This window comes from Sabethes cyaneus, chromosome 3 (assembly GCF_943734655.1).
Source record: "Sabethes cyaneus chromosome 3, idSabCyanKW18_F2, whole genome shotgun sequence".
NCBI classification, from domain to species: Eukaryota; Metazoa; Arthropoda; class Insecta; order Diptera; family Culicidae; genus Sabethes; species Sabethes cyaneus.
Window position 1 is genome coordinate 16,110,071 of NC_071355.1, and position 144,179 is coordinate 16,254,249.

Sequence of the window (144,179 nt, forward strand, 5' to 3'; positions counted from 1 at the left end):
AATTAACACTTCAGATGCAAGCCAAGAACATGTGCATCGGACTGGTGCGGTGATTAGCTAAGCTTACCGTTCGCTAGAAAGGACATGGCGTTTACAAACCTGTACAATCGGTTTCGAGTCGAAAAAACAGCCACTGGCAGTCTGGGGCGTTTAATGCGGTTTGATCAATTGTTGAGTGCCTACGTTTAAAAATTATTAATTTAATAAGAACAGGTTTTTTTTTTAATGATTAGATCTTAATTGCTGTTCCCCGTACAAACATGAAACAATTTTAATCTCAAAATTGATTTCATTCATCCGTCACGCAATCGTTTTGTTAAACATAAAGTTAGCCCCAGTTAACAAACGGTGCAATCGGTAGCAATATGTGGAAACGAATGGTTGTTCAGTGGGTGTTGCTATTGTGCATGGCAATAGGCTGTTACAAAGCCCTAAGCAGCAAAATTGAGTTAGAACTACAACGGTATGTACAGAACTACGGCTTTGACGTGGGCAACGCCACCGGTTTGCGAGTTACAAAATTCAATCGTACAACGCCAGTTCTGAACGGTACCATGAGAATTTTTAAAAACCTGGATAATAACTATAAGGTGATAGTTTCAAATTATTATTATTTGGTTCCTTTCGTTAACAAGTCGTCTTATTCTCAGTGCTCCATTAGAATAGCTTCCAGTCGCCTTGGTAACAATCAGTTCAACGATTACCCGATATCTTGGACGGAACAACCCTTCTGCGACATGATGAAGCGAGCCTACAGGGATTATCAGTTCGTATTTCTAAATCATTCCAATTTGCCTCAGGTAACGGAGGACGGACTGTGTCCATTTCCAGCGGGAGATTATTGGTTCAAAAATGCCGTTTTTCCCTCATCGACTGTACCTAACTTCCTGCCGGATGGCTATTGGAGAATGACGATCCTGATCACTGGTGCTGGGAATGCAAGCGTTAACATTTATGCTCGCGTTAGACATACACCAGTTTAAGTACGAAAAGACAAATATTTGTTATCGATAATGAGCAATAAATCATTACTTACCGGAATTGTCATAGATAAATCAGCAAAAAGCTCAACCTGATCAGCCAATATCGTGCTGGGCGATATTGGTTGATTAGGTCAACCCTGTGCGTATTAATCTTCCAATAAAATCTGTTCACGTAAAATTCATAGTTTAGTTTTAGATTAAAGACGCAGCCCAGACGTTAGAGTTGAACTCTCCATCGTCAATTGCGGTTGAGGGCCATTCGGAAAGTCAAGGCTGATTTCAGCATCATGGATTGTGCTTTGGCGCAAAAACTGAACACTGACCGCTGTACTGTACGGTGTATCCGTCTCGGAATGGCTACAAGTGTTACTGAGCAAATGGGGAGCCCAACAGAAGCCTCAAACAGTACCCAAAGGTTAGAATCTGGTGACGATACGCTTCAGAGAAGGCCGATTTCAACCAAACCCAGGCGGTAAATTCTTCATGCTCTGGCCTCTGGCTCGTGGCAGGGTTTGTAGCAAATTCGAGATTTGGAGGTATTGGAGATGGGTTCGTGATAAAGGGCATCCGTATGAAAACCAGCGTTTTGTGATGGAAATGAATTCGGAGATACACAGAGGTAGGTATCTAACCAGGCGGATTTTGCCCTTCATTAAGTCCCATGATAGCCAGCCGCAGTTTCAGTTTGCATGTTACAATGGACTTCAGTTCATCTAATAAGAGCTGAGTGCACCAGATTGTTCACTGGTTCATCCAGTATTGAAATACTGGGGGATAATGATGCGAAAGCTGAAGGTGAAGGGAGCAGTCATCAGCCACATTGGTCAGATGAGGAGTTCTAGATGCCGGCTGGCCGGGGCCGTGACTGGGGAGGGTGTGCAGCGGCTGACGAGCGGTGTCAGCAGTAGGGTTTATCATGCAATGTAACATAATCTGCTCTGTTTCATCCTTAGAAACTGTTTCAATTGAAAAATTAAACAATGCGAGACATTTTCCGGGACTCCTAGTAATCCGGGAAAAACCGTTCAACACCCCTATTCTGTATTTCGAACGGGTTTGTCTCTCGTTCGAAACTGGCATTTCGTTCGAAAAAACAGCGCCTCGAACGAAAGATCTTCATACGAAGAAACAACTCGAACGAAATATTTGCCAAGTCGATCGAAATATTTCAACTCGTTCGAAATACAGAATATGGGTGCAAATCTGGGACAATCCCGCATAATCCGGGACGTCTGGTCAGCCTGCCTTACGCAGTTTTGTTTAGATTCATCTACCGAATTTCTGTTCGATTTCTATCAGCCAGGACGAACAGAACCGTTTCTATAGCCGATTCAGTTTGTTCTGGTTTTTCTCGCTTTTTCGTAAAGTTTTTCAAAATGCAAACTCTATTTTTATTTATTTATATCTAAAGACATTGGATTAGCAATAATTTAGAACCGTGTCCCATTTCGAATTTTATTGCGGCGTACATGTCAACAAATGAGTCATCTGGATTAACGACACTATTTATTAATAAATCTATACCGTTCTGACTCAAACTTCGAACACTTAAGTCATACTGAAACTTTCTTCAAAGTAAAATGTTCGAAAACATCTTTATTTTACCCCCATGAATTGAAAATTTTAAAAATGAGGATAAAATGTTATTTTATAATGAAAAACACTAAAAAGTTACAGTTCGGTTTTGATTCAAACTTCGAACACTTTCATGGTCGACATTTAAAGCTCGAATATTTCAGTCTCAGACATCGAACACTTGTATTACTTTGATAAGTATTAATGTTTTTAGTGTCACTCAACTTAAATGAGTGAAATTACAACCTTTTTCTAAACACTGTCTTTTTAAATCCACCTAACAGTGTGATTTAAAACTTTTCACTCAATAATTAGGTTCAATCCATATTTCTGAAGGCAATTGCTAATATTCTCGAACTCCATGAACTACATCTAAAGGAAGTTTACTATCTTCAGCTTATCAATGCAGAAAATTAATTTTCCCGAAGGAAAACCCGGAAAAACCGGATATTATTCATTGCTGTTCGAAGTTTGAATCACTTCTCAAAACGTGATTCTAACTCTTTCATTTATCCAATATCATTGAAATAATGCATGAAATATTGTATTTTAACTATGCTTTAGTACATAAATACTTTGCACTTATCTATTGATCACGTAGTTGGAAGGTTCTAAATTCTAAAATTGGCAAAATAATGCAAACGAAAAAACAGCTACTTTTGCACGAAACGCTAAGAGTAAGCGAGCCAAGTGAAAATCTGAGTTCTTACATTTTTCCAGAGCCTGCTGATTTCTTACAAGGAGTCCTACAGTTCAATGTCATACCTCACCGGATAGAGGACATTCTAACGAACACAGTGGTGTATAACAAGCATAATATTTGATCATATTAGCGATACTAACGAGCATTTTATTCTGAAGTGTTCGAAGTTTGAGACTGTTCTAAGTTTGAATCAGAACGGTAATATGATATAGAAAATTCACCTAATATTTTGATCTGTCATCGTGGTTTGCGACTCTGACACAACATGTTGAACATGTTGGCAAAGCCTCAATTCATCGATATTCCTAGACAAAATTTTCGAAGTTTGGACAGGAATGGTGGCCTCATGGCGAATCGCTAGGTGAAGAAGTGATTGTGGGCGCAGGTTAAAACTGTCTAGCATTACGGTTTACGGGTCGATCTGTCAAACTGTCCGTATCGTTCATAAATTTCGGGTTCGACGTTCGAGTTAGCACGAACCCATGTTGATTTATGAATTCGCTATAAGACGCTCCAAAAACTTTAGTCAATATCGATATGTTCTCCATCCCTAGAATTGATTAATAATCGACGTGCGACATTTGGTTTTATGTATTCTTGCCCTGAGTGTCGCAACAAGAATAAAATCCAATGTCGCACGTCGATTATTACGGTTTTCAACTGCAACAGCAATGTCTAGTCGGTGTTAAATCAGACCGAACCAAGTTACAAAACTCTGATTTCGAGAAAAATGCGTTGAAAGTTTGCCGTTCTGTATGGTTTATATGTATCAATCATTCGAAACCATCTACAGTGATATAAATCCGTATTCGCACGGCAGATTTAGTTTTTCTACATTCGAAAGTTTAACAGAAATTTTAGGGACATGTTATTCAAGTAAAATCATAGTGTCAGATGTTAATTTTAAGGTATGATATCTGATTTTGGGAAAATGGTTTTTATTTATCTGAAAAAAATATTATAAATTAGCGTATGAAAAAATCCACTCAAATCCATATTCATACGGGCTTCGAATTAACAGTTCTGATTTCTCAGATGTAGCTTAATTTCAAAGATTAGCATTTAGTATGGTATCCTTTGGTCATTGCAACTGCGTTTAGTCGTTTTGGAATGCTGTCTACCAGTTTTTCCGTGTATTCGGTGGGAATTTGGTCCTATTCGTCCATTAAATGTTTTCTAAGATCGTTTTTGTTAGAAATTGGATGACTTCTAACTTTTTTGTCGAAATATTCCAAAAGGTTTTCAATGGGATTGATGTCTGGAGATGTTGTGGTAGAGTATCAATAAGTTTTGAGCAGTTATAAAGTAACCATGTGGGTTTCTTAAATGCTTTGTGCTATGGGTCATTGTCTCGGTAAAACTTGAACCTCTGACTAAACCCCATTTTGTTGGCACTTGGTTTCAAATTTTGCTTTAAAACATCTAGATAGACATTTTGATCCATTATGCCATCATCGATGAAGACTAAATTCCCAACACCTTTAGCCGTAATCCACCCGCTTACCACCACTCCACCCCAGCCGTGTTCCATCACTATCAGCTTTTTCACATTTAGTTCATCGTTTGGCTTTTCCCAATACAAAACGACGACCATCTGAACCAAAGATGTTAAATTTGAATTCATCTGCAAAAATAATATCTTATTGAAAAGAAAGCTATCATCTTTGACTCATATGGTCGTCATTTTTTATGGGAAAAGTCAACCGATGAACTAGGGAAACTGTGGGTAAAATGAACAGGGAGGGTAAAATGAACAGGGGGGGGAAATGAACAGGTAGCCAAATTCCCAGTAAATCGATTAAAATCTATTCCAAATCAATAGGTATTTTCTCCTAGAAGTATTTTAAGCTGTTTGAGACAATATGTGATGATCATGAGCTTTCTTGAGCTTTCTTTGAAGTTTTATTTTCCATTTATCAGCAGCCCCGATCTAATTAGAATTCAAGCAATAAAAATGATCGAGTCTCCCGAAAAATGACGGAAAATGACCGAGTGCTGGAATATGATGCGAGTTGAAAGTCAAGCATTGTATGAATGGGGCGAAGATACATTATGTTAAATTTAAGGAGTCCCATTTTAATTCCAACAGTTCTGTAGATTATCTACGGTTTTTGTAGAATAATGATAATGTAAAATAATGTTTAATTTGCCTAAACTGCATGTTAGCTTTAGTTTTCTGTGACATGTTCATTTTACCCACACGAAAAAAAAATCAGGCTCGAATGTGACGCTTTCGAAAATATGAATTTTTTATAACAAATCGTCCTTTTTTTAAACATCTTTATATATTGCTAAGTGGAATATGAATCCAGCTTTCAATTCATGTAGTGCGTTCAGCATTTGGTTGGTTCCTGGGGGAGCACATGGCGAAATTGCTAAGGGTGTCCATTTTACCCCCAGTTCCCCTAAATGTAAAAAAATTGAAAGCGATGGTCAAAAAAACGGCTAGGGTGGAGTGGTGGTAAGCGGGTGTATTACGGCTAAAGGTGTTGGCAATTTAGTCTTCATCGATGACATAATGGATCAAAATATACGAATATGGATTTGAGTGGATTTTTTTATACGCTAATTTATAATATTTTTTTTAGATAAATAAAAACCATTTTTCCAAAACCAGATATCATACCTTAAAATTAATATCTGACACTATGATTTTACTTGAATAACATCTCCCTAAAACTTCTACCGTGCCGTACGCACACGGATTTGTATCACTAGTCATTTGTAGTCTGATTCTAATCAGACTACAAATGACTAATGATACAAATCTACATACAAGTGATACAAGTGATACAATTTTACTCTAGTAAAATTGAGCTTGAAAAATTCTTGATTGTTTGCTGTCATTAACTCATTTTTTTAATTGCTCTTGCAATTCAGCTACCGTTGTTAAAAAAAACTATTTCTCGTTCTAAAAATAGAATTGACAGCATTGCGCAAATTGGCTATTTAAAAGTGCGCAAAAGCCTCTATTAAGCTTCATTCTAAACCCAAATCATAGTTCAGCCACAGGTTGAATAAAATCAGCTGTAAAAACGTTTGATCAGCCTGAAATTGTTACTTGGGATGTACCAAACTTTTAATCAACCCGGTAACAATGTGACAGCTCCCATACTAATCAAACGTACCTAAAACTGCTGGTTCATGGTTCACGACAGATGTTTGAAAGCGGCGTAAATAACGAAGAAAGAGTTTATCATCATTTGTTTTGGCAAAAAAAATCCCTTGTGCATATGAGATCTGAATTGGTTTATTATTTCAATAGAGTATTTTACGAACTGACAATATTATATCAAGTACCAAAACGTTTCCGTGGTAATGACAATAGCAGCATAACTGGTTCTTCTGTCATAATAACATGCTCTATTTGGTTCTGTCATATAACAGTGTGTTTTTTGTACAACTGCAACGATCTCTATTGCTTGGATTTGCTCTTGAATTTTGCTTAACTTGTTCTGTTAACGACAAAATCGATCCAGCAATCATGAAAGAGCATTTCATTTTGAATTGCGCAGCGGATAACTTTTAATGAAACACGCAATATTCAAATACTTTAGAGCAGACAACTCGTACACAAGAATGACAATCTTGTAATAAATACCGCTTTTTATCTTGTAAACAAATCAATCAAACAACCCACCAAGAATTCAAACAGTTTTACCGAAAACATGAAATAATGCTGAAATAATTAATACGCACTTTTCAAATCGTTGTCCAGACAGCTTTTTGCGTTCACATTTAACGTAACAAAAATTAACATTTCCTTTGGAAATCGAAGGTGCGTCAATTTTGACTGGCACGTAAAAACGATCGTCGCGACATTTTTGACACTGGCGGGTGTTATGGCAAACTGTTAATAACTGTCACTTTGTTACGGGGTAGCTTTTAATCGACAGTGTTCGAGCAAACAAATATTACACCGTTTCAGTTGCATTCTTCGAGCGGTTCGAATCTCGGCTTTGACGGCTTTGACAGTTCGTGCGGGTGCAACGGCGTATTTCAATTTCACTGTTTTTTTTAACCGCCAACGCCAAGCCAAGAGCCAACCCTAACTTAATTATTGCAAGTTCTATTGATTCTCTGTTCGTTGTGCTTGTAGATTTGTGAATCCAACGCGTAAATTATTTATTCAGCATGGATAATCCAGAGCCTATCTTAATTGAAATTGCCTGTTCCAAAGGGTAAATTCACACTAAAGAGATTCGCTTCAAAAAGAGATTATATTAATTTTATTTTTAACGTACAGGTTCAACAAATCCGCCCCCTCACCGGAGCTCAACCTAGCGATACACTCGTACCTGTCGGAACGCAAAACCCTTCCGAAGGATCATGTCTTCCGTGTCAACTATCCCAAAGTAGAGAGCGTTATGATTTGCAACGAACTAACGGCCAGTACACCGCGAACCGATCTTCAGCTGTACTCGTACCATCTGTGCGACGGCACCGGTGAGGAGGAAACCGTTTCGCAAGATGGAGAAGAGGTTCAGATTGCGAGCCACTGGTTGCTCCCGGCAAGGGAGTACCACGGCCTCTGGGAAAGTCTGGTTTACGAGGGTACGATGAAGGAGGATTTACTGAGCTTTATGCAAACTACGATGCTGTTTTCTAGGAAGAATGTCAATTCAAACCTGGTGGCGTGCAATCGGTTGGTAGAGTAGCGTATTAAAATTAGGAAGTTACTTAGTAGATTGTTTCTTTTTTAGATTGGTTTTACTGCATGGTCCACCTGGTACAGGAAAAACTAGCCTGTGCAAAGCGCTTGCTCAAAAGTTGGCAATTCGAATGATCGATCACTATCGGCATGCTCATTTGATAGAAATAAACAGCCACAGTCTGTTCTCGAAGTGGTTCTCCGAAAGTGGCAAATTGGTGCAGAAAGTATTTAGTCAAATTCACGAAATTTGCCAGCAGAAAACAGCTCTGGTATGTGTTCTAGTGGATGAGGTGGAATCGATCGTATTTGCCCGGGAGTCGATCTCAAACAATGAACCAAGCGACAGCATTCGAGTGGTCAATGCTGTCCTAACACAGCTGGATCGTATTCGCAAATACCCGAACGTTTTCGTGCTGGCCACGTCCAATCTCACCGGTAGCATCGATTTGGCTTTCCTGGACCGAGCGGATATTGTGCAGTTCATTGGCAATCCCACGATGCCGGCCATTTACGAAATCTACCGTTCTGCCCTGCTTGATCTGCAAAGCATAAAGATCATCAACGATAATGAAACAATTCCCCCGCACGCAGAATGTACGGACAATTCGACAGTTGTCAAAACGTTGCGGGAAGTCGCTCGGATCAGTGTCGGACTAAGTGGGCGCAGTCTAAGGAAAGTTCCGTTCCTAGCACACGCATTGTTCGTGAAGCAAAACGAAACAACATTGCTCAAGTTTCTCGGTGCCATGCGAAGCGCCGTACGGCGCATGAAAGCCGATAAGGGAATGCTGGATTCCAGAAATCATACAAAGCTGGCAAACAACTGTGAGAACGGAAATGGTGCCACAAACGGGTCTAGTTAATTTTTTGTTCTAAAAATGGTAAGTTTTTCTAGATTGTGTCGAGCAAATTGCCTTTATTTTCATTTGTTTAAACATTAGCTAAAGAAATTTCAAATCAAGTGTTCGTATATATCTACAAAAATAACTGTTTTTATTTTAGTTTTAGTTTAACTTGTTTTAAACCTCGCCTAGCGCGAATCTGATTCATGTTTTTGGTTTCCCGCATTTTTCGCTTCTTATAAATCTTCCGAATATGACTTGCTTGATCCTCTTTTACGCTGGCAGCTTCAGCAGCCGAGCTAGCAAATTCAGTAAAGAAACGTCTTCCTTCCTCCAAACGAGCACCACCGGGAAGAAAGAAGAAATTTTCTTTCCAATTAACTGGCTTAGGCAAACGACCGCCTTTTTTCTTCTTCTTTTTGCCGTCATCGTTTTCTTCTGCCGGTTCCGGAATGATTGCTTCGGCATTCTCCGTAGCTTCGTCCTTCATATCTTCATCCTCACTGGCCGATGACTCATACTTGAACCGAGCCATACTGAAAGCTGGTTTTTCAGCATCCTCTTCTTCTACAGTTTCTTCTTTCTCGTCCACTGGATCAGCATTTCCAAACATCGAAAGCAGGCTGAATCCCCCGCCTGAGGAACTTCCGATCATTTCCTTAATATTCCCCGAAACTTTGTAGAATTTTTCATCGGAGACTTTAAAGTCATCGGCTGGACGATCTACCTGTTTCCCTTGAGCAACCTCTTCTTCTTCTGCTTCTACCTTCTCTTTCCTGACAGCTTTTTCGGAAACATTACTCTGTGCTGAAGGGTCATACCGTTGCATTACCATTTTGTCCTTTTCCTCGCCTTTAAATTGTGACCTGTCCTGAATGTCCCTTCCTGTTACCTTGGAGAGAATTTCCAGCTGTTTTTTCCGCTCCTGATTGTTCGATTTTCCTTCATTCTTAACTGAAACGGATTTGTCCGTTGCCACACTCTTCCTTTTCTTACCATCCGTAGTTTCATCAGCGAGAAAACGTTCATCTAGTTTAAATCGTGCATCACCGTAAAACTGAGTTTGCATGTCGAACAAGCGCTGACCCTTCTCAGCTAAAACAAAAACGAATAAAATCAATTATTTTGTCAAAAAAAATCAAGTCTAACCACTCACTATTATCCCCCAGTTGCTTTCGAACGGAGAAGTTTCCCTTGAATCCGTCCCCCTCATCGGCCTCATCATCAAACAGTGCCAATTTGTTTCGTTTACCAGCCGGAGGTCCGTCCGGTTCCTCAGCATCATCAAACAAAATCTTCTTCCGACCGCTCGCTTCTCCCGTGCCAGCCAGGGCCATCTTAATCGCCTGCTTCTGTTGCTCGTACGAACTCTGCAAGCTAGTCAACCCTTTCTTCCGTTTCTCATCCGCCTGGCGAGCCTTCTCGCTCAGTTCCTTAGCATCCTGCTGAAGCTTCCTCTTGCGACCCTTTTCAATCACTTCCTTCACCTGACCGGTGATGGGAACAATTTTCAGCTTGCCATGCTCGAGGTAGGTTTCCTGATTCCACTTTCGCACCAACTGATCTTCCTCGCTGGGTTTTGTGGCGGTTCGGTTGACCACCGCTCGGACAGGTGCCGCAGGTTGCTCGTCCTCACTTTCCGAGCTGGATTCCGAACTAGACGACGATTCCGCCGTCTTTTTGAGCGTCGGCAGCACCGGAAGCGGTTCAGCTTCCCTCTGCTTTTGCTTGGTAGTCTCTTCATTTTTCCGGTATGGATTCAGACGCTCATTGGTCGCTTTACTCGCTTCCGCTTCCTCTCGTTCTCGCTTCAGCCGATCCAGAAAGGACTCCTTCGCTTTAGACACGTTCAAATAAACACCTTTGTATGTTTCCTGTCGAAACTCATTGATGCAGCGCCGAACGGATTGCTCGTCCAGTTCGATATTAACGAAAGCGAACGTATCAACCGATCCAGTCAGCGGATTTGGTTTACTTTTCAAATCGATTGCTGACACCGCACCGTAGGCAGAAAACTCCTGCTCCAGCTCTTGCTCGCTGGTTCCGGACGGGATGTTTCCCACGAAAAGTCGTTGCAGTGGCATTTTGAATTCTCGCGTTTTCACACAATTTTAACACTACCACATTGCACGCACGTTAAAATCGTGCAAGAGTTTCATTAAATTTTGTGATTGGCTAAAGTAAATAAATCGCCAAAACAACTCACGTGCGTTTGACGTTTGTTGCACCGTGGCTGCACGGGCTGCACGAATTACACCGTAAAAGCTTTGAGATAATATCGATAAATGGCGCACATCGATAATATCCATAATATCGTTAAGGTGCAACACTATGTCGTGGACCCCCGTTCGTTTGACCGTTTTTCTTTCTGAACACTTTTTAATTTGAACCCCGCTGGTTTGCACGACGTGTACATTAAAAATGGTTCAAATGTCATTCTCAACAAGACATCATTTGCTCATGCAGATAATGCACACAAACACGGTTTGTTTGTACTGATCTAGCATGTTTAATCAATTTCACATTCCGTTTCCCAACAAATACGATAGAAATAAGATTGGAGAATGAAATATTCGCTGCTTGCAACTGCCAACTAAATCAAACCACCTAAACAATAACAAAGAACAGGGAGCCTCATAAAAGTTTCAGCATATTTAAGGTTCCCAGTTGTTAAAATTAAAAACTAATCCCGTTAGTTTGCATGAGGAATCGTTCGAATTATCGGGGTTCCACAGTATTTATACATCTACACCAATACAGCAAAGTTTCGTTAATTGGTGGTTCGTTAATTGGGCGGTTCGTTAATTGGGCGTTCGCTAATTGGGTTATGTGACAACTTGAATGTCAAAATTGTATGGAATTTTCGAGTTTAGAATTTTCTAACAACTGTCAGTCGGCCCAATTAGCGAATCAGCTGGAGTGCAGTCGTGGCCCAATTAACGAATTCAGGCTGTACCAGATTTCTTCAAAGGGTCGGACACTCAGCACATTGTGCCGCGGCACTCCAGAGATATCACGCAGCACACCTCCGGTTCAATTTTACATATGAAATGGGAGCATTGCCAGTTGTCAAAATCATCTCGCATGGTTGCCAGATCTATCAAATTATAACGAATTCAACAAATCTTGCAGTTCGGCACTTTCGGTACAGCATCAGTTCGGCTCGTTTCAAGCCGCCTAACATAAAAACGGCTGTGCCGAGTGTCCAATCCGTTGGATTTCTTAAAATTTTTCTTTCGATTTTTGTTCGATTTTCATGTAACTTAACCGTTATGGGTTATGCTGCAGACTTTATCCAGCTTTTTACGAGCCATAATGGCGGACGTGTTCGTAATATTTCAACAGCATTTTTGACATTTCCCTAATACATCGCACGTTTTCTTTCCGTACATTCCTTTAGTTTTACCGTGAACGCGCGGAAATAAGACGTGCGATGTATTAGTGAAATGTCAAAGATGCCGTTCAAATATTACGAACACGTCCGCCATTATGGCTCGTAAAAAGCTGGATTGCCTTGAAAAACAAGATTAACCTCAGCTCAGTCAACTAAAACTCCTAGAATGCTCCTAACTAGCAGTGTTGCGAAGCCCGCACTCGTGTGGTCTAATTTTCTCACACACGCGTACTCATTCTAACGAACACGCCGCCATAAGCATCGCCCTTTAAAACTTTCGCTCTTATTTCTTCATGCACTGCGATGAGTTTTTGCGCGTATGGGTTTAGCTAACAGCTACAGTTTTCGCTCGTCGTTGCAACCCGATCTGCTGATGTCGATTACACGCGAGGGCTCGCGCATCCGCCCGTGAGTAGAATCGAGGACGAAGATGACGAAGAATAAGAAAAAGTAATGCAAAATGTGTATCCCAGTGCGCCACAAGCCTCACGGGCATTTGATTCCCCACGAGTTTTTTGTCTCGGGAATAAGCTAGGTAGCAAGATGATGTGAGGATGAGCGTTCGCGAGTGTGTGGGTAGCAAAATATCTTACACAGCACCGGCGGCTGTTTCTTTTACGCCTGCGTGTGCGGCGTAAGTATTGAATGCTATTTTTCTCATACTCTTTCGCGTGTGAGTAGGCATGAGTGACTTCTCGCTCGATTCGCAACATAACTAGTGGGAATAAACCATTTTTCATTATCAGATTGCCTATAGCAGCAGAGGGGGCTTCAAATTTGTTTACCCATAAGTGTTCGGATGGGTGAAATGTTTCCAACTTTTTCAATTTAAATAAATGTAATTAGACCATTGCAAATAATTTCAAAAGTTTTTGTCACCCCCCCTTGGAATTTGGCTTGAAAAATCGAGGGGCAAAAAATAATTTGCAGGATATGAGTGAATTTTTATTCATAAAATCAATTGTCTGTAAGTTCTTCAGCCTGAAAAACTCGAAAAATGAGTATTAGTTGAGTTAATGCTTCTAGCACGAAACAGAAATGGAAATTCGAACAACGGAATTTCCGAAAATCAGCTGAAAAATTTTTCTTTCTTTTTGTCTTTTTTCGTAGTTTTTTGCATGGAAAATAAAATAACGTATATATTAAAAGCAAGAATAGATTTGGTTTTCACGTTTAAACTTTAAGTTTAAATGCCTAAAATCAATATTTTTTTTGTTCGATTAAAAAAATCTCTTTGTTTTTTTTTTTGGCCCCCCGGCCCCCCCGCTTCACTGGCCCAACACCGGAAGGACCAAAACTTTATAAAATATTTGTAATGGCCTTATGTTATGAATGTAATATTTAAATAAATGTAATTGTGTTTTAGGCGTAGTAAATGACTGAAGCATACAGGGTGCTCCACCTTTTATGTCGGTATGAAAACATTGAATTAGTTTAAGAAAAAACAACGGATTTCTATTAGTAATGCATTTTTATTTAGTTTGTTTCCTCAAAATTTTCTTGGTTTAGTTTTTGAAAATAATATCAATTAAGTGACCACCTTTGACCACCCAATTACAAATCGACTCCTTTTTCCGCGTTTTCCATTACCTTTTTGAGCATCTCGGGTGTTATAGCGTCGATTTCCGTACGAATATTTGCCTTGAGCTCGTCAATAGTTTGTGGCTGGTTGGTGTAAACCTTGCTTTTCAGATAATCCCACAAAAAGAAGTCCGGGTTAAATCAGGTGATCTGGGTGGCCCTGGCCAGTCAATATCACCTATTTTTGACACCAGACGTCCCGGAAATTTTCGTTGCAGAAATTAAATTGTTGAATTCGCAGTGTGGCATGGTGCACCGTCCTGTTGAAACCAGTAACTTTCTAGACCATTTTCGCGCATTCGTGGGCAGACATAATGAGCCAACATCCACCGATATCGATTTCCATCGACAGTTTCACGAAACTGGTCCTGAGCAACACTCTCTCTTACTGCTTCAACCAGTTCATTGGAACATCTTGATCTTTGATGAAAGGCATGTTGACGATCTTCTACTGTCCCGTGGTCAAAAAAATTCGACACGAAATGACGAATAGAATTGTCAGATGGTGCCTTTTTGCCGCGATATTTTTTCCGATATGCACGTTGAGTTAACACAATGGAACGACTATTTTCGATGTAAAGTGTCACTATTTCAGGGCGTTCTTCCGGTGTGAAGCGATACATGGCGAAAATTGTACTGAAAAGGCGTTTCCAAAACATATCTAATGAAAGAAATCGGTTGGTAAATGTAAATGCTATACAGCGTTTACATACCGACGTAAAAGGTGGAGCACCCTGTAGTAAGTCGAAACGTTCGCTCAGAGTGACTATATACAGAGTGGCGACATGGCATCCCAAAAGTATGCAATGCTCTAGCAAAGCTTATTTTCTTTCTCTTTCCTGCATACGCGTTGCATTGGTCGTCTGCTCGATTGGAATGACACTGACAGATAATTATCATTCCAATTTTTACATAGTCGCCACTCTATATATAGTCACTATACGTTCGCTGAAAACATTTTAATTCTTATTTCTCACCGAAAAAGTCAACAAGAATAACATATAGAATTTCACGGTGACGAACCCCAACAATTTATCCATTCTTGATCGATTTTGAATCTTCCGTAAATCCGGATCTCCTGGAGCATCTTCCAGATTCAAGACAAATTTGTACAATTGTCAATAAAACCAAACAGCATTCAGGTATCCAAATTCATTAAATCACTCCTTGAGTTGATTTTCATGCAGTTTGAGTCCATTTAACGAGTTGTCCTCGGAGGATTTCCAGTTGGACAATGCTTCATTTCTCTTCATTTGTCAGTAGGGCACACTTCAGAATGAATAGCGTTTTTCATCTAGGTCGAGGCGTAGAAGATTTTCCGATAGATTGATGCAAAATTATTGAAAATCGCGTTATTAACTCTTTTCGAGATGGATTTTGTGGAATGAAACCCTATCCAGCCAAACCTTGCCGTAAGACGTAATCCTAGGTCAAAAATCGAGACCATCGATGGAAAATTTGACATTAGGTCGTATGAATAAAAGAGTTAGAGCAAACTCTCCCATAAGATTTACACGTGAAAAAGCAAATCAAACTGGATCCGGATGGCTCATAACTGCGGCGAAATAACTGATATATCCACAGTCGATGATATGTTTACAAAAATCAACTGATTTTAAAATCATCATTTTAAATATTTGGCAACTTTATCTAAAAAAGCCAGGTCTCGGTCCCCCATTATCCCATGGTCCGGTCTGGCCATTATCTATAAATATTTATAAATATAAATATTATCTAGGTCCAATTTCAAGTGCAATTTTAAGACCAAATTCAAGTTTACTTTCAAGTGTACTTTGAAGTCTAATTGAGGTCCAATTTCAATGTTCCCTTTTAAAGCCAATTTCTATAAGTCTAATTTGAATTCCACAATCGATTTCAAGTGCAATTTCAAATCCCATTGAGGTCCAATTCCAGTTTAATTTCAGAGCAAATTTAAAGTTCAATTTCAAAAGCCCATTTAAGTCCGATATCATGTTCAATTTGATGTCATATTTTAACTCCAATCATAGTTTAATTTAATTCCAATTTCACCTCCGATTTCAAGTCCAATCTGGTACAATTTAATGGCTCATTTAAAAGCCAATTCTAAGTTCGAATTTTATTCAAATTTCCATCCCGATTTAAAGTCTAATCTGAAGTCCAAGTTTGTATTCGATATCAAGTTCAATTTCAATTCAAATTCAATTCTAATTTCATGTCTGCTTACAAGCCCAGTTTCAAGCCCATTGTGAGTTCAACATCTAAACTAATTTAATTCCAAATTATGTTCAATTCCAAGTCTAATTAAGTTCCAATTCATACCCTGTATGAAGTGCAATTTTCAGTTCAATTTTAAGTCCAATTTTAAATAAAACGTCACGTCCAAGTTCAAGCCCGATGTCAAATTCAAATCCAAATGGTAATCTAAAGTTCAATTTCATAAGTATAATTTCAAATCCAACACGTCACATCTTCCCTATAAAGTTTTAAGTAGAAAAGAGTTAATATTGAAACTCCAAACTTTGGAGTTTTTAGCCCAATCTGCCGAAATTTTAGCGATGAGTAAATTAATTGCGCAAAAAAGGTTCATCATCCTACGATAACTTGATAATTTTCGGTCCATGCTTTTGAGAGAAGGTGTTTCCCACCTTCTGTTTAGGTCTGGTCACGCCAGCGAAAGCAGCCCTAATCGAAGAGGAAAAACTCGTTATTTGTCATCTCCAAAGAGATTTAGCAAATAGGACAGATGTTAACCTAGAGTAGTACCTAACTGGTTTGATTGATTGCTCATCTTCATCTTAATTACAATCGAAATGATAAGATACCGGTCAGCTGCTGTGGGGTTGCAGCTGCCAATTTGAATCAGTCCACTTCACAATCAGTCACGATGTTGAGGGTACTTCTTTGGATGCTGTTTGCGGTTCAATCCTTGAGCTGGGCTGGAGTGTTGCGAACTGAAGATCAGCAGAACAATGAATCAGTGTGCCAGTTGGACGATTCGTTGCTTCAAGAAATTCGCAGTTATCAACCGATTGTGGAAAATATTTTCTATGAAATTGTACGCGGGCGTTTCGCTGGCAAGACTTGGGAAAGTGTTGCAGAGCTGACGGATACGTTTGGCCCACGTATGTCCGGGACAGAGCAACTGGAGAAGGCCATTGATTTTTCCATCGAACGTATGCGTCTAGATGGGCTAGAGAATGTGCACACGGAGGATGCTCCAGTACCGCACTGGGTTCGAGGCTATGAAAGTGCGGTCTTAGTGGAACCATTTTACAAAGAACTTCCCATTTTGGGATTGGGAACGTCCGTGGGAACTCCTGAGGGGGGAGTTTTGGCACATGCGGTGGTTGTCGAATCGTTCAAAGAGCTCGAAACGCTGCCTAAGGAAACAGTCGAAGGCAGGATAGTGGTGTTTGTTCCCGAATGGGTCAGTTATGGTGTGACTGGTCAGTACCGTAGCCAGGGTGCCTCGGCAGCAGCCAAGAAGGGTGCTGTTGCAGCTTTGATTCGTTCGATAACACCATTTTCTATCGGATCGCCACACACTGGAGTGCAAATGTATGAAGCTGGTGTGAACAAGATTCCAGTTGCGTCAATCACAGTAGAAGATGCGGAGCTGCTTTTGCGTAAATATCGTCGAGGAGAAACTTTGAAGTTACATCTAGTGATGGAGGATTATAACCTGGATCCGTTCGTTTCGCGGAATGCAATAGGGGAACTTGTGGGAACGGTCTATTCAAACACATCGGTTGTCGTTGTGTCCGGTCACTTGGACAGTTGGGACGTAGGTGTAGGAGCGATGGACGATGCCGGAGGTGTCATGATTTCGTGGAAAGCGTTGACGTATTTGAAAGCCATGGGTTTAAGGCCTAGACGGACAATCCGTGCCATACTCTGGACTGGAGAAGAGCAAGGAATGTGGGGTGGCAAACAGTACTACGAAGATCATAGGGAACATCAGGAGGATGAATTTAATTTTTTCTTTGAGGCAGATTTTGGCACATTCAATCCAACCGGGTTCGATTTTGTTGGAAACGAACAGGCTGGCTGTATATTCCAGGAAATTGTGAAGTAAGGACAACTAGCTGTAAACTGTTGCTGTATGATTGATCATATGATTTTCAGGCTAATGGCGCCGTTTAACATTACCAACTTTAGGGCAACCAGTGATGCAGGACCAGATATTTCCTATTGGGTTGGTGACGGGTTTCCGGCAGCTGCTTTCATTAACGAAAACGAAAGATATTTTTGGTAAATCTGGGAGATATTTTGTAATGTTAGAAACAAGTAAAATAATTTACAATGTTTTTGCAGGTTCCATCACACAGAAGGCGATAGCATGCTTGTGGAAAACTCAGAAAGCTTGGACAAATGCGCCGCAATTTGGGCAGCCGCAGCTTATGTTGTGGCTGATTTGAGTCTTTCAATGCCGAGATCTTAATCTAAAAACAATGGTTAGTTTCGGAACATTAGAAACCATAAGGCAAAAGGCATGTTCTCTCACCCTTCATATAATTCTTCGATTAATAGGAAACATCTGTCAATTTATAAACAAATAAATAAGCTTATACTAAATAACCTTGCATTTTAAACATATCAGAAATAAAGTAAAGGTCAACTCATTGAACACTGTGAAAAAATATGATAACTGCAATCAAATGATGTCAAAGTTTGTGTCATCACGAAATCAATCCGTGTCGAAGAAAACAGCAGGGGAAGTTGTATAAAGAAAGGACACCTTTTCTTATTACGTGAAGAAAAATTGCTTAAATCGTTAAATTAGAAACCAGAATAATCCGGGTATTTTATATATCACTCGAAAAGCTCTCTGTTGTGTTCCTCCCAGTTCGACGAGACAAAGATCTCGGTATTGGAACGCTCAAGTCAGCCACAACGTAAGCTGCAGCCGCCCAAATTGCAGTGCATTTGTCCAAGTTCTCTGAATTTTCCACTAGCATGCTGTCACCTTCGGTGTGATGGAACCTGCAAAGACATTGTGAATTATTTTACTCGTTTCTAACATTACCAACTATCTTCACCACACTTACCAAAAATACCTGTCATTTTCATGCATGAAGGTAGCGGCCGGAAAACCATCGTCAATCCAATAGGAGATATCTGGTCCCGCGCCACTTGTTGTCCTAAAGTTGGTGATATTTAACGGTGCCATCAACCTGAAAATTATATGATACAATTTCACTCAATTCACAAATTGAAAACTTCATCCTTACTTCACAATTTCCTCGAATATGCAGCCGGCTTGTTCGTTCCCAACAAACTCGTATCCGATTGGGTTGAATGTACCGGAATCTGACTCAAAAAAGAAATTGAATTCGTCCTCCTGATGTTCCCTATGATCTTCGTAGTATTGTTTGCCACCCCAAGTTCCTTGCTCTTCTCCAGTCCAGAGTATGGCACGAATTGTCCGTCTGGGTCTTAAACCCATGGCTTTCAAATACGTCAATGCTTTCCACGAAATCATGACACCTCCAGCATCGTCCATTGCTCCTACGCCTACATCCCAGCTGTCCAAATGACCTGACACAACTACGACTGATGTGTTTGAATAGACCGTTCCCACAAGTTCCCCTATTGCATTTCGCGAAACGAACGGATCCAGGTTGTAATCCTCCATCACTAAATGTAGCTTCAAAGTCTCTCCTCGACGATATTTACGCAAAAGCATTTCCGCATCTTCTACTGTGATTGACGCTACTGGAATTTTGGTCACACCAGCTTCATACGCTTGCACTCCAGTGTGCGGCGATCCGATAGAAAAAGGGGTTACCGAACGAATCAAAGCTGCAACAGCACCCTTCTTAGCAGCTGCCGATGCACCTTCTCTACGGTACTGGCCAGTCACGCCATAGTTGACCCATTCGGGAACAAACACCACTATCCTGCCTTCGACTGTTTCCATAGGCAGTGCTTCAAGCTCTTCAAATGATTCGACAACCACCGCATATGCCGAGATTCCCCCTTCAGGAGTTCCCACGGACGTCCCCAATCCCAAAATGGGAAGCTTTTTGAGAAACGGTTCCACCAAAACCGCACTCTCATAGCCTCTAACCCAATGCGGTACTGGAGCGTCCTCCGTGTGCACGTTTTCGAGACCATCTTGACGCATACGTTCAATGGAATAATCAATGGCCTTCTCCAGCTGTTCCGTCCCAGCCATACGAGGACCAAACGTATCCGTCAGCTCCGCAAGACTGCCCCAAGTCTTCCCAGCGAAACGCCCGCGTACAATTTCATGGAAAATCTTTTCCACAACCGTTCGATAACCTCGAATTTCTCGAAGCAGTGAATCATCCAACTGGCACGCCGGTTCGTAGTTCTGATCCTCGGTTCGCAATACTCCAGCCCGGCTCGTCGATTGAAGAACCGCCAGCAGCAGCCAAAGAAGTACCCTCGGCATCGTGCGTGACTGATTTTGGATTGAACTGATTTACAGCTAGCTGCTGCTGCCGACCGGTAGCAGACGATCGGTATCTTATCATTTAGATTTTAATTAAATTGAAGATGGGTAATCAATCAAACTTGCTGCTACCGTCTGTGACGTTTGCTCAATCTCTATCGAGATGATGGTTTCTTCCACCCTGAGGATGGTAGATTTGATCATATTGAAGGTTGTATTTTACGACTGCACTTTCGCATAGATTGCATAGCTGCTAGTGCAACAAACATTAGCTATTAAATTAATTTTACTAAAAATGTTGCAATTTAATTCCGGTCACCCTTGAGAGGGGCACTTAATTAAGGATTTGCGTGCAGTGACATATAGACAACGCGTTTCTTAACTCAGCCGTCCGGTTCGGATCAGACGCTGTTATTAGCCACTCCAAACGTGAAGGCAGACGCTCACTTTTTTGAGATAATGATGTTCCGCCTTCTAGTGTAACCACGGTTAATTGCACATCACACAAGTGCATTCAAAACACTCCCCAAGAAACATTTATGCGCTGATTAAACATTTTAGCAGCCATAATTATCCAGCCATAGCTAAATATGCATCGAATAAAATTTATGTAAACAATTCTACAATACTTATTCAGCCGAAACTTTAACACCCTTAAGCAGCTTTAAAGTAGTTTGAAAGATGTGAGCCTAGTGAAAGCCTCTACTGATTTATAAAGCCACTTTAACACCTTTAAGCAACCGTAAAACGGTTTGATGTTTAGGCTATTTAAAAGTGGATTGTTTAGCAGATAAATCCGCTATTAAGCTTGTTTATCAGCTTTGGATGAAAGCTGGTTTGAAAGAACTTAAAGTAGCTTAAACATTGCTTGATCAAACACCATTTGAGTGCTTACTTTATGCAGCTTGGAACGCTGGTTTAAGGCGATCCAATGCGCAAGATTTTTCGAAAACAGACACTGATGAAGCCTGCAGGTCGTAAGCGAAATACGTATCTCTCACGAACAAATATAAATAGTAGAATATATATTTTAATGCTTGGAAAGCTTTTAATTTCAGAAGATGGCGGTTCAATTGCCGAAAGATGACGACATGAATTTTTAATTAGCTTGCATATACGAATTCAAGTTATTCGAAATTTAAAATATAGCATACGATGCCATAGCAAAATAAATATGACGCTTTCCTTTTTTTTTAATTTAACCCTCTAACGGGTAAGGCCGTCTGTAGACGGCCTTCGCTTTTGGAGCACCAGAGCCGCATACGAAATTTGTTTTGAGTTGACAATATGCAAAATGTCTGCAGAACAGATTTCTTGACATTTTGATATTAATATCACAACATTCTGACAATGCATTCAAAAGTTATCATTTTTCAAAAACAAAACTTCCGAAAAATTTCGAAAATAATTAATGCGCGAATATTTCCTTTTTTTCTTTTGATCAAAAAGCACATCTAGAACAAAATGATTTTTTTATGAGTAAATTTCATGCTTTATATCAATTTTGTAATGTATTTGAATTGAAATAATATCTGGGTAGAGCATTAGACATGAAAAACGAAAAAGGTAAATTGGACTTTTTCTAACCTGGCGCTCCTCCAGATAATTATTTTTACATGACAATCAGAACTTAAGGTTCTTTTGAGTGTATTTTCATGATAAAACAGTCATTAGCTTGATCGCATCGTGTTTACGATGTTGCCCGTTAGAGGGTTAAAAATCGATTATTTTTTGGCTGCATAAAGATTGCTGAGACGCTGATTAAACGACTGAAAAAGCATTGCACAACTATTTCTCGTTCTCGTTCGTTATTTAAAAATACGCAAAAGCCTCTATTAAGCTCAATTGCAGCTTTGAAAGCAGCTACCCAATTAACAATTTCTGGCTGATCAAACGCTTTAATAGCTGAATTTTTTCAATCTGTGGCTGAACTATGGTTTTATTTTAGAAATAAAACCCTTAAACATCTAAATTTGGAGATTTTATCAAGCTTTGGGCTTGCTAATAGCTGCTTTCGAAGCTGCAATGAAGCTTAATAGAGGCTTTTGCGCGTGAATCAATAACCAATTTGCGCAAAACTGGAAACACGGCGCACAGAGGTTATATATAGGGCGATATAATTTCTTAACAAGTGTTTTTTCTGCCTCAAACAAAATAGATTCTATAAGTTCTCCAATTTCGACTGAATAAGTATTGTAGAATTGTTTACATAAATTTTATTCGATGCATATTCAGCTACGGCTGAATAATAATGACTGCTAAAATGTTTAATCAGCGCGTAAATGTTTCTTGAGAGGGCTTTTTTATTAAGATCAGGATTGGGTGATACCGTATCGATACCCGCGATAGGCCGATATTTCGATATATTTCATCGATACCTTACTACGTCGATATTATGCGAAATCGATAATTTCATCCCGATACTGTTTTGATAAAGCGGGATATGCAGCTAAAAATATATAAGCTAAAACTAGGCCAAGAAATGCTGAAGAAAGCAATATTTTGAGGATTTTTCTGGTGCTGTTTTCTTTTCAAGTATCTACTAAGCTTAATTCTCAAATTTACTTTATTGGAATTGACTCTTATGCAAAACCTTGAACAATGTCACTTACATGTTTAACGCTTATTGAACAGTAAGTGCATACGATACGCGATTTTCAGCAATTCAGAACTGACCAGAAATCACAGAGAGTAGTATTGGGCATTGACGGCATTAACAAAGACATTCCAGCTTTTTACGCGTCATAATAGCGGTGAAAGTGGTAGGGGTGGGATCTCGATCAGAGATCGAGAAGAACTAGAACCGGAAAGGAGCAACTCTCGGCGGAACTCTGCAGGAATGGGGTGTGGTTTGTCCCATCTTGGATAGATTGCTGTAATTACCGCAGCATAACGCTAGTCAAAGCCACCAACAGGGTGCTCACCCAGATTTTGTTGCATCGTCTATCCCCGGCGGCAGGAGAGTTCGTAGAGTAGTACCAGGTGGGCTTTATGGAGGCCCGTGCTTCTACCGATCAAATTTTTACTCTTCGGCAGGGCATCCAGATGTATCGGGAGTACAACCCATCATATTTTTGTGGATTCCTGGGCAGCATACGATTTAGTCGGGCGCAAACAGCTGTGGGAGGTGGTGCACGAGTGCGGTTTTCCGTACAATGCGACGTGTCCAAAATAGAGCTGTTTTTATTGATTAATTTTTAGGAATCCCTTTTTTATGTAGCATTTTCTAATCCCAAAATGCCGCCTTAAATAGTATCGATAAATCTAATATCGATACTTCACGAACGATATATCAACGGTATCGCTAAAGCGGCGGATATATTGATATTCAATTATCGATACTTTCGGGAATTTTGCCCAATCCTAATTAAGATGACAAATCGTTTATTCAGCTAGTATAACACAATTATTGAGAACATTGGCGGGCTGTGGAGAGGTTTAAGATGCACCTAATCTGCTTGTGACACAATTATGTGAAGCAGCTGATTTGTAGCGCATTCGTTGGCTGCTTAAACACTTATAGAATACAGAGGCCTTTGCTTAAATTTATTCAGCGTCTACCACCTGTATTCAGAGTTAAATCAGCTGTTACCAAATCAGAAGCATTTTAATTCAGCTTCGGTGTTTGTTGGGTCATGCATCGTCAGTTTTCCAAACAAGAAGTAATCCAGAATTTTTCACTATATGCATGTATTGAATCGTATAAGAGTTTGTAATAAATACTCTTTCATTCAATTCTTCGTCAAGACAATCAAATGTGGCTGCTTGTAACTCCAGTAAACTTCTGAGCTCACCTGATTTGAATTAAGCACCCAGCATGAATATCAGGGGTGTGAAATTGTCAAAATTTAGCGGACTAAACATCCATGGACGGCGACAACTTGGAACCAGCCAGTATACTGAAAATAGCCGCTAGAATTAGTTAAATTATAGCTAAAAGGCTTTGTTCAACTGCTTTCTAATTAGTTTCAGTAGTCTTAAAATCAATAAACCTTTAAGTAGGCACTAGAACCAAAAGTACCAAAACCAATGAGTGGGACATGTACAATGTATGTAGTTTGACAGCCACACCACCCCGCTGATGAATATGGCCGCCCCGCCCCGACACATTCTAGCGTTACCATGGGCAGGGTTGCCACATGCGCAGATTATTCTGTGTTTTACAGATATTTGAGAGAAATCGCCTGTACAGAATCTGTTTGCATAGAATACAGATTTTCGCCAATTACACAGATTAAACAGATTTTTGAGCTTTTACAATGAGAGTGAAAGAGACAGAAATAGACCGCAAAAGAACTCTCCGTCTCTTTCACTCTCATTGTTATGCAATGGACAGATTTTTACACAGATATTTTTCCTCGCTGCACAGATAGCCAAGCCAGATTCCAACAAAAAACACAGAATTATATGTGGCATCCCTGACCATGGGACATCATCCGCACTACGCAAATATGTTCCTATTTCATTCCTATTTTATTTATGTAAATTCGAAAATGTACAATTAAGGAAATAATGTTTGATCTTGTTTCATTTTGAAAAAACCTTTCTGAGGTAAACATTGCTCAACTAGCCTGGCTAGTTTATTACTAATTTTATGTATATGTATTAATCATATTATATTATGCATAATATTAATACAGATAAGATGTGCCTTTGAGGTTGGCTCTAATCAACAACATCCTTTGGCATTGAAATACTCAAATCTGCAACCACATAGGCAGCTGCAGCCCACAACGCTACACACTTATCTAAATTCTTTGGATCTTCCACCGCCATGCTGTCTCCGGACGAATGATGAAACCTATAAATTTTAGAACAGATAGTTATTTTGCCGAACTTTTAAAGTATCAAAATTTTACCAGAAATATTTCTCATTTTTGTTCAGCAACGATGATCCGGGAAAACCACGAGTTGTCCAATTGGTAATATCCGGTCCACCATCTGTGGGAGTCGCAAAATCAGTTGCATTTAGTGGAGACATCAACCTTGAACGAAAGAATGGAACCATGAATGACTAACGTCATATGTCGATTGAATCTATTACTTCACAATCTCCCGAAATATACACTCCGCATCTTTGTTTCCGACAAAATCCAACCCTTTCGGCTCGAAGGTGCCCATATCAGACTCAAAGAAGAAATTAAATTCTTTCTTTTCATTCTGCTTGTGTGCCTCTTTGTATGCCCTGGCACCCCAATATCCTTCTTCCTCGGCAGTCCACAGAATAGCACGAATGGTTCGCTTCGCTCGAAGTCCCATTGCTTTCAAAAAAGTCACAGCTTTCCACGAAATCAACGCACCGCCTCCGTCATCCATCGCTCCTACGCCGACATCCCAGCTGTCGAGATGACCAGACACCACCACGACCGACGAGTTCGTGTAGGTCGTCCCCAACAATTCACCGATCGTATTCCGTGACACGACTGGCTCCAGATTTCTATCTTCCATTTCCAAATGAATTGTCATCTGTTCTCCTCGCCTGTACTTTCGCAGAATCATCTCGGCATCTTCGACCGTAATGCAGGCGGAAGGAATCTTCTTAACACCATCCTCATAGTCCTGACCACCGGTATGGGGTGATCCGATCGAGAACGGGGTAACGGAGCGTATCAGTGTTGCTACAGCTCCCTTTTTAGAGGCCACGGATGCACCCTTGCTTCGGTACATCACCGTTTTCCCATAACTTTCCCACTTAGGAACAAACACAACGATTTTCCCTTTCACCTGCTCCGCAGCAAGTTTTTCAAACTCCTGAAACGATTCTACGGCAATCACATCGGCAATGATTCCTCCCCTTGGAGTTCCGACCGATGTACCCAGACCTAGCATAGGTAAATTTCTCTTGAACGGCGTTACCAGCTGAGCACTTTCATACCCCCGTACCCAGTGCGGCACCGTCGCATTCTCGGTGTGCACATTCTCGAGCTGATCGTGCTGCATCTGTTCAACCACATAGTCGATCGCTTTTTCGAGCTGCTCGGAACCAGCGAGCCGAGCTCCGAAAGTGTCAACCAACTCTGCCAAGCTTTCCCATGTTTGGCCAGCGAATTCTCCGTCCACAATACGGCTGATAATTTTGTTTACTATCGACTGATAACCTTTGATCTCCTGTAGCAAATTATCCGACAGGTTACATGACTCACCGAGTTGGAACTGGTCAATGCGATTGTCTAGCACACCGGCACGAACTTCTGGCACCACTAGTAAAGCAAAGAACGCGAAACGCAGAACGAAGCTCCGACATGCTTCCATGGCTTAAGCTTGCGTACAACTGATCGGTTATCCCCCTATCGCTTTATGCTAGAGCTTTAAACATTTTGTTTGTAGTTGAGCCTGCCACAGCAGGATGATTCATGTTTCCACAGCACGCTGATAAGTCTTACTTCAAATATAGGTAGTTTGAAGATCACCACTGATCGATCTTTACTATTTTTAACGTAGAAAGCTTACTGGTTATCGTACCGAAATTGAATAACAAAATAATTCCATCGAAGAACGACTTTCCGTTCCTATCCTCAAACGGACTATGAATCAATCTAATGCATATCTTAATCGAATTCGAACGCCCACCGGGCGCTGTGCTTAACCCACTTATCATTAGATTTGTTTTCATTTCTAGTTCTCGCTATTTCGTTCGGAATTGTACCTGTATATGTTGCTATAAAATTCAGATTAAAATATGCTGCCGTTGCAGTAGCATATCGCATATCACCCGTTTTCGAAGCCTTTGATGGTGCCCAAGAAAACTGAACTGTTGCGTTTAGTGATTTTCAATCAATGCACCATAGTGGCGCAGGAAAATTGGATACTGATAATAAAATAAGATGCTTTTCAAATAATGGCAAGAATAAACTATCTTACTTGCTTAGGGTAATTTTTGTAAGTATACAAAGTGTTAGGTAGCTTGGTGCAAATAATTCAGTGGGTAATTGAGGATCACATTTGACAAAAAAAAATCCTACGCATTTAGTTTGAATCGTTAGAGTTATTAAACATTTTTAGTTTTCGGTTCTGTTTGCTTTGAATTAGCTCTAGTACAAAAAGTATGCTATAGCTAATAGCTCTATTCTGTTACTTTCATTCGAAAACTGAGAAAATTGTTGAAAAGTGTTCCTCGAGGCGATTTCATCGTTTTTTTTCCTTAAAAAAGCATGGTAAAGTTGATGGCTTTTATCTGCCAATCTGGTATCATCCATCCGGTCAATTGATCTGGAATCATTTAATTTTAAACGTACCGTGTTGAGTGTTGATTTAGTATCTGAAAACAACAGCAACAACAATGTGTTTCATAAATCCTGGGTTCGGCTATACTATCTGATATCCGTAGGCAACAGCTCTTGAACTTGTAGTGTGGAAAGTATGTATTTTTACACGATTCAGTACGCTCCATAGCTTCCAGAGTGACATGGGGCTGTGGCACAACTTAGCTTATAGGGTTTATTTCTAATTCCCGTCGTAGTACGTAAAGTCATTCTAATTTTCATCATTTGTGGGATGGATTTAATAAATACTCCAAAAGTTCTTGTGCTTATTTGACTAAAACACACTTAGTCAACCGATCCGTGAACTTTGAAATCACTGAAAAGCGATTGTTAAAGAATATTATTGAAATTACGCAACTGACTTTATTTCTTAAATTCGTCGTACCGTTTTAAAATTCGTCCATCAAAATTTTTCACCGTCCGAACTGAAAATCACAACAATGTTTACGAAGCTAACGCGCGTAGGACGGCATGACGAATGTTATTCTGCAAAATTTCTGCAGGTCAGGCAAGTTTTCCGGACTGTAAAATAACGACAATGAGTTGCGTGAGTTATTTTCATTTATGAATGACGGCAGTTAAAACGATTATTCGACATTTTCTTCTTCGCCGCACGAAAAAACGTAGGAAATTTGGCTGGTAGGACTTCTTTAATGATAAAAAGCATTTAAATAGATCTCAGCTGACTTTGATTGATCGCGTATGATAAGCATAAGCATAAGCATAGAATACCGCCCGTGTGCTGCTACTTCGTTATTGACCAGCACCGATGAAAATTACAAAATGATGGCTGGAAAAAGCATACTTGGGGCAGCACGCTATTTCTCATTGTGCAACCTTATCAGGTCCCTGCATGCTGATCAATACCAACGCCGGCCACGTCCGAATGCGGGTCCTGGTGAGATGGGAAGGAATGTTAGTCCAATACTTGTTGCTACTAAAGATCAGGGAATCCTCTGCATCTTCACAAGTATTTCGGGAAAGGAATTGTTGTTAGTAGATGGGAGAAACTAGATGGATAATGTAAGTATGTAAGCACCAGTTATATGAGACTAACCTGGATATTCGAAAATTTTCTTGTAAAGCCAGTAACTACGAAAATTAAGATTTAAAAAATACCTTTTTAACAAATTTAATATAATGCCAATAGTGCTCATATACAACCATAGCGCCCTACACGCTTACTTTGATTGATCGCGTATGATAGAAAACAAACTAAAATATTAGGGAATAACTAGTTTTGCATTGTGTATCATAAAAATGCTGATATTTTTAATAATTTGTGTTGGATAGGACGGGAATAGGCAATTACGACGAAGCAACAACATACCCTACTTGTCTTGGAATCATTTCCCACAGCCACAATCTGCAAAATTTCATGGTCAATCGCTGACGCTACTTGTTTAACAATTAGCGACGCTATAGCGAAGGTACCTAAATTGCAACAAAATTAAAGAGATAGCAATAACAAATTGTAATCCTCCTAATCCTCCTAGACTCCGTTTTTAGTCTGGCGTAGATTGCCTCTGCCGTCCCAAGGTTTCTAGTAATGATTTCAAGGCCGTTTGCGAAGGCTAGGAGTTGGTTACTCGTTCCGCGGTAGCACAACACTCGTTCCAGTTGTCGTTCGTTGCTTTGTTCAGTCGTGTCAGTTGGTCAGGAAAATCGTTTTCGTATATTATCTGCCGTAGCTATGCGCGCTCGACTGTATCATATACTACCCTGAAATCCACGAAAATATAGTGTGTGGGCACGTTGTATTCCCGTTATTTCTGAAGGATTTGTCGGCGAGTACAAATTTGATCCACAATGCCCGCATGGTACTGCCCTACGAATTCTGTTGCTATTGGAGATAGACGACGTAACAAAATCTGGAAGAGCCCCTTGTAGGCAGCGTAATGCCGCAGTAATTACAGCAAGCGCCCTTTTTGTAGATGGGGCAAACCGCTCCTACCATTCACTCCTCCAGTAGTTTCCAGTAGTAGTTATCCAATGAAGTGCTGTTGCTAGCGGTTCTTGACCATTTTAGTATGGTTCTGCCGGGAATTAGTCGCTGTTATCGTTTGTAGGCACTCCTAGATTAACTTCTGTTGCGTTTCCTCCCTCCTGTCGGCCACCTCGCACTCGTTTGTGACCACGATCCACGACTTGACTATCGCTCATGACTCTTATCTTGTTCCAACAATTGTCTGTTTACCTTTCTATTCAACATCGTCTGGAAGTGCTTTCCTTCTCGCGTTACTACCATTTTAGTAGCAGGTACTAGCACCGTCATTGCATATATGTAATTATATGACTGATAGATCCATAGAACAAGCGCTTGATAAACCATTATACAACAAAAATGCTCCCCGAAAAGACCCTATGATGACAACAATGACATTCGAAAAGTATCGGCCGTCAATCACAAATCTGAGAGCTAGTCTCCATTTGGATGTGTTCAGCTCTTGGTTTCTCAGCACCAAGAAACCGATTCCAAGTTCCGCCTTTTTACCGCCACTGTATCAAAAGTACTCAGAAGTAGTTCTGAGGCTCGGGATGCATGATGTCCAACGTCCTTTTCACTCCAGGATTTTCAAGCGGGCGAACTTCCTCTTTCCGTGCACGCGTATCTGACTGATAAAAAAATGGAAGTCGGATGTGATGGCCTATTTGGTGACCTTATGTGCTAATCAATGGGAAAGAAGGGGCTTGCTCCTCCACCATTGATCGCCATATTGTGCACGAAGCTCTGGAAAAAGGTTTCCTGTACTCGTTTCTCCTAAACCATGGTGTTCGATTGTATACCATTCCCACAAAAATCATTCCTCAGAAATCGATTCCCCAGATTTCCATTCCTCTAAAGATCTTTCCCTAGAAAGTACCTATTTCCAGAAACTCATTCTCTCGAAGGTATCACTTCCCCGAATGAACCCTTCTCCGGAATGGCACTTTCCAAAACAAACCATTCCCTAGATAATCATTCCCCAGAAAAAAACCATTTCATAGTTATAAATAAAAATAGGCTAGAAGCAAAATTAGAAAAAAATTATTTTTCACCGTGTCCCCAATTATCTGAACTCCACATACCCGAATATAACACTAGCGGATTGGAATTTCTATAACTGCGGCTTCGCCGATTCGAACTGTAAATATCCCAAGAAACATTTATGCGCTGAATAAACATTTTAGCAGCCATAATTATTCAGCCATAGCTGAATATGCATCGAATAAAATTTATATAAACAACTGTACAATACTTATTCAGCCGAAATTGAAGAACTTATATAACCTATTTTATTCGAGGCGGAAAACCACTTGTTCAGCAGTTATATCGCCTCTGTGCACCTTGTTTCCAGCTTTGCGTAAATTGGTTATTTAAAAACGCGCAAAACCCTCTATTAAGCTATATTACAGCTTCAAAGCAACTATCAACAAGCTCGAAGCTTGACTTAGATGTTTAAGAGCTGAAAAAAGGTTTTTATTTCTAATACTAAACTATAGTTCAGCCAAAGGTAGAATAAATTCAGCTATAAAAGCATTTGATCAGCCTGAAATTGTTATTTGGGTAGCAATTGCTCTTGCTGTTTACGAGTTGGTTTAAGGCGATCCAGTGTACAAGATTTTTCGAAAACAGACACTGATGAAGCCTGCATATCATAGGCGAAATAGATTATTTTTTGGCTGCATAAATGATGAGACGTTGATTAAGCGACTGAACAGGCATTGCAAAACTATTTCTCGTTCTAAAAATAGAGTTGACAGCTTTGCGCAAATTGGTTATTTAAAAACACGCAAAAGCCTCTATTAAGCTCTATTGCAGCTACTCAAGTAACAATTTCAGGCTGATCAAACGCTTTCATAGCTGAATTTATTCTACCTTTGGCTGAACTATGGTTTAGTTTTAGATAAAAAGCCTTTTTTCAGCTCTTAAGCATGTAAATTTGGTGACTTTATTAAGCTTCGGGCAATGGAGCTTAATAGAGGCTTTTGCGTGTTTTTAAATAACCAATTTGCGCCAAGCTGGAAACAAGGCGCACAGAGGTTATATAAAGGGCGATATAATTGCTGAACAAGTGTTCTTTCTATCTCAAACAAAATAGGTTGTATAAGTTCTCCAATTTCGGCTGAATAAGTATTGTAGAATTGTTTACATAAATTTTATTCGATGCATATTCAGAATTCAGCTATGGCTGGATAATAATGACTGCTAAAATATTTAATCAGCGCATAAATGTTTTGTGGAAGGTTTGTTTATCAAGATGAAAAATCGGTTGTTCAGCTAGTATAGCACAATTATTGAGAACATTGACGGGTTGCGGAGAGGTTGAAGATGTGTCTAATCTGCTTGTGACACTATTATGTGAAGCAGCTGATTTACAGCGCATTCGTTGGCTGCTTAATCGCTTATAGAATACTGAGTCCTTTGCTTAAATTTATTCAGCGTCTACCACCTGTATTCAGAGTTAAATCAGGAGCATTGTAATTCAGCTTTGGTGTTTGTTGGGATCATTGCGATGGATAAAGGATTTTAATTCGAAGTCAGTAAACTTAGGAAAACGAATAAACCTAAGACGAGGTGTATAAGCCATCGCAGAGTAATAATTGGAGATTTATAAAATGGAATAATTCGGCTTAGTCAATCGTTGGGTATTTGCTGTCCTTACGGGCTGCCGCTTGTTTGGACTCGACTAAGAATAATCCCTACTAGTCAGTAAGTCCAGCAAAATACATACACCTAGATAGAGGTGATTTCTGCGGGGTAGCTGCCCCGTCAAACATCAAATAGATTTTACAATCGTCTGCATAGACCGAACGTTAACGTCGTTAAAGAACAAAACAAACAAAAGGGGTTCCATGATGCTGCCTTACAGTACACCACATTTGTTCGTTAACGGAGACGAGCTAAGTACCTGTAAATCTGCCAATCCTCTATGTTTCTCATGCTTAATCACAGTAACTGATCTTGATTATAACTATATTATTCTCACAACTTCTTAGGTATATTCCTTTAGTTTGGTGTACTGACCTCTAGTAACAAACGCTTAGTCCTCGTAACGATTCACAACTGTGCAGCTGAGATTCTTCAAACTGCTAGAGTTAAGGTCGAGCTAGTGTCTTTAGAAGAAACTTGGCTCGAAGGTATCGTCCCCGTTTACAAATCAATCTGGTGTCCCACAAGGCAGTAACTTAGGACCACTTTTATTTATTCTATTCTTCAACGATGCTGCCTCTGCCCTTGAAAGAGGATGTAGACTGGTTTATGCTGATGATTTTAAAATCTACTTGACGATTCGTTACATCGAGGATTGTTAACTCCTTCACCTTCTCGTGGACACATTTGTAAATTGGTGCAAAGTGAATAACATGACTATCAGCGTTACTAAATGCGAGATTATGACGTTTTACCGAATCAAATCGCCTATAGTTTTCGACTACAAAATTGACGACCAGATATTAAAAAGGGTTGAGCATGTGAATGACCTTGGTGTGATTCTCGATCCGAAACTAACTTTCGATCGTCACCGTACAACGATGATCTCAAAAGCGACTCGCCAGTTGGGATTTATTGGAAAAATTGGACGAGATTTTAAAGATCCGCATTGCCTTAAGGCCCTGTATTGCTCCTTAGTTCGTCCCCTTCTCGAAAATGCGTGCCTAATTTGGACTCCACATCAACTCTATTGGAACCTTCGAATCGAACGAGTGCAGAGGAGGTTCATAAGATTGGCACTGCGTAGTTTGCCTTGGCGGGACCCGGAAAATCTACCTCCGTATCCGGATCGCTGTCGCTTGCTTGGTTTAGATATCTTAGAACGTCGTCGGAACATCCAACAAGCTTTGTTTGTGGCAAAACTGTTACACGGCGAGATTGACTCGCCGCAATTACTATCGCTGGTGAATTTTCGCGCAGCACAAAGGACCATCATCACTGTTGACCAACCGCTTTCACCGCACTGAATTTGGCCGCAATGAACCTATTGCATCGTGTACTAGAATGTTTAGTCGTGTTGAAGAATATTTCGAATTTGGTGATCCTTTGCATAAATTTAAGCGTTTGATTACAAGCTCTAGCTTATTATAGCGTAGTTCATTAAGACTGACGTAGTTCATTAAGACTGAAGTCAGATGAATTGTAAAAATAAAGAAAATAAAGAACTTCTGATATTCGGCCTAGGGACGTTCGACTAAATAATCTATAATATATTAATATTTCTAAGAAGTGGCTCATTTGTTTTAGGACAAAATTTTCTAGGAAATTAATGGTAGGTTCTGGGAAATAACTTTCTGGGGCATGATGCTTTCTGGATAATGACTTTCTGGAAAATGATTTTCTGGTGAATGGGTCATTCTGAAATAGAGGATTCTGGCAAATGGCTTCCTGGAGAATGAAGCGTTCAAGGTCGCATTATTCGAGCCAATCTTCGCCTCGACGGCGTCTAATAGAATCCGGTTTTCACCGTTTAGGGCCTTCTTGACCACACTGTTCAGCTGACTATAAAAATTCCCAGCATTATCGTAAGGTTTCTCACCCGTGGTCTGAATCTGGCAATATCTGGACTATGCTATCGTTTATCGTTTTTCATGTCATTTGTGAGCCCAAAGGTTTATCAAGAGTTCAGCTCCTTATACCCGAGCCGGATTTTAACCTCATGTACCAGAATATAATAAGATTTAACCAAATAATCCGCCTTATTCTGTATTCCGATGGAGGGGTTTGTCAAACGAACGTGGCTTGTATTCTCCATTCCACCAGCAAAATCAAATGGACGAAACAACTCATTCGAAATAAGTTATGTTCATTAGTGTTCGGTCAATGACCCTCGCTCAGTCCCCCAGTATTTCAAGCTTCAAGCAGCTGACTTTTTTAACCAATTGAGCCAACTTCGTTCCGTCGTTCCCTTGTTTCGAATCCGTGCCAAGTTTCCATGCTCAAAATCGTAACCAAAAATCTAGATTGATTCCTATCTGCAGCAATAAAGTTGTCAGGTGCAGTAGAATATTGGTCCAAAATCGTTATGCCACTTTAAATATAGTGGACGGAAACCGCATTTCGTATTCAGCCACTGGGTAACAAACGTTTGGCTTGATGAAGACCGAGGAAGGCAGTCCCCTTTCCCTGCCCGCGTAGGACAATCAATTTTTCATATTCCAGCGGGCACAATGTGGAGTAGGAATAGGATCGGATGGACAGAGGTGGTAGATTAGCACATGTTCACTCTTTACCACGGCCAATAAACTATCTGATACGTAAAATTACTATTTGATTTACTTTTACAATTAGGAATAATTTATCAGCAGATCTCTATGTCAAGGTAGAAATAGAAATAATCTTAAAACTATTTCCTAAACTATACTAAAAGCTATAGAGAAGACAGATGACTACACTATAATTGATGTTTATGACTTTTTCGTTCTATCACTTCTAATCCTTCAGCGTTACCAACTTTTGGTAAAGCTGACAGGCTAGACAATAAAGGGCGTTTCAAATCATCGGAATTTCATATCCTAAGAATTCAAAAATCGTGTTGTCAATCACTGGTTTAGTTTGCCTATTAGTAAATACCGTAAATACAGTGACATGAGCGGCGCTTCTTTGAGTAGCACCCGTACAAGAAAAGGTCCTAACTTTGATCCACCTATGGAATCGAGTTCTGCCGACATTGCGATATCGGCGCGGCGGCAGCATCACCTCCTCTAGAAGCATTCTTCACAAGATTGTGCGATCGTGGAAGGGAAGCAAATAAGCGGCTGCGTAATGTGCAAAGCCTAGTCCTCTTATGTCCTAGGTACGCTTGTTGTAATGGCATCAATCACACATTCGGCAGATGCTTCAAGATGTGTCCAGCATACGTGCCGAGTCGCTAATGCAGCTTAAAATGGTGTCCGCTCACCACGGGTTTACCGCCACAGTAAACGTTTAACGGTAATTTTGATACGATACACTGAAAGATTAGCGTTAGTTAGTTAGTGTCATCCTACAATTGAAAAGTTTTATTTAAAAAAGTCATTACCTTCGGTTTTTTATGTCGCGTTGACTGAAGCCCCAGGCACATTGAGTTGGTCGTATGTGCCCACAGTACGTCCCCGCTACCACGCGAGCTGTTGTATATCATCGAAAGGGAACCGGCAAATATTTCCTTCTGATTGGCTAAAAACGGTGAATTGAGCAGCTTTTTCTGATAGGTTTGATTTTGCGAGGTTATCGGGCAGTTACAGTTTATCAGATCCTCCACTAATTCTTTAGCAAAAAGTGTCTTCATTAGGAATTCTCCATTTCCAGTAGTACATGTTGCAGCGGATAGGCCGTTTGCCTCGTCTATCAATGCCCAACATCCGGCGCCGTATGTAGCGGCCTGTCCTACCCGTCCGCTAATTTTCAACAGCAGTCCGCCCGAACTGCAACCAGCAACTATAGCACCATCGGCATCTACGCAAATCGCTCCTACTGTGTCCAAAGGCGAAAGCTTTACTTGATTCGTTTTCTCATACTCAGTGATACTTTTCCAGTAGTGAGTGTAGCTATGGGATGCCTTCGGAGCTATCATTTTTTCTTGAGGAACAATTTGCAATCCAATCTGCTTTGCATACTCCGATGCTCCCGTGCCGGATAGCACCATTGGTGGTATCCTGCCAAAGGACAACAGTTTAGATTGCCTTTCACATATCTGCCTGGCTAAACTAATAGGGTTTTTAACGTCCGAAACATTAGTGCATGCTCCATACTGCAGCGTAGTTCCGTCCATTATGCTGGCGTCGCACTGTACCAGCCCATTCCATGTTAAATTTGATCCGAAACCCGCGTTCGTAGAGCACGCGTCTTCAAGAGCCGTGATGGCCATCTCGCAAGCGTCCAGCGCACTTCCGCCACTTCGTAAAACATTGACACCTTGCATGCACGCATCTTCGCAAACACTTTTGTATAATGCTTCAACTATGGAATTGCCAGCGCCTGTAAAAATCGGTCTAACATGTAAACACCTACGCGTTTAAACGATTTATTTTACCTACCAGTATGAACTGCCACAAATCCAGACATATTGAAGCTTAAACCGTCTAATTTTCGATGTTAGCATATGTTAAAACGAACTTATAGAATTGATTCAGCTGTTCTTATAAAATAATTTATTATTCATGATAGGATTGGATTTATACCTTTCGTTTGACATTTGCCAAATAGGTTTGACATTTGCCAAATGGCAAGGATGCCAGATTTAAAAAATAAGACTAGTTAGTAGGTAAGCCAGTGAGATACATTGAGGTGGGGGAGAACAAGACATTTTTGATTTGTCTTCAGCACAGCTGAGCAACTAACTAATCAGCGCGTTCAGTTTTTTTGAATACAGTTTTTAAAATACAACTCAAAAGCGAAAGGTTGAAACCATAAAGTCTATTCGGATAAGTTGTAGGAAATTAAATGTAGTTATTAGAAATTTTATAGAAACAGTGGAGCAACTGGAGTAACATAAGAAAAAGACGTGTTTAACATAAAAAATTAAAATAAATCTAACTTTTTCTCCGAATATCTCGACAACGGCTGCATTTAGAAAAATAATTATTATGACCAATTTTGTGGTAAATGGCATAGTGAATTATTATTTGTATTACAAATTCATATATAACTTGGAAAATCCCACATTGGAAAAAAATCATGAAACCCGTTGTTCTACGAAGTCCGTTCATGAAAGTTGCTCCATCTCAGGATAACTTTTAAAAGCTTGCAAATTACTACTATTTTCTCCAAAAAAAAAATGTTTAAAAATGTTCAAAAATGGTATATTTTTGATATCTTGATTTTAAGTTTTATTCTCAAATTTTTGAAAAATTGGTAAAATATTTTTTTCAGTGCATATTTTTTCATGTTCAAAAATCAATTTTCTACAACTTTTGCTTAGACACAATTTTTGTAAAATCGATAGTTTTCGAGTTACAATCTTTCAAACATAATACATACCGCCATCCGGGGCGAGATTGTGCTTAAAAAGCATATATTTTTGTTCTTTAGCTCAGTATACACACAATTTAGGAACTAAATTGATTTCAAACCTGTCAATATATACTAAAGTGCTAAAGTGTTCAATTAACAGCTACCGTAGAGATGGTTTAGTTACAATGAAACCTAATTTTACTGGAAGTGCACGAACTTTGGCACAATTTCACCCCTTCTAGGGGGTGACATTGTGCCAAAAACATAAAGTTAGGCTGAAAACCTAAACAGTGAACATAAGAATGTTTATAAACAATATACTTAAATATTAGTATAAACACGGGGCGAATCACTTCAAATTTAATAAATATATTATATATATTTATGCATATTTACATACTTTTACCCGGATGCTAAATATATTTACCGGTATTGATGAATATTTTACGAAAGTTTCCACCTTTTTCATACGATCTTGAGCTGTCAAGTCCCATTATCAGCATGTGGCAAGAGTTGTTATGATGAGGTGGACACATATAAAATAGTAAATATATTTATCAATATTTATCACATATTGAATATTTATGCAGGAAGTGATTTACCCCGTGAGTATAAAGTATAGTTCATATGGGGCCATCCATGGACTAAGTGGACTATTAGGAGCAGGGGGTCGGCCAAAAACAACGCATCATACAAAAAGTATGAACGAAAATAACCGGTTCAGTAGCGTTTCTAGGGGTATATATTCGTCTTATATTAGAATGTTTATTAAAAGTATCTGAAATTTCCAGAGGAAATTAGAGTTTAAATTATTTAGCAGACCTATGATGCTGTTTGCTCCAAAATGGATGATGCAATCTAATCTGTCGAAATATTGTGCTCAATAGTAAAGAATATGAGCGTACTGACGTATTTTTGTTGTATATGTGAAATCCACAAATTGGATCGATCATTATGGCTTGGCACAATATCACCCCCGTGAAACACGAAAAGTACAAAGTTTCGAAAAATATTATTTGCGTAATCAAAACTTATCCAACGCATAACAACCTTTCAATACATTGTAAATGATTAGTTTATATACCTTCAAAATAGCAAGTTGATGCGATTTCTTGTTTGGGTTGGTTTATGCGGGACATTTTTTACAAGCGTTATTTCCGAGTATTTTTGATCGCGAACTTTGAAACCCCGTTTAGGCTAAATAGTTTGCCAATATTATCTGTGTTATGAATAAATATGTTATGTTCATCATCATTTTGAATTTAAGTCACCTGTTTCTATAGATATAATAAATTTTCACAAATAAACATTTTTGGTTTTTGGCACAATCTCGCCCCCGTGGCACAATCTCACCCGGGATGGCGGTATGAAAATAAATACGCCCTTTTGAAAAATGAGTCTTGAATCAAAATGGCGCCAAAACCTATAAAAAGGTGCATATTTCCTCCTATCCAACACGTTTGTAAAGTTTTACCTAAATCAGAGAGGTACAAATTTTGTCGTTTACCTATTTCACGTGGAACTGCTCAATAGCAAAGCTTCCCAGGAACGTTTGTGTTTGATACTTTTGTATTTTTAAAGGGTATCTATCAACATCGTACTAAATTGGCCGAAGGATTTCAGAATTTCCTAAAATTTTGTACGCGAACACAGTGGGTGGACTTATAACCAAAAATATTTTTTTTAAAACGAATCGAGTATATGTCCAAGGGTACTAACGAAAGATTCACTTAGAACTGCGAATGCAGGTGCATACAATACACAAATTTAAATAAAACTTCTATTATTTGAACACCGCGCGCACTTCTAACTTTGGTTAGCTCTCGAGATCGATTATTGTTTGATTATTTTACGATGCCCTTTTAAATCATTCCAAAGTTTAAAATCGGGCTTTCGGAAACTTTCTGATTTTGAAACAATAGGTGCCAAAGTGATCAATTCCCTCAGGACTCTTACTCTGTGACATTGGATACCTCGATTGTATTTTCAACGTTTCTGAACGCAGCTATGTATGTATGACCCCTCCGTCCGAAAACTTGGAGTGTAATTACCCGCACAGTCATTTGTTTGCCATTTTGGTAAAGCCCGCATGAGTAACCCCTCCGTCTAGACTTGGAGCGTTATCACCCACGCAGATGATAGCTCACCTGGAGATGGATGCTCACCTACGAAAAAATTTGTGCTCTCACCTAAAAAATTTAGGTGAGGTGACTGTGAGAATAGGGCCCTTGAAGTATTACTGTCCATCAACCAGCATGTTAAAATTAGGCCGGATAAAATGTCGTCAATTAGCTAACGTTCTCTGTTAGTTCTTACTTATTTCTAGAAGCTAAAGCCGGGGTGCAAGAGTTTCAATGCTTGCAGTTGTGCTCTTTCTGCGCAAGATGAAAGGTTGTAAGAGATAACAGTGGTCATGATCATTCGGAGGCAGAGCAAACGGTTGAACAGAAAACAAAAGCTGTAGGTCGTTGTGAGAAGCAGATATTTCTGTCCCTTTATGATTAAGATGAGCAAAACAAACCTGTTTGTAACCTAATCCTCCTAGTATCCGTTTTTGGTCTGGCGTAGATTGCTACCGTCGCCCAAAGGTTTCTAGCAATGATGTCGAGGTCGTCTGCGAAGGCTAGAGGTTGGCTACTTTTGCTTTCGTTCGTCTCATTTCGATGTCCGCTGGACGGATCACACTTTCAATAAAAATAACATACAGGACAGACCATCCTCTTGCCACAATGCTCTGCATGATACGAAAGAATTCGAGAGTGCACCGGAAACACACACGTAGCACATCACTCGATTCGCTCCAGGACAGGTTTGATCAGCCGCGTCAGTATTACCGTAAACCCATTTTCGTGCATTATCTGTCATAGCCGTTCGCGCTCAACTGTATCGTATGCTGTCCTGAAACCCACGAAAATATTATGCGCGGGCACGTTGTACTCCCGACAGTTCTGGAGGATCTCTCGGAAGGTGATAATTTAATACACGGGGCCGTTATAAAGCCCGCCTGATACTGCTCTATGAAATCTCTTGCTATTATGGATAAACGGCGTAACAAAGTCTGGAAGAGCAACGTTTAGCCGGCGTTGATCAGCACTGTTTCCTTCTGGCGCTTTTTCCTCCTCAGGATCAGACGCAGCCGTGAGCCGCTCCTAACCTGATAAACTTACATTATTGCCAAATTACATTGAAAATTGAAAAAAGTGTACAGTGAAATTACAACATAAAGCATTGTAGATAGTAAAACTTATAGCAATCTTGATGTTTCTACATTAGTGTTCGGCGTGCTATGTGGAAAAGCCTATTCAAATTCTTCGTTTGAGTAAACAGCCGCAAATAAGCACTGTCAGCACCATCAGAAGGTTAGTAGTAAAGTAGCCGTATATTTAATTTAATTAATTTAATTTAATTTTTCTGCAATTACGATTGTTTCTGTTTAGAGGAAAAACTGACAGAGTTTACCCGTCTGAATCCCAACCCAACCGATCTTTGTTTCTTAATTTCTACTAAAGCTGCATCAATATGATGTCCTGAAAGTAAACTGTACAGAGAAAATGTACGAAGACCCCCTTACCTTCAGTGATTATATCGATATTATGTATATATTGTTACATAAAACTCTTATGTCCACACTAATGAAGGGCCCTATAGTTTCCGATTCCGAGCACACAAGCATTACCGTCCGTTTGGCTGAAAGTTTCTTTCAATTCTTTAGTGTTTTCGATTATGTTTAGTGCTATGTCTTTTTAGGACATAACAGCATGAGAAAAAATCCACTTTAGTTTTCTTATTGCGTTTATTTGTTCGTCTATTCAACCTTTTTGGCTGGCATGGATTCTTTGCGCAGCTGTTTTAGATTTATATATATATAGTTTGTCCTCTGTTGTTCGCTACAGTAGTGATTCGCTGATTTGCATCCGTTTTATTTCGCTACACTTTTGGTTGGCTTGTTTCGTCACTATTTCCTTTGCTCTCTATTGGGGATAGGTTGATTTATTTTTTTTTTGTTTCATTTTGTTTAGTTTATGCCATGTTATCGCAAGATAAATCCTATAATATTAGTCCTTATTGGTTGAATTCACATAACAACTCAACAAACGGTTTATCTTCCTCTAATACTTGTGTGTATGTTTGCGTATGCAGTTTTTTTCACCCTTTAACTCATCGTCACTTTAGTTTGGTTTTAATAATTGGTAGATGCAATTTTACATATGTTTATTTTGTTTTTGTTTTTTTTACAGACACCTAGAAGATTTTAATGTGTTCTTTGTTTTTGTTCATTGTGAAGAATTTGAAAAGATGTACTAACTAGACTTTAAATAAGCAATGGTTGTTTTGGATGATTTTGCTCTTGTTGACTTCCGTTTGTTCAGTTTTATTAGCTTCCATTAATCTGCCATGGTTTTGTACGGTTCGTTTTTTCTCTGACTTAGGTCTAGAATAATGAAGATCTGTAGCTATGTAGATGGGCGTATTTTCTCTCTAAATATATCGATGAAGTATTTGATCGTAACATGGTCGAACACGGATAATGATTTCTTTGTCATTAGTGAGTTTAGTAATGTATAGAATTATTTAGTCTGCAATATGCAATATAATTATCTTTGTTTTACGTTTTGTTTTAATGTATATATGTATATAGATAAATATCACACTTAGAAAAGTTAAAACTTAGTTTTGTTCATTTGTTCTGGTTCGTGAAAACTAGCAAGCCATAGCGCAGCTCTCTCGTGTGTCAAGTACTATTGTGTTGTAAAAGATTTTGTTAAAAATCCTGGCTGTTTTGTTTGTAGTGTTATTTTCTTTTTATTTAATTATTCAATACCAGCATTGCATGGAAGAGACGGAGGGCTAAAATATGTTTTTGTTGCTTTATATATCAGTTTTTCCAACAGCTATGTTGACTGAGTCATGATGGGATTTGTTTCTCCGGTTACGGACAGTAAAATCTAGATAATGTGAACTCAGTTTAGCAATAACACTAGAAGAAATACTTTGCTTGGGAAACGTTCTCGAAATTTCATAAACACCTTCCTAGTACATATATCCGTTTTGGCATAACTGCAAAACCGCGTCAACAATCCGCATCACTCGTTAGATTTACTTTTTCATGCTGTGTTTAACTGCAATAATTGTAATAAATACACTTCAATCAACAATATTAACAGTAAAATATCACTTAATTTATTGAAAGATGCTGATTTCAATCTCTTCTCGTCTAGTGTATATAGTTATCTCTTATAATTTTTCCTGTTTGGGTGCAATATAATTTCAACGTTTCTGTATTTGAATGCTCTACACACATAATACCGTCATCGTGTTCATTTCCCTTTTCTTTTTTGTTCGATTCGATCGTTATTGCTAGCTACGTTCCTACAGTAGAGTGCTAACGGCCAGAAAACAAATCCATTAGATTTGTTGATCTACTCAGCTTCCGTTGGCAATTGGTTGCGGACAAACCCCCGGTTATTCTTTTTTAGTATGTACTTACAAACTAGCTACTTTTTCCGTTTCGTATTTCCTTATGCCATTCCAAGAGTGTTCAATTTTGAGTGTAAATTGTTTTTAAATTTCCTAGATTTTGTGATATTTTTTTACAGTGCTCCATTATTGATCAGTAACTTTTCCTATTCCCTTATCTTGTAATGATGATAATTTGCCTATACTGTACATACCTCAACGCATTACCCCGACACCAATGGCGATTGACTTTTTCTCTTAAACGTTGAATTGAATGCAGCTATACTCTGGTATATATATATAGAAAAACGTTTTCAAAATTAACAATCTAAGCTAAATGATTGTACGCATAGTATTAAACGATCTTTGGTTTGATCCTGAAAACCAGGTTTCGAGTTGCGACTTAACCTTACAGTGTTCTAGCGTAACTAATTAGTATGCTAACAGTTTTGAGTAAAACTAAAAAATTAACTAAAGATATGTTTACGTTTTAGTTCGCCAGAGAATATCACATTTTTTCGGGGAAGGGCTGAATACTAGCTGTCTATATCTGTCGTCGGCCTTCAACGGCAACAGCGGATAAATTCTCCGAAATTTTGGTGCTGTTTCACTCAAGGGTAGGTTAAATTATGGCGAAAATTATTGTTTTCGTCCGTAAAAGCACTTCCTATGGGAACGGTCACTAACCCAACAGGTGTCAGATTCTCTGAGGCGAGTGAACGATCACAATGGAGGCCTTAACATTTTGTTTATTTTGAAGAAAATAATAGTTTGGTTTGTTCGTTTCATTTTCCTGTCATCAGCGCCAAACGAAGTTATTTAAAAAATGTGTAATTCCTGTGCTGCAAAACTGTAGTCGAACTAATCCGGGGTTCCCCACAGTCATTCCTTCACAACTTTAAGTCAAATTCTGTATTTTTACAATCATTTGAATATACTATTGAAAATTTGTTCTAATCATCAGATGACCCTGGTGACTCCCACTGTTACAATCCTTCGAAAGTGATCTGTGGAGTAAGCGGTTGTGTAAGATACCTAGCACAGAGTTTTTATAGAACAGAAATAGCAGAAATTCTCTATACAGATACAGATGGTGTGTACTAATAAGTAGAACAACGTAAATGCTAACTAACCGATGATTCCAACCAGATGGAAGGAGCATTTTAAGACATCACTGAATGGTGCGGGGCTGAAGGAGCAAGGTTGAGCACTACAAGTGACAAACAAGCTCTGATGCTACCAATACAAAAGGAGATCAAAAAGCATTAAATGTACTGGGCAGCCCAAAATCCCGTCTCCTTTAACGATCTACAACAGAATTATAGTTCCAACCGCTGCTGATATATGACCAGAGCGTGCGTGGACTCCCAACCAAAATCGATGATTTCGACTGCAATATAATCATCTTCTGTCGAACAAAAACGGCCTTCGACTCATTGATTTCGCCGCCTCCAAAAATACGGCCATACGAAATATCGGTACAGCTGGAGATCACCATAATAGACCGACTCGTAAATCGACCACATTTCAATTGATGGATGGCACTTCTAGGATATCATCGACGTTATAGCTTATCGTAGCGTAAATATCAATTCTGACTACTACCTTTTGATGGTGATCTTAGCATGCGCTGCAAAATCCACGGATCAAAGCATGCAGAGAAATTCCCTCATAGAATCGTCCTCTTTTCCTACTGGGCCACCAACGAGGCAAGACGCGAATTGATAGACTCCCTGCGCTACCTGGCAAAACCACGCAGCTCGCTGTGCCCCTCTTCATCTTGTTGCTACCGGACAGAAAAGAAAACAACAAACCCAGTTTTCCCGGGATGAGAAGCGCCGCCCGGAAGAAATGGACTACAAGGACAAGGAACAGCTGTATCGCACTCAGGAAACGTGTTACTAACGGGATAAACACGGAGGGATCTTAACGTGAGGTGATCGGAAAGTGGAAGCAGCAGTACAATGAGCACCTGAATGACGCAAAGAAGAAGATACCCAGATAGCAGCTGGAATGACTACATCAGTACGGCAGATGATGGAGATGTACCGACTCTCACCAAAGGTGAAGTGAACGAAGCCCTTATGCAGCTCAAGAACAACGAAGCAGCCAGCAAAGATGGCATCGCAGCGGAGTTTATCAAAATGGGCCTGCATAACTTGGATATCTGTGTGCACTAATAGTAATGATCTAAGAAACAGAACAGCTACTAAAAGTGGAAAGTAATCTCTCTATAATGTGTTTTCTCAGAGCATCTTTTGCCGTATATCAGTACAGATCCTTCAAAAGTCTCGCGAATACCGCGTCCCTAAGCACCACCAATTCAAAGATTTCAAGACCGCCTATGATACTATAGACCAGACCGTGAAGAGCTCGAGGTGGTGGACGTTGGCGACATCAAATAACAACTGCAGCACACAAATACGCTGACATATTCTTGCCGGAAGGCGTGCATATTACAAAAACCTTCACAAGAACCTAAGGTCTGATAAACATCACCTTGTTCTAAATGTATCATGTACAAAATGTTAATACGAACGGCAGACCTCTACGGGCATGAAACGTGGACAATGTACGATAGGGATTTTGCTGGCCGCTTTCGAACGTTGTGTGCTTAAGTCCATCTGATGCGTATGGAGGAGTAGGATGAACCACAAGCTGGCGCAGCTCTTCGGTGAACCCTGTATCCAGAGAGTCGCTAAAACTGCATGAGTACAATGGGCGGAGCATGTTGTGAGAATGCCGGTTGGCGCGAGACTTAGAGATACTCAACCTGCTAGTTGGTTAGACCAAGTGAAGCAAGCCCTGGGCGTGAAGATAAGATACAAGTATTATGCAACATCTCAGTGTACCACAAAGAAACAACCTTCGGTCACTGTTTTTGTCGTTGTTTATGCATGAACTATCGGCTCTGCTGTCACCTATCTCAAGCAGACTGCTGGAAGTCCAATGAATTTTATAAACAAATAATACTAATTACTTTAGTTAGTACTGGAAGGGACCAAATTCCGAAATCTGGAAGCGTGCCTGGTGAATGACCAATTGGTTAACACCAGATTAAATATTAATAATGGAAGCGTTAGGTTGCACAGTAATACCGTGGACCCCCGTTCGTTTGACCGTTTTTAATCCGAACACTTTTTAATTTGAACCCCGCTAGCTTGCACGACGTGCGCATTAAAAATGATTCAAGTGTCATTCTCAACATGACATCATTTGCTTATGCAGACAATGCACATAAAAACGATTTGTTTGTAACTGATCTCGCGTGTTTAATCTGTTTCACATTCCGTATTCCTAACGACCACGGTATTCACTGGATCATATTGAAGATGTGGCCAAATGAACAAATTTCGAAGGACTGGTCTCATTTCCCAATTTTCAATGTACACGAAATTTATTTCGATATTTTCTACAAATTGACACTTTTAACTGGATCCTCCGGAGGATCTCAGTCCGCATGGATTCCAAGGCGGCGCACAATGGACAAAAACGAGCTCGCAATCCCAAGAATTAGAAGCCGCTGCTTTGGAATCTTACAAGATAGGGGAACTGTGGGTAAAATGAACAGGGGGTAAAATGAACAGGCTGCCAAATTTCCAGTAAATCGATTAAAAACTGTTCCACATCAATAGGTATCTTCTCTTAGAAGTATTTCAAGCTGTTTGAGACAATATGTGGTGATCAAAAGCTTTCCACTGTGAAAAAAATGAAAACGTAAAAAATATTTGCTGAAATCTGACGCCGATGGTAATTTCCACTATTAGTAAATAAGCTATTTTGGCGAAACAAATTGAATTTCGGCTATTGGTATCATTTAGTGTTGCTTGCTTATCACTATCCTGTGGATCTGTCGAAAATTCCAAATATTTTTATCAACTGTTTGTTTATAATAAACACTTGAAAACAATTGGTATTTTGGGGCTAAAATGAACACCTCACTATGGGGGCAAAATGAACAGTGTGTATAATGACGTTTTCTTTTCTATTTATCAGTAGCCACGAAATAATTACAATTCAATCCATAAAAATGATCAAGTCTCTCGAAAAATAATGGAAAATGACCGAGTGCTGGAAAATCATGCGAGTTAAAGGTCAAGCATCGTATGAATGTGGCGAAGATATATTATGTTAACTTTGTGGAATCCCATTTTCATTTCAACAGCCCTGTTGAATATCTACGGCTTATGTAGAACAAGGATAATGTAAAATAATATTTAATTTATCCAAACTGCATGTTAACTTTAGTTTTCTATGGCATGTTCATTTTACCCACACGAAAAAAATCAGGCTCGAATGTAACGCTTTCGAAAAAAAGGAATTTTTCATGACAAATCGTCCTTTTTCAAACATCTTTATATATTGCTACGTGGAATATCAATCCAGCTTTCAATTCATATAGTGCGTTCAGCATCCGGCTGGTTCCTGAGGGAGAAAATGGGGAAACTGCTAGGGGTGTTCATTTCCCCCAGTTCCCCTACCTATTTCTATGTAAAAAAAATGCAGGAAAACGATTGGTGATGGTTTCATTCTGCGCAGACTTCGAAAAGTGGACCATTTTGCCTTGTTTTCCCCAAAAATCATGTTAAAAGCTTATTAAACAGCATTAAAATTTATTTGCCGGCCGTGAAACGAACTCAAATAGCTTCCAACTGTTGTCAAAACATCAGAAAAATCAAATTTCGTCCATTCCATACTATGCAAAATGCAAGAATAGTCCATTTTGCCCAATTCACCCCCATATACATAGATAACCTAATTAAAGCGATTAAAATTAACTCAAAGGTAAAAACAATCTTCAAAAAAAATGTGTATTTTATCATACTGAATAACTTTGGAGAACAATTGAAAGCAACAAGTTAATTGGATGCGGAGTTATTGTGCAGAATTGATTTTTAAGTATACTTTTTAAATAAATCATTATATCTAGCAACTAGCAAAAGATAGATAGTTACTATATTCCGCAAAGTTACTCATTTTAGTGTGTTCTATAATTTTTCTGAAGAAAAAATTTTTTTTTGGCGTATTAAAAAAAACAAAAGTTTGTATCACCCTGATAGATGAATATAAGATCTTCTTGATAGTTTGAAAAGATGCGCTGTATTTTATTGATAAACTTCTCCAAAGACACCGTCGTTGAAAAATTATGATTTTTCTACCCAATAGAAAATGAACGTGCTTTTGTAGATCTAGAACAGAACCAGGCAAAACGAAACGATTGTGAATTGGGCAAAATGGACTATACCTGCATTTCGCATAGTATGGAATGGATGGGATTTGATTTCTCTGATGTTTTGACAACAGTTGGAAGCTATTTGAGTTCGTTTCACGGGCGGAAAATAAGTTTTTATATTGTTTAATTAGCTTTTTTGTGCGGCGTAAACAAAACAAGTTGAGAATTTTTTTTTCTCAAAATTTCAGTCACAGTAGGCATTTGTTGTCACGAGTAGTTCATTTGTTTTGTTTTCGTAATGGCGTCACCGAAACAAGCGCGCCCCAGACTATCCACTCGTGAGTTTGCAGAAATGTTGCAAATTATCCCAGATTCAGAGTGTATAACATCCTGAAAAGATTTGAAGAACGTGTCTGATGATCCCAAGAAACCCGGAGGTGACAGAAAAGCAAAGACAAAGTGATCCTAAAGCTCATTCTATGGTGGCTCATTTGAAATGAAACCCGACGTTGGCTCTCGATATGCGATGAAAATATGACAAGAAAGTAAAGAAAATGGGTGATATGAAAGGTGTCAAGGCAAAGACCTCGCTCCACCTGGTCTAACCATATTGCTTGCTGCGCTCCTCGTCGTCTTGTTCTTACCGGCTTTGAGGCAAACACCATCTTTGCAGGATACTGTTCTTGGCACTTGTCTTTCGAAAACTCCGGGCACTCGCAGGTCATTCTCAAGCATTGACTAAGTTTTATTCTCTTGAGAGTTGGGAGCAACCGATCTAATGAGCGTCTTGTACAGGGTACACTTTGTACGTGGGCTTTCTCTGCTCGACCGCAATGGCTTGTGAAGCACGACAGCTGCTGATAATACGCCTCCGCTTCCTACGACGAAAACGTTCAAGGAAGCTCTACAAGAATTTGCTGTCGGAATACGATTGCATTGCTCTGGATGATGACGTTGGGCCCCCTTTTCCTGGTGCCGGTGGGGTTGTTGAAGAGGACTATTTTCGTCGCACTGTCGTCCGGCATCCTTACGACGTGTCCGGCCCACCGTAGCCTGCTAACTTTCACTAGATGTACGATGGGAGTCTCCCCAAGCAGTTTGTACTGCGCCAAATATCGTCCGGAGCACTTTCCGCTCGAACACGACAAGGGCGCGTATGTCCTCCGTGAGCAGCGTCAAGGCTTCAAATCCATAATGAACTACCGATCTAATAAGGGTTTTGTACATCGTTAGCTTTTGTACATAGTTAGCTGTTAGGGCACAATAGGCCCGATTTCCCGCTTGGATGCGCCGCTGGGTCTCCTTACTAGTGTTGTTGTCCTCGGTCACCAGCGATCCAAAATACACTAACTCCTCTACCACTTCTAGTTCGTCGCCGTCAACGGTTACCGTCCGTGGGAGACGCGCGTTTGTTTCCTTTGAGCCTCTTCCTTCCATGTATTTGGTCTTCGACGCATTTATTTTTAGCCCAATTCTCCTAGACTCCGCTTTCAGTCTGGCGTAGATGGCCTCCGCCGTCGCAAAGTTCCAGGCTATGATATCGAAGTCATCTGCAATGCCTAGACATTGGCTACCCTTGGTAAAAATCGTGCCTCTCGTTTCGATGCCCGCCCGTCCTATCACCCCCTCAAGAGCGATGTTGGACAGCATGCAGGATAAACCGTCACCTTGTCTCAACACTCGCCGTGTCTCGAAGGGACTCGAGAGTGTCCCAGAGATACGTACGAAACACATCACTCGATCCAATGTAGCTCTGATCAATCACATTAGTTTGTCCGGAAAACCGTTTTCGTGCATTATCTGCCATAGGTTGTCTCGATCGACTGTATCGTATGCTGCTTTGAAATCAATGAAGATGTGATGCGTGGGCACGTTATACTCCCGATAATTCTGCAATATCTGTCGGATAGTAAAAATTTGGTCCGTAGTTGCGCGATCCCCCATTAAACCCACCTGATAATTCCCTACGAAACCTTGTGCTATCGGTGACAACCGGCGTAACAGGATCTGGGAGAGTACCTTGTAGGCGTCGTTTACCAGCGTAATACCGCGATAGTTGCAGCAGTCTAGTCGATCAGCCTTTCTGTAGATGGGACAAACCACTCCTTCCATCCATTCCTCCGGTAACTTTTCATCCTCCCAAATCCTCGAAATAACTCAGTGTAGAGCCTTTGCTAGCGTTTCTCCGCCATGTTTATAAAGTTCTGCCGGTAGGTGGTCCTTCCCAGCGGCTTTATTGGTCTTCAGCAGCCCGATTTCTCGTTTGACTTCTTGGAATTCAGGTGCTAGGACATTACTATCTTCCGTGGGCGCTTCTAAGTTAATTTCCGTTCCGCCTCCTTCTGCGACTTCGCCATTGAGGTGTTCATCGAAGAACTACTTCCATCTGTCGACCACCTCGTGCTCGTTTGTGATTAGATTCCCTCCCTCGTCCCTACACATATCAGGTTTCGGTGTGTAGCCCGTCCGAGTTTGGTTCACCTTCTCATAAAACTTGAGCGTGTCATTAGCTCAGACTAGTTTCTCTAATTCTTCATGATCTCTATCCTCCTTTTGGCGCTTTTTCCTCCTCAGGTTCGTGGTCAACTCCCAAGCAACAATGTGAGTTTTATTGTACTCTTATGGTGGTCTTCCAGACCAATTTTGGTCTTAAATGCCATCATAAGAGTGTAATAAAACTCAAATTGCTACTTGGGCTAATTCCTAGCTCGTCGGTATTTGGCCATTTTCTCTCTAGTGGCAATACTTAGATAATTTTTCCAAGCAGTTTTACCTTTTTATACTATATATTTTTCCCCTCCACCGCTTGTTGGCATTCCCCATCAAACCAATCATTTTGTGTACTCCGAGGCTCAATACCTAGTGCCTAGAGCGTTTTCTGCCCCAACCGTCTTCGAGGTTTGAAGCACCTAAGTCCTCGGAAGAAGGCAGTGCCTCATTCAGTACTCGCGCGTAGTTCTCGGCAGCTTGCGGGTTATCTATCTGCCTGATGTTCAGCCGACGAGGGCGCCTTTGACGTGTCCGGTATACGGTGGACAGCTTTGAGCGCAAATGTACTGCTACTCGGTAATGGTCAGAATCAAGCGATCAGCAGATGTGGACTGGAAAGTCACGCTTGATTTTCGAAATCACTATAAATCACCAAATTTATTACAAGAACTGCTGTCATACTAATTATTCGGCACGGTATTCTGACGGATCTATTGCCCGATCGTACAGAACTGGATAGGCCGAAGAAACTGGTCCTGTGCTCTACCTGATACATTGAATAGTATATTTACATTTGAAAAGCCCGCTCAGTTAGCTCCGGGGTACGATGTTGGTCTAACAAGCCAGTCGTCGTATGTTCGAATATCGACTGATCTGTGCCGCTATAGAGTTAATAGGATCTTGCAGTAGCCCCGTAATTTTCCTGTAGTCTAATGACCGGCCCCGAAGTCTGTCGACATAGAAGGGTCAAGTTCTTAAGGACGTTTATATGGTTTTGCTTTTTACAATTGTAAAGGCTAAAACAAAAGGAATGAAAAATACATTTTTAACAAAAAAAAAAGTCTTTTTAGAGATTTCAACAGACAACGTATTTACAGTAAGTAGGTAGCTAGGTACTTACGTATTCAAAATGCATGCAGCACCTGAAACTTTAATTGAATATCAGTGTCAAACTTCAGTGAAAAATATTACCCTAGAATTGAATATGCATTACATGTCGAGGAAAATGTTTAATCAACGTGAAGCGAATGGCGAATTCTCATGATCCAATCGAACAAGTGTCTGCTGCATTCACAGTGCCAGCACGAAACTATCTATCTTGAAAAATGTAACGAACAAAACCAACGTCCGCGGTCGTGAAAACGATAGAAATCGTTTGGTTTGTCGTGAAAATCGAAACACGCCAAGCAAACCGTAATAGCCTGCCTGGAGGGAGAGTGGAGAATCGTGACCGCCGTCACCGCTGCCGGTGACGTCCAAACGCGCAGTGGAAAACCGCATAGAGCTGTTCTCGTTTGTGTCTTACCGCTAGACGGTGTATACCGACCGTATATCTACGACCTAGCCTAGATTGCAGTGTACAATACAAACACATGTTGCTTGCGCTACCGTACCGCACGCGTGTTGTAGATGGGATGGCTCGACTAACGACGTAATGCTGTAACAACATAGATAATGATGGGTAATGATTGCTTTCCCGATAAATTCACCGCGTTCAGTCCTCCGGATGCTCTCTCGTCTATGTGTGTCTGTACAGCTACGATGGGGATTGTGATGGCTTAGTGGATGGCCTCTCCAGCGAGAAGCGTTTAGTCGTCCCACGTGGGATAGCTGCTGGTTTCCTGGTAAAACATACCGAAACCATCCTTCTTCGCCTCGGGCCTCGGCTGCGTCGGTGGAGGCTGGAAGATATTGGTCTGTCCGATCTGATGACGCTGCTGCTGTGGTTGGTGCTGCTGACGCGGTGGATCATAGATTGTAGTATCACCCCACGCATCGTTCGGGTTCCAACTGTTGGTGGTTGCATTATAGCTGGCGCCCCACTGCAGCTCACCATCATCATTTGTCGCCATGCGGTTTTCATACCCATGTCGATCCCACACCGCCGTCGGTTCGTTTCGGTGATTGCTTTTTGAAGGAACTTTCAACGTGGTCGGCTGACCAGACGGCGGCTGCTGGCCATTACCGTCCACCGTCAGTTCGAATTCTTCGTCCGGATTTTCCAATAAACTGTGCGTGATTCCGTAGTAAAAGTACATGATCAGCCCCAGTGTCATCCAAACCGTGAATCGAACTAACGTCAGTATACTTAGCTTGAATATTAGATACACATTCACCGTAATGGCGATGGTCGGAATGAACGGAAGTCCCGGTGTTAGGAATGGTAGAGCGTACCTGAAAGAGACACAAAAAAGCCATTTTAACTGCTGTGCTTTTGGTCAAACTTTGTTCCAATATTGTCTTACCGATTTTGGGGTTGTCGCGAAATAATCATCAGAATAACAAAAATACCCAGCACCAGTGCCGTGTAGACTAGCCCGAAGAAAGAACCCGTGATTCCAATTGCCATAAATAAATCCAAAAAGAATATACACGCATACATCAGACCCACCATTTTAGTGACGAACATTCCTAAAATATATCAGAATCGTAGAGTGAGAATGTTGAGATCAGTAGATAAAGTTTGACACCTACCGCTTTCATGTGTCGCAGGACCGGGATTAACCCAAGGAAATAGGCCGGGACAGAGATACGAATACTGCTGAATCTTTCTTCCAATATAACCGAAGCCCCATAATGTGAAAGGATTGGATCCGCCTTGCGGAGCACCGTGTACAGCACCTGCAAATTACATCACAATATCAAGGCAAATGTTTATTTTCCTACACATCACGCAATCATACCATAAAACTTATTCTCCGATTTGTCCGACACCAGAAACTGATCATCCCGACCTAGGAAGCCGTCCGGACTGTCATCGCCAAAGCTGTCATCGGAATCGGGCGATCCACGGAAGACCTTCTTCACCTGCACATTACCCTTGACACGCTGCTGCATCGCCGGATCCGGAGTGCTGGGAGGCTGTGGCGTGCGAAGCTGTGCCGGTAGCAGATCCACCAACGAAGTGGTGTGCGGTTGATAGCGCAAAATCAGAACACACGTCGACACGAGCGTGTACGCGAGTAGTGTCCCGATGGACATCATTTCCACCAGCACTTCCAGCTTCACCGTCAGTGCAACCAGCGCGGCTGCCACTCCACTTCCGATGGTGGCGATGCCGGGTACCCCGGTGCGTGCCCACAGCTGCGACAGCATCCGGAAGATGAGTCCATCCTGCGCCATTGCGTATATCACCCGTGGCATTGGGAACATCGAACCGAACATGGCCACACTAAGCCCGGCGGTGGCACCGAGTGCCACCAGCGCACGACATTTCGGCGCACCTACGTAGGTCCACATCTGCACCAGTGCGGAACCCTTGTCGATGTGGTCGTATGGAACTGTGGGATAAAAAGGGAATTTGTTTTTTGTTGAATCAGTTATGAACTGAAATCGTAAGCTAGAAGTCAGATTTGTATAAATTTTTGCATAGCAGACCATTTTTACTGAAAACCAGAAGAAAAACTCGTCCATATCAATTATTTGGCATAAAAATAGATCGATTAATATTCTTCATGAAACATGACTCTAATGCAACTATTTTTCTGTTCGATAAAAAAAATGGAGAAAAGCTGTCAACTGCTTTCAGAATACCAAGTTGGACAGCAGCTAAGTTTTCTCTGGAACCTCAAAAAAATGCTCAACTCGTTATACGTATTGCTTTTCTTTGCGATTACAACAACAGTTGCAAACAGCTATAAATCTACTAACAAGTGTTACACCAGGGTGCAATTTATCTTGAATTTTCTATTTTCCGAGTCAAACTGCATCGCCCTTCGCCTCAAGTACAGTGAAAATCAGCACGGTGAGGTGCCGAATGCCAAATGTTTTTATTTTAATCAATAAAAATGAAAAATTCATTGCAGATATATTTGAAATTGTTGTAATATATATGCAGCTGAATACAGCCAGGTGTTTTTTCTACCATTTTTTATCCTTTTACCTATTTAGAATTTAGAAAGCGGATTTTTCAAAAAACTAAGGACTGTGCTCGATAAAAATGAGAAAAATTGATTAGTTTGTAACTTTTTATTGATGAAATTTTGACTGAATCCAGCTAAAGAGTCTAGGTGTGTTAGGTGATAGATTCCTAGGAACATGGTTTCTTCAACGAAAATATGTAAAATGATAAATCAAACAAGTTTGCTGAAGAAATGACATTTCTATCTTTATCGGATGCAGAGTTATAAAGCATTTTCTTTAGGAATTTCCTTAAAAATAGTTTTTCATAGTTAATTTTTGTTAGTCGCATTTGGCAAAAATACGTTATCTTTGACTATTATTCAGGCTCTCAAAACACACATTTTTGTGAAAGGCCCCAAATCTCTAGCACATTTTCTTGCAAAGTTATTGCAGATTTAGGGTGAAATTAGTCGTTCTCGAATTTGCCAATTTCAAAAGCAGTTTTTTTTTTTGTTTGAAACAAAAATTCTGTTAATGAAAATATATTCGCTGTGTTCAGATTGGAAAGAAGAATGCAGTGAATACATTTTTATAAACAGAATCCCATTTTTAGGCCTAAGAACTGCTTCCCAAATTGAGCTCTCCGACGAAAAGTTAGTGTGAATGCTAATTTCCCGTTAAGCCTAATTTTTTCTTAACTTCACAAACCAATAGGGGCCATTCTACCCTATTCTACGCAAGCGGAGACATGAAAACAGTACTTTGCTTAGACGTTTGATCAGCATCGTATCTCGAAGCTAACTGGGCCGTACAACAACCGTAAGTTACGAATAATAAACTATTTTTTAAGGAACTTCCTACTACTTTTCCGAAAAAATACGTCTTTAGCTCCTAACATGCAAAAGTTAGATTTTTGATTTTCACCACAGTAAGCCATGACTAACTTTAGACACTTTCAGATTAAGGGGGTATTCGGGCGAACAAAAGCTCCGAAGACATTATATTTTGCTAAATTCAAGGCTAAAATGAAAACAAAACGCGCTAGGAAAAAAGTTACACTTTTCGCGTGTGGCGGTGCTTTTTTCTATTCTACCAGCAAAAGATATAGGATTCCGCCTGCAACTGTACGCTTCCGGATAAGCAAAACATGAACCAAACTTCCTATCTTTTAAGGAGGGAGCCACATCCTGTGCTGACATTGGAGAAGGTATAGAAAGTTGAGAATTAGCTCAATGAAATGAAGCCAAAAGATTTCCTGTAGTAAAAGATTGTAGCACTTAAACAAAGTTTTGAAGGGTACAATACATTTAGGAAGCAAAGAACTGCATTAGTAAAGGTTTTCGCGTGTGCAGCCTTTATCCTTTCAGAACTGATTTAGTGAACAACTCTAAATATTTGGAAGTCGAAACTAGAGTATGAAGAATAGAGAACCTAATGATGACGAAGTCACTTCAACATTGATGGACTGTCTGGCCGTATTACAGTTACAGACGACCCATGACTATTTTCGAAGACAACTATAGGCTGGATCCAGCCTATAGGTAATTACATATATGAGCGCTTGCAGATATTGAAACGCTGGAATATCTAACTGGTGTGGAACAAATTATTTTGATATAATAACCACAACAAGCTTTGAAACAGAGTGATAAATGTAAACTCGGAGAAGTTTAACGAAAATAAATAATAGAAAATAAAAGAAAATTCTTGAAAGTGCTAGAAGAATTCCGAGTTAAGAACTCATTTAAAGTTTGTATCCATAATAATCTCAGGCAGAGTTGGGTGTCTATACTTTTGACTATTGTGATTGATCTTGACATTTCGTAAGGAGTATTTAAGATGACAGCGTACAGAAAAGACGTTCGCGAACGGATCTTGTACTCCCATAATGAGAATCTCAACCTTCCGATAGAGGGTGTCTATTGTAAAATTGCAACACACAAAATAAATTTGCAAAATTCGAGTCTTTATCGATTTTCTGTTTATTTCATGATCGTACTGTACATCTATTTAAGTATGCACACAAAAAATTTCATGCCGATCCGGCAAATATTAACGAAGTTATTCGCATATTTGTAACGACGCACAGTGCGTTGAGCCATAGACAAAAATCGTTTTTCACTTTTTTTTAATCGGGTATACTGAGTATTTAGAATTGTTTATAGATGCCTTCTGCTATATAGATAAGTATTAGTTCGCTTGGGAAAGCGCCACAACTACTATTACAAGCGTTCAAACTGTCAAGTTGCAGAGTGGATTTGACTTACAAATTTTGCTTTCATTTTTAAAGGTTATTCATCACGCTCGTAAAAGTTTCATAATTTGTGTAATCAAAATCTTTAAAATGGAAAATAACAATCAAGGTTAGTAGAATAAATTTTGGTTTTAGATGGAATTCATTTTGACCTTACTCCTAAAAAATTGCCCCATAGAAACGACATAGATATTGTCCTTCAAAAAAACAGAACTCCAACTTTGATTACCGATTTAAAAAATGTTCCACCTACTTCCAAGCTAAAACGTACACAGAATAATTGTTCAAAGTGTCCTCTACAAGATCGAACAGGTTTTAGCTGCAACTACCTGCAACTCTGCAAGATATTTCAATATTTGTAGATCAACGTCAAGCACTGATAAACCGTCAGATTTCCGTTGATTCTACTATATTATGTTATCCTTGTTAGAAGAAAGAACTTTTTATGAAGCTTTGTGCTATTACTGTTCAAAATTAAACTCAGAGCGATTTTACTTCATATAGCGAGTAAATATTTCTTTAAAAAAAATAAACTTAATACCGGCTGCCGTTTTTTCCCGTTTCTCGGGTTAATAATAATGACGAATAATCAATGATAACGGTTTTCCTGCTGGATATTCGTTTCGTGGATCTAATTAAAAGGTTTTCAATAATTGCCCAACGAAAACAGAACGTCGAGCTGCAGACTTTGTCTCAAGTTATGCCACGGAAAATTATTATTTACTTTTCCGTTACGGCTGGGAATGCTAAAAAATGCTTAAGTATTACTTAAACACTAGCTCTGTTCACAGATATAGATTTGTTAGTACGATAGTATATTTTGCTTAGAAATGCTTAGAAACGTCTTCCATAAATATAGCTTTCCCAACTTTCATGCACTGAAGAAAAACTTTTCGATTACCGAAATTGCAGCCAAAGTTAGTTAGATTAATCTAACACTAGATAGCATTGCTGAATCCACCAAAGTATTTCTAGTACAAATGCCGTTTTCACAAACAACTTTGGTAGTTATATAGCTGAGGGCAACCCATATAATGATGAAAAACTTTTGCAATACTTGCGTAAAAATTTGGCGTTTGGGACATTTTTGCCATTATATAAATATTTTGAGACATTTAAGCAAATACTAGCTTCGATTATCACAAACAACTTTTTTCATTACACTAGCTTGATAAAATGTCTAAAACTAGCAGTTTTGATTTTTGTCCCGCAGTCCCATACGTTCAACGCACTGTGCGACGTGTCAAAGCGATTGAAGAAGGAACGCGAAACTTTGAACGCGTGTTTCTCAAAGCCGTATTTTCAAAGTCCGTGAGCAAGATTTCTCGAAAACGGCTGAACCGAATCACTTCAAATTTTTACACAAGGGTTCTAAGGATATATTCTACAGATTAATCGAAGGTTTTTCCTCACCGATTAATATTTCTTATTTTATGGACAATTTAAGAGTAAAATTGGTTTTTCGATTTTCGATAATTCAGTCCAAAGATATCGTGCTCATCGCAAGACTCCTTATTTTAGAAGAGATCCAGGAGATTAAAAGTTACTGTAAGATGTATACAAATTTTCACTTTAAACAGTTAAAGGGTTTTCTCTAGGAAAATTCTAGGAAATTCCAGAAGATCGTGAGACGGTTGTGAGACTTCAAAAGAAAAAGAAGACGCTTTTGGAGACATTCTTTCAAATACACCGGTCCATTCATGGCATCTGTGGCCACGAAAGGTGTACTCCGCTGTCCCCATGAACAAATTGCTTTCCAAATCAAGAATTTCTTGGCGAAGTTCAACATCATCTGTTTTCGGAGGTTCTCGGAAATGTCGTACTTATCGTTTGCCTTTGCAGTGAAATGCTGGTTCCCCGGAATCGCAGCAAAGAGGTTTCATCAGCTTTTGAACTTCTGGGCACAGCTTTTCGCGACCTTATTCTTATGGGGTCTTCTGAACCTTGAACGTATGTAATTCAGCTCGAGTTTTGACCTTCTGCATGAAACTTTTGCTCAGATTCAGTTTTTGTGCTACCTCTAGAACAAAGAAGTATGGTTTCCCGTCGAAAGCCCCAACTACGCGGGTGCGATCCTTAACAGTATACAGAAGCCTTTTTTCTCCGCATGTTGACTTGACAGTTAAATGTTCCTCGAACAGTTTTATGACACGAGAAACCGTTATATTCGGGATTCTCAACTTTTTACCGATGGCACGCTGTAATAGATTCTTATTTTCGATGTACTTGTGCAGAATTTTTCCGCAAACGAGCTGTTCTTTCGACGCCATTTTTCATATCTATGCGTACCTTGCGTAAAATTACTAACACAGTATAAGCAATGCACTACGAGCTGTCTCCAAGCAAAGTTTCGATTAATTTTACCCAATGCAATGGTTCAAAAGTTACACCCTTTAGAAGAATGCAAGAAAAATTGGAGTTGCCTTAACCCACAATACATAGTGATACTAAAAAGGTTTCCTAAACATTTAACTATCGAAAAGAAACCAAGGAGAAAGTAGAAATCCAAAGCGATTCTGCATTGTTAGTTCATATTGGGGAACAAATTACCAACTGTGAACTTGAGAAGTGCAATCTTTTTCTCCAACACTTTATGAATTCGTTCAACGAATGCTCTGCCCTATCTGATTAAGTCACCATTATCATCAACGATTGTCCTAGCGATGCTCTCGAATTCCGCCCATTTTACATTAGTGAACACATCGTCATGTCTGCACTCCAAAAGTTAAAGCTTTCATGTGCTACTGGTCCAGATGGCATGCAGCGTTCATTCTTATGTTGTGCTTAAATGTGTTACTTGCTCCACTTACTAAATTATTTAATAAATCACTACAAGAGAGAAAATTTCCTAAACTGTGAAAATCCTCATTTATGCTAGCTGTTCATAAGAAAGGTGGCAAGAGAGACGTTCGGAATTATAGACGCATCACCTCTTGTTGTTGCTGTTCAAAAGTTTTTGAGATCATTATCAATGAGGCGCTTTTCTGCTCGAATTTACATCACTTTCACTATGCGTTCGAACAATGGATAACGGTGGACAAGTTGATGCTGTCTACACTAATCTTGAGGTAATCTTGATCGAGTGGATCACGAAGTTCTGTTAAACAAACTAGATAAACTTGGAGTAAACTGTACTATAGATCTTCAATCGACTGGTTCAGATCCTATTTGATAAACCGATCGCTTTGCGTAAAGATCGGAGTTTCGTGCCCTGAAGTGTTTACGAATGTTTCGGGCGTTCCCCAGGGAAGTAATCTTGGGCCGAACTTACTTATGTGTCCATGTCCGCCGGTATGGCAGAGCAAAAGGTTACCCGCCATGGCTTTTACCTGTCGCCAGGACAGGTTCTCGTCAATAGCCTGGATATCGCTGGCTAAGCTGCGTCGCTATGAGCCTCTGGGTCTACCTATTCTACGCTGTCCTTGCGGATTCCAGTCGAGTGCTTCTCCGCAGATCACGTTCGTTCCTTTCCTCAAGGTGTGATCGGTCCACTTCCACCTACGTTCACGAATTTCGGTTGCTATCGGCCGTTGATGATATCGACGACGGAGTTCCTCATTGGATATCCAGTTGTCAGGTCACCTGGCATGAATGATATATTTCAACCACCGGTTAATAAATACCTGCAGTTTTTGCGTTGTCTCCGCTGAGACGAATTTAACGTTTGAATTGAAAATTCGGATTTTCGTATGTACACTTATCTGGTTTGAGCGCCAAATGTTTCGCAGACCTGTAAGGGCACTCCTGACCTTCCTGATCCGTGAGGCTATATCAGTCTTGGTACCATCATCGGGCGTTGTCTGGCTACCAAGATATTGAAAGGCGTCTACCTGCTCAACTATGCTTGTTGACCCGCATAGTCTTCGTTTTTGCTACATTGTACTGAGCCTCGATGAGATGGACAAGGTAACCTGGAACTCCTCTACGCCTAAGTGCGCTCAGATGTTTTCGTGTTTGAAACGGTCGAATGCCTGCTCCAATATAATGTGGTGCGCTGTGATATGGTCTACACATGATCGGCCAACACGGAATCCAGCTTGCTGCCGCCGGAGAGTAGCGTCAATCTTCTCCTGGATCCGGTTGAGGATTACCTTACAGAATACTTTGAGAATAATACAAAGCAACGTGATGCCACGCCAGTTACCGCATTTAGTTAGGTCTCCTTTCTTAGGGACTTTCACCAATATGCCCTGCATCCAGTCCACCGGAAAAGTTGTGGTTTCCCATATATTGCTGAAAAGCTGATGCATCATCTGGGCTGACAAAGATGGGTCAGCTTTGAGCATTTCGGCTGAAATACGATCTATCCCTGGCGCTCTATTGGATTTCATACTCTTGATGGCAGCTACAATTTCATCCAGCGATGGCGCCTCCGAGTTAACGCGATTAATTTGACAAACGGTAGGCGTCATACGCTGCTGGTTTTGTTGGTCTCTGACATTTGAAACTCGGAAGAGTTGTTTAAAATGTTCAGTCCATCGTTTAAGCTGTTCTGTACGGTCAGTCAGTAGCTGACTAGCTCTGTCCTTTAGCGGCATCTTTGTATTCATCCTGGCACCACTAACGCGGCGAGAAATATCGTACATCAAACGGATATCACCATTGGCGGCGGCGGTTTCCCTTTGTTTGGCTAGGGCAGCGGCTCCCAACCTTTTTCGGTTCGCGAACCCCCTGGCGGATTTCCCTATACTATTCTGCAGCGAACTAAAGCCCCATTTGGGATACGCTGGGCTAGGGAGTTAGTCCAGACTCTCTTATCCCACCTACAAGCTCGTTTAAGAGCCCTCTCCAGTTCGGCGTATCGTTGACGGGCAGCTGTCTTAGCTAATCTGGTTCGCGCTCGCTCAAAGCCAGCTCTCGCTTCTCTCCGCTCATCGATCTTCCTCCAAGTTTCATACGATATCCAGTCCCTCCGCGCTTTGTCGACGGTTTCGTCACTGATCGTGATGAAGGCGTTCTTGATGCCGGTCCATCGCTGTTCGACGGTTCCACCAGGTGGCAACTCAGAGACTCGAGATTGAAGTTGTTTGACAAAGGGCGTTTTCACCTCAGGATTCTCTAATCGGCGGACGTCGTAGCGGCACCCAACTTTCTCCTCCAATCGTTGGACACGTGCAACGCGCAAACGCATCTCAGCGAAAACAAAATGATGGTCGGATGCGATATCAGCGCTGTGTTTGTTGCGTACATCAAGAAGGCCAACCCACGTAGTCAATACATAGGTCTATGGGGAAAGAGCGATCCACCAATGACAATGGCATCATAACAATTTCTGTCTTTCAGTGTTTCTGCCTTTCCTTCCCGTTCTGAACCAAATTGGGTGTACCACAAGGAAGCAACATGAGTACATCGCCTTTATGGCTATATTTTAACGAGGACGTTACTCCTGGGTGATAGGTTTAAATTTATGTGCGCATTCAGTTGTACGGTCTAATGAAGACTGTCGTAATTGGTAAAGGCTGCCGAAAACCAATACTTTAGCTATCCTTATTTAACTATTAACCCCTCTAAGGTCTACATCATTTTTAGCACCGCAAAATTCACTAAAATGGCCATAACTTTTTTATCTTTCAATATTTTTTAACCAAATTTGGGAATTTTGCCGAAAATATTTTCTATTTTCATAATATCTATAGATAATGGCCATATGTCATATGGTCCCGGAGTCATTCCGGAGTTCCTTGGGGGACCGAGACATGGCTTTTTTAGATAAAGTTGCCAAATATTTAAAATTTGTTTGAAATCTGTTGATTTTTGTAAACATATCATCAACTGTGGACATATCAGTTACTTTGCCGCAGTTATGAGCCATGGTGCGCACCATCCGAATCCGGGGGGACACTATAAATCCGGATCCGGTTCCCATAAAGGGACATTTCAGCATCAGTAAAGTATGTCGTGTCGCATATCAAAAAATATCAGCATTCGATAAAATAGCGATTGGTGATCATCTCATGCCTCTCAGAGGCCGTATGACCGGTTCCGGGCCTGGGGAGGGTTTCTTTTCTGATTCAAGCACGGAACAGATTTTGGAGGAACTTGTCCTGGTCCTGGAATCGGCCATGTGGCCTCTGAGAGACATGAGATGATCGCCAATCGCTATTTTGTCGAGTGCTGATGTTTTTTGATATGCGACACGACATACTGTACTGATGCTGAATGGTTCTTTATGGGAACCGGTTCCGGATTCATAGTGTCCCCGCAGATCCGGGTGGCGCGCGCCATGGCTCTAACTGCAGCAAAGTAACTGATATGTCCACAGTCGATGATATGTTTACAAAAATCAACAGATTTTAAACAAATTTTAAATATTTGGCAACTTTATCTAACAAAGCCATGTCTCGGTCCCCCAAGGAACTCCGGAATAACTCCGGGACCATATGACATATGGCCATTATCTATAGATATTATGAAAATAGAAAATATTTTCGGCAAAATTCCCAAATTTGGTGAAAAAATATTGAAAGATAAAAAAATTATGGCCATTTTAGTGAATTCTGCGGTGCTAAAAATGATGTAGACCTTAGAGGGGTTAAGGGGGCATAGTACTTTTTCAACTTAAAAAAATCGAAATTTTTTTTAATGATTATTTCGAAAGATTAACATTTTGACCATATGTGTTTCAAGTCATTTCAATGAAATCCAAAAATTGACAAAGTTACAGTTATTTGTACCGCGCATGTCTGGAGCGATTACACGGCGAATAAAAAGTTCAACGTCGTTTTTCTCGAAACCAGGTTTTGAAAGTCGGTACCATAAATATCTCAAGAACGGCTCAAGCAATTCTCATGATTCTGTTTTTGTTTTAAAGCCAACAAAATTATCTAGTGTTTGACCCATCCTTTTTTTGATATTACTATTTTTGTATTTTTTAGAAATGTTTAAAGTCAATTTTTTCGACTAAAAACCTTACTTTTATGTTTGAATGTCCGCCATTTTGTTATGCGTTCAAATTTTAAAAAAAGGATGGGTCAAACACGAGATAATTTAATATACTTTCATGTCGTTTTGGAATTTTGCAATTCGGATAAGACCCCCAGCGCCAATCCATGGTACCGCAAATCATGTTTTTTTCGAACGATCATATTCAAGGAGCCGTAGGGGAGATGGGAAGGGGTTCACATATGCAAACAAAATTGTAAATATTAGTATAAAGTGCAATGTTTGGAATGCAAAAAACCCGAATCGATTCGCTTTTCGCGTTATCGAGAATAAAATATTTGAAATTAGGCAAAAAATATGGTGTAAAAAGTACTATGCCCCCTTAAAGTCGGAAAGTATGCCGATTTTTGTGGTCATCCTAAATCAGAAAGGGGCGCTTTTAGCGCCAATTTAGAATAGATATACCTATGGGTCTAACATTTTTAGAAAAAAAATATATCAAATTTGAACAAAATCGAAGCACTTTGAATTAGGCGTTTCAGATCGGTTTCGGGTCCTATATGGAAACCATGGTACAGCTAACTTCGTAGAATCACTATTTTAAGATCAAGTCCTAATCAATTTTCGATGTTTTTTATGTTGTGTTGTGTCAAATGTGCCATTTTTTCAATTTTGGAAACATGGCGACCTGAAAGCCAGAAACAAATCTGATTTGTCAAAATTTTAAAATGGTAAAAAATCAATAAAACAACTCAGGGCAAAACGTGCCTGACGTTCCTGTGGCTTCTCAGTGCTGCACTTGTTTCAACGAGACTCGTCTAAGGCGGATCTCTCAATTAATTAAACCAATCAGTTCCTAACCAGTACTACCAATTGATGTCTAGAATGACGTTTGATAACACGTTGCAACGTTAAATTCTATCAAAGTTTGACATCACAAGCGCTGCCTTTGGTAATAAAATACGACTACTTTGATCCACCTTCACACGTAGCCGTCCAATTGCCCCGTACCCTCGAGACCGCCAGCGAACAGAGCCATGTTTCCAATATCAAACAAACTTTCCACCATGTAAAGCTAAGTAGATGCAAATTATATCTCAATCTACGTACCAACAAGTCATCGATCTATTGTTCTCAACACTTACCTACTAACGTTAGGATGAAACTGCTCGTGACATATACGAACAGCACAATAACCAGCGAACCGACGATTGCCCTCGGAATGCTCTTCTGCGGGTTGTGCGCTTCTTCGCCCGTCGTCGCAATGATGTCGAACCCGATGAAGGCGTAGAAACAGGTGGCTGCTCCCGTAAACACCTGCAAGAATAGAAGGCACGTATGACGTCAAGCCATGTAACCGTCGTCCGTTGGGTAGTGCAAGTGCCAGTATGGACATTCAGTTGTAGCTTTCGTGCAAATGCTTAACAAATAATTAAATCCGCCTCAGTTAAACCCGTATACCGCACATAACTTGTTGAGCTAAATCGAACATGCAAAAGCCCCAAGTGTAATTCGATCCCTAAGCGTACATCATGTCATGAGAGTGTAAGGCAGAAAACATAAAATCAATAAATTTGATTAATCTGCCTCCCGGTTGCTTGACTCTGCGAGTGCCAGAATGGATTTGGAGCTAGTGGTGCTATAGCTATAATTGCAACAAACTGTCATGTGGCGTGCACAGCTCGACGTTTTTTTTTTGTTCCGGGAGGCACACGTTCAATCACTTTTTGCGTTTATGTGCCTAAACAACACTTACCCCACTCCATCCGTATGGGAGGAAACCTTCGTGCTCGGCCCACGTGGATGTGTCGACGTAGAACATACCGGCCGTTAGGATGAACACCCACGAGGCAAGGTTTACCGTGTTGAGGACGTTATTGAAGAGCACCGATTTGCTGGCTCCCAACGCCAGCACGAAGGTCATCAGCAGAGTAATGCCGAACGCTATGAAGTCCGGAGGACGACCTACGTATGTGCGTAGTTGAGAGGCACGTTCGATGAGCCATATCAAAGCCATGTCGTACGGTCGTACAGAACAGTTCGTTGTTACGTACAGGAGACCACGTGAATAGAAGACAGTAAAAGATTCTATGAAATCGCCAGCACTAGCGTAATGGTATAATGGTATTATAAATCGTGATTTCGGATTGATTCGCTCAATCAAGCCAAGACAAAAAGAGATAAAAATTTATGTGTGGAAAATGTCACATACCGAACAGAGTCCCCACAGCGGACGCTATGCTCCTGCTGATGGCGCCTCCAGACAACGAATCGAAGCTAGCACTCAACGCACAAGCACACGCACTCGTACCTGCAAAAAATAAAGCGCATGCAAAATAAGTCGAAACCATGGGATACTTTGCAGTTACACAGCTGGAGCTAAATAGGGCAAATATTTATCATGAATAATTCATCATCTGCGGACCACCACGGTTGGCGAGCATCTCTTTTTCTAACAAACATAAACTGTAATTGAGCTGGACAACCGCACGTTGAACGTTGATGGAAATTCTATTTTAAGTCCTACGTAGCGTAGCTCGACGGTGGTGGTGTGGTGATCATCAAAACCCCAATAGAAAAACTTTTATCCTACTCACTAAGCTAAACTGCTTCATTTACGATTTAAATTAATATCCGCGTTGTGGACTGCCAACAGCAGCAGCAGCAGTGCGAAGGATGGATAATGTATTTACTTTTGCTCGTAACGGTACAGAGCGGCTAAACTGGAGATACACTCCGAGGAAAGCTGCAACATTTCCCTAACCCCGAAAATCGTTCGGAAGCTGTGAGGTCATCCAAGTAAGCGGTGCTCATTTATCATTTTGTCTGCGTGTGTGTGTGGCTAGCTTTTACAACTGGCAGTCATTATTAAAATAGCAGTTCTAGTCGATAGCTTTTCTAGTGATGTATTGATATAGTCATTTCTCTTCGGAACATTTTTCTAAATTATCGTACAGGTTTGTGCCGAAGAATTCCAGAGTTTCAAAATATTTTTACGGGTATAATTTATGGACATAACATCAAAAACGCTGTTATAAGGAATCGAGGTTTAGGCATTATACTTTCACAGAAAATTGCATTGGAAATTTTAACTCTCGAAACAAACATTTTTATGGAAATTCAAGTTAATTTTCTCAGCAATTCAAGAAAATTTTTATTTCTTTGTCGTTTTATTATAGTTAGTGATTTTTTTGTCGGAAGGTTTGACCACTGCGATCATTATTTTGATCTATTGTGGTATAAATTTAGTGATAAAAATTCAAGGATGTCGTATTTGTTGTTTCTAGATTGTGACCGTCATACATGATACAGTCATACGTTGCAAATATAAGCAATCTTAAGTAGAAATTTTCCGGTGCTTCGCATGGTGTCCACTCCTTTCCTGTTCTGACTTTAAATGACTTTTGGCTTTTCAATAGACCGTTGTCTTATGAATTTTGACTTTGGCTTTTTGACTCGAGCTTTGGCTTTTGATTTTAAACTTCTGACTTTTAACCTTTGACCTTTTATTTTTTAACTTTTAAGCCTTCCGCGATTTGAGTTTCGGACTTTTTTAAACTTTTGACTTCTGATATTTAACAACATGGAAGCCGAAAGAAGGGAAAAAATTTTGCACAGTTATCTGGAAAATCCATTGTGGTCTGCATCTAGGCTAGCTAAACAGCTGAAATTGCCCAGAAATACCTTATGGCATGTTATCAAACGGTATAAGAAAACATTGGCGACGATTCGGAAGCGTCAAGCTAATCGTCGGAGTGGAACTGTCGACCGGAAGCTGCGTGGTATGATTTTGAAGACCATCAAGAGGAATCCCAATCTGTAGGACCGTGATTTGACAAGAAAATTCAGTGCTGCCCATAGTACCAGGAGGAGAATTCGACTCCGAGAAGGAATCAAGTCGTATCGAGCTAGCAAACAGCCAAACTGGACCATAAAACAGAATAGTATGGCTAAAATCCAAGTGTGGCTAACCAAGTTCGTCGGGTGTCTGCTGATGGACGATGAAACCTATGTCAAGGCTGACTTCGGGCAAATGCCAGGTCAAAAATTTTACTTGGCATCGGTTCGGGAGGATGTTCCAAGCAAATTTGAATTTGTTTGCCCGACAAATTTGCCCGAAAATTTATGATTTGGCAAGGCTTTTGCAGCAGTGGCAGAAAACCGAAGGTTTTCGTTACAAATAAGAAAATGACGTCGGAACTGTACCAAAAGGAGTGTCTCTAATAACGAATTTGACCATTCATTCGATCCCATCACCATCCCGTGATGTTTTGGCCACATTTGGCAAGCTGTCATTACGGCAAAGTCGTTCAAGAATGGTATGCAGAGAAAGGGGTCCAGTTTGTTCCGAAAGACCTTAACCCACCCAATTGCCCGCAGTACCGTCCTATTGAGAAATACTGAGCAATCATGAAGAGGAGACTCAAGGCAAAGCGAAAAGTTGTCAAAGACATCAATCAGATGAAGACCTGGTGGAATAAGATAAGTCAAAACGGTGGACGAAGGAAGTGAGCGCCGCGCCGCGAAAAGTTCGAGAATTCCTTCGAAACCGTGACGAATAATTTTATCCGTATTTTTTCTTAAAAGTATGACGAAAATACTACATTTGTGTAAGAAAAGATCTTAAATTCAATAATAAATAACTGAGATACACGCAATTGTTTTTGTTTCAATACTATCTGAAGCAAGCTTTACTTTTCATTTGACTTTTGACATTTTACACTCGACTTTTGCCAATTCATTTTCAACTGTTAACCTTTATTATTTTTTTTTTTTTTGGTTCACTGAGAATATAATTTCGTATTTTGTTTGGAAAAAAATTCGTAAAACTATATTCGTAGCTGATAAAAATAATTTCATTTTATTTAAAAACATTCGTAGGCTTATTGTCTACCGCAAATGCTGTTATTGCGAATGGCTCGTATTTTCAACGAGAGCACATTCGGGGCTGTCTTGCAACAAACCCCATTTGATGCTAGGTTGTTGTCTGGCATAGTTATCGACGAAAACGGGCTGCGAAGATTGTATGAAGAGAAAAAAGACTTGTGCAATTATGACCTGCTTGGAATGCAGTAGCTGTGGTTCTGTGGTTTGCGGCGTCGTCGGCTTTTCGTAAAGAAGAACGACAAACGAGCTCAGCTCGATTCCCGATAAAATCAGCTTTTTTCGGAGATAAAAAAGATTTCGCTATTTTTCGATAAAAGTGCATTCGTAAAATCTACGAATCATTTTATAAAATGCATTCGTACGAATAAAGCTTTGTTAATATGTACGAAACATTCAGGTTTGATTTTACGAATCTACTTCGTGGTAGAAAACAACGAAAGAATTCTTAAAGCAAACGTTCCTTTTCGTGTTATAAACTAAGTTTTATTATCAGTCTGGTCAGTTCTTGATATTCGATACTTTACGGACTTCACTTATAACTTTTGCCACTATCTACTGTGGCATTGGGGTTTTAACCAAGGTACTTACAGGGTATCACAAAAATTATTATGACTAACACCAAGAAAGGGTCCAAACCTTCTCTTTCGGACCCACATCAAATCTTGTCCTGGAAGAAAGTGTTCGTAAGGTGCTCGCATCAGCTATAATTTAGGTTCTGTTTATGTGTATTTGTTTCAGTATTGTGTTAAGCATTTCGGTAGTGAGCTACGATTGTTGCTACGAAAACATGACCGCTTGTCAGGCGTCTGGTTTCCCTTATAGACGGAATAAGACTCGGCCAGGTGGAAGGAACACTTCCAGATGTTGTTAAATAAACAGGTAAACACGGAGATCAGCAGAAACAGGATAATAATTGAGAGCGATTGCCAGGCCGTGGAACCAAAAACACAGGAAGAGGATAAGAAGGCAATCAATGAGCTGAAAAACAGTAAGGCTGAAAGCGGGGAGCAGGCTCGAGGTGGATCTGGAATGAAGAGCAAATGCCGAAAGAGTGGTGGAATGGCCTCATTTGGCCTCAAAAAATAATCTTCGACTCGAGTGTATAAACTATCGAGGCATTACATTGATCAATTCTGTCTATAAGTTGCTTTCCCGTACCGACTGAGACCGTCAGCGGACTCCTTCGTCGGCGAGTACCAAGCTGGTGGTGAGGATCGCTCCACGACGGATGTGACGCTTACCCTGCGTCAATTTCTAGACAAGTTCCAGGAGTACAGCTTACAAACTCATCATCTGTTTGTGGACTTTAAGGTGGCGTACGATTCAGTCAACCAAAATGAACAAAGGCAGATAATGCTAGAACATGGTTGGAATGCTGGAACATGGCTGGAATAGCGGGTGAGACCTCAGCCGCTTTCATTACGTTGGATGGACTGAAGCAAGGGGAAGTACTCTCTAACCTGCTATTCAATATTGCCTTGGCAGGTGCAATACGAAGAGCGAACGTGGAAAGGAACGGGACTATGATCACGAAATCTCACAAGCTTTTTGGTTTTGAGGATGACGTCGAATAGCTTTGGAATGAACCGTAGAACAGTGGAAGAAACCTTAAGGCCTTTAGTTAAACGAGAAGCAGCGAGATTGGGACTTATCATTAACACCGCCAAAAGTATATAGTATATAGTTGCTGGCAGGGAACGTGGGAGAACGGTGTTAGTGCTGAGGTGGAACTAGATGGAGAATGATATGAAGTAGTAGAGGACCCAGCTAGCACCAACTCCGATATCAATGTACGAAAACTATCGTAAATATCTCCTAAAAAACTCAAAATCGTAACTAAAGCTGGATAAAGTGGGACCTAGTTGATTTTCTGTCGTATATAATGATAATGACTGACATACATACGAATTTCAGCACAAAATCGCAGAGTAGTACGGAGCGACTCACGCTTAATCGGATATTATCGTACATAAATACTTATATAGTCGTAACGCTCAAAATTATTCGTAATCACGTATATCGCCTCCAAAATAGTACGGATATGCCAATTTTGCGCATGAAATACGATTTATTTAGCACGTATATCTGTACGTAATGCTGATTTTTACCTTTTTTATACATATGAAAATGCTAGCTGGGGAATTCATATTCCTTGGTACGCTCCACTATGGGCCAGAAATCAAAATTTCGGGACAAAAATATTTGCGGTTAAACAGCATGTCTCAGCTCAATGTGGGCTTTGGAAATTTTTTGAATAAAAAATTGATGCATATTTTGAAGGGGTCGTCCAATATTTAAGCGTTACTTAAACAACAATTTAAGTAATAACTTTTTGAGTAAACTTTTTTTACCTTTTTGGTTCTAAAATATTAAAGATAAACCAATTTCAAGTAATTTTTGTGAAGATATGAAACTTCTACCTTTTACCCATTTTCAGCAATAGACCTTTGCTTATAAACGACCCCTCAAAACACATTTCTTCTTGTAACATGTTTATTTCGGCAGACAGCTCAATGTGATGTTCTAGAAAATATTTTGCACATAAAATAAGAATATTTTTGCAGAAGACTGTTTTGCTTTATATGCATTAATTAATAAGATATAACTGATTTTAGGTTAAAAACCGTCTGATGAAAAATCCGGATATCTTAGCCATCTGCAAGTATCTACAATTAGTTTGCATACCAATTTGTAGGGAATTACTAAAACTATCTGCCCAAATGTGTATTTCAGAGAATACCTGGGAATACCTGGGAATAGTGCGGATTTTTTTTTTCATGCATTTTATCACTTAATAAATATGCGTCCTAGCGTCAAACAGTCTTCACAGAAAATATGTATTTCAACATACTAAATAATTTTGTAGAACATTTGAAGCAATAAAATAATCGTGTGTAAAGTTATTGAGTGTAACTGATTTTTAAGTGCTCTTTTTCAACACATCATTATATTTCGCAACCGGTAAGAGATAGATAGTTACTTAATTCAGCAAAGTTGCTTATTTTTGTATTGTTTACAACTTTTGGAGAAAAACCTTTTTTTTTAATTATTTAAGAAAACATAACTTTGGATCACCTTAATAGGTGAATTCATGGTTACCCTAATAGCGCAGGCAGATGCGCTATATTTTATTATTTTACTTTTCCGAAGACACCACCCTTGAAAAAATATACATTTTTCATCAGACGGTTTTTTAGCATAAAAACAGTTACATCTTATTAATTAATGTAGAAAAAGCAAAATAGTCTTCAGCAAAAATATTCCTATTTTATGTGCACAATGTTGTCTAGAACATCACATTGAACTGTCTGTTGAAATAAACATGTTGCAAGAAGAAATGTGGTTTGAGGGGTCGTTTATAAACAAAGGTCTATTGCTGAAAATGGGTAGTAGGTAGAAGTTTGATATCTTCAGAAAAAATACTTGAAATTGATTTATCTTTAATATTTTGAAACCAAAAAGGTGAAAAAAAATTACTCAAAAAGTTATTACTTAAATTGTTGTTAAAGTAACACCTATAAATATTGGACGACCCCTTCAAAAGATGCATCATTTTTTCATTCAAAAAGTTGCCGAAGACTACATTGAGCTGAGACATGCCGTTTAACCGCAAATATTTTCGTCCGAAATTTTAAAATCTGGCCCATAGTGCAATCGTAGAGTTGATTAGTATCTACAATATTGTGGAAGAAAATATAGTTTTATCTTTTATATTTATTGGGCTGTGGGGCTGATACCCTGCTGGTAGCCAAAACAGCGCTCTTTTTGCTACCAATGCCATTGCAGCTCTGTAACGCTATAAATACAAAAGATTAAACTATACTTTCTTTAATAATATTGTAGATAATAAGTGACTCTACAGTTGTCTTATAAATCACTTTTTCGAATTCTGTTTGGCTGAGGCGCTGTAGTCAAAAGAGCAAAAACGAAGTAAAAAGAGCAAATCAACCCTGTCCCTAGTGATTTTCTGTGAAAAGCTCAAACACCATCCCTTTGGTTCACTGAGATCTAACAATAACAGAAAGGCAATCGCGGGCAGGCAACCAATCAAATTCTCTGTATGCTGTCTAATTTAAACTTTTGGCATTTATTTGAATGTTTAGTAGATATTTGAACTACAATTTTCATGGTTTTTGTTTTCAATTATTTGCTTCTTGCTATTATTGTCATGTCTTTTAACGTTTAATTAATAATTTTAGTGTTTTGACATCTTCCCTGAATTCTTTTTTCTGACTTTCCTGTCATGTTTATTGCTTGCTATCAATTGCTTGTTGTCTGTTGTCTATTTTCTGATGTCTGTTATCCATTGTCTGTTGTATGTTGTCTGATGACCTTTTTTCCGTGTGTGGACTCATCACTGCGACCAGTATAGTTGATCTATCGTGATATCGCCCGGGTGTTTGCTGTATGACCTGCACTGCATTTCTTTTTGCTATAATCGCTATTGAGTGAGCGATATGCTTATTTTAAATTGTATGCGTGCTTGCGTGTATTGGGGTTTACCCTTCCTTCAAAGCTTGATCTACTTTACCCACTTATTCCTCGCTGCCAGCACTATCCCATATTATAGCCGTCCCTGGCGAGGACTCATTCGTACCTCTGACCAGTACACTTAACTATAGGAGGGACATTTGCACTGTCAAGAGGCTTCAGAGGGTAAATATAGAATTCAGCACGAAGGAAGGGTAAATGGAGGGGCCTGAGAATAAACCCATGCTAAAGTCTCTTTGACATCGAATGGCTTGATTGTACTAAGATTCGAACCCATGACCACTCGCTTGTCAAAGCAGACTCGGTAACCTTGCGGCTACGGAGCCCCCCCTGATGACCTTTATTTTCCTAATACTTTTTTAATCAAATTTGATTAAAATGCTAAAAAATATCACGTAGAAGAGAAAGCTTTTCTTTAGCATCCTCACGATTCAGCTAAATGAAGCTGTCCTTTGCAGTCGTAAGAAACAATTTTTATATACTTGAAAGCGAATATCGTAGCGCAATTTTAATCGCCCGACTGGGTAACCAAAACGCAACATAAGCACTCTGATAAAACCCTGAGGCATATGCTAGCGCTCCTCGCATTTTTTTTTTTGTGTTGGGTAAAGCAATGTCGTATAGTCTTCCTAATGGAAATGACATTCCATGAATTTTTCTGCTGAATACTGGGAGAAGGTCGAGCCGTTTTTCTACGAGAGCACTTTTTATACCATTTTTACCGCCCGCATTGCAAAATGTTGTAGGAAGGTAGGTAGGTACCAAGTCGTGTTGTAACAGGAACTGCTTTTTATCTGCCATAATAAACTGTCGTGTTGTTTCGTCTATATCGGATTGGCTGGACAGATTTACATTTACCAACTGAAAATTTGTTCAGTTTTTTTTTCTCTCAACGCTCGGTACATGGACACTGTATTGGTTAACCACAATTTTCCATTATCACCAGACAGAAGCGTCACGTGACGCGAGTGGTTGTTTTTGAATAAAATCGATCCGAACTGGGTACGAAGCATAAGTTTTATGTCGTCGAAAAGTGGTCGTGTTTTTCGTCGAATCTAACTGCAAAAGTTGGAAATCGAAAACTGATGTTTATTGCTTGATCATTCCACCGTCGAAGCCACGGAAATACACCTGTAGAAGCAAAATGAACTTACCAATTAAATATTCTAATATCATATTCCATCCTATAACAAACGCCACAAACTCTCCCACCGACACGTAGGAATACATGTACGCCGAACCGGAAGTGTGTGGTACCCGGACACCAAACTCCGCGTAGCAGGCGCCTGAGCCCGGTCCGGAACGATAAAGTGGAAAGCGCATATAACATGGAAAAAAGAAGGAAAAAAAGGATGTAGAATATGAAATTAATACTGTCGACAACTGTTCGTTATCACACGGAAGAAAAAGTTCTATTCCGTGGTGCTGGGACTTTCTCGTCAGGGAATACGCGGACACTTTAACTTGAGAAGTTATATTGTGGACTGTATTTGAATCAAAGTAGTACAAGCGGTTTATAAATATAAACTCGACTGGTCTAGTGGACGGTTTATTACGAACTGATCTAAATTGAATTTGATACTGCTGATGAACCTAATATCTAAATCATCTTCGGCTATATAGTGCGATCGTGAAGCGATCGTTGGTAATATCATCGTATGTCGACTGATAATGAGTATCGTAGAGAGAGCAAATGGAGCTTAAAGCTCTTGCATCCGAAATGACTGCGTTGATGATTACGCAGTGGGTTAATTAGAACAAATTTATAATTTAATTACTAATCGGCGCGAACATGCCGGCCGCCTTGAAATGCATGTTTCAATCTTAGCTCCTAGCATAGTAGATACGAATTACTTAAAACTACAAAACAAACTCCAAATAACATGTTACAAACTGGGTCGACTGAATCGACGAGATTGATGCATCATTCTCCTTCTTCGTCGTAAATGAAAGCTTCATCTTCTGCACTCTGGTAGTACTGATCAGCTGGATGTTGACTGCACGTGTTGCATCTGCATCGTTGACTGCGTTGACTTTCCAGGTGCCACAGCCTTCCGTGATGGCCATTCGGTGGCCCTCCGTGATAGCAATTCGGTGACCTTCCAGGTGGCGAGCCCTTGGTGATGACAAATCTATGAAACAAATGAACGGGATTTTTTTTACAAATAAATGATAATTGATTAACGACTTCCCTGGAACGCGGAGGCCGTCCGCCTCCGCTGGCGCAGAGAGCGCCGCCGATGAACTGCAACTGATCTCCTCTCATCGCACGGATGATCTGCTTCTTAATAATTCCTTAATGGTTGGTAGATTGATATGAATGAACTACGACGGTGTGGTAGTTAGCAGGATGAGTCTCTTAACTTCAGACGGTTGGTTGGCTCTTCGCGTTGATTGAATGAGAAAGTGTTTGACTTCACGAAAACGAGACACGAATATGGAACACATAACTTTGCGTGGAGGCTCCTTAACCTCCACAATATACTTGACGCCTTAAATAAATCTTAAATACAGGAACGAAGCTGAGCTGGACTTAGCATGCAGGGTAGCGAGTTGAATATGGCTTGAGGAGATTGTCTTCAGGACTGCGGTGCGGGCTGCACCGCGACGAGCAGGATCAACGCTATGGAGGATAAACATTCTTCTTACTTTTTGCACTTAATGTTGAAAGAAAAAACTTAACTGGCAGCGGAGGCCCCATGGCCTCCGCAGCGCCGCCTGGACGCTACAAGGAAAGAATTATTCTTCCTTGTGGGTTGTTGGTGAGGATTCATTGTCTGATATTGGCAGTATGCAGACCTTTGAGATCCCTCGAGTGAAAATACCGTCCTTGGTGCGAACTTTCACCACGCGGATGTTACCGTCTGGTGCAGGATGTACTTCAATGACCCTTCCCATTCGCCATTTTAATGGAGGAATGTTATCCTCGCGTAATAGCACCATAGTGCCAACAAATAAGTTGTTTCGTCGCTTAGTCCATTTTGTACGAGAGTTTAGTTCTGACAAATATTGTGTTGACCATCGCCGCCAAATATGCTGAAGGTAGTTCTGTACTCGCTGCCATCTCGATAGTCTACCTTCCTTCAAATCCTCCAGGGATGGTTCTGGTATCGCCGAAAGTGGTCGGTTAATGAGGAAATGTCCCGGTGTCAAAATTTTCAGATCGTTGGGGTCGTTTGATAGGGGAGTTATAGGCCTAGAGTTGAGGCAGGACTCGATCTGAGTGGCCAGTGTGCATAATTCGTCGTAGGTGATGACTGCATTTCCCAGGGTTCTTTTTAGATGGCCCTTCATGGCCTTTACTGAAGCCTCCCAGAGGCCACCAAAGTTTGGAGATTTTGCGGGTATAAATTTGAACTGAATATTGTCCAGAGCTGCCTCTTGTGACACGGTTCGAGCAAAGTTCTGATTATTGAACAGCCTCCTTAACTCGTCTAATTCACGACGTGCACCAACGAAATTGGTAGCATTGTCACACATTATGATTTCGGGTAGACCCCGACGGGAAACAAATCTCTTTAATGCAGCGATAAATGCTTGAGTGGTTAAATCTGCGACGACTTCCAAATGAATGGCCTTTACTACGAGGCATACAAATACCGCGATAAAGCATTTAATCGGGAGTCCCTTCCGGTGAGGGTACTGGATATGAAACGGTCCGCAGTAGTCGACGCCTACCCTCTGGAATGGTGGAGCGGGAGTAAGGCGCTCGACAGGCAAATCACCCATCAGCTGCTCGTGAGGTTTCGGTTTCGTTCGATAGCATTGTATACACTTGTGTATAATTTTACGCACCAAGTTGCGAGCTGAAAGTGGCCAATATCGTTCTCGTATGCTTGACAGTACGAGTTGAGGTCCAGCATGCAAAAGGTTTCGATGGTAGTGTGTCACTATGAGCGCAGTTAATGGATGGGAATTAGATAATATGATAGGGTGCATCCGTCCTACGGATATTTGAGCATTCCGAAGACGGCCACCAACCAGAAGTAAACCGTCTATTAAGCGAGGTGTTAGCGACTTAATTCTAGACGATGACTTAACTTCCCCGTTTCGCTTAATTTCCTCTATATCTTCTTCGAAAGATTCTCGTTGCGCTAGGCTGATTAGCTGATGACGCGCATCTTCCTTCTCTTGGTAAGTCACAAAGCCAAATTTGCGACTATGACGGTGTGTACAATTGAATTTAAATCTTAGCAGTAAAGCTACGATTCGTACCAGATCTGTTAGCGATGACCTCAATGTGAAAATGGAACTGGGTGGCATGATTTGGACTGCCATTGATACGGTTGTTTTCTCCTCCAGAAGAGCGGGGTCCAAACCATCCACATGAATTTTGACTGTTCTTGGCCAATATTCTTTCTCTAAACGTAACCAAGACGGTCCTTGCCACCAAATCTGATGTGATACTAACTGATCTGGTGTCATTCCGCGCGACAGTACATCCGCAGGATTTTCTGCGCCGGAAATGTGATTCCAAACACCATTCCGCGTTATGTGTTGGATTTCTGATACTCGATTGGCAACAAATATGTTCCAACGAGATGGAGGGGATGACAGCCAACATTTTGTAATCATCGAGTCAGTCCAAAAATACGATTGGACGGGAAGGTTTATTGCTTGGATGACCTTTTCAAATAGGTGACTACAAACAAGAGCGGAAGTTAATTCCAGCCGTGGAATAGAAATCCTTTTTCGTTTCTTCGCAGCATCATCGATTGGAGCGACTCGGGATTTCGATGTAATTAGTGAGACCTCTACATTTCCATTTACCGAGGTACACCGTAGATAGAGACATGCGCCGTATGCCTTTTCAGACGCATCGCAAAACCCGTGAATTTCTGCGGAAACGGTTTCCGTACTGAAGCCAATCCACCTGGGAACATTAATATGAGTAAGCCCGGATAACGTTTCTCGGAATTCTAGCCACCATGATCGAAGCTCGCCAGTAATAGTTTCGTTCCAGGAAAACTTTGATTTCCAAAGATCCTGCAGAAATACTTTAGCTCGAACAATAACAGGTCCAACTAATCCGAGCGGGTCGAAGAGCTTTGCACAATCGGATAGAATTATTCTCTTGTTGATCTCTGTAGACGAATTCCACACAGGAACAGAAAACTTAAACATATCCGATAGTGGCATCCACTTCAATCCTAGGGCCTTAACTTCTAATGAGTCGATCTCCGCTGACAGCCGTTCGTCTCTTAAGGGTTGAGGAATATGGTCGATTATTTCATGTGAGTTTGAACTCCATTTTCGTAAAGTGAACCCAGCAGATCCTAGCAATTGTATTAATTCTGCACAAATTCTCTGACCTTCTTCGATGCTATCGAAACTTTTCAAAAGGTCATCAACATAGAAATTATCGAGAATTGTCTTTGCTGCAGCAGGATATCTTAATTTAGAGTCTTCTGCCACACGTTTTAGACAGCGAGTTGCCAAGTACGGGGCAGGGGAGGTCCCGTAAGTAACCGTTAACAACTCGTACGTTCGAATTCGTTCCGAAGGGTTATTTCTCCACACAATGCGCTGAAGGTGATGGTCATTAGCATGCACCTTGACCATGCGATACATCTTCTCGATGTCAGCTGTTATCGCGAATCTTCGCAGTCGAAAGGAAAGCATAATTGAATATAGGTCCCGTTGCACAATTGGGCCTATCATCAACGCGTCGTTGAGCGAAATTCCACTCGTCGTGGCACAAGACGCGTCAAAGACCACACGTAATTTTGTTGTTGTACTTTCCGGCTTAATTACTGCGTGGTGCGGCAAATAATACGGCGTTCCAGGTGTGTTTTCCTCTTGGTCTACCGGAACTTCTCGCATATGTTGCAATCGCAGATACTCGTGAATAAAGTTAGTGTACATCTCCTTCACAACTGGATCAGCACCTAAACGTCGCTCTAGCGCAGTGAAACGACGAAGTGCCGTCGATTTTGAATCTCCTAGACGATCAAGCATGAGTTTCTTCTTTGGGAGCTGCATTACAAATTTACCCGTTGAATCTCTGTCGGTCGTATTTCCGAAAAATGCTTCACATGCGGATTCCTCCAACGACAAAGTGCTCGAAGTACGACACGACTCGAGATCGAAAAACCGTGCTAGTTGACTTTCAAGTACTTCCCAAGATTCTGACGTGACGGCGTTATTGCAAATTGAAACTTCAGGAACGACACCTGCTACGATCCATCCCAACTGAGTGTTCTGCAATACTGGACCAAACTCGGCCAATTTTACTTGGTGTTCGGGTATCATCAGCTCTAAATACAATTCAGCTCCGATAATTAGATCTACTGCTCCTGATTCGTTGAACGTTGGATCGGCAAGGACGATGTTCGCTGGAATCTGCCACGAGTTTATCGCAATACTCCTCACTGGCAAATCTACAGTTACCCTTGAAAGGACGTGAAATTTCAGCTGTCTTTTGAACGGGGTATTGAGCGATTTAACTTCAGCAAAAACAGCTTGAGTAGAAGAAGTTCGTGCCCCACCAATTCCGACTATTGGTAGCAATTCACGACTTCGTTTGAATTTAAGTTTCTGGGAAAGGTTTTCCGAAATATAACAACGTTGTGAGCCGGAGTCTAACAACGCGCGAGCGAGAATAGAATTCCCGTATTGATCACCGAGACTTACTATCGCCGTGGAAAGAAGTACGGTGTGTGGAGTGTGGTGAATATTAACTGAGGAAGCAGTGTGGTAGCTTGTACTAGGACTGTCTGTGGCATTTATGTGAAATTGAGCTGTGTTTGCATTTGATGTTTGTGACTTAGTGTGGGCCTTCTGTGTGAATTGAGTGTCTGCTGAGTGATTGTTCGGTGTAGACTTCGCTAGATTCTGTGGAGGTTGCGTTTGCTGCCATTGAGGTTTCTTGTTCAACTGTTGTCCAGATTTCGGCTGCGTATTTGTGTACGTCGATGGACTCGCGTGCAGTAGTGAATGATGTCGCTGACCACAATAATGGCATGATCCTCGTGTGCAAAATCTGGCCATATGAGCTGGGGAAAGGCAATTTAAACACAGTGAATTCCTTCGAACTGCGTCCACTCTTTCAGAAACTCTTAATTTGCAAAACTTGGAACACTTAAAGACAGAGTGTGCAGGTTCTCCGCAAAACAGGCAGCACTGTGCGGCTGGCTGGACACCTGTGTGACTCATCGAAGATCGGTACAATTTCTTAACATCAGTCGCAGGTGTCTTTGGTGGCGATATAGATTGTAACACTGAACAATATCCCTTCAAAAACTCAATGAGAGTCCCATAATTGGGCACTTCTTTCGAATTGTAATGCGACTCCCATTGTCTTAAAGTTGCTGGATGAAGCCGCTTACAGAGCATGTATTGCAGTAGAGTGCTCCATCCGTCCGTCCGTTCTCCCAACTTGCTTAACATTTGAAGATTCTTCTCGAAACCACTGACCAATCGATTGAGGGATTCAAACGATTCTTGACGCATTGATTCTTGGGCGAATAGTGTATCCAAGTGCGTCATTACAAGCATCTTTTTATTCTCGTACATGTTTTCCAATGCTTCCCACGCTATTCTATAATTCACTGCTGACATCTCTATCGTTGCAATTTCCTGCAAGGCTTCTCCGGTTAGCGATGTACGGAGATACGTAAATTTATCCATACTAGACAACCTACTATCATTGTGGATTAAGTTTTTGTAGGTGTCACGAAAAGTAACCCAGTCTGCCATTTTGCCACTGAAGGTAGGTAGTTTCAACTCGGGCAGTTTCACTTTGGATTGTATGTGTGGTTCAACAGCAGCTGCGGGTACTTGCAGCGCACGGCGTTCGCTTGTGCTAGGAAGATGACTCATGATAAGCTGCTTCAACCGATATACTTCATTCTCAAAATCCTGGATGATTCGGTCATTCTCGTGATCCTGGCGGGTTTGCATAGCAACTTGTCGTCGCAACCTTGCTTCTTCCGTCTCTTCCGAATCCGTGAATTCCTCTTCGTTGTCAGTATCCTCCAACAAGATCTCGATTTGGCTTCTCACATCGACAAACTTCTCCAATAGTTCATCCAGCTTATTCATTCTTAATTCCAGCGCACCTGTGTCTTGGCCTGGAATGTAAGATTGCACAAATTCTTTTACGTTTCCTAGCGACACCTTGAGCATCCGCTCGTGCTTGGATAAGATTCTTAAATTTTGATCTTTCGGCATGTTTGATCACAATTTCATTCACTATTTACTTGCACTCGAACGCGAATATCGATCGACCACGCGGTATTGACTGAACAATGGATTCAATTGACAATGGAGTGGAACAATAGGCAGATCAACGCAAAGTGAAAACCAACCAACAGAGCGAACAATTTCAACCGAATATAATCGTAATTATTGGGAATCGACTCAGCTTTAGAAATGACGCCACACATAAGATCATGCAAACTTATTTTATTCATCAGCTTATTGTATTGAGCTCAACCACATGCAATGGCAGCTACGGTTCCGCATGCAATATGGATCCGTGCCACCGACAAACCTGCTTAAGCCTCAGTACTTATCTGAATATTCAACCATCGATCATGTAGCAAATATCTAATCCGCCGTAGAAGTGATGCAGCAATCGAAATGCAGCTCCGTGATATACTGCAACACCAGAAGCACAAGATGAATTCCGACGCCAGAGATGTGATCCTTTGTCTTCCTCGAAACAATGGGTAGAACACGCGGTCCTTTTTAATCCGATATGGATTCCACGAAACACTGTTTTTCGCAACTTATGTCTCGCGTTTCCCGACGATCCGGTTGCACGGACCAAAAATGTTCGTTATCACACGGAAGAAAAAGTTCTATTCCGTGGTGCTGGGACTTTCTCGTCAGGGAATACGCGGACACTTTAACTTGAGAAGTTATATTGTGGACTGTATTTGAATCAAAGTAGTACAAGCGGTTTATAAATATAAACTCGACTGGTCTAGTGGACGGTTTATTACGAACTGATCTAAATTGAATTTGATACTGCTGATGAACCTAATATCTAAATCATCTTCGGCTATATAGTGCGATCGTGAAGCGATCGTTGGTAATATCATCGTATGTCGACTGATAATGAGTATCGTAGAGAGAGCAAATGGAGCTTAAAGCTCTTGCATCCGAAATGACTGCGTTGATGATTACGCAGTGGGTTAATTAGAACAAATTTATAATTTAATTACTAATCGGCGCGAACAACAACCATTTCGGTTACTGCTAACTAGGGATATCGGGGTCGGTATATATGGTAGTGTAGTGGCAGCCGGGTTATATTTTAGCAACGGGTTATCTGTTTTTGCGGTTCCGACCAGACATCCGGTGCCACCTGCTGCTAATATACCTTTAATACCGACCGACGGACGGCGTCGCCGCCGTGCCGTCGTCGTCAACAATCGCACAAGCTAAATCAACATTCAAACACAAAACACGCAACCAAAGGGAAGGTATAGCTTACTACGATTTAGGCAGTTACCGTAATTAATTTGGTAAGATGGAAAAACGAAACCGTAAACAAGTCGGGCCGAACGGAAGTTCCAAGTGGAAACAGTTCTCAAGCGGTAGTGGCAACAATCAAGAGACTGGGTGCTTAAATTATGTACACGTGTTTAGTCTAGTTTCAACCGTCGATTCAATTACGATGACGTGCACGTCCGTCAGTGAAGTCGACGATAAGTAAGCTTGTTGTCAGTTTCGTTACAATCCGCAAGGTTGTGGAATGAATCTATGATCGATTGTCAAGTTTTGTTTTACCTGAATTGTGATGTTAGATAAAATAGTTTAGTGAAATGTTCTACTCTACACTCTACTATGAGAGTACTTTGAGTGTAATTAGGTACTTAATAAGAAGCCCAACTGTCAACAACCTCCCAGAAACTGTCATATGACGCTATCATGCCGTGATCTATGAAAATAAAGCGAGTCGTTGCTACTGCTTATAATACTGTTATGATGGAACATGAAAATTGATTTTGTTGCCAGTTACATCCAACTGGTAATTTGGAGGTTTTCGCCGCTGCCATCAAGCGACGACGAGTCAGAAATACCATTAAAATTCACTCAGAATCAATGTTTCAATACGCAATTAAAAGTATATGTTTTATAAATTGTAAAACATTGACTTAAAATATTACTTTCATCAACAAAACAAGGAAAAACATTTTTCCACTTGGATAGTGTTCATCGAAAAAGGTTCACACGGTTCCCACTTCCTGCGGAGTGCGAGTCATACTTGTTATCGCATAATTACGAGTGCCATGTGGCATGACATTCGTGTCCAAGCTGACAATTCTCACCTCGGATGTAATGAGTCTGAAAATTTCGTACCATTAGACACGAGCAAAAAGCTCCCACTCCGTCGTCTGCCTGATGTGGACAGGACAGGACGGAACAAGACCCCGAAAGTAATGGCACGAAACATCTCCGCATGCATGTGATGAAACAGCCTCCCCGTAGCGTGTTTGTCATTAATGGTAATCAGAGCAACTAAGATTTAGCCTAGTTTAAAGAAGCAAGCAAGCAAGCAAGAAAAGGAAACTTAAAATATACCATAATCTTACTAACTCGCATCCCCGGCGAATAAATGTCCCGCAGATAGGCAGGAAACGACAAAAAATAACGAGCAAACTGATAACACACCGAAAAAAAATCACACAACCAGAACAGAAACATTCAGAGTAAATTGATTTTATCTTTACCTGAGAATATACTAGCTATTGCCGCTATGATAAAACTAAGCACTACACCGGGGCCAGCTATGTTTCTCGCTACCAAACCGGCCACTAGATACATACCGGTGCCACAGCACGATCCTACTCCTAGCGAGGTTAGGTCGAGCGTGGTTAGACATTTCTGGGGGCGAGAATAAAGAAGAAGAGAGAAAAAAAAAGTTTAAAACAATACATGCAATGCGGCAAGGGCCAACAGCCCTTCGGTGTAACCTACCGTTAGTTTTGGCTTTGTACTTTTCGGATCTTCGCCCTGGAGTTTGCGGAGGTCCTTCGTTCGCACTAGCTTGGAGAACAGTGTCAGTCCGGTGCCGCCGCCTGGAAGCGGGATTGAAAACTTCATCTTTGCCCGATGGGACCTATGGTGCTGCCGGTCGGATGCTTCTCGAGGTTACAAGAAGCTTCAGATATGTGTGAGTCGGTGAGTTTGTGTGTGTATTGTATGTATACGGTTGTAGGTGAGAGTCGGTGGTAATGGCAACCGTGCTGGGCTACAGCATCCGGTAACCCTGACGGTAAGTCGCTGTGCGCCTCTTGTTGTGGCCGCCTAATTGCCACATGTGCTTACGCTATTGTTGCGAGTAATCTGTGCGAAATAGAAGATGCATGTATAAAGGAAGAAAATGGAAAATTAATATCCGCCACGATGCTGGCTAGTGATTAAAGCGAAGCTGATACGAACGGGATGTTTTAATTACTACCACCGCAGGTCAAGTCGTTATTAACTCAAAAGAGGGCCGAAAAACGAACCAACAAGAGTGTTGCTTCCCTTGCGAAGGATGAAATAACACACTTTTCCTTCCGGCCGGCGGTGGTGTGGCCAACAGGAAGGCGATTTACCCCGGCCGCAACCATCGATGAGTTAAGTTGGGGTAGAGAAACGTATTTTCTACTGTTGTTGAATACAATGTGAGCAATCTATCGCATGCACGCGTTGCTTTAATTTTTAATTTTTAATTATGCAAAATGAAACATAAAAAATTTAAGAGTTGAAATTGTGGTATTTCGCACTAACAACCTGTGACTGACATTCCTGTTTTTTCTCGCTCGAAACCTCCAACAAAATCAGCAACACCGTCGAATGATCTGACTAGCGCTGCAACATTCCGTTTGATTTGAATATTGTGAAATAGCGACCCGCCACCCGACGCGTCGTAGTTGTCCCGGCAATATAGCGAAACTTTTTACTAGGGAACCAAACTAGAAGACAAGCGAAAATGCCAACATACTGAAGGAATCCCACCTACATGTGACAATTCTGACAAAAGATAAAGAGAACAATGCAGAATCAAGCTGTTCGTTTTCACGTAAATGAAATTGGTTTCGCGATTGGCAATGCAAGCATATGCAAGAGAGCGAGTCCTTCAGGATGCTTTGGATAAAGTGAAAATTTCAAAACAAGATATTTATCAGCGTGGGGGTATCAGTATTTTTATTCAAAGCGAACAGTAAAAATCGGTTCCAAGCTGCAGTGTTTACAACTAGTTTGCTTAAATCGTTTCCTCGATACGCCAACAATTCCAGGATTGCTTTGATGTTGCTTTCAATCATATTGAAGCTATTTTCATATAGGTATTCGCGTATCCTTGCGTTCACTGTTTCTATATTTTCAAGATGGAGCAAACAGGATTCACCAGAAGTCATGAACTTTCCTGCTCTGACTTTAACAAAAATTTATCTGCGATGATAGTTAGGGATAATTTGGACCTCTGGGTAGAATGAGTTGGTGCTTTACCTTGAAAAGTAATAACTTGTTTGATTTTTCGTAGACAAAACAGCTTCCCAAATTGAAAGCAACCGATAGCTTTTTAAGTAATTTTTTTTAAAGTTTTGTCTGTGATTTAAAGACGTTTTCATAGTACTGTCCAGTGCAATTGTGTTCGGCTACAGACGAGAAATTATTCGATAAATAGCGGCAAATTGAATACCAGAACTTTTCAGGCTTCAACAAAGTTATTTGTAGCAATTTTTTGTACGATTTGGCTAACGTTAGTTAAGCAGCATATTTACATTTCAGATTTTCGATTTTCCAACATTTGGGAACAGATGTTTTTCTTTCGGTGTTTTATTCTGGCGATCGCACAAAGTAACCAAATTTTCAGTTGATTTTTTCCTCCTTCGGAGTGCTGTTGATAGAGAATTTTTTTTGTAGAAGAAATATAGCACTTTACTCTAAAAGTTGTTTGGTTTGTCTTAGTAGAAGTCTTGGTTCGTCTTTGAAGCGTCTTAGTAGAATACTAAACCTTGAAATAAAAAAAAGAAAACTTATACAATTTAATTCTACTATGTATATTTATTCTTAACAGATACGTAGGCGAAATACGTATCTATGGTAATCAGAGCAACTAAGATTTAGCCTAGTTTAAAGTATATTAGAATAATTATACATAGTAGAATTAAATTGGATAAGTTTTTTTTTTGTTTTATTTCCAAGCACTTTTTTAAATATTTTATAACTGATGATGATGGTCCCACCTCATACCCCTACAACGGTTTGAGCGGGACGATTTATCTAATTAGGATATTTATGATATAACAATGTAGCCAGGTGATAAAAACAAATAGCGAACTGGCTTCTAATACAGACATAGCAAACTTTCAAGTGAATATCAAAATTTCAAAAAATGTCCAAGGCTAGTCCAAAACGTTTCCAACCCGAAAATTATCTGGACTTGATTAGGAATCGAACCTAATATTTTGAGCCCCAGCTAGTCAGAATTGGTTCTAGATAACGATCTAGAACTACGAGGGAGATCCTGCAGTCTTTTGGTACTCGGTACCGCCGTGAGCGATGGTATACGAGTTCCAAAGTCCACAAGCAAACCCAAGCCTGTCCAGCTGCTGCTCCGAACCCTTTGTTCAGGACTTTAACCTGATCATTCAATTTCAAGATTATCTATGTCTGTTCTCGCGCGCATGGCTCAAACATGTGTAGTAGAGTGTCCCAAAATAGCACTATGTCAGAAAACCCGGGGGCTCACCCCTCAAATGATAGCTTAAGGTGTCGCAACAAAACTTTTATATGACGTCAACATTGGTTGCCGCGATTTAGGGGTCGCACATTTCAGTTTTATGAAAAAATGGCATTTTTCAGGAGTTAATTCAGAAAAATATTTTTAGAAACGTTAAAGTAGGTGAAAAAAGGTACTTAACTATTTTTTTCACAATCATTGGGATCTGATACATTCATAAAAAAGTTATGGTGGCATGTCTGGAGTCATATTTAGTTACAAAAATTTATTGAATTTGGCAAAAATTTAAAATTTTCGAAATTTCATTTAAATAAACGTCAAAGCAGGGTATCGAACAGTATCTCAGAGTAACGTACGTATACTGTATAGATGGGAAATTTTATAGCGAACAACTTTGCCGAAGAAAGTATGGACGTATCTTCAAATCTCGCTGAGGTATTCACGTTTTTTTGAAGGCGGGACCAAACATATTTTCGCAATTTTAGTAGTTCCACGTGAAAAAGGTAAATGATAAAACTTGAAGTATGTCTTCTTAACGTTACCTACGTGTTGGATAGGAAGAAATATGCACCTTCCACAGAATTTGGCACCATTTAGGCTCAAGAATCACTTTAAAAAAGGGCGCATTTATTTTAATAGGTACTATGTTTGAAAAATCGTATCTCCCGAAACTAGGGTTGCTCCAAAATTATGCCTAAGCGTGAGTTGTAGAAAATTGATTTTTCAACCTGAAAAAATAAACACTGAAATTTTTTTTGACCCTTTTTGTTCTATCAGTAGATAGTAGAATCAGCAAGGTGTATTCAGACAAATATTAATTCTAGTAATATTTATTCTAGTTGCTAACATGGTAATATAACGCGGATAACATATGAAAACGGCACGTTTATAATAAAAATATAAAATATATTAAACTTTTTTTTTAATATCTTAAATACGGCTGCATTTAGAAGCTAATTATTATTTTGAACACGTGTTGTCAAGCACATATGAAGTTGTTTTTCAAATTCAAATTACATATATGTATAACGAGAAATATAAGAATAATAATAAGAAATATAATAATAATCTTAGGTTACAAAATATTCATAAAAGTCGTTGTTCTACAAAATCCTTTGATAAATGTTGCACCATTTCAGAAAAAGTCTCAAAATGTATTCAATCACCACTATTTTTCCAAAAAAAATCGAGGTTACCATTTCCTGTATATTTTAATTTTACATTTTTTCCTGACTTTGGAGCATAGTGAATTTTTGTTCAGTGTTTATTTTTTCATGTTTAAAACCCAATTTTCAAAAACTCACGCTTAGGCTTCATTATGGAGCAAACCTAGTTTCAGGGGATACAATTTCTCAAACTAGTACCTATTAAAATAAATACGCCCTATTTAGAAGTGATTCTTGAGCCTAAATGGTGCCAAATTTTTTGGAAGGTGCATGTTTCCTCTTATCAAAAACGTAAGTGACGTTTAGAGTAAACAGTTCAAGTTTTTTCATTTACCTCTTGCACCTGAAACTGCTAAAATTTGAAAATTACAGAAATGTGTTTTGTTCTGCCTTCAGAAAACGGTGAATATCTCAGCGAGATTTAAAAATACATCTTTACTTTCTTCGGCAAAGTTGTTCGTCATAAAATTTCCCATCTATACAGTATAGCTACGTTGCTCTAAGATACTCTAAGATACCCTGTTTTGACGTTTATTTAAATGAAATTTCGAAAATTTTGAATTTTTCTAAAATTCAATAAATTTTTGTAACCAAATATGACTCCAGACATGCCACCATAACTTTTTTATGCATGTATGAGATCCCAATGATTGTGGAAAAAATAGTTAGGTACCTTGTTTCATCTATTATAACATTTCTAAAAATATTTTTTTGAATTTATTCCTGAAAAATGCAATTTTTTTATAAAACTTAAATGTGCGACCCCTAAATCGCGGCAACCAATGTTGACGTCATATAAAAGTTTTGTTGTGACACCCTAAGCTATCATTTGAGGGGTGAGCCCCCGGGTTTTCTGACATAGTGCTATTTTGGGACACTCTAATGTGTAGTCTTCTCTATACTTTTTTAAATTAATAATAATAACAATTTTAAATCCATCATCATCAGTGAACATGATAACTTAATATATCCAAAAAATTTACAAAAATTAAAAAAATATACAATCTTCTTGAATCAATACAAAAAATAAATCAAATTGCGTCTATAAAGTAGCTTTTATGTGTAAAATGCATAGCCTTTTGAATTCTGCCATTGTTGCTGCACGTTTTATTTGTCGCGGCATCGAATTAAAAAAGTTAATTCCTTTGTACAACAGAGAGTTCTGTGATCTTCCAAACAAAAAGTGTGGCGTTCTTGCATCTTTCGCGTTTCTAGTGTTGTACGTATGTAAATCACTTCCCCTTTCAATTCGATCACACAAGTATCGAGGCAGCATTCCATTAAGAATTTTATATAGAAACACCATTGTCAAAAAATAAACTCTTTGCTTCACAGAAAGCCATTGCAATGCGTCCAGCATAATATATGAGGAAGTGTACCTATTACATCTTAAAATTAATCGCATAACTTTATTTTGTAAGCGCTGCAACTTCAATATTTGTGTTTCGTTTGCAAGGAACAGGATGGATGAGCAAAAATCTATATGTGGTGAAATGATTGACTTATATAAAAGAATTTTACTACTAATCAATTCATTTTTTAAACGGCACAACACACCGTACTTTTTCGCCATTTTTTTGATGACATTATCAATGTGAGACTTAAAAGTTAACTTGTCATCAATGATTACTCCAAGATACTTTAGTTCATTTACGCGATCAATAGTCTCACCATCAATTTCAACGTTTACGTCTGGTTTGGAGTTGGCTGAAATAATCATATATTTTGTTTTGCTAATGTTGAGCTTAAGCTGTTTAAATTTCAACCAATTCGAAAGATAATGTAAATCTTGGTTTAAATGTGTTGCAATTTCATTAGGGTCTTTAGCCGCAATAAATAGAACCGTGTCATCAGCAAACAAATTTATGTGGCAGAACCGTAAAACTCGTTTCATGTCATTGATATAAATTATGAACAAAAGGGGCCCCAATACACTTCCTTGCGGTACACCAAGTGTGTTGGCAATGGAATCAGAATTCAAATTATCAAAGCGAGTTTTCTGAGTTCTGTCACATAAATAGCTTTCAAACCATTTATATGCCATCCCTACAATACCAAATCGCTTCAAGGTTTGTAACAATAAGGGTCTAGAGATTGTTTCAAACGCGCGTTTTAGATCCAAAAATACAGCAAGAATAGTTTCTTTAGCTTCGATTTTTTCTTTCCATTTTGCTAGTACCAGATTCAAAGCAGTTGCACAAGAGTGTCCCTCTCGATAACCTGATTGCTCTGGAATTAACAAATGATTACAGTTTAAATAATTCATTAGCTGGTCTTTGACAACAAGTTCTAGGATTTTCTCTAATGTGTGCAATATGTTAATAGGACGGTACTCTTCGGCTTTATCCGTTCCATTAACTTTGGGAATAGGAATCACAAGTGATTCTTTCCAAACTTTAGGCACGTGCCCAGTTTGCAACGATTCATTAACAAGATCCAGCAAGTCGCGTCCGATGACATGAAAGCAATCTTGTATTACTTTTGCGTTGACATTGTCGATACCAGCCGATTTCTCTAAAGAAAAACAAATATCCTTCAACTCTGCAAAAGTAATAGGGCGAAATCCATCAAATCTTGTATTAGAAATCGGCTGTATTATTTCGTGAGGTTCACTGACCAAATCAATACTTTGATTGATCAGCTGAACACTATCAACAAAATAACTGTTAAATTTATTCGCTATTACTTGACTCGTTTGTTCTTCTGTGCCATTGAAAGTTATGGACCGCGGAGAATTATCTTTACTTTGAATCAACTGTTTTAAAATTTTCCATAACTCCTTGCTGTTATTTTGATGGTGATCAATCTTCCGTTTAATATATTCACATCGAACCTTTTTCAAGGTGCATGAATATACGTTACGTGAGGCTGTGTACCTAGTCCAGTCATCCGCATTGTTAGTTCTACAAAACTTCTTGTACCTTTTATCTCTTTCACGTTTCAAACGCAATAGATCTAAAGAGTACCAGTTATTCGAGTTATGTAGTTCAATATACTTTTCGAAGACAAGCGTATTGGTACACTCTTTCAGCGTGTTGGTAAGAACACTGGCCTTATGTTCCAAATCACCAGTTATTGGAATAAAATCCAAGCTTCTCGAAACAAACTGAGACACTGCTTGCTTCGAATATCTATTCCAGCACTTTATATTTACTATATCATCACGGTTTTGGTCATTCTCGATAAAAATAAAAATTGTCCATGCATGGTCAGAAATTTTACAAGCGGCCTCTGTAAGAAAATGGACCTTGTCAAAATTTGAAAACACGTGATCAATTAATGTTCGACTGTGTCTGGAAATTCTAGTAAACTGACTAACAGTTTGTCTTAGATTGTAAAAATCTACTAGTTGCTTTAATTGGTTCGAATTTGGTCCATTGAGCCAATCAATATTGAAATCACCAGCAATAATATTTAATTTGTTTAGATCTATAAAGTTATCCCACCAGTTATCTAAAATATCCAAGAAACGCTGGTCACTTGAACTAGGGGAGTGATAGATTATACCAAAATTTCCCACCGTCATACCTCTTTCAACTGAAATTCCTAGAAACCAATTGTTCTCAACGGATTCGTTTGCACGAATGTTGAATTTAACTGATCCCTTCGCGTAAATAGCAACTCCACCAGTATGTCTGGAATGTGAGAGGCAAAAAGCAACTTTGTAACCAGGAATACTGTATTGATCATAGGCATCAGCGTCCACTATATGAGTTTCGGCTAGAAATACTAACATTGGACGTTTTGTTTCTACAAGATGTCGCAAAGCCACATAATTTGTAGATAAACCAGCAATATTCAGATAAACTATCTCTAACCTCCTTTCACATTGAATTTTATTTTGTTGCTATTTATTTAACAATATGTTGCTTTTCCTTTTCTCGTACAGCCTCCGATAAACCGGACACTGTGAACTAGATGCTGGGTGTTTTACGTCCAAATTCATATTTAGTACGTTATTAGATTTTATACAATTTACGCAATTAAATTCCGTTGAAGAGCAATCAGATGTCTTATGCTTTTCACTGCATTTAGAACATGTTTCAATATTAACACACTCCGTGCTTTTATGACCAAATTCCCCGCATTTAAAGCAACGCAAAACATTAACGGCCTCTTTAACCGGACACTTATCCCACCCAATGCTTACTTTTCCAGCATTCATCAGGTTGTTATAAGTGTCCTTGTCAACTTTAACTACTACGTTAAATTTATTGTATTTGAAGCGTGGATTTTCATATTGCGCAATAACTTTAACCTCTTTGATACCGATGCCGTCATTCTGACTTTTAAGAAAGTCAACGAAGACATCGGAGGAATATTGATCACTCATTCCTACAATTTTAACCTTGGGTTTGGCAATTGTAGGAATAACAGCGTTAAACTTTTCACCCAAATTGCTTTGAATGTCATTTTTCACGACTTCAATATTATCCCCTATTGCACACTCAGCAATAATCGAACCATTTTTCCCGTTTCTAAAGTTGCTAATTTTGTGTTTCTTTGGATCCAATGCTTTCTTTAAAAAAGATCTAGTATCCTCATTAGTTTGATCATGCGTCCTAGCGAGAAACCGTCTTCAGAGAAAATGTGCATTTTAATAAACTGAAATACTTTGTAGAACATTTGAAAGCAAAATCGTGTGCATATTGAGCAGAATCAATTTTTAAATGTCTTTTTAAACAAATCATTATACATCGCAACTTGTAAGAGATAGATACTCTCGACGAGTGTACTTTGAGAATCATTCCAAGTGCATGGTTCATACACCTACGCCATTCTTCGCTTTCCGTTTGCGCTCCACATCCTCCTGATGAAAATCTATTCGCGACAAAACACAACAATCAAAACACTCAGATAAACTTGGTGGGAAAGTGACATTGGTGATAATAAATTATTTAGAAATTGTTCGGGAGAGATTTTCGAATCTCTTCAGAACCCGCAATCAGCAGATTCATCTTCGATGAAGTAGCAAGGTATGAGGACGAAATTTCTGAAGTAACAGGAAATATGAACCGACCCGATATAAACAAAGAAACGAATTAACTTTTTAGTTTTTGAAGGTTTATCATTCTAATAGTGGGTTTCAAGAAACCGACAATTATCCAAAAGAACAACACTCGCAATACTAAGCACGCACTTGTGTTGGCTAATTTTCTCTCACACGCGTACTTGTTCTAATGAACACGCCGGATTAAGCATTCCTTTCGGACTCCCGCTCTTGTTTAATCATGCATTGCAACGACTTTTGCGAGTATGTATTCAGCTAATAGCCACGGTCGCCGCTCTCGCTGGTCATTGCAGCCTGAGCAACTGATACCGATCACTCGCAAGAAATCGCACCCCCACCCGCGTGTAGAATCGAGGGCCTAAGATGAAGAAGAAAACAAAAAGTAATGCAAAATCTGTATCCCAGTGTGCCACTAGCCCTCACGGTGAGTGGTTATGCCAAAAGACGCTACGGCACTGTACGTTTGCGAATGCACGGTGTTCAAAATAACGTTATTAAAAAATAAAATAGGCCATTTAAACGGAAAATGCCAGTTGGTTTGTATTGCCATCCTACACCTCTAAGCCAATTTTTAAAAAAATCGATCGACGAATTTTTGAGTTACGCCCTTTTGAATTTTTAAAGGGTAGATTGCTCATATAAAGTAAATATAAATCCTCAGGGACACTTCCAAAATGAACATAAATCACAGCCGGTATTGATTTTTTATGCAACATATGCCCATTGCCGACCATTTTAGGAGTTTTACGCTGTATTGGGACTAACCGGAAATGTTCCGGATAAAGTTATCGCTGTGGAAAATATCCAGTATCGAACATGAACAAATACTTACCATGCGACGCCTCAAATTACGCCAGAATTTAAAAGCTAGATCACTGACAGTCAGATCAACTACCTAGCACCACGTTGGTTATATCTGGACAAGTTCCGGGGACATCCGGGAACACCCAGACAAGTGGCCAATTTCGTCCATGAACAAAAACCTATCGTGCGATACCTTAAATGACACTAGAATTCAATAACTAGATCAATGGAAGCCAAATCTGCTATCTAGGGCTAGATTTTGTATGTCTGGACATATTTGAGGGACCCCGGGAACCCCTGGGAAGTCAATAACACAATGTGGGGGGGGGGGCTCTGTAGCCGCAAGGTTACCGAGTCTGCTTTGACAAGCGAATGTTCGTGGGTTCGAATCTTAGTAGAATCAGGCCATTCGATGTCAAAGTGACTTTTAGCATGGGTTTATTCTCTGGCCCCTCATCACCCTTCCTCATGCTGAGTTCTACATTATCCCGAAGACGTTTCTTATGGTTAGTATACTGGTATGAGGACCTAATGAGGTAATGGTTTTGAACCTCAGGAGGACTCACCAGTGCTAACTATAACGGGGCGAAACAGGTTTGGTATAGTAGGACATGCATCGAAGCATGGGTAAAACCCTCAACACATAAACACGCATAAAAAAATAAGCTTATCGTTTACTCAATAACGATAAAGCACAGAAATGCAGTGCAGAATACAGCATACACCCGGGCAACATTACAATAGATCAAATCAATAATGTTGTGGTCAAAGTGATAAGCCCATACAAAAAAAACACAATGTGGTACATTTTTGATAATAAAGCCATGTTCGGAATTGACCATTGTGGCTCTTGGTACTCAATTTGGCTTACTTGGATCTATTTTAAAAGTTTTAGTGTGATTAAAGGTGTCGTATGATGAGTTTTTGTTCATGTTCGAAATTGGTCATTTCCTAGGGTTTTCCGGAGTCCACCAAACATGTCCAGGTATGACCAAAGCTGAGCCTAGATAGCAAATTTGGCTTTCATTGATCTAGTTATTGAATTCTAGTGTGATTTAAGGTGCCGCACGATAAGTTTTTGTTTATGACCAAACTGGCCACTGGTCTGGATGTTCCCGGAAGTCCCCGGAACTTGTCCATATATAACCAACGTGGCGCTAGGTAGTTGATCTGACTGTCAGTGATCTAGTTTTTAAATTCTGGCGTAATTTGAGGCGTCGCATGGTAAGTATTTGTTCATGTTCGATACTGGCTATTTCCAACAGCGATGACTTCATCCGGAACATTTCCGGTTAGTCCCAATACAGCGTAAAACTTCTAAAATGGTCGACAATGGGCATATGTTGCATGCAAAATCAATACCGGCTGTGATTTACGTTCATTTTGGAAGTGTCATTGAAGATTTTTTATTTACTTTATATGAGCAATCTGCCCTTTAAAACTTCAAAAGGGCGTAGCTCAAAAATTCGTCGATCGATTTTTTTAAAAATTGACTCAGAGGTGTAGGATGGCAAAACAAACTAACTGGCATTTTCCGTTTAAATGGCACATTTTATTTTTTAATAACGGTATTTTGAACACCGTGGAATGTGTAGGCAGTAGAATGATAATACCGTATCTTTTAATGTGCTGAGTAGCTTTCCCTACTCGTAAAAAATGTAGTAAAATATCCCAGCAACACAGCAACGCCGGCTGTTTTTCGTTTGTTCTAAGGGCGCCATTTTGAGAATTTGCGTGGAGCAATAGATTGACTAGCGCCGGCCCTGCCAATACTTAGGTGGATTTACGGTCACCCGAATGGCGATAAGCTTTTCCAAAGACGCCACCCTTGAAAATTTATTCATTTTTACGAAACAGAAAATGATTATGTTTTTGCAATTTTGCTCCACTCTGAAGTGTTATAATGTGACGAATTACGACGGAATCGCCAGTCGCTCGGCAACATTTAAATTAATTGAACTAATAGTAAGTGTTGTTATACTGTTTCTAAGAGTTACTCAAAACGACACAGCACGGTTTTATTCCTAGTTGGTCTGTCTGTACCGTTCTGTTGTACACGGAAAATACACAAAGTGGCAAGTCTTCTTTCGAACTACGTCTGTACCGAGACGGTATTCATACTCAATTTTTCTGGATCTGCGACCGAATGAAATCACATTACACTTGGTAACGTTTAGTTTTAGCCCATACGATTCACAGAAGTGGAGAAACTGATTTAAGTTCTCCTGGTGAATCGTACAATCCTTCATGTCACGGACAGGTATATAAATATTTTTACATCATCAGCATAAATTAATACGAATACATCGACTAGCATATATGGGAGTTCATTCGTGGCTACAACAAACAATAGAGGTCCCAAATGACTCCCTTGCGGTACTCCTGAGCTCGTTCCAAACACTTTAGAATCAGTATTTATTGTTTTATTGTTTATTGTTTCCATATCCATGTTGATTGCAGGCATGCTCGTATCGGACACAACAAACTCAGGGACATTGCTAGTGGTTGCACGATTGTAGACACTTGTAAACAAGTTATCTATACTCATTTCAAGGGGGTTTCGATCGAAATGACCATTCGACTATCTCGACTTGGCGCTACTCAACAAATGGTCGAAGAGCAAAAATCATACCTCACCTCAGTGAAAGAGTTATGTTATGTGTCCATGTCCGCCGGTCCGGCAGAACAAAGTTGGTGAAATCAGGCATCTTCTCCCGCCATGGCTTTTACCTGTCGCCAGGACAGGTTCTCGTCTACAGCCCGGATGTCGTTGGCTAAGCTGCATCGCCATGAGCCTCTGGGTTTGCCTCTTCTACGTTGTCCTTGTGGATTCCAGTCGAGTGCTTCTCTGCAGTCCTCGTTCGCTCCTTTCCTCAAGGTGTGTCCGATCTACTTTCACCTACGTTCACGAATTTCTATGGCTATAGGCCGTTGATGACACCGACGATGGAGTTCCTCATTGTATATCCAGTTGTCAGGCCACCAGGCACGAGTGAATATCTGCAGTTTTACGTTGTCTCCGCTGCGCTGAGACGCACTACGCAGGCATGCAACAGTACGGATTTAACGTTTGAATTAAAGATTCGGATTTTCATACGTAGAGTGATCTGGTCAAATATTTCGCAGTCCTGCCAAGGCACCCCTGGCCTTCCTTATCCGTGTGGCTGTGAGACCTGCTGCGTGAGAACTCTCGGAGAGGTAATCTAACTTGCTCTGCATATCGTTTCGGCGTTGTGCGAGCAATATAATGTCGTCGGCTAGGTCGAGATCATTTAGCTACTCCATCGTTAGAGGATTCCAAAGCAATTCTCGATTTGGCCAACTGTCTATTGCTCCAACTAATATCTCATCCGTAACGCAGTGATAGAGTACTTCATATAAAATTTGAATCCACTTAGGGGCCGTGCAATAATTACGTAAGGTCTTTTTCCTCATTTTTGAACCCTACCTCCCCCCTATATAAGATTTTGTAAGATTTTGGCCAATCCCCCCTCCCCCCCTTAAAAATCTTAGTAAGATTTTTTGAAACATCAAAATTCAAGTTTTATTTGAAAAGCTAGACATTGAAAGAATATTGAAACAGCTAACAAAGTTCAAACAAGTTCATAAAAACCAAAATTCAAACATATTCATAAAAAAAACAAACAATATCAATTATCTGTTGTAAATCCCTTTATGGCCCACTCACGAACCGAACGTATTTCAGCATTGAGGTTGTCAATAAATGTTGGTGTATGCTCAGAAACTCACTAGCGTTCACTTAATTCGCATTAATCTAAATCGTCTGAACACGTGTCCTCGTCAAGTAGTGAACTTCTTTGCCTCTTCTAGATGACACGCGACATGGTCTTATGTTGGAATTGGCACTGCGTTGCGTCTAATGTACAGATCTGTAATGACCATCCGCGATTTCCTTTGAAGCAAAATACTGACCCCACTCTGGTCAGATGCGGCAGGCAAGATCTTTGGGAACAGAAGAACAATACATCCCAAGAAACATTTTTGTTGTATAGTAGCTTTTCAAGCACTTGTTCCATTGGTGCAGCTATACATTAGTTGAGTAAGCTACTTTTAAACAAAATCATGATATCATAAGGGATTGCAACTGCCTTGCGGGATTGGGATAGGCAATTGCAACGAAATATGTTGGAATAATTGCATAAACCGATGACAGAGGCTCTGGAACAAGTAGGCCAACTGCTGTTTCCTTGAGTGGGCAAGGCTAAAATACTCAGCAGGTTGCTACGTATTTCCTTGCAGCATGAAAGATTTCGATACTTCACAACCTAACTCATCAATTTAAAAAAATTTGTAACAAATAACACGAGTGGCTATTAAAAATGTGACTTTTTCATAATTTTTTCGCGTGTGAAAATCTTACGTAAGAAATGATTAAACCCCCCTCCCCCCAAATAAGATTTTGTAAGATTTCGCGGAACCCCCCCTCCCCCCATTATGCCTTACGTAATTAGTGCACGGCCCCTTAGGGGAGGGTAAACGGCTCATGGGCCATTAAAATGAAATGGTTTACAGGAAATTAAGCATTCAACCGAACGGTTCCCGACAAAATCCACGGTTTTTAGAACGTACGCGAATCGTAGTTTACCGAACTTTCGATCTATAACCATAAGCCATAGCCCAGTTGAACAGCTTATAACAGAATTTAAGTCGTCTTGCCCAGCCCTAGATCCTGTGTTTCATAGGTGTTCACCAATAAGTCTGATGTTTCTCAAGGCAGCAATATGAGATTTGTAATTTTCGTGCTGTTCTTTAACGGTATTGTATTATTGCTGGTTATTGGCTGCAAGTGGGGAGAGGTGGGCAACGTCTAAATATCAGCTAACCGCCAACTAGCTGGCAAATGAGTGTACACTAAATTTTAAAAGTGTAAGCGCTTTCATTACCTTCGTTTAGTTCGTAGAACTACCGAAACCGGTAATACCGACCAATTTTTGGATACCGAAATATCGGTTTTGGAACGGCACAAAACCGGTATTTGCGGTATTTTCTAATATCCTTGGTTTTTCAACTTCTTTGAAACTTTGCTTTGAATATATGTCTGCCTCAATGTCGAAGAAGAACCAAATTTTATAGACAATTGTAAAACTCATAGAAAAAAAATCTGGTGTTAATGCTGAAGAGATTCTTCGACTATTAGCAATAATTCAGTTGAAACTGTGGTTTAAATAATTGAAGCTTTTCCACCCGTTTGAGGCACAGTCGAGCATCTTTGCTGCAGAAATGTTTATTTGTATGAGTCACACGGCGCGTTTCAATTTATTTTTGTAGAACCAAGGTCCACCAGGAAAGACTTCAATGGAATATTCTTCAAGTCTTTCGAGCAGTGTTACGAAGCCCACACTCGTATGGTCTAATTTTCCTACACATAAACACATGAATACCCGTCATTCTAACGAACACGCCGGCATGCGTGTCGCTTTCGGACTCTTGCTCTGATTTATTCATGCACTGCGACGAGTTTTTGCGAGTGTGGATTTAGCTAACAGCGACGGTCGTCGCTCGCGCTCGTCACTGCACCCCAAGCCTCTAATAGCGATCACTCGCAAGAGCTCGCACTCCCGCCCGTAAGTAAAATCGAGGGCGAAGATGAAGAAAAATAAGAAGAAGAAAAAGTAATGCAAAATCTGTATCCATATGTGTGCCAGTAGCCCTCACGAGCAACTGGTTGCTCACGAGTTGTTTAACTCGCGAGTGGGCTATGAAGAAAGACGCTAGGAGCCTGTGCGTTCGCAAGTGTGTAAGTATCAGAATGTCTGCACACAATAACGGCAGCTTTCTATCATGCATTTGCGTGAGTGTCTCAAGCGTTCAATTTCATGCTTCTCATACTCGCTCGTGTGAGAGTAGGCTAGGCTTCATTTTGCTCATCTTATGCATACAAAGGCAGAGCAATCTGCTTCTCACAACGATCAAGACTATTCGCTCCGTGTCCCAAAGAGAATATGCGATAGGCAATGGCAATATGGACTGGAACGATTTGCTCCGTGACCTTGAGAGCATGCATTCCGTAGCGCTCCGGCAGGAAAAGAAAGATGAAACCAAACTGATGCTCACTCGCCGGCAGAAAAAAGCAGCAAAGCACTGCAAAAGCAAAACACAACTCGTCGCGTCGGAGAAGGTAACATCCGACTGAGAGAGAGCAAATCTATTCGTCTTCTGTGCTTTGCTAGTAACACGCCGAGAATAGAGATTTTTGGCAGAGCACGGCAGAAGCCTGGAGTAGGCATCGTTGACTTCTCACTCGATTTGTAACATTGCTTTCGAGTTATACATTTATTAAACAAGCGGATAAAATCTCTAAACCACTATCTGCCAATAGTGGGATTGACAGAAAAGAACAGAACAGAAAAGATACGTTATCTGTGAACGATGATGAAGAGGATGATTCTATGCAAGGGTGTTCCAGTTTGGGGACGAAGCAAAAATTCGCGAAGAGACTGTAGAAGACTAGGGCATTCATCATACTGGAAACTGCAATACCATACCGGGATTTTTGAAAATAGTTAAAAGCGAGTTCCACTGCTTTAAATTAGAAGAAATCAAAGGTAAATTCCTGATGCGCTTGAAGCCGTTCAACCGACTTTGATAGTTCAATTGTTGGAAGCGTTGGCAATAAAATCAGTTCTATGGTGAATGACCCTCTGGGTCAAAATCACTTTAATATATAAAAAATCAGTTCTAGCTCGGAAAATAAATCGCTAAGCATATTATATCTGCTTAAATTCTAATGATGTTGAAGGTAAGGTTTAAAAAATAAAGAAATTTGCTGGAAAATATCAGACTTTCTATTGAGCCCGAATAATCTGACAATACCGGTATTTTACCGGTACTATCGGTATTTTCTATTCCAATATTCCGAAATACCGGTGTTCACCAAAAGCATCCAATACCAACAGATCCTTGGCACTTTGGTGCTTTGCTTCCACTCTTGGGTTTTTTGCCGACGATTAGACATTCTGCCAATCGTTTTAGGATATCAATTTGCTTCTTCCAATGACGCCATTCTGTAAAAAATCAACATACTCCTACAGCAAATGCCAACTGTGATTCTACACACTCTTAACTTAACGTACCTATTTCAATAAAATTTTGATTAATAAAATAAAATAAAATAAATTGCGGCATATTTCATATCTTTAGAAACGGATAACTGCAGTTTGGTCTATCCCCATCTATCAAACGCTGACAACGCCAATGGATTCATGATGAAACTAATTTGGCTAAGATGACACAACGCATTTCGTCTAACGTTTAAAATTTTCTACGAAAAAATGCATAATAAATTTTATTTCCTGTTCCGTACCGCAGGATATAATTTGCAGATGACATTTTAATTTATGAGTCGCAGCTTAGTGCAGTTTGCTTGGCTTGTGTTTTAATCACTACGCCTCCCCCCGGGTTGGCACCTTTCTCTTCCGTGTCTTAACCGAGATTTCCAGACGGTAGCTAGTGGACTTAAAAGAACCGACCAGCAGCAGGCCACAGAATGAAATTGCATTTCGAATCACCGCTGAAAGTCGCTCCAATCTGGTTTCAACCTTGTTTGACCGGTTTAATCTAATTTTCAATGCACTACATTTTTTTCCTTATGCATGCGGGCGGGTCTTTTTTTTTTGCTTGGTTCGTTGTAGTCGCCAAGTTGGCTGATAGAAGAAAATTCTACATGCTGCACCCGGCGGGCGACCGACCACAGCAGCAACATTTCGCAGTTTTACACTATTCTCTTATTTTGCAGTCGGTAGCCCTCGAAGGGTTTTTTCTCGCGTGCAGAAAGTAGGAAGGAAAATATAAAACTCCCACGATTATTTCTTGTAATACTAGCAGGGAGACGAAAAAAACAATTTGAAACAAAAACTTGTGCGACCGAAGAAGGATTTGCCTTGTTCGTATGCATCAAATGTGTACCGCGGGAAAAATACCACGTGATGCTGGGAATACCCTAAGCTAAGCAGTTTATTAATGCAGATAACTACATCAGACCACAGTGAACGAGAAGACCGCTACTGTGTAGCGGTTATTATTCGATCTGAAAAGTTAAGCGAATAAATGGAAAGATGCAAAGTTTCATTTTATAAACTTCGTCCTAGTCTCGTATCGGTTAAATAATTTAGACGGGAATTGTGGTCTATTCTTGTATGGTTGAATTGCACAAACAGGTGATTTCCGTAGAGCTGGAGGTATAAATGGATAAATGGAGCGAAAGAATCTTACCTCAATCAACCCAAGTGCATGTTTTCCGCTTCATCACTGTATCGTCGTCGTCTGGTCAGCTCTTTCCGAGTGCACCATTTTCCCACGGCGGCTGCTGGCACCTACCGGAGCTCGTCAGTTATTCCGGACCAAGTGTCTTATCGCTGCACTAAGTATCTGTGCAAACATGTCGCTCGTGTCGTCCCCGTGCTTTGAGGTCTTCCGGTGGTCCACTTTTGTACCCGTATCTAACCGCATCGGTCGGTGCTGTTCCACCGCACCGAATTGGTCAGAACGAGTAGCCACTTGCAATGGCGAAACGATGTTTTGCCTCCGGTAATGTAATGTTCCTTGCCTCATCTTCACCACGAAAGACAGGGCAAAATCGTATATTATTCGGATACTGGAATGAATAACTGATCGCCTGTGTCATGTTGAATTAACTTTTGCTCGATCTGTTGCAATTCTTTGTTCTTAATTTGTTCAATACTTGTGTCGGTAACAAAACACGAATCGAGAATTTTGATATTACAAAAACACAATTTCTATGTTAAAATTTGTTATTTTTTGCTTAGAATGATTGTTTCGTCGTACCACTGAAACTTGGCACAAACTTGGCTTGAGCAAATTTCGAAAGCATTCGCGTTGAAGCATGAGGCAAGGTTCACACATTATTGAACAATTCACGTATGTGAATGAGAATGAAAAAAAAAGATCGATATAAGCTTGTCAAAAAACGATGTCGCATTGCTTAAGAAAACTGTTACCGGTGTCGAAACTTCAGCACGCCCGTTCGAAACTAGCTCTCAACTAGTACGGTAGAACTTGTCTTCCTTCAACACTTGAAATTCTCTTCCCAGGAGATAAAATCTTAAATGGATGCTTGTTTGACTATGGCATGCGGTATCGGGTGGAAAATGTAGCAACAGGCGACGATGCACCACAGACAAGCAGATCGCGAAGGAAAAAATTCAAACTATTTCATTTGCAGGCAAACTAAATTCCACTAGTTTTCACACGTTGGTGACGACAGTCTGTTTGTCGGGCTGTACGGTGTAATGCGAACGCCCGGATGTACCGGCGGATGTGGACGTGAAATGCACTTTACAAGATGAATCTTTCTCGGGTGGCACGTGAAGTACTACAGGCGGGCACATTATTGGTGAGTGGGTAGAAAGAGAAAACAGATTGGCACGTACAACTTTATCCGATGTCAGCCCGGTGAGCATGAGTTTCGTCGTTGGTACTGCAAAAACTTACTCGCTGGCTGGCTGGCTGGCTGGAGCCGGGAGTCTCGCCCCGACTATTCACGCATTCCAGCGACACTCTTCTTTTTGTGAGCTGCTGTTAGTGGTGATTAAATGTCAATTTGAGTAAAAAAAAATCTTGCACAGGTCCGTTTGCTTCGTATGTATAGTGGAGAACTTATTTGTAGTGTCATAGTTGCAAACTATGTTTCAAAGGTTCTCATCTCAGCGCGCTTGCATGGTTTGATGGTGAAAGTCGGTAGATTTTCCTGTGCGTCAGCACCATAATTCAGAAATTTTTGTGTTCGACACTTCATTTTCTTTGCTCTGTTGCTGGTAAACGCGAGATGTACTTATCATGGGGAAGCACTTGTGTGGGAAGTTTATGCTTTTTTTGAGTTATGATAATGCTAATATCGTTCTTCAAGTCTGTGGCGCTTATTATAATTTAGTCTGATAAGAGGCTTTATTATGCTCTTTAAGCTAACAGCGACTTAGCGACTGATGAGAGGCTTCATCATGCTAGTACTGGCATAGCAAAGAGGAGGTAAAGTAGAGAAAAAATCATTTTGCATATTTTTTCAATACAAATTTAATTTTACTCTAAGTATTTGAAGTGGAAGCAATTATTACCTATTTGGTCACTTTTTTGGTTTTAAGACCAATTTCTTGGTTTGTTTGAGTTTTGAAGCGAAATAAACTAAAGACTTCACTGTCATGTGTCGTTGAATCTGAACATCATGTTGCTAAAGAACAATAAGTCGGTTGGGCAAGATGGTATCTCAATGGAGCTTTTATACCCAATATACTCTAGCATATGAAATTTAATCCATGATTTCAATGTACGCCGGGTCATAATGGGTTTGAATGGGATCAGAAAAGCTGAAGGAAGATACGACTGAACATTCAATGGACGGAGCTGTTGCAGAGTACTCTCGGAAAAGTAATGAACGGTTCGTAGAACAACTTAAAGAAAACCTGAACGAGCAGTGGAAGCATATCCACAATCAGCACTACAGCGCGAGAAGTAGCACTAAATACTTCTAAATTCACTAAATACTAAATTGCTGCAGCCACTTCCAGTGAGTGCTTCGACCCAAAGTGCCAAAGAGCGACTGACGAGAAGAATCGAACCTGAACTGACATATTAGGCCGTATGAATAAAACAGTTTACTTTGCTTTTCCCGTTTAAATCGCATGGGAGCATTTGCTCTAACTCTTTTATTCATACGCCCCATTGGCACCAACACGCCAGAGAAAAGAAAGAAATACCGAGATGCTAGAGCTACCGAAAAGAGGCTTCATCGTCGTAAGAAACGCCAGCAATGGGAACGCGTGCGGAGATGAAGGATTGCTTCGAGCGGCACGATTCCAGGAGGTGACCAGGTGTTGGAAATAGCATTTCGATGTAAATACCGTTGTATGGTGAACAAGATGGAGCTGTCAGCAGAAACAGGCAGGGCCCGACAACTTCACCTTCAATTGCATAGCGTCACTCAACAATGAAGCAGTAAAGCTTCGGTTTCAACAGAAGCAGCACTGCTTCAGTTTCGAACTGGCTTCAGTCAGCGTCAGCGAAACGGGTTTCACTTCATCATGACTATCGGTTTCAACTCTTCATTTGTATTTTTCTATTAAAGACTCAGAAGAAGGCCAGCAACTTTGAAAGCAAATCAATTGAATTTGAGTAGAATTTCATACAATGCAACGCATATTAAAGTTAACCTAGTTAATGTCGACAAATCGTACCTGACTTTCTGCCGTCGTCAATTGAAACAGCCACCAACTTCAACTGAAGCTTGCTTGAAACGTTCTGTTCAACAAATGAAGCAGGTCACTTCTTGTATGAAGCGAAGGTAAGAGAAAGTCAGTTTCATTTATTCGTTTCGACGATGCCGGGCCCTGGAAACAGGACACCGATTGAGAATGATGGACAGACGGTGGATCTACCAACTTTGAACGAGATTAAAAAAGCAGCTAGAGAGCTGCAAAACAGAAAAGTACGGGGAGCGAACGGTTGTATTGTGCAATTTATCAGCATCCTGTTTCTCGGACTGAGGCCGTTGCAAGAAACTTTCGAGGCCGTTGCAAGAAACCAGAGCGGTTGTCGCGAGAGACGACATCCTTGATAAATTCCGGGAATTCAACTTCCAGACCCACCATTTGTTTATAGACTTCAAAGCGACGTACGATTCAGTTAAGCGAAATGAGCGAAGTGGCGGACACCATTTGCCCTTGATGGTTCAAAATCAAGTGCAAGAAGTGAGACATCAGACTAGTTTGTGACGTAAATGGTGTGAAGCAAGGTGACGGGCAATCGAATTTGCTGTTTAACATTTCGTTGGAAGGCGCTATTCGAAGTGCAGCCGCTCCTAGGGTTTGCGGGCGACGACGATATCATCGATGTTAACCGTAGAACTTTGGAAGAAGCGTACACTCATCTTAAAAAGGAAGCTACAAGGATAGGGCTTACCATAAATTCTACCAAAACAAAGTATATGAAGAAACCTAATTGAGTTTATTACTTTCTTTTGATAGCCAATTTGAAAACCACCTGCATCGATAGACAATTATAGTATACAATTACCAACTAATATTTTGCAGGGCAAGGGTTTACTGCCACTTGTTGTTTTCGTAGTCCCACTTGGATGAAAGTCCATCGATGTTGCCAACACCAATGACAAGCATACGCTTGAGCTGAGCTTTCTGGTGCTCTTCATAAAAAATAACCGGGAGATCGTCGTAAACAAACGCCTTCATCATTTGCATGATAGCAATGCTAATCGAAATGACAATCAGACCAAACCCGAGATACATTTTCTCCACTCTCCTGTTGAATACTTCATCTCAGAAAAGGTCTGATAGAAGGATGCACGGTACAGTGCTTTATTCTCCTGGATAGACAGCTTCTTCCAGCAGTCTCCCTTCTCCTTTGCACGCAGAGCCAACACATGGGGCGTTGGCTCCTCGAAGCAGATCGGTGGCATCGGGTAATCCACACGATCAGCGTACACTGGCAATCCGTTCCAGCCGCAACGGACAATTTCACGCTTACCGATTTTCTGTACGATCAAATCGTGATTATGTCGGACGCCAACCTTGGTGCGCAGGGCATTCCGCAGGATGGTCTGCGCGAGGATTACATTAGCCATTCCGATTTATTCTAACGCTGAGCTAAGCATGACAGAATCGAAACTTAATAAAATTGACCAGCTGCTAACAGGGTTGCCAGTACGATTCTTCATATGGTGACTAATAGGGAGAGGCGTAGCCCTTCGGGTGTTGGAACTGCGAGGGTGATAGATGTAGATACTTTTGAAGTGGTCGACGACTTTGTTTACGTACGTTCCGGTACTTTCTACTGTTTACGTAGCCAGCAACTCCGTATGAAACTCGTGCAGATTGTTATTCTGGCTTTTTGAGCGTAAGATCATACGATCAATTCATGGCGGCATATTAGAAGAAGGAGTGTGACGCAGGCGCATGAATCACGAAATATACAGTTTTTATTCTTGCGGCCCCTCCTCTCCTTGATCTATATCAACGACCTTCACAAAATTGGGCTACATGGAATACCACGTCTCTTTACTGACAATACGTACCTGTCATATGCATTTACCGACTCGAATCAAATCATTTTCACAAATGAGGAATGACATGGAGAAACTGCAGATATACTTCGGCGAAAATTTGTTGTCACCTAATATATCCGAAACCGAAATACATGATCTTCAATTCCGCTCCAACCCAGACGACCTACCAACCCTGCTTTAATCGTTAACCTTGAAACGGTTCAAAAAGTTGACACCTTCAAGCATCTTGGCCTAACGTTTGATATAAAACTCACTTGATACATCCACATAAGTAAACTGCAGTCTGAAATTAGTTCAATTTGCGGTCTACTGTATAACTTCCTGCCAACGAACCAAATGCTGAACATATATCAGGCTTTTGTACAGTCAAAACTCCAATACATGGTTTTAATCTGAGGGGCGGCCAGCAAATATAAAATTAAGTGTTTGCAAACCCTTCAAAATCGCTGCCTGAAGGTAGTATATCGGAAACCATGTTTGTATACGACGCTCGGCTTGTTTTAAATAACAGCCACATCTGTCTTGTCAGTAGCAGCACTTCGTGCAAAACAAATACTCATTCAAATGCATGATATCCTGTGGAATCCATCAACGCATCATAACCGACAGTTTGAACGGGCTTCCCATAGTCACTTCGCTAGAACTCAAACTAATCTCTCAATAATGAGAGTAAATACGGAATTCGGGAAAAGAGCGTTTTCATACCACGGTAAAAAGCAATACAATGAACTCCCAGCCACCATGAAAGACGAGAGAAACTTGAAGAAATTTAAAGACTCGGTGTTACGATTAATGCTACTCAAACTTCCACAATTCTTGCGGAAAATGAATCCAATTTTTAAATGCTGAACATACGATCGATCACACTCGTATGCAAAGATCTAAATCTCTCACTGGGGTGCTAACCAGCCAAGTTAGTTAGATTACCCAGTAAATTAAGATAAGAGCTTAGTGTAGGAAGTATAAAGTTAATTGATGAAATTGTAATAAATATTGTAATTAAAAAAATCATAAACAGTTGCGATCACTACCAGGGGGATCACAAGACTTAAAGCCTCCTGGTGTGGGGGTAAGTGGCAGGCACAAAAAAAATACCAAGTACACAGAGATGCGGATATTGTGATGCGACTAAAACACGGAAGGCTACAGTGAGCTGGCCACGTAGCTAGGATGCTGGATGAGAGATTAACGAAAACAATATTCAGTAGAGAACCCGACAGAAGACGACGGCTTCGAGGCAGACACCGGTGCATGGGCGCTCTTGACGCGGATTCTAGTCCAAGGCCGACAAACGGGGAAAGGACTCCTGAATTCGGCACAGGTTCAATAAGCGGATTGTCGCACAAAAAGTAAACGATTACACGAAATTCTCCATCAAGCATATTTATTATTAGCAATTGGTAAATAATTTTACAAGTATATGTAAAAAGTAAATTCTTATTCTCCTAATGCAATAAGTCAATTTAAAAATCTGAAAGGAGATAAGCGTAGTTAATCCCTGAAATAGCGACGATAATGTATTTTTCGTCGTGGTCATAACTAGAATACCGATCTTGGCGATAGCTGGTTTGGCAGAATAGCGAACGTAGCTATCATAACGTGAAGACAATGCCGGATAATCGAAATAGTCGTAGGGTCTTATTGGTGAGCACGATCTTGAGCCGTAACTATCATCACCTTCTCCTTTTCTCGCTTTATTTTTGCATCCAGTTCCTGATGCCGTTGGGTTTCTTCTTCGTAGAATTTTCTTTTTTCCGCAGGTGTTTTCCGTGTAGCCTTGCGGATGATTTTGGCGTTGGCACAGTACTCCTGTGGATTGTATGCTGGAAAGCGCAGATCGTCCCAGCATTCATCATCGTCACTATTACCACGTACTTTTCTCGGCCCAATCGGATCTTCATTATTATAGATCAATTCCGGTTCCTGCAGCGCTTCGGTAGTACCGTATGTGGCTGTGGCAGCAGCCGTCGTTAGACAATACTTATACAGGTGAAAGTTAGCTCTATCTTCACAAGTTGCGGTGTGCATCTTTAGCTCGGATTCCGCTATCCTGTGTGCATGGTTGAACGGACAAATTACAAACTGTGTGTCCGGATATATCTTGCAACACTTGAAAAGGGGTCTGGCCATTGCCGTAGGCCGCACTCTGTGCGCTTTATTGTATGGACACTCCAACAATAGGCCATATCCAACCGGAGCAGACATATTGTTTCTTTCTACAAAAAAATGGTTCTTCAGACTTTACCAGTCGCTTAAACCTTTTTCGTAAATGATAAAAGTTACGTTGCAACAGTTCAAGATACTATTTCCTGTCAATTTTTTATCAACACACCACCTGGTTACCTACTGTACCATGACAACAAAAAATGAGCAGCACGTTTTGTTACCAATGGAACAGACAATAAATTCTAAGATTGGAAAACTGCACATTTAGTAGACTTGAAAACCAGTACTGCAGCCTGGTTGTCCGAAAAAAAGACCGTAGCACATAAGTAACAGGTGCTTCAATTCATGTTGGTAGAACCTTATATTTCAAGCTCAGATATCGCAATCAAACTATTGGACGTGCTCAAAGTACGAATCAAAGAAAATAATTGGAACACGAGGACCTTTCCGCTTTCTTTCTTTAACAGTTCTGCTGTCAAAAAATTTGTTAGTAAGGGGAAGTCCTCTATGGCCGGACAACCTCTAAATCCGGCCACTAAAGTTTCTCAAAAACAAAGATTGATTAAACATATTCAGATAGAATGGGACAATAGAAAATTGCCAGATTACATGTTGTCCCAATTATCACGTCTTAGTTGGAAACTGTCAAACTGTTTGTCAGTTTTCATTTGTTTATCTTTTTTAAGAAAGACTTCTACCTTCGCGGTCCGAATTATAAGCGTATATTCAAGCATGTTCTTTTTGTTTTGTTCTCACAGTTTTCAATTTACAAAAGCTCATGCAAACGTGTACTTTCGTTCAGCAGCTCGTCCTTAAAGTGTCCAGGAACGCACGGTCGAACAAACGTTGCACTCGATTTTGTGCCACATTTTCTCCATACTGGTTTTTGAAAACATAAAAAATCAAATATATTTTAGTTTGTTTACAACGAAGACTAGTACTAGTAGACGGGAGATATTTTTATTAAAGAAAAGGTTTTTCAGTTCACAGCCTTTTTTAACTCGACATACAATGACAGAAATCAATCTTTTTACATATTTTTTAAAAGGTGCAGCTGAAAAAAGAGGAAAAACGCGAGAGGAAAAAAAACATTACAAAAAAAATAAAAATCGTGACACAATAGAAAGACAACGAAACGTAAAAAAGTGGAAAAACCCGGAAAAGTAACGCAAAAAATAGGAAACATAACAGAAGAAGAGGGAGAATAGAAGAAAAAAGAACAAAAATTAGAGTAGAATATGATGCCAAGTGGACAGAAAATGAGGAAAAACGGAATTAAACAGAGAAAACGGTATAGAAAACAGTCAAAGACAAGAACTTACAGAAAGAGATAAAAAAGAAGAAAACTGCACAGAAGAAGAGGGAAAACGGAAGAAAAGACGAAAAATGAGTGAAAAAGTGAGGACAAGCTGGACAGAAAATGAGAAAAATCTTAACTAAATAAGAAAAAACGGTACAAAAAAGCAGAAAATGAAAAGGACAATTTACAGAAAAAACACAGAAAAACGGAACAGAGAAAAAAGAAAACTCAAGATAAAACAAGACAAAAAAGAGGTAAACTGCACAGAATAAGAGGAAGAACGAAAGAAAATAGAAGAAATATGAGAAAAATGCGAATAAACTGGACAGAAAGAAGGGAACTAAACAGATAAACGCTATAAAAAAAGGAAAAGCTAGAAAAGAAAGGAATTAGATGCAGAAAAACATGAAAACGGAAGACAAACGGGATAAAACGAAAAACGTGGCAGAAAACTGAAGTTTTTGGAACGTCTTAGTAGAATACGAAACCTGGAAAATAAATAAAAAGAAAACTTATCCAATTTAATTCTACTATGTTTATTTTATTCTTGACAGATACGTATTTCGAACGTGTTTTCGAACCATAGACACTGAGGAAGCCTGCAAGTCGTAGGCGAAATACGTATCTGTCAAGAATACAACATACATAGTAGAATTAAATTGGATAAGTTTTCTTTTTATTTAATTTCCAGGTGACAGAAAAGGAGGACATAATAATAAGAGGAACAGAACAGACGTAAACAAAAAAAAGGAGTTAACAAGACAGAAAACTAAAAAGCGGAACAGAAAAGAGAAAAGCAAGAGGAAAAACAACTGAAAAGAACAGGAAAATTTGACAGAAAAAGAAGAGAAAGAAGAAACAGCGTACAGAAAAAAAAACAAATAGAAGGCAAAAAGAAGGAAGACGGGACAGAAAAAGAAAATAACGTGACAGAAAAGGTGGGAAAACGGGAAAGAAAAGGAGATTTTCGATTCTCTGCATTCAAACAAAATAACAAGAAAAACCAAACGGAAAAAGAAAATATCTCGAGACAGAGAGAGAGAGAGAGAGAGAGAGAGAGAGAGAGAGAGCGAGAGAGAGAGAGAAACTAGTAGAATGGAAAAAACGGGTGTTGACTTATCTCATGTTTGTCGTCTTGACCTTGAAATGCGGTCATACATAGAGTAAGGAGGGGTAAAAATGCGATTCAATGATTTTTCGGTGCAGATTCCGAGTAAATTGACTACATTGGCATGGATGGGTGACTACTCTGACAGCTTGAATCTCACGTAATCTTTCTTTGGTTGCTTACAAAGCATAGTTGCTGAGTTATGTGTAAATGTTATTTTAGGGCAGTTTTGATGTAATTTTTCGTTATACGGCAAATACGATATCAACAGGAGGATATTACTTGTTGAAAATTTGTAGCAGCGTTTTACATCACTCACATATCTGTTTTGAAAATACGGTGAAAAGAATTTTAAAATATATTTCGCTTTTCCATAATTTAATCTAACCCCGTTAAGCACCTAGCGGGGTAAAAGTGCGATTTACGGACGGTGCAAAAGTGCGATTCATGGACGACGCAAAAATGTAAAGTTAATTATACACAGCTTTAGGCACTATATTACAGATACTAAAAATGGAAGATCTACAGAAAACTGTGTGCTCTACAGATATTGGCCGAAGGAAAACAATGTTTTTCCGCTGATGAAACAAAAAACAAACGTTTGGAAAAGTTTCGATCTGACGGAGGCTGCAATACACCAGCGCAAAATAGGAAAGGTGCAAATTGAGCATATTCCTTACCGAAACATACCGCAGATTGACGATAATATGGTTTTGTTAGCTACTGCTGTACTAATTTCATGGATTCGGGCTTCGCACTTTTACCCCACTAGCGGGGCTCGGCACTTGATCAGAAGAATGAAGAATTTATTTTGCTTAACACTATTCCAGATAATTTCTAGTTGAATGTGAAGACATTGCGTTACTGCATCACTATAAAATATTATATCTCTATTACATCTATATATTATATATACGCTGTTTTTTACGCAAATTTCGGAATTCACGCGGTTTTTTACGCGAATTTCGGAATTTACGCGGGACGTATCCTTCGCGTAAAAAGCGACTTGAGTGTATATATTATCTATTATATTTCACGAAAATTGATGACTACTTCAAACATCGCACTAATGCCCAGCCCTACTCTATATATTTCAAAAAAATATTAAAAAACGAATGATAAAAGGAGAAAGGTGGGACACAACGGGGACAGAATGAGACAGAAGTAGAGAACAACAGAAAAATTAGACTGCAGAAAAAGGTAAACCATCAGAGAAAAAGACGACAAACAGAAGATATAAAAGGAAAACCGAAGAGTAAAGGGAAAAGGGAAGCTAAACAGAATAAACGTGACCGAAAAGAATAAAAAACTGAGAAAAAAGGAAAAAATGGAACTGACGAGGACGACAAATGAGAAAGAGGCGAAAATTGGAACAAGAAAAGGAGCGAGAAAAGCTAGAAAATTACAAAAAAGAGTGAATATTAGAGGAAAGGAAAATTAGGACTGAAAAACTGTACAGGAAACGTAGGAAAACGGAACAACGGAACAGAGAACACGGAGTAGAAAAAAGACAAAAGACCAGAGAAAAAGCGGAAACCCGATAGGAAAAACAAGAAAAGTGAGAGCAAAAACTAAAAAAAACGGTACGGAAAAGATAAAAATATGCAACTAAAAGTGGAAAAATGGGACTGAAAAGGAAAAAAAGAAACAGAAAAGGAATGAGCGTGAGAGAGAGTAAGACGAAACATGTCAATCCGAATTTTATGTAAAACTTTGTGTCTAATTTTGTGTCCATGGATAAATTCAAACGGAAAGTCTAAAATCTTTAATCTAATCGACCGATATTTTTGTGATAAGTAATAATTGATTCATCCTTCGATTTCTAGGGTTAATGTGTACGCTTACAGGAACTTTAACAAGATGAAAATAGGAACATTTTGAGATCTCTTGAAGTGTTGGTAAATAGAAAATTTAACTCGAAGCGCTAATAGGAAAACTCGGTCTTTGTTTCCTTTCTAATGACATCCTGCAGCTCCATACAGACAGGACAGGATCGACATGCTTCGCTTCTGAATTCTTCGCTAGTTTGGGCGAAAGACATTTGCATGCCTATGATGTCGTCGAAATTAATGCGAAGGAGTGCGAGTTAGTTAGAATTTCAATTTTGTCTCAATTTGTACACCACTGCTGCTGCTGCTGCTGCTGCAGAAAATAGTCCACTCACTCACTGTACCCGTGTGTCAATTAAGGGCCCCCTGCATCTCCTTTGCCAAATTGTCAAATTGAATTTCCTTCCCAAATTCGATTTGAGGCTGGCTTGGTCTCGAAATGAGTTGCTAATTTTCATTCCAGTCATGTTTCGGGTAGCTTTTGCTTGTTTTTGCGTGGGTCCTTAGATTGAACTATTTGGGAGTGGAACGTGATGATTAGCTGAATTTGCTGTAACACAGCATCTATTTACATATTTATTCAACCACTTTCCTGGCCAATAATGCGAACGTGCAGTGAATTAAGTTGTTAATTTTCTGTTTCCGTTTTTTTAAATAATAAATCTCTGTTTAATATTAAAATATTTATAATCTACATAATTAGTCCTTTAAATGAGTTCGAGCATGCACTCCGATCTGTAGCCGTGCAGTTTGTCCGTCTAATCCGAACTAACATGCACTTCCTTTTTCCTGCAAACCCAAAATGGTTCACAATCTGATTTCCACTTTCATAATTCAACTTTATTTGTAAATCCACACATTGCAGTGCACAGTGGCAGATGCAGCTTCAGGGCGGAATCGGAGCGTTAATAACCCATCAACCCCGTGTTGGATCCGTTCCATTGAAGCACCATCCAATCATCATCGGCGTCGTGCATACATCCGGATCTATTTTTGTATTTATACAGAGCGAGAGACGCCTCTAGCATCAACACCACACGTATCTGTCAGTTCATTCGAGCATTAGCAATTCACATCCATTCGGATGCGATGTATGCTATCGGAATTATCAACACACAAGGTCGTTCCGATTCGAGATTCGCCGGCAAGCAATGTCAACCACGGTTTGTCTTCGTTTGTCGCGTGTAATGTGCCTTCCGCAATCGGTAGCTTTTCCATTTGGTCTGCATGTCCCTAGGGGATTCGGGACACATTATTTCCAATTCACGTAAAGTTTCACCATAAGTGCTATTAATAGCTGCTTTTATCGCAGTTACAAGTGGATTATTAAACGGTAATCAATGGTATATTTTTGGTTCCACAATAGAATGATTCAATGTCCCAGAGAAAGTGCGAAGTGCTGTGTCTCCTCTATAAATGTACAGTTTATGGTAGGAAGCGGTAACAGGGCTAATCAATGCTTCTGGCAGTATTTGTCCTGGCAATCGGAAGGCACTCTACGGCGACATCCGGCTGTCGTTGGCTGCCGTTGGCTGCAAAAACATTTTGAATGCATTTACTTATGGCTATGAGTCAGAGTAATGCAAATGCAAACTGGAATTTTCTCGCTTGAGTCAGAAAGGCTTCGGTAGAAAATGATATGTCATAAACAGAAGAGGCCGACTGATCGTAAGAATAAAAAAATAATGATTGAAATTGGCTCGTTCAGTTAATAAATATTGATGTGAAAAAATAGCCGCCAATGTTGCTTAGCAACATAATCAAAAGAATTGATTAATGTTGAAAAAGTTACTACAAAGTGGTACATTTAAATGATTCCTTCTTGATTCTATCTCTAAACCCGGGGGGCGTACATAACAACATAACTATTGCATTCCTCTTGTCATAATGACTAGCGTTCCAGAACTTTTCCACAATATCCTTCCAGCTACGGAAAGCTCGAAGCGGAGCAAAACTCGGGCGCAACATCCTAGTTTCGAAACTTAGCCTTTTGTTTGACGAGACTTTGTAGGCGGCTTTTTCAATGAACTTGTCGACGACCACCGGAACCATCACCGCGCTGATAGAATTTGCTAACTGATAATGAAACTTGATCGTCGTGACTTTGTGTCAAAGTATTTCATCGTGTTGAGAGAGGCGTGTGCTTATTCGCAAAAAAAAGTAAAATAAAATTAGCAATACAAAAACTTTGCCCAGTTCTGGTCAAGCTGTTCTTTTCAAGTGAAAGTTAGTCTGTTTCGGTCTGATTTTTTTATTCAATCAAATTATTAATGAAATATGTTTTTAGTTATACAGAAAATTCACGTGAATTATTTGCCGCGTTTTTCTCCTCTGTTTTCGATTGAAATCCCGAACCAACTAGAGATGTTGATAGTGCTTCATTGAATGTACCAGATATTTGCTTCGATTTCGATATATTTGAGATTACTCCTGATATGATTACCGCTGCTGCCAAAAAAATTGCCGATGCGCCGAAGCCTTAGCTGTACATTTGCGAAATTCATTTTTAACAAATCATTCATGCAAACAAAATTTCCGAAGGTTTGGAAGTATTCTCTTATGTTTCCGGTCTTTAAAAGTGGCGAACACCGCAGCGTAAGAAATTACCTTGGCATTAGAAGTTTGACTACTGCCTCCAAATTATTCGCAATAAATTTGAGTGTAGTCTAGTATTTACCCGACAGGCTTCTGTAAGTGAAAGTCGGATCAAAACTGTCGTCCCCATTCACAAATAAATCAGGTGTACCCCAAGGCAGTAACTTGGGACCACTTTTATTTATTTTAGTGTTTAATGATACTGTCTCTGCTCTAGGGGGGAAGAAATGAGGCAGGCAACTAGGGAAAAGCGTCCAACATAGCTCTAGCCATCCCAAGCCCCTACCTAGCGCTTCCACGTGGCCATACCGGGATATACTTCAATTTGTATAATTGAGTAGCAAAATTAGGAGGTGCGGAGTCGTGTGGTTTTCAGTTCCGAATTTTACAACTGCAGTTTTAGGCAACCAATGAACCACACGACTTTATTTTCAAGTGTTACATTATTTAAACTAATATTTTCGGTAGCTGTTGTCTCTAATCTATTTTCAGAGAATGAACTAAGGGGCTATATATTTGGCCAATTGCAGCCTGGTTTCTGGTCTAAATGCCATTAGTTCGTCCCCAAGCGTACAGAGTATCACTTAACCATTATTAACAAAGATACTCCTAACGACTGTAAATAAATCATTATCTATATGGTAAGCGTTTGGTACGTGAGGTCCACGCTTTCTTCCTTCCCCTTGATTTCAAGCAGTTTAATGGAATTAGGTATTGTTTCTGGTTCCACTTGACTCTCTGGAATTCTCTCTAAGGTGCATGTTGTGCAGTTGGCCTGGCCGGTGACAAGAAAAATTATTGAATTAAGTAATCGCCATTTTTCAGAATGCTTTCAAGAATTGACTGCGTTAGTGTGAGGTTAGATTAGATTAGATTAGATTGACGACACTGTCTCTGCTCTTGGCATTGGCTGCAGACTGGCATATGCATCTTAAAATATGTTTTTCTATTCAACCGATTCGATTCAATACTCTCAACCCGAAACTGGCATTTGATCATTATCGTGCAATGATGATTTCCAAAGCAACCCGTCAGTTTTTTTGTAATAACCTTATCTTGCTTTTATTAAAAGTTGTTATACATAGTCATATAGAATTCTAAGTTATATACATCAGGATTTTAAGAGTTAGAAGTGTCTTTTGTAAACATTATATATCTTAAGGATTCTTTCAATAGTTTGCTGATTAGGCTTTATTTCCAATATATGATTGATTTGATAATGCACGATTTTAAAAACCCACATTGTCTCAAAGCACTCTACTGTGCACTAGTTCGTCCGTTTTATGCATGAGAATGCATGTCTAATCTGGGCTCCACACCAGCTCTACCGGAATCTCCGGATCGAACGAGTACAGAAAAGGTTTATACGGCTGGCTCTGGCACAATCTTCCGTAGCGTGAGCGTGACCCTAATAATCTACCGCAGTATCCCGATCGCTGTCGTTTGCTGGGACTACAAAAATTGGTACGTCGGCGTAAAATACAACAGGCACTATTTGTCGCAAACTGCTAAACGGCGAGATTGATTCTCCGAAAGTATTGTCGCTATTGAATTTCCCTGCGTCGCAATATTTGCGGTTCCATACGGTTTCTATACGCAGACGTTAAATTTGTTCGTGCCCGATTCACCTTTGTTGTACTATAACAGAGGTTTAGAAATTAGTCGAAAAACACGAAGTTAATCCGAGTCCCGGAAGACCAAGTTACAATCGATAAGGTTCGACAAATTGAGCAATGTCTGCGTATGTATGTTTTTCGGAGATACGAGATTATTTGGAAGGTGTTATTACCTTGTTTTGCTGCGTGACATTTTGTTTAAAAGTTATTAGCAAAAATGTAAAAATTACTTAGCATAATTTCCTCCGGAACCGCACAACCGATTTCAACAAGATTAGTATCAAATGTAGGGTCTTGCTACCGCAATGTTTTTAGTAGTGTTTTGTAAAAAAACAAACGAGTAGTTTGAAAGTTGTACTTAAAAATATGTGTGAACATAAACTCATACCGAAATTCCACGGCTGGTTTATAAGGTCCTTCGTATAATCTCACTCAAAAGCTCCTTGTAGAACAAAGTTTATGCCACTTGCGGACTATATTGTGGACACAATGTGGTACATTTTTGATAATAAAGACATGTTCTATTTAAGGACAAGGTCGTCAGAGTCCATTTATGGCAGTCAGTATGGCACCAAATATCACCCTTCCCTTCTTCAGTGTATCAACATGCTCCCATAGACTCGGGAAACCATCACAAAAAAAATAACATTAGTTCAACTAACCTGCTAGCTGTAATCAGATCTTGCAACTCGAAGCATTAAACATTGCATTCTATAGATTCAATTACTTTTTGGGGCATAACTTACACTAAATACTGAGATTTCTGCCCAATTAAAATTCATCACTATATTTTCACTTTTTCGCCGTCGATTTTCTTTAATTTGTTTCGGCCTTTCCATTCATCACATCACTCGCGAAACTTAACTTGAAACCCAGAAAACTTTAATTTACCACCCGAACAGTTATCTGGTAAGATATTATAATGATTTTGCCCAAACTGTTCGCTTGAATTGATATGAAAAACTTTACTTCGTTTGGATTGCAATTCCGAATCCGCGACCGTCGTTGTTGGTACGTTACCAAGGAAACGGGAGTGATGCCATATTTACGTTGAGCATGAAATTGGCCAATAATTTTCGCTATTAAATTATCGGTCGTAAAGTGTCGAAAATATACTTATAAAATTCTCTGATAATAAAATTCACCGTAAACAACATTTTATGTGATAGAATTACTGTCGGATCTAGTTCAACAGCAAAAATAGATTCACGATTCTACGTTTCATAATTGTTCATAACAGATTACCTACTACTAGCAACTCAGCATAAAGTTAGCATAAACAAAACGATAGTGGCAACAAGTACTGAAACCAGTAAAAAAGCAGCTGGCCTCTGACGACCTTCACGACCTTTTAGTGTGATTTAAGCTGTCGTTTGATGAGTTTTTTGCTCATGCTCGAGACTGGTCATTTCCTAGAGGTTTCCGGAGTCCCCCAAACATGTCCAGATATGACCAAACCTGACCCTAGATAGCAGATTTGGCTTCCATTGATCCATTGATTCCATTCCATTGAGTTCTATTCCATTGAGTGTGATTTAAGGTGTCGCACGATAAGTCTTTGTTCATGGACGAAACTGGCCACTTGTCTGGGTGTTCCCGGAAGTCCCCGGTACTTGTTCAGATATAACCAACGTGGTGCTAGGTAGTTGATCTGACTTTGATTGATCTAGTTTTTGAATTCTGGCGTAATTTGAGGTGTCGCATGATAAGTTAAGTATTTGTTCATGTTCGATACTGGCTATTTCCCGCAGCGATAACTTAACCCGGAACATTTCCGGCTAGTCCCAGTACTCCCAACATGGTCGGCAATGGGCATATGTTGCATAAAAATCAATACCGGCTGTGATTTGCGTTCATTTTGGAATTGTCATTTACTTTATATGACCAATCTGCCCAGTAAAACTTCAAAAGGGCGTAACTCATAAATTTGTCGATCGATTTTTTTTAAGTTGACTCAAAGGTGTAGGACGGCAATACAAATTTATTTTTAAATAACGGTATTTTGAACACCGTCATTGTAGTTTCCAAGATCATCAACTCTATGTATCCGTTGCAAAAAGGAAAGGACGCCTAGGATGACTCTAGTAGCTTAGAGCCGGGGTGAATCCCGGTGTGTCCAAAACTTAACTCCACTTTACCCAGCGCTGAACTACTCGTCGCCAATTCTTCGAGCGTTTCAACACACTCGCAAGTCACCTTCAACTAGGTTGAACCACCTAACACCGCCCGGGCCTCTATTTCTGGTACCGATGGGGTTAATGAAGAGAATATACTTCGCTGATGCACTGTCGTCCGGCATCCTTGCGATGTCGCCGGCCCACCGTTACCTCTCAACTTTCGGCAGAGGTAGACCCGACTTCCAGGTTGAATGCATCATTAAATTTCCTTACGGTAGTAGTCAGAGAATATATGAACTTATTAAATACTGCGAGTTCATGGCTGTCAATAGTCATTGTCCATGGGAGGCGAACGTTATTTTCTCTGGAGTCTCATGTTATCATATATTTGGTTTTCGACGCATTTATTTGTGACCCAATCCTGCTAGACTCCGTTTTTAGTTTGGCGTAGATTGCCTTCGCCGTCCCAAAGGTAGTAGGTTCTAGTCTGAGACGGCTAGGAGTTGGCTACCTTCAACAGCGATCGTAAATAAGGGACAGTCTATTCCTTGCCATAAATCTCTGTGTGATTCAAAAGGAGTCAAAAGTGCCCCCAAAATACGCACGTAGTACATCAGTCGCTGCAGGGTAGCTTTGATCAGCCGCGTCAGCTTGTTCGGAAAGCCGTTTTTGCGTATTATCTAATATATGTAGCTCTTTGTGCTCGACGGTATCGTCCGCTGCCTTGAAATTTACGAATTTCTGGTGGATTTGTCAGAGAACCACCCAGTTAGCTTCGCGCTACGATGCTGGCCTAACAAACCAGTCGTCGTATGTTCGAATCTCGGCTGGGAGGTCCTGTTATAGATTCAGTAGGATCGTTGCTCTATGCCCGTAATTGTTCTGTACTCTAATAGTCGGCTGCGAAGTCTGTTGATAAAGAAGGGTCAAGTTCTCAACAAGACGTTTATACCCATGGCTTTGCTTTTTTTGTCAGGGTGTAAAAATTTGATTCGTAGCAGCATGAAGCCCGTCTGGTACTGCCCTACGAAATTTCTGGTAATTGGGGATACGTAACAAGATCTGAAAGAGATTCTTGAAGGCCGCGTTGATCAGCGTAATGCTGCGGTAATTGCTGCAATCGAACCGATCGCCATGTTTGTAGATGGGATAAACTATACCTTCCATCCACTTCTCCGATAGTGTATCCTCCTCCCAAATCCTGGAAATTTCTCGTTCCTATCACTGCACTGTGAAGAGGAGAAGAACCAGTACCACAACCCAATCTTGAACGTCTTCTCCTTCTTGCAACAAATACAGTAGAGTTGACGTCTTCGGAAACTAGAATCACACTCGCTCAGTTATAGAGCAATCTCATCTGCTCTCCACGATGAGCGAAGAGGAAAAAGGAATGAACAACTCATGCCAAGCTAGCAGCGTCAGTGGATTGGATTAGCACGTTTCACTCTACCAAGACATTTGACAATGCACGTTAGAGGTTCACTGCCAATAACGTGCAAGTCGTATCCAAGGGCAAAAACCCCTCACACTCGCCGAAGCTGCTCCCAATTGAAAAACGTTAAGCAGCAGGACGAACCAGCAGCAGTACAAAATCTGATGGAAGGTGTAAAACGAAAAGCCCTACAGTTCGTATTTGGAAAATCGGAAACTAAATCAAAAAGTTTACTTGTATTTCCTAGCCATTTAACTTACTTCAAAAAGTCTGTTAATTAATGTAATGTTTGACCAATTTTTGACCGTTGGCACCCTGTACGGCCGGAAAAATACGTAAATGTTTAAACTTTACTATTACGTTAATTTGTGTAACTTTTTTCTATTGACAGTGAATTTGTTTTCGTTTACTTTGAATTGCCACACCATAACATCCAAATTGTTTTATTGCAAATTTATGAAAATATACGCCAAAGAAGTTTGCTGCTCTCCCAGAAGACACCGAAGGAGATTGTCAAGGTGGTAAGGTGTCATTTGGTCACAGTTTATCGCAACAAAATGTATCTACAGGATCGTCCTCAGACGCGGAAGCCAGGAAATGGAGGTCCACGGTTTGCACGTACGCCGCACGTGATCAAATCGGTTCGTGCAAAGATTGCTCGCAACTCGGTACGTTTGATAAGGAAAATGGCCAAGGATGCCAAAATTTCTGTAAAATGCTCGTAAAGAATCATCAAAGAACTGTGTTCGAATGTTCGGCATCGTCTTGAGGTTGTTATTGTTTGAAACGACATAATAAAAATAATTTAACTCGATATTGAACCTTTGCTGTGATTGTAAATGTAAAGTTTTTAATTTGCGTTTGAGTATCAAGTGTCAGCATTTGTGACATCAACAGCCCGTTTACTTTTCGTACTGCACTTTTAAAGACAATTTTGTTTCCATTCTTCTGTTCTTCTAGCGTTGTACGAATCTGCTTAATTAGTTTCGTCAGAAACCCATATTCTAGGATATTGTCCGCTACAGCTCATTACGTTTGACTAAATACTGCGCCACCTTACAATCAAAAAACAATTAATGAGTCTGCAAGTTTTACTCCCGTGGACTTTAAGTTTTACTCTATCGTGGAAGCACTCATTCCTCTGGCATGTGTTCTTCCTTTTAAATCCTGAGAATTATCCGGAAGATTGCTTCGTAAAGCTGCTTACTCTCCGCTTTTAAAAGTTTAATCGGGATATCGCCCTTCCCAGCAATCTTGCCGTTTTCCAGCTCACTAATTGCCTTTTTGACCTACTCCAGTGCTGGTGGCTACACAGGTTGACCATGGCTCATGATTCTTATTCTATGGCTATTATTCTCTATGTTTACCTCTCATTCAACGGTGTCTGAAGGTGCCTCCACCTGCCGTTACCACCGCTTAGACGGTAATAAAAAAAAGTTTAGTCAGAATGTGAACGAATTTGCTAGAAACTTTAAATAAAATCTGATTCAGTACATAAATTCGATTGTCACCTTCGTGAAAGCGTCGGCCTCCGCATTGTTAGGAAATCACCGTTAGTCGGAATTGCAGTGTGATTGCTCGGTTGCTTGTGAACACAGTATTCTTCTCGATCACAGCGGATGTTTTATTTAAATTTGCTGAATCGATTTTATTTAAATTCGATATGCAATGCAAAGCATTGCCTGTGTTAAAAAAAAAACTTTTTGCATAACTTTTTGCTGCTGCGTTTGTAATAATGTTGAATTTTTAAACCAAACTTATTGCTAGGTATGACATTTCGTTGAAAAGTCAGTTCCTTATTTTCTGCAAAGAATGGCTATCAAATAAAAGTTTTGCGAATTTCGCAACAAAGATTTAGTATGAGATCGTTGGCCGGTTGGCGTTCCAGTTATTTTTGTCCCCAGTATTTCACGATTTTATTAGTTGCAAATCTTTATTGCTTTATAAAGTTCTTATTTTTTGTATAGTGTTAGGTCGAAAAAATAAGTGGAAAAGTTGTTGGCTATGGCAACTGGTTACAACAGCCGGAATTCTCGGCTGTCAGATTAATCCTTGCTCTCCTGCCAATCTTCTAGTGAAAGTTGCTATTCAGAGAATCAGACCAGAAGAATGAATGAAATTCTCCTCCTCAATGCCAAGAAGCAGGAAGCGAAGACGACGACGCGAGCACGTGGATCAGGAATCCGGCAACCAATCCATCCAGTCTTAATCTTCTTTTTCCGCCACACCACCGTAGCCTCCCAATGCAATCTCGGTCCATTTCAGCAGATTCTATCATCCTGCAGATTTAGTAGCACCTCCAGCAGCAACATGCTGTTACCGATCGAATGCTACAGCCTCGGTACGAAGCAAAGCGCAATGACAGCACGGCTGTCTATAGCAACAAAAGGCAACATCGCCAAAGGAGCTACCGCAATTTTATTCCATCGTCAATTCCTCCTGCGAACGGATCCCAATCCCAATATTTGACGGACCACACAGCTGCTGCTGGGATTCCACTGGAATTCATCCTCTTGTGTATCCCACTAATAGATTTAGAATTTACTTCGGATTACTTGCTTCTACGTCGGGGAACCACGGTGGATTGCTTTCCGAAAAAATCCTCAGAATGTACATTTCAAATCTTCGAAATTAATTTTCATATTTCATCGCTTCTCAAACAAAATCTTCGAGCTTCGAAAAAATAAATTCCTTACATTGTTCCAGTTCCAGAAAACAAATAATTTTCTTTTCTATCTACCCACAACATTAGCTCTGCGACGATAAAAATCTGCTTAATCCTCCTCCGACCAATTTTGTCACACAAATATTTCCCCCCGGAAATATCCACTCCCAGAGGAATGGTGCCGTCCTGGCGATGATGATAGGCCCCGAACAAAAGAACCATCTCATTGTTCTGTCTCTTGTTCTCGAAACACCATGTTTCGCGGCAACTTATCCTGCTGTTCATTATTCGGTTATCGGTAGCCCCGCAGGAGCCAACCCAAATCCGTTGGTTATCTTCTCTTTTCGGGAGGATAATCTGATTCGAATCAAAGCAAGGCGAGGGCTGGTCGGTAGGCAAGTGGTGAGCTGCGATATGACAGACAAAAAATCCTTTTTACTATCCGAGTCACGTGACCCAATTCAATTAGTTGTTCAACGATAGTGAACGAGATTTTTCATTCTCACTTTGCGTTTGCCATGGAATAACTTTTCATAAAAATTAGTGGACAAAATTTCATTGTCATTGGCTGCTGTTCAGTTTTTATACAATAAAATCAATAGAACGTCAAAAAGCGGAAAAATAACTTTCCATCGAAACGAAACTAAACTACAGTTCTTCTTTGTTATATTACTATTTTTATTCGTTCATTTTGAAACGAAAAGCAGGGGAAAACTTCTCTGCGCTATTTTATCTGAAGTCTCTGTAAGACTGTCAGAATTTTCTGGTCGAAAACCTGCCAAATGCTTCAGCCAAGGAAAAATCTTGTAACTGTTTCACTCAAACAGCTGGCTAAATCTGCGTTATGAAGTTATTCATTTGAGAATATTTCGATTTTCAATTAAAATCTGCGCATCACGATGAAAAGTTTTAAAACACCGCCACCGGTGACATTTTTTGTATCTTTTATCATTTAGTATCGATTTTGTGACTTTTTAATGTTTTTTTTATACTTTTGTGTCCTTTTGCGATTATTTTTGTATCATATTTGTTAGTTATTAGTTGTTGTTAGTTGTGAAACTTTTGTTAATTCTATCTACATATGAATATCTTTCATATTCAGCCAGGTTTTGGTTGATTTTAAAGAGCTGACAGTTTAAAAACTAAACCTTGAGATCTAAAATATCAGTCAAGAGCAAAAAAAATTGAGTGTCTGATTAGTCGAGCAATCATTCAGCACTGCAATTAATGAATGATTTGTTTTGAAGGGTAGGAAACTGAAAAAGACAAACACTGTCAGCAGTTCAATAGCCATGTCCATGGGCCGACAGATAAAACAATGCTACCAGAGGTAAAACTACATGCGTTAAATGCGTTTTATATTCACCTTCATGCAGAGCTATCAATATTTTCGAGCACAGATCATGTTTATGATCAATTGATGGCTAGACTGCTTGACTTCCCGAGCAGGAGCGAATAGCAAAATAATATCAAAATATGTTATTGGGAATAGAATAACTCATATCAAAATTTGGCCTTGCTTTGGCTGACATAGTTGGTAAAATAACAAAAAATAATATCAAAATTTTACTCCTTTAAGAATAACTACTTGTGTTGTTTGAATAACAAAGCAATAACATGACTGTATTCAGAATTTAGAATAACATATTTTAGTATTATTAAGGTATTAAATAACAAATGCAGTAGTATATGAGATATTAAAAAATCCTTTTATAAAATATTTATAATCTAAAATTTCTTTAATCAATAAAATTGTATGAAATATATCGAATGTCATTTTAAGGCCAAAATAAGATATGATAACAAAATCAGTTATTATACTCATCTTACCACTGTTTTAAATATCTACTCAATAACAAAATGTGTTATCAATGTATCTCTATATCTATTCAATTACAAAATATAGCATTATAACACAGTTTGATATTGTTTTTGTATTATTTTGCTCTTCGCTCCTGCTCGGGTTAGCTGTTCGATTCGATCAAACATCTTCCCAAACACGGGCAAATGGAATGTATCCACAGTTTTTGTATTTTCCGAGTTGTAAGACTCGGGCTCAACTAGTATGATATAAAGTGATAAAAATATCATAAAGCTGATGGATGGAATTTGATTCTTCTGATGTTTTGACACCATTTAGAAGCTATTTGAGTTCATTTCTCAGGCGGCAAAGAAGTTTCTATGTTATTTAATTAGCTTTTATCATGATTTTTGGGCATAATAGGGCAAAATGCACCACTTCCCGAAGTCTGCGCAAGATAGGATCATCGTCAATCGATTCATTGCATTTTTTACATAGGAATAAGTATTTTATAAGATTCCAAACTAGCGGCTTCTAATTATTGGGATCACGAGCTCGTTTATGCCCATTGTGCATAGCTACGATAGCATGACGTCCTGTCAGGGGCCTGTTTTTAGCTACCGACAAGCCACTTATGACGTCCTACAGACAAGCCTTATATGTATATAGAAAATTTGTATCTTAACTCTATCATTTTGTCATAAATTACAATGCATTAAAAAAGAATACTAGCACAACTATAGGTGCTACCACAACTATTGGATCAACTACCCTAATTATCCTTTTTTTACCATATTTCATCTCCAACATATTCGAAGTTCGAAACTTCAAGCAGGCACTGATTTTTATAAAAATGCATTCAAATGTTTAGACAGCAAATTTAGACAGCAGGAAGCTTAGCTGAACATTTTTCCTGTGTTTTTCTATTTCTAATGTTTATGCTACTAATTAAAATTCAAAAAGAAAAATAATTTGATTTTAATTGAAAACTGAATCAGTTTATGCGAGTTGATGTTTGACTCAATTCAAATATACTATATTAACAATATAGTTCACTCCTCTATAATCCTGAAGACACGACTACTAGCGCCATTGCGGCATAAAAGGTTACCAAAGTACACCGTAAATTGAACACGTCTATCGGAAACAACTCAACTTTCAGTATAGAGTTTAACCATTTCTAGATAGAATTAACAAAAGGGCGAATGTCACAAATGTAACCCAAACGGATGAGTTATTTTCTGCTGGACCAGTATAAGAAAATCAGCTCTCGCTCGGTTTGTTCACGTTTGCCACATTCTCTGGTTTGCTGGTTCTATCTTCAATTCAATTCAATTCAATTCTCCATTATCCCTTTTACACTCATGGAATTGCGCATATGAAGATAGAATCAACAAAAGGGAGAATGCCGCAAGCGTAAAAAGCCATTTGAGAGTTGATTTTGCTAGGCTCGTGCAGCAAAAAATAACTCACGCGTTTTGTTTATACCTGGGGCATTCGCCCTTTTGTTAACTCTATTGAGATATGTGAGTGTAAATGAAGAATTATTGTCAAAAATCTTTCTGTTCCTCACACTCTTTAATGATTTCCTGACCTTGCTTGTTTTGAAGACTAAACATTTACTGGTGGCAGCACCTTATTTTCGTAGCCGCGTATTAAGTGAAAATTTACTAAACGGTTTAAAGTAAAAACGTTGCTACAATTTAAACATTTGGTTGGATCGCTTAAACCAAGACTTTTGTCAATTTTGCGTATAACAAACTAATCCTGTTAGTTTTATTATTGTTCAAGTGCTAAATTTGTGAAATGGGTCGCATATACTGTGCAGTTTTCGGATGTTCCAGTTTAAAAGAAACTCCCTCCAGCGTTTTCTTTTTCCGAATTAATTCTATCAAAAGGTAAACTATTTCGATTTCCAGTTATGTTCCTATTTTATTATATCTCTAGGCAAACGGATACATGGACAAAGTTTTGTCGCAAACCGTCAATCAGCAAAAAGAAGTCTGATTTGTTCCCTACATTTTCATGAATCCGATTTTTTCAATCCTGATAACAAACGTCAAGGGTTAATACAATAGAGCATGAATGGAAAATTATGATAATTATAAATTATTTGTTTTTAGTTTATTCCTGCACGCTACTGAAATGTCAAGAATGTTGTTCAACTATTACGTACACGTCCGACATTATGGTTCGTAAAAAACCGGATAGTTTCTAGTATTCACAATTAATTTTTATATCTAATGTTACAATTTAGAAGAATGACGTCATAGGGCTAGAGATAGCATATTCAATCTACCGCACCTTTTACTTATGCATTGGTTGCACGCTTAAAAATGTTTGTTACAAAAAGCTTTTAGTCGCCTTTTTGTCCGCAAGAGGGTGTTACTTTTGCGTCTTTTCGGATATATATGAGATTTTGCGAAGTGAACTATATTGTTAATATAGTATATTTGCTCAATTTGAACGTAACACCCTTTAGTGCCCTTTTGTGGACCAAGTTCGAAAGCCAACTAGGAGTAATCCGGGTATAACCGACACTGCGAGTAAAACCGGTACCCCTCGATTTTATGAGTTATAATTTCGCAAGTGGAATTTAAGGTGAAGGTCGTCAGAAGCCAGCTGCTTTTTTACTGATTTCAGTACTTGTTTCCACTATCGTTTTGTTTATGCTAAGTTTATGCTAAGTTGCATAAGGTAATAATCTGTTAGGAACAATTATGAAACGTAGAATCGCGTATCTATTTTTGCTGTTGAACTAGATCCGACAGTAATTCTATCACATAAAATGTCGTTTACGGTGAATTTTATTATCAGAGAATTTTATAAGTATATTTTCGACACTTCACGAATCACGACCGTTAATTTAATAGTGAAAATTATTGGGCAATTTCACGCTCAACGTAAATATGGCATCACTCCCGTTTCCTTGGTAACGTATCAACAACGACGGTCGCGGATTCGGAATTGCAATCGAAACGAAGTAAAGTTTGTCATATCAATTCAAGTGAACAGTTTGGGCAAAATCGTTATAATAATTTACCAGATGTTCGGGTGGTAAATTAAAGTTTTCTGTGTTTTAAGTTAAGTTTCGCGAATGATGTGATGAATGGAACGGCCCAAAAAAAATTAAAGAAAAATCGACAGCGAAAAAGTGAAAATATAGTGATGAATTTTAATTGGGCAGAAATCTCAGTATTTAGTTAAGTTATGCCCCAAAAAGTAATAGAACCTATAGAATACAATGTTTAGTGCTTCAAATTGCAATATCTGATTACGGCTAGCAGGATAGTTGAACTAATTTTATTATTTTGTGATGGTTCCCGGAGTCTATGGGAGCATGTTGGTACACTGAAGAAGGGAAGGGAAGGGTGATATTCGGTGCCATACTGACTGCCATAAATGGACACTGACGACCTTGTTCTTAAGTGTTTTAGTAGGAAAAATTTGTAAAATTCAATGCTTTTTGCATCCTTGATTTTTCAGCGGTAATTCTTTAGTCTACTTTGTTAAAATACTGGTGTTTTTTTCGTTTATTGCTGCTCTAAACCATTGTTTTAAATTTTTTAGTCAATTCGGGGTAAAATCGACACTTTTAGTCAGGATAAAACCGATTCTTCCTCGCTGTCGCTAGGCATACTATAGGCAGCTTTTCTGAGAATCATAATTTTTTTAAGAATAAATTTTACTTGATATTTAGGAGATGTCGGTTTTACCCAGACAGGGTGTCGAGCTTAATCACACTGCTGCTTGTTACACCTGAAGATACAGTGTTTTATTTTTCATTATATATCAAAAACATTCAAAATATGTATCAAACAGACCTCGTGGAATGAAGGATTTAGAGCTAAACTAAGCTTCTGGGAGGTTTGTTGGACAATAATTGACGTACAAATATGAAATATCGGTTTTCGGAAACCAGCAAACGTTGGCGAAAAAAAAACATCAAACGATTACGTTTTGAGTTTAGATAAAGAAAAACCTTTTTTGTCCTCACAAGCGGTTCTTTGCTTAATCACTGAGTTTAAATTAGGAATATGAACACTTTTCTTACGTAAACTCTATTTAGAAGCTAATAAAAGAACAATGTTCAAAACCCATGTTTTTATTATAGCCCGTAGCATCTTGATAGAGAGTTGTTATGCCACTTTTTTAACAAGACCGTATCAACAATAAACGTGCCTTTTGTGTTCATAAAAGCCAAAATTGCTCATAAATGTTTTTTTATTCTGTCTTTATTCTTTATTCTGTCACGAACCGCCATAGAATTCCAAAGAGAGAAAAAAAAACAGAAAACATTATAGTCTAGCACAAGGCACTTCATTCGCGAACATTGCCATCCCCTTGGTTTACATGTCTATACCAACCAGCAACAATTGAAAACGGTATTCGTTCCACAAGTGTACTAACAGAGCACACTCATCTTGTATTCATAATCCGCTCAACAACTCGTCGCCCATTATGATGATAACAAATCCACAGTTATTTGAATCACTTTTGAAGCCGTAACACAGCTTACAGTTAACTTCTCACACCACAACCCCTAGGGAAGCCTTGGTACTACTACTACTAGGTATTTCTCCTGCGGAACTCGGCTTTCCTGGCTTAAACAATCATCTTTACCATCAAATTTTAATGTATAAGGCACTACAAGATCCTATTGTTGCTAAGGATTTCCCGCAGCCTTTCCTCGAAAATACGCCGTCGGACGACGACTCGCAAGTCGTACAGCATCTTACCTCGAGATCATTCCGAGAAGCGATAACTTACTTCTCATACCGCCGGAAGCAATAAACAACAAAGCCAGGCCCCGTTTCGATTAGTTGAGAATGAATATATCAATTTTATGGCTGTTTCCAGCCGTTTGCTGTTACCGTGAAACCCACAGCATTCACATTCCAACTCGAACCAACTGGTGATGATCGTTGGTGCTAAATTGTCTTCGGTAGTTTTGCGTAAGGCGTCCAATATATTAATTAATGGGGTGCTGTAAATTACGATTATGATTATGTTTGCGTTCCGAAATATTTTTTATTGAACAAACAGATTCTGGGCACAGATTCTCCTAAATAAATTGTACCCAATCTCATGACACTTCGAACACGAAATTAGATAATATGCTGTTTTGGAGTGGTGCTCTGCAGAATACTACAAAATCCAAGAGTAAAAGAACAAACAACACTCATCTTTTTACTTCCATCAGTAAAACTGGCAAGTTATGGATATCAGGTTATGAATAATTTAAATTCCTCGGAGATCTACCCGGCATAAGGCGGTACTAGCGAAGAGATCTATTGCAGAAAGCATATAAAATCGAACCAAAACGGAGAAACAACAGACTCAATCCCCCAGCAGGTAGTACCGCAATGTGCTACTGCTCAAAGTCATTCAACAGCGCACATCCCCATTGCCCTCATCTCCGGCCCCCCTCTCCGCCCACCTAATGCTAGGATGATGCTTCGTCATGAGCTACACCACCACCACCAACCACCCTCTCTGGATGGAATAAAATTTCATTTTAGGACAATCACTCTTCTGTCGGTTTCGCGTTACATACTTTCCTTTCGTTTCGGCCCGGCACCGTGCATAAATAAGATCCGTTCGTTCGAAGAACATGACTGACACAATCGGCGTAAAATGTGTAAATTGACCGGGGCCGCCTGTCCTGTCCGCGCCGCAAATCGTACTGGCCGACCGACCGACCAACCAATGCGATGACTTTGGGCGAGAAAAATGAATAACATTATGGTTGTTATTTTTCCTGCCTAACACCTGCGAAAGTCGCTCGCAGTCGTTTCAAGTGCCATTAGCGAAAATTATTTTAAAGCATTCTTCTCCGAACAACGAACGGGGAGGTTCCCCGTGAGTTGGGGAAATTATCTCGACAATGCCTTAATATTAAAGTAAATTGTTATTGGCAATTATACATTCCTGACGTGTTTCGGGAAGCGTTAAATCGCTAATAGCAGCTGTTAGCGGTTTGCTTGGAATTATCCGACGAAGGGTTCCTGTAAAGGTAACAAAGAGGCCCGTCGAGAGAAAGTCCTAGAATAAAACAATTATGAGTCCCCTCTTTTGTATGTTCTCTATATAACTAGTAGTTTGGTAGAAGTAGTGCAAAACGGTGGGTTGGTCGTATTGACGTGCCTTTGGAAATCACTCCTATTCTCTCCACAGATTCCTGCATTAAGTGCATTCCACGTTTCCTCGACCGTCGAGGTTCCCCTGCTGAAATTCGATTTATTCATTGGTTTTTGATTCATGCGGAGTTCTGGAATTTTTGTCGTCTTTTGGAGGGGCTGTGAGAGGTTTATCGTCTTTTGGTACGAAAACCACATTTTTGTTTTTATACCAATCTAAAAGAAGGCAAATAAAGCCGCTTTTGGAGATACTTATTGATGTTTATGATGAACAGCTAAATCATTTTGTCGCATCCACAGTCACAGATTGCTTACCAGATTAGGAATTTTTTTAAATAAACTTCAGCAGCTTCTTCTTCCGTACACTCTCAGAAACTACAAACTTAGAGGTGACAATATAATATTCCTGTCACGGCATTATCCGTCATCCATAATGTACAACGTATGAGTCACTCATACTGTACAGCTTCTTTGCGCGAGATTTCGCCGCCGTGTTTTGTTTGAGTTTGTCATTCCGGTTCGGTGCCTTCCGTACTTTGAACACACATACAGTCCAGTACGTATCATTTCTTTTCGCAGAAAACAAACCGAAGCTTTCGCTTTTTTATGGAAGACGGTTGAATGTGCGATTTCGAGCTATTTACCGATCCATCGATGAGACGCATTTGGGTTTTCGAAGTGAGTTTTTTTTTCTTGTTTCGAAACCATCACTGTAACCACCCCATCGATTTTGAAGAATCGATTGACAAGAAATCTGCCGTTATAAACAATAAACTTTCAGCTACTTTCAGCCAAAATTTCAGTCATTTCCACTAGCAAGGAAAAAACATCACAGATATTGTGTACAAGACACGACCGCATAGGTGACGTAGGGCTACGTAAGTCTTCTTGTAGTGATAGTAGCATATATCCTTGCATGTAATAATACGATTCTTCATGAATGCATGCTAAATGCAGCATATATACATGCTATTGCTACATGTGTATGTCATATTTATCAAAGTAGTAACATTGTATACATTCAATCTTCAATAAACTTCATAGTTATTTCTATGTGCATTTCGAAGCAATTTAACAAAATCAAGAACACAAACAATTGCTTTCCTGTTACCTAACAGAAATTAACAATTGGTTTTATTACCATTTTATCAACAGCACATCTCTTCACTACACTTCCAATGAAACGAGTTTGTCACTCTTTCTGGTTTACCTACTTCCCAAGCAAGGACATCAAATTGGTCTAGGTTCAATCGCGGTGTTGAGAAATCGACCTGTTGGGTCGGGAAGATTTTGTCACTTGTTTTCTAAAAACACGTTAAAACTATGATGGCGTCTTTTCCAACCAATCACGAAGCGAGGATGCTTCAATAATTTCCATTTTTCAATAGTGCGCATTTAAAAATCAATAGTTTTCTTTATTGGTGTGGATGCGAAGAAGAATTTCCGATCGATTGGCGCAAAAATATTGAAAATATATCGAGAAAACGCTAAGCTATTAGCGCTTAAAATCTTTCATTTTTTCGTGACGCACGAGTTTTTCGATTTTTTGGAATGAAATCCCAAACCTTGCCGTAAGACGTAGTCCTACGTCAAAAGTTACAAACAAATTAGTGTGTAAAAGTTTATTCGAGTACAGTCTTGAATGGCACAAATTTTCAACGTGCCGGTAAGATGCTAAACAAACAACATAGCCAGCTAGCTTTCACATTCTCAGGTGCTTCTGCCAAGTGAGTCTACAAGTTTCTCATTCCGTGCTCCGCAAATGGGCGGGACGTGGGAGCAAATGGTGCATTCCGTTAAGACAGTTTGACACACAATATTTTCTAAACTAAACGGCCAAGGTATGCTGCTTTTTCATATGGAATGTATCACCTTATTGAGATAACAGCCCACAGTAGTAGAGACAGTTAATCAAACTTTGATAAAAGAGGACACCCCACAATAAACCAAAATAATGGTCGCGGTGGTAAAAAATCGTACAAGGTGATACGGTACAGAGAAATAAATAACGGAAGGCGGAGTACTATTGACCGTCGGAGAAGGTATAAGTGGGTAAAATGGTAGACGGTAGATAGAATTTGACAAGCAGCCGCACAACATGAGAGTGGGTTGGTGGAAAGGCCTGTGGTAAAGCAAGCGGTGGCAGCAAAGCTGAAGAAAGATATTAATAACTTCCTGTGTTATACTCACATCAAACGCTCAACGGTTAAGTTAGATTGCGGATCAGGTAATGAAAATATTTCTGAATTGATCTTGGTCAGCCTAAAATTTTAAATTGAGTTTTGCCATGTGTCGTCGGTAGTCGATAGCTTTTCAGTCATAACTTAGGAATAATAAAATAAAGCTATTGTTAAATTTTCACAATTGAAAGGGTAAAATTGAACAATAAAAAAAACACTAAAGGAAAATTTTATGATAAACTGTTCCCAAATTATATATTTCCTAAATTGCTCAGAATGTGTACTTGCATTTTAACACAAAAATGTTTACTCTACAGTGCTTGGTTCGAATGCACAACGTTAGGTATACGGACATTAGGCATAGGGACTTAGGCATAATAGATGATAGGCATAATTTAAAAAAAGTAAAAAATCAGAAAGGTTGTATTCCAGACACAACTACGTAGCTGGTGTAGAACTACGTTTGGCGGGTTTTTGCGAAGAAACCTTGAATATCAAAGAAAACTTTTCTCACCATCTTGACCTATGTGTGGCGTAAAATAGCATTATTTATTTAATGCTAGTAATTTTTGGTATGTATTTTGTATTTTGTGTATTTTGTGATGCAAAAAAAAACAAATATTTTTACTGGTACCAAAATCGGAGTACAGCCTGAATTCGTTAATTGGGTCACGACTTCACTCCACCTGATTCGCTAATTGGGCTGACTGACAGTTGTTAGAAATTTCTAAACTCAAAAGTTTAATAGAATTTGGACATTCAAGTTGGAGCATGGCCCAACTAACGAACACCCAATCAACGAACCGTCCAATTGACGAACGCTTAATTAGCATATCATGGCTATATTTTAGAATAGAAATCTTCCTCACGCACAAAGCTATTTACAAATTCTAGGAAAAAAAATAAACCTTCTAAATAATATGTTATTGTCATTGATAAAATCCATTTCTTGATCTGACTTCACCAAAATTCAAATAATACTAGCGTACGTTTGCCCACGCTGACAATTATCAAAAAGCAAGCTTGCCGTGCAGATGCCATTTAATCGCTCTTGTATGCTCTCTCATTTCGCGGTTGCAGCCGTCAAGGCACGAAAATTGATTTACATTAGCCAATCCATGACTACATATGTCGCCTGTTTGCAGTATTATGTAGCTAGCAAAAAGCCGAAACGTCTTTACATGTCAAGAAGGCAGGACTGCGCAACCGCCGTAAGTTTATTCTGCTTCTCTGACTTGAAGCAGCAGCACTATCCACACAACCACAAGCTGGGTGAATGCAATCGTCGTCCGTCGGCACGGAAAATGTATGGGAAATTTTTAACTTGAAAGTTTCCGTTGATTTTCACTATAAAGCGATTAGAAAACAATCTTTTCAAGAAAGCCATACAATTGCTGTATCTTCTGAGAATCGAATGGTTTGCGAACTATAAAAATCCGTTCTAAATTGGAAGAGATATTAGCGTTCAAAATCGTTAATTCTTCCATGACGCTGGTTTGAATCCAAATTTTGGATTGACACCCTGCGGTAAGACGTAGTTCTACGTCAAAAAATCGCGCGAAGAAGAATATTCCGCCGAAATTCATTTTTCTTCAATACGATTTAAACGAAAAACACCTATTTAGTATAATCATAAGGGCTACGTTGTTTGATATAAAGTCATTCGTCATAACACAATTTGGCATAATTTCAAATGACAAAACAGTCTTTTTGCATAAAATTAATTTGTATTAATAATCTCTCTCTCTCTCTCTGTTTCTTAGTACAGGTGGCTGTATGAGCAACTTGCACTTTATGCAACATGCTCATTGAGGTGCAACAAAATACTAACACTTTGAATACAGCGGTACATTTTATATTGGCGAATGATAGATATTGCAACTTTTTTTGCTGTGCCACTACCCAGTAGTCCAAAAGGGCGAAAAGTGAAACTTTTTTCCTAGTGTCTTTTGTTTTCATTTTATCATTTATGGTCTTCAGCACTTTTGTTCGTTTGAATATCCCGCTTGGGGGCTCTGTAGCCGCAAGGTTACCGAGTCTGCTTTGACAAGCGAATGGTCGTGGGTCGTCGAATCTTAGTAGAATCAGGCCATTCGATGTCAAAGTGACTTTAGCATGGGTTTATTCTCTGGCCCCCCATCACCCTTCCTTCATGCTGAGTTCTACATTATCCCGAAGACGCTTCTTATGGTTAGTATATTGGTGTGATGACCTAATGAGGTAATGGTTTTGAACCTCAGGAGGACTCACCAGTGCTAACTATAACGAGGCGAAACAGGTTTGGTATAGTAGGACATGCATCGAAGCATGGGTACCCTCAACACGTAAGCACGCATAAAAAATATAAGCTTATCGTTTACTCAATAACGATAAAGCACAGAAATGCGGTGCAGAATACAGCGTACACCCGGGCAACATTACAACAGATCAATAATGTTGTGGTCAAAGTGATAAGCCCATACAAAAAAAAAATCTAAAACTGCCAGAAGTTAATTATTGCTTACTATAGTGAAAATCAAAAAATAACTTTTTTGTATTAGGAAATATAGACATAGTTCCTTCGGCAATGTTGTAAATGATTTAAAAACGAGCAACTTTACTGAAGGAATAAAATTTCTATCTTTATCGAGTGTTGAACTATAGGGCATATTCTTTAAAACTTCTTTAAAAACTGGTTTTTCATACTTATCTTTTCTTAATTGCATTTTAAAAGAATAGAATGTTCTAGGCAATTATCGAAGCACTCAAAATACACGTTTTTGCAGAAGACCGCAAATTTATTGGACCTTTACTTGCTAAGTTATCGCATATTCAAGCTTTAAATTTCCATAACTTCACGAGCCCATGGGGTAAAATGGGGCAAGTGGATTTATGAAATCAGCGGTTCATCTCAAAGCTTATGTCGAGACTATAAACTTGTACTGGTTCCGCTTGTCCCTAACCACCCAAATAAGTGTATGGCATCGAGTGCAGAGCTCAAGAGCATTTTCTTTGAAAATTCCTTAAAAATTAGTTTTTCATACTTAGCTTAAGTTGATTGCATTTTACAAGAATATATGGTTCTAGACGATTATTGAAGGACTCAAAAAACATGTGTTTGCAGAAGATTGTAAATCTCTAGAACCTTTTCTTACAAAGTTATCACTTATTTTAGCTTTATTTTTCTTTAACTTCACGAGCCATTACTTTGTAAGGAAAGGGCTAAGAGATTTGCAACCTTCTGCAAAAACGTGTATTTTGAGTCTTTTAATAATCGTCTAGAACTATATATTCTTGTAAAATGCAACCAACTTAAGCTAAGTATGAAAAACTAATTTTTAAAGAATTTCCAAAGAAAATGCTCCTGAGCTCTGCACTCGATAGAGATAGAAATCTAATTTCTTTAGCAAAGTTATTTCCATAACTTTGCCGAAAAAACCATGTGTTTATCTATTAACACAAAAAAATGGACGTGTATCAAGCCTATAGCGAACGCAAAATACATAGAACTAATGCTTGCCGTACTCTCATTCAGGTAGTTGGGGATCAACGGAACCCATACAAGTTTATACTGCTCGACATAAGCTTTAAAATGAAGTGCTGATTTCATAAATCCGCTTGCCCCATTTTACCCCATGGGCTCGTGAAGCTATAGAAATTTAAAGCTTGAATATGCGACAACTTAGCAAATGAAGGTCTAAGATCTTCGCGGTTTTCTGCAAAAAACGTGTATTTTGAGTGCTTCGATAATTGTCTAGAACATTTTATTCTTTTAAAATGCAACCAAGAAAAGTTAAGTATGAAAAACCAATTTTTAAAAAAGTTTCAAAGAATATGCCCTATAGTTTAGCACTCGATCAAGATAGAAATTTTATTTCTTCGGCAAAGTTGCTTGTTTTTACATGATAAACAACATTGCCGAAGAAACTATGTCTATATTTCCTAGCACAAAAAAGTATTTTTTTTTTATTTTCATTATAGTTAGCAATTACTAACTATTGATAATTTTAGATTAAGGGGGATATTCATACGAACAAAAGTGCTGAAGACCATAAATGATAAAATGAAAACAAAAGAAACTAGGAAAAAAGTCCCGTTTTTCGCCCTTTTGGACCACTGGACTGGACAAATTCAATCTGTACCAGCTACTGAGAATAAAACCAGCAAGTGTCTTATTTAAAGAGCACAATTTTCTCATTTTGGGTAGGAGAAAAGTACTTCTCTTTAATTTTTGATCTTTTTCTTTTTGTGTGGAAGGATTACACTACTGTTGCATCAGTTTTACTCATTGTGGTGAAGCGAAAAATTACATTTTGTACGAACGAATGAGATGAGTAAATGTAGTATAACGAATAAACAGAAGTGTGGCATACGAGAGGTTTGCGGCCGTATCCAGAATCATCTATGAAACGTCATAAAGTTATTTTCAAGAATTATGCGAAATGGTCGTTATACCAAATGTCTTTTTGTCAAATGGTTCCTTATGACTATACCAATGTGTTTATTTCAAATGGCGTTATGCCAAATAGGATGGCTTAATGCTATATGAGTGTCCCCCATGTGGTATAAAACCATTTATCGTAAAGGTTATTCGGCATAATTCCGCAAAAATAATTTTATCAAGTCATTTGACACAATCTGTTGACAAAATAGCGCAATATTACTTTGAACAAAAATATTTTCTAGCTTTATTCGTTTTACCAGGTTTACTGAGTATGAGTTATTTTTTCTTTAACAAAATTATGCCAAAAAGCCGTTATGCCAAATTAATTTTATGCCATAAGACCGATATGCCAATTGGAATTGCGCCAAATTGTATTAGTGTAACCCCTATTTGAATCGTTCGTTAGAGAAGTTTAGCTAAACAGAACTTTAATTTTTAGAAGAGCAGTTTTTGACGTAAGACTACGTTTTACTTGAATGATCGTGACACGAAAAAGTGATAGATTTTGAACGACAGTACCTCAGTCAGTTCTGTGCGGATTTTGCTGGTTTGCATACCAATAGATTCACAAAACGTGTGCCTATTCTATGGTTTTTTACAAAGAGATGGATTTTTACAGCTAATTGTTGGAAGTTTTACATAAAGTTGAACAATTTTAGTGAATTTACATAAGCTTCCAGCCAATCACGTTTGAGCATTTTCGGGTATGAAATCGATACTTCCATTGCATTTATCAGGTAGATGTGATAGTGAAATCCATCGTTTTTATAACCTTTTAGTCTAATTATTGCTATTTTATTGAATACTGGACATTTAAGATCTAAATTTCTCAGCTTTTCCTTTTATGGTGAGTCCCTCCAGACAACCTGAAATGCAACACCAAATACTATCAGATTTGGTGTTGCAGAAACAGTAACAATTTCGCGGCCTAATAGTAGTGCATCGACAAGCCACGCCCTTTAGTTACGTAGATAAAATCACCAATCACCTAAAAATAATAGTTCTTTGTGTAAAACTTATCAAAGAACGGCAGAAATCATGTAAAAATATATTTCGGCGAAATAGTCTTCGTTATACGCAATTTTTAAGTTTTGTTAATTAGGCGTTTCGACTATTATCCTATCATTCATAATGCCTACCGTCCTAATAGAGTATACGATTTTTTCCATAAAATATAAATTTTTTAAGTTGCTAAATGTTTAGAAAAATCTAGTTATCCGACCATAACTCATGAACAACAAAGAGAGCTATTATGAAATTTTAATTCACTAAAAGGTTAGGAATTGACAAACAATACAAAAATATTTTGTAAATTTTCCTTTGAAGTTATCTACTACCGTTGCTTTTATCCAGTTAACATTGTTCGTGAATTTTTGAGTAAGTCTGTTTACATTTCCATTTTTTTTTTTGGAGCCACCATGCTTGCTTTTTGAAACTCGAGAAAAATTTCGCTTGGCATTTTCTGGAAAAATACATCGAAATTTGCCCCATCTTGTACGATCATTGTGAAAAATATGCCAGAATGGCCCATAATATAAATTCAAGTCTCGTCCACTTTCTATTTTTGATGCTCCTTGATAGCTACGGCTGCGGTAGAATTTATTTTATAACGCAACTATATTTTCCATAGTGCGAAATACTTAACTACTCCTTCCCTTAATGCGTCAGCCATTCGTCCTTTCCGGCTGAGGGCCATTTGTGTTTCACCAGAGTGGTTGTTCAGCTGATTCTTAAAATAGACAGCTCTCAAGAAAACAAAACAGAAAACAGAATAGCAAAGCTGCTGCTCTCGCCGGGCACGAGCTCTGCATGCAAACAGTTTATCCATACCGACCTCGTTACTGTTACTGTACCGTGGCTGAACGTAACCCGGAACCCATTTGAACTGCAATTTCATAAGTGTCCCCGTAGGCGATTCCCATCCATCAACGGGCGCCAACGTTAGTAGCGTAGCGGTTGACAAGCGAAACTTCACAAGTTGGGAGAAAGTGCGACAACCGGGAACGGTAGTGAAAGAAAATTTGCATAAATTGTGTAATGGCAGAGTGAGTGCGACGTGGGAGGGAGAGTTCAGCAACTCTCCCACCATCCATTTCCATTTCCATTCCGATTCGAAATGCTGAAACGTAAAGAGTTTTGAAATGAAAGTTTTGATTTATGCGCTATTGGTCTTGCTACTTTGCAAGCGACACGCGTATTATCCACCGGGAAAAAGTGCTTGACACTCCGAGAATAAATTCACAGCCATTGTATGGAACAAAAACCAAACTTTCAGTAAGCCAAAGTCGCAAATTAATAAATGTTACATTTGTAATATAAAAATAAAACAATAAAGTAATGACCGAAGCTATTCTTTGTAATGAACAGTGTCCGGCCTAGAATGGACACCCCCGCAATACATTAATGTTAATGTGAAACACATTTGGGTCTACATAAGCCATAATCATCATCATCCTCACCAGATATACTGTGACTCACAACATAATCCTTGCGATGAAAAAAGGACGCTCCACTGTATCTCCTCTCTTAACGGAGATCCTCAGTAGAATTATGATTCACTTGACACAAAATTGATTGCGGTTTCGGGTATTTTTATTGCCTCTCACCCGACCAAGCCGACGGAGACGGAGATGCGTGACCATAACGTCGTTGACGGGACGGGAAATGCGGAAGCCCATAGCCGAAAACATCCTCGTGTATCAGTGTATTAGAGTGGAAAAGTTACTTGACTAATTACCTAATCCTTTTCTCCATCCTTTCTGGAGCCACTGGGGAAAATGGGCGATACGATTGCGTGCAGTCACCTGAGTTTTACCCCACGTTCTGAAAAGAAATCATATAAAAATATCATATCGTTACGTGATCGTTGAGTTTTCTTTTTTTTTTGTAGTAATTTTTTAAATTTTTAGATCTGAATTGAAAGCAAGAGATCATTAATTTCCCAGCAAAAGTTCATTTCAGTTTCCTCTTCTTATTTCGAATCATGTGGGAAAAATACAACCGCAAGCTCACAATTTACGATGCAGAACAAATTACCCCAGCGCTTGAAGATGCTACTAGCGAAACATTCACTAAATTAATTGAAGTGGCTTAGCATACAAAAGAAATGAAAAACCATCGTCATACAAGCAAAACGACACCGCGAAATGCCTGTCATACAAGAAACCATTTTGTTTTTCTTATGCACCCGACTCGTATGAATTAAGTTTGGAGTGAGCTGTTGCTTCCACTCTCTTAAGAGGCGAACCATGTTAACTACATTACATTCATTCAGCGTTTCTGCATCTGTGTTTCTACTAATTCACTCCGGCAGCGAATGTTTCAATACGAAACGACGGCATCGCCATCATCTTCGCCGGAGGGCGCTTTTCATTCCAGTCACCTAACGTTCACAAAGGAAAAAATATGTGAACACGAGGAAGAACCTCACCTCAAGTGCGGTTATTTATTTTTGATGAGACCACGCTTCGCTCCGTTCGTGACGGTATGTTTACATCGTCCCACAGTTTGTCGTATAGCCAGCAAACTGCAGCAACATGCTTTCATTTGATTAGAAATGTAAACAGCACCTGCTGGCTCACGGTTTGCATTAAACTACTTTTGAGATGAAATTGAAATTTGATGGGATTATTCTGTTTTCATGACGCTTAATGGTTTAGAGCTTTTCTGAAACATAGATTCTGATTTCTACAGAACACAATTTGTTCCAAAAGAATCTCTTTGAAAAATATTTCCTACACTTCGGTGGGATTTCCTAGCTTAAAGAAAGCTAGAGGGCTTCTTCTGTTGCAACCGAAAACGGTTCTCAACGGAACAGTCCTCAGCAACGTGGTGCAATACACTTGAAGTGAATTGAAAGAAAAATTTTCCGCTCAACATCGTCTCGAATCACGTATCTTCAATATCGGATAGAAAACAAGCAAAAAAAGACAATCATTCACTTCTGCACGCCACAGCCACTGCAATGGCAAGCATCGGGAAAATTCCGATTCCGGCACACAATGCTGCAGCATTGCATCGGGTTAATATGTAGACTCAGTTCTCACTCACGAAGGGACTTGAACAGGAGGATTCCATCCCGGTCTACATGTAGTAATTTTGATTATAGAACTTAACACGAACTGCACATATAAAAATGATCAACAACCATAAACCGAACACCATGCGCTCACTTTGATTGAATGTTGTACATCACCATGCGTCTCCATCATTCAGTCATTCAGTCAAGGCCTGTGAAAAAACTCGTCATAGTAACCCGGTAGAAACCTATTTATTTAAAGTACGCTCAAAAAGTTTAAAACGAAACAAATCTAAACGTGTTTGAAATCAATGTTGGGACAAAGTTCTCCTTCATTCGTGAATTTACGAAAGGTTACGAGTTCTGATTTCAGCAGGTTGGCACACTCGAGAAAGCAGCGTTGAAATATTGTATGACAAAGTTTGATATCCTACTACCAGTAACACGTAACCTCAATGCCACAACCGTAATACATGTTCAACTAGAGCTTGTACCGAAAAGCAATTAGCAAACGCTCAAAGCAATGTCACTTCAATATCGGAACCTATTTGTTGAGCGTATAAGTGGTTACCATTCAAATCACGGACTGACTAAGCTTATGGCTGTATAATTAATAATTTAGCTCGTACCGATCTCGAAAAACAAACTGAAAAAAATTACATGTTAAGTGCATTGGATCTGTCACGGCTAATTGCTAAAAGGTAATAAGTAGTGCATTAAGCTTGTTTAAAAATACATTTGTAGAGGAATGTCGTCCTGGTTGGGCCATCTTTTGGTCCACAAATCTCATTTCAAAAGAAACTTTGGAAATTTAACAAAGATCTGAATACGAACTATTAATAAGACCTTTGTTAAATTTCCAAAGTTTCTATTGAAATGAGATTTGTGGACCAAATCGACGTCATTCCCCTACCTAATTGAAAAGTATTTGGATCCCAAAATGATTTTAATCAACCTAAATTCTGCACTTTTGTGATTTAAATGTGTTTCCATACAAAACTGATTACACTGATACGTTCCACCTCACTAGACGGTTTCACATCAAGCGGATGAGCGGGAGCTTTGCCATCAAATGGTTAGAAACATGGTAACGAGCTGTCAAACTTACTATCGCATTGGAAAGTCAGCAATTCCATTAAATAGATGTAGACCGAAATTTAAAAATGCTCCGGTTTTTTTTTTCAAACCTTGTCTACTTCTACCTTTTCGGAAAACTTTAGACCCACAGTTTTTTATTTATCTATCTTCTCAGTCTCAAAATCATCATCAGGTCTCAAAAATCATCTTTTTCGTCCATTTTTACCTTGAAACCCTTCTCCAACCGTGATACCAAAATGAAACATATCCTAATGAGCTTTTCTGGAAAAATTCGATTTAAAATATTTCATGGTGCGAGAATCAGAGGATCTCTAATTTTTCTGTTTATTCTGAAAAACTGATATTTTATACAACCTAAACGTTCTTCAAACATATGTACATAAGGTACTACAAAATTATAATAATATTTTTGGTATCGCAAAGCAAATCGAACAAGTTTCCACTGAACTGCTTCGATCCAATGAAATGCATTTTGGTAAAAAACAGACCAAACAATGGCAAAGTATTTCAACATGTCCTATATTCGAATCAGCTTGAAGCTTTTAGCAAAACGGAACGTGAATCCTAGTTGTGAGGAAGCTCTGGATACAACGAAGGAAATGTGATCCTTAAAAACGTTAGTTTCGAGTCAAACATAACCCCTAAGTCCTTTGCAGTTGTTTCGCGTTTTAAGTGCGTCTCACGAAGGGTATAATCATCCATATACATGTTACGTTTGCGATCGAAGGAGATGGCTGAGCGCTTAGACACATTTAGTGGCATCTTATTATTTCGACACCATTTGTCGGTCCCAAATGACTTCCTTGGGGTACATTGGAGGTAACTGTAAAGGGTGACGAAGCGTATTCACCAATTGTGACAGACATAGTTCGGCCAGTAAGGTAGGATCGAAGCCAAGTTAGCAAGTTGTCGTGAATACCCAATTTATGGTATATAGAAATGGCTATCTCGAGGTTTATACGGTCAAAGGCTGCAGAA

The 144,179-nt window shown here is 39.5% G+C and overlaps 8 protein-coding genes and 1 pseudogene across 8 annotated transcripts; 2 read left to right on the forward strand and 7 right to left on the reverse strand.

Moving 5' to 3' along the window:
- Positions 1–7,395: 7,395 nt before the first annotated feature.
- On the forward strand, positions 7,396–8,778 carry LOC128739308 (pachytene checkpoint protein 2 homolog). Its single transcript, XM_053834786.1, has 3 exons — positions 7,396–7,442; positions 7,508–7,906; positions 7,965–8,778. The coding sequence occupies exons 1-3, from the start codon at positions 7,396–7,398 to the stop codon at positions 8,776–8,778; spliced, it is 1,260 nt and encodes a 419-aa protein (XP_053690761.1).
- Positions 8,779–8,823: 45 nt separating this feature from the next.
- On the reverse strand, positions 8,824–10,905 carry LOC128742668 (probable RNA-binding protein CG14230). Its single transcript, XM_053839096.1, has 2 exons — positions 9,914–10,905; positions 8,824–9,852 (listed from the first exon to the last, which is right to left on the reverse strand). The coding sequence occupies exons 1-2, from the start codon at positions 10,839–10,841 to the stop codon at positions 8,909–8,911; spliced, it is 1,872 nt and encodes a 623-aa protein (XP_053695071.1). The 5' UTR covers positions 10,842–10,905; the 3' UTR covers positions 8,824–8,908.
- Positions 10,906–16,598: 5,693 nt separating this feature from the next.
- Positions 16,599–18,155, forward strand: LOC128739309 (carboxypeptidase Q-like). Its single transcript, XM_053834787.1, has 3 exons — positions 16,599–17,785; positions 17,840–17,965; positions 18,029–18,155. The coding sequence occupies exons 1-3, from the start codon at positions 16,599–16,601 to the stop codon at positions 18,153–18,155; spliced, it is 1,440 nt and encodes a 479-aa protein (XP_053690762.1).
- Positions 18,156–18,519: 364 nt separating this feature from the next.
- Positions 18,520–20,132, reverse strand: LOC128739311 (carboxypeptidase Q-like). Its single transcript, XM_053834788.1, has 3 exons — positions 18,946–20,132; positions 18,763–18,888; positions 18,520–18,697 (listed from the first exon to the last, which is right to left on the reverse strand). The coding sequence occupies exons 1-3, from the start codon at positions 20,130–20,132 to the stop codon at positions 18,520–18,522; spliced, it is 1,491 nt and encodes a 496-aa protein (XP_053690763.1).
- A 4,535-nt stretch (positions 20,133–24,667) lies between these two features.
- On the reverse strand, positions 24,668–26,384 carry LOC128739312 (carboxypeptidase Q-like). Its single transcript, XM_053834789.1, has 3 exons — positions 25,177–26,384; positions 24,992–25,117; positions 24,668–24,933 (listed from the first exon to the last, which is right to left on the reverse strand). The coding sequence occupies exons 1-3, from the start codon at positions 26,382–26,384 to the stop codon at positions 24,798–24,800; spliced, it is 1,470 nt and encodes a 489-aa protein (XP_053690764.1). The 3' UTR covers positions 24,668–24,797.
- An 8,319-nt stretch (positions 26,385–34,703) lies between these two features.
- On the reverse strand, positions 34,704–36,492 carry LOC128743188 (threonine aspartase 1). The gene is made up of 3 exons (XM_053839715.1): positions 36,386–36,492; positions 35,389–36,326; positions 34,704–35,319 (listed from the first exon to the last, which is right to left on the reverse strand). Exons 1-3 carry the CDS (start codon positions 36,411–36,413, stop codon positions 35,239–35,241), a joined length of 1,047 nt encoding a protein of 348 aa, XP_053695690.1. The 5' UTR covers positions 36,414–36,492; the 3' UTR covers positions 34,704–35,238.
- Positions 36,493–51,709: 15,217 nt separating this feature from the next.
- Positions 51,710–84,067, reverse strand: LOC128743031 (cationic amino acid transporter 2). Its single transcript, XM_053839537.1, has 10 exons — positions 83,927–84,067; positions 83,680–83,833; positions 74,152–74,283; positions 65,832–65,930; positions 65,376–65,584; positions 64,765–64,936; positions 53,325–53,921; positions 53,116–53,262; positions 52,887–53,052; positions 51,710–52,815 (listed from the first exon to the last, which is right to left on the reverse strand). The coding sequence occupies exons 1-10, from the start codon at positions 84,050–84,052 to the stop codon at positions 52,230–52,232; spliced, it is 2,388 nt and encodes a 795-aa protein (XP_053695512.1). The 5' UTR covers positions 84,053–84,067; the 3' UTR covers positions 51,710–52,229.
- Positions 84,068–105,733: 21,666 nt separating this feature from the next.
- On the reverse strand, positions 105,734–106,272 carry LOC128743030 (cytochrome c oxidase subunit 4 isoform 1, mitochondrial-like; annotated as a pseudogene).
- Positions 106,273–108,351: 2,079 nt separating this feature from the next.
- LOC128739313 (gametocyte-specific factor 1 homolog) lies at positions 108,352–108,918 on the reverse strand. The gene has a single exon (XM_053834790.1). It carries the CDS (start codon positions 108,916–108,918, stop codon positions 108,352–108,354), a length of 567 nt encoding a protein of 188 aa, XP_053690765.1.
- Between the last annotated feature and the right edge of the window lie 35,261 nt (positions 108,919–144,179).

Excerpts from the sequence above, each read along its gene's own strand:
- LOC128743031 (XM_053839537.1), bottom strand. The coding sequence starts at position 84,052 with ATGAAGTTTTCAATCCCGCTTCCAGGCGGCGGCACCGGACTGACACTG. Across the intron at positions 65,931-74,151 it reads GATATTAGAATATTTAATTG|GTACGAGTGCGTGTGCTTGT; the intron begins GTAAGTTCATTT and ends TATTTTTTGCAG. Across the intron at positions 53,263-53,324 it reads ATCGGAGAATAAGTTTTATG|GTGCTGTACACGGTGCTCCG; the intron begins GTATGATTGCGT and ends TGTAATTTGCAG.
- LOC128739312 (XM_053834789.1), bottom strand. The coding sequence starts at position 26,384 with ATGGAAGCATGTCGGAGCTTCGTTCTGCGTTTCGCGTTCTTTGCTTTA. Across the intron at positions 25,118-25,176 it reads ATATTTCGGGAGATTGTGAA|GTTGATGTCTCCACTAAATG; the intron begins GTAATAGATTCA and ends CTTTCGTTCAAG. Across the intron at positions 24,934-24,991 it reads AAAAATGAGAAATATTTCTG|GTTTCATCATTCGTCCGGAG; the intron begins GTAAAATTTTGA and ends TAAAATTTATAG.
- LOC128739309 (XM_053834787.1), top strand. The coding sequence starts at position 16,599 with ATGTTGAGGGTACTTCTTTGGATGCTGTTTGCGGTTCAATCCTTGAGC. Across the intron at positions 17,786-17,839 it reads ATATTCCAGGAAATTGTGAA|GCTAATGGCGCCGTTTAACA; the intron begins GTAAGGACAACT and ends TATGATTTTCAG. Across the intron at positions 17,966-18,028 it reads GAAAACGAAAGATATTTTTG|GTTCCATCACACAGAAGGCG; the intron begins GTAAATCTGGGA and ends ATGTTTTTGCAG.
- LOC128742668 (XM_053839096.1), bottom strand. The coding sequence starts at position 10,841 with ATGCCACTGCAACGACTTTTCGTGGGAAACATCCCGTCCGGAACCAGC. Across the intron at positions 9,853-9,913 it reads AAAGCAACTGGGGGATAATA|CTGAGAAGGGTCAGCGCTTG; the intron begins GTGAGTGGTTAG and ends TTTTTGTTTTAG.
- LOC128743188 (XM_053839715.1), bottom strand. The coding sequence starts at position 36,413 with ATGTCTGGATTTGTGGCAGTTCATACTG. Across the intron at positions 36,327-36,385 it reads ATTTGTGGCAGTTCATACTG|GCGCTGGCAATTCCATAGTT; the intron begins GTAGGTAAAATA and ends CGATTTTTACAG. Across the intron at positions 35,320-35,388 it reads CGCGACATAAAAAACCGAAG|TGTATCGTATCAAAATTACC; the intron begins GTAATGACTTTT and ends CTAATCTTTCAG.
- LOC128739313 (XM_053834790.1), bottom strand. The coding sequence starts at position 108,918 with ATGTCTGCTCCGGTTGGATATGGCCTATTGTTGGAGTGTCCATACAAT.
- LOC128739311 (XM_053834788.1), bottom strand. The coding sequence starts at position 20,132 with ATGCCGAGGGTACTTCTTTGGCTGCTGCTGGCGGTTCTTCAATCGACG. Across the intron at positions 18,889-18,945 it reads ATATTCGAGGAAATTGTGAA|GTTGATGGCACCGTTAAATA; the intron begins GTAAGGATGAAG and ends TATAATTTTCAG. Across the intron at positions 18,698-18,762 it reads GAAAATGACAGGTATTTTTG|GTTCCATCACACCGAAGGTG; the intron begins GTAAGTGTGGTG and ends ATGTCTTTGCAG.
- LOC128739308 (XM_053834786.1), top strand. The coding sequence starts at position 7,396 with ATGGATAATCCAGAGCCTATCTTAATTGAAATTGCCTGTTCCAAAGG. Across the intron at positions 7,443-7,507 it reads GAAATTGCCTGTTCCAAAGG|GTTCAACAAATCCGCCCCCT; the intron begins GTAAATTCACAC and ends TTTAACGTACAG. Across the intron at positions 7,907-7,964 it reads AACCTGGTGGCGTGCAATCG|ATTGGTTTTACTGCATGGTC; the intron begins GTTGGTAGAGTA and ends TTTCTTTTTTAG.